General features: G+C 39.3%; 1 protein-coding gene across 11 annotated transcripts; it reads left to right on the top strand.

Moving 5' to 3' along the window:
* The first annotated feature begins 36694 nt into the window (after window positions 1-36694).
* On the top strand, window positions 36695-133172 carry dclk2a (doublecortin-like kinase 2a). 11 transcript variants are annotated; one of them, XR_007897717.1, is made up of 18 exons: window positions 36695-37495; window positions 46444-46784; window positions 77467-77596; window positions 90711-90818; window positions 91359-91415; window positions 95084-95178; window positions 101909-101993; window positions 102775-102880; window positions 103773-103830; window positions 104585-104704; window positions 105867-106013; window positions 106481-106614; window positions 106912-106989; window positions 107234-107330; window positions 122551-122631; window positions 123316-123429; window positions 126478-126557; window positions 131626-131764. XR_007897717.1 is itself a non-coding variant. In XM_051702902.1 (17 exons), exons 1-17 carry the CDS (start codon window positions 37099-37101, stop codon window positions 131908-131910), a joined length of 2406 nt encoding a protein of 801 aa, XP_051558862.1. In that variant the 5' UTR covers window positions 36695-37098; the 3' UTR covers window positions 131911-133172. The 11 variants fall into 11 exon arrangements, 6 of the variants coding, with proteins under 6 accessions (XP_051558862.1, XP_051558858.1, XP_051558857.1 ...); XR_007897715.1 differs by having other exon boundaries at window positions 122551-122637; XR_007897716.1 differs by having other exon boundaries at window positions 122551-122637; window positions 126478-126564; window positions 131626-131763.
* The last annotated feature ends 11007 nt before the right edge of the window (window positions 133173-144179 follow it).

Here is a 144179-nt window from a genome sequence, read left to right as displayed (position 1 = left end):
TTATGCACAAATAAATAACATTGATAATATTTTACAACATTCTTAAAAATTAAGTTTACAGTAAAATATTGAATTTTTTTATCAAACCGTGCCAACTTCAATCATGACTTAATTAACACATATTGCAATGGTTTTGTAATTTTTGTAATTGCACTACCAAAAAGTACATATTAGTAAAAGTATATATAAAACATGTACAGTAGTATATTAGGTATAATTAAGAATAACAACTTAAAAAATAAAATAAATAAAAATACAAAACTTCACAAACTTAAACCTAAAATACTGAACTTACTGTTTCCCTCTCCTTATTTGCAGCTCAGACAGCCTTGAGATGGCTGGACAGCTGAAAAAGAGATACATAGCATTAGTATAGTGTTGGCATAATAATGTTCTTGTCAGGGTTGTATGTGTTTTTGTTCCATCCCAAGTTAGTTCCTGTTTCCTTGTCATGTGATCTTGTCATGTGTTTCCCATGTTCTTGTGTCTTGCCCTCACTGGTTTATTGTTTCGTTAGGTTGTTGGCAGTCTTGTTATCTTGTTTAGAGTTCTAAGTGTTCATTGGTTTTCATTGTCATGTGTTCTTCCATGTCCAAGTATTTAACCCTCATGTTTGCCATTGTCCATTGTCGAGTATTGTTAATGTAATGTTGTTTGGTAGTCAAGTCAAGTCAAGTCTCGTTTAGTCAAGTTTATGTTTTGTTTCACGTTTGAAAGCACTATAAATAAACTGCACTTAGGATCATCGCACTTCATCATCGTCACTTCGTTTACCTTGTTGCCAGCCCACGTTATAGAATACTTAACCGACCAAGATGAACCCAGGGCAGTTCAACTTCTTCGTCTACGCCAAGAAAACGGTTCCATTGAGGAATATGTGGAGAACTTTTGTGCTCTGGCCAGCAGGGTTTATTTTAATGAGATTGCCCTCAAGGACTGTTTTCGCTTTGCACTGAATGAGCCAATCTCATCCCTGATGCCAGGCGGTCAGAGTACCCACAGCCTGGCTCAGTATATCGACCTTGCCCTACTAATATGTAGTTAATCATTCACTGTGGGGGAGGTGGACGCCAAGCCAGAGTCCCACGTCATGGCCGCCAAGCCAGAGTCCCACGTCATTGCCGCCAAGCCATAGTCCCACGTTATGGCCGCCAAGCCAGAGTTCCACGTCATGGCCGCCAAGCCAGAGTCCAAAGTCATGGCCGCCAAGCCAGAGTTCCTCGTCATGGTTGCTGAGCTAGCGCCATCTTTTGCCCCAGATTCTCAGTCTGCTCCATGCCATGTCACAGCCGCGCCTCAGTCTGCTCCATGCCATGTCACAGCCGTGCCTGAGCCTGCTCCATGCCATGTCACAGCCGCGCCTGAGCCTGCTCCATGCCATGTCACAGCCACGCCTCAGCGTGCTTCATGCCATGTCACAGCCACGCCTCAGTCTGCTCCATGCCATGTCACAGCCACGCCTGAGACTGCTCCATGCCATGTCACAGCCATGCCTGAGATTGCTCCATGCCTTGTCACAGACACGCCTGAGACTGCTCCATCACATATCACATCCACGCCTAAGTGAGCTCCATGCCATGTCACAGCCAAGCTTCAGTCTGCTCCATGCAATGTCTCAGGCTCACCTCTGGTCAACGAGCCAACGCCCAAGCCTGCCACGGTCAACGAGCCAACGCCCACATCTGCCACAGTCAACGAACCAGTGTTGCAAGCCTCGTCTGTTCCAGAGCCATATCTCACTGGGCTATTTGAGTTGAAATTGGTTCCCGCCCTTGTGCCCACCCTGAGTTCTCCTGATCAGCCGGTTCCCCCCAAGCCACTGGCTCAATCATCGCCCTCTGAGATATCCCAGACAAGGAGAACTTTCGAACCTCCGACTCCGACTAGACCCTCCGAGCCCTGGACTCCGCCTTGGCCTGTCGATCCCTCGACATCGCCTCGGCTCTACGTTCCCTCGGCTCCACCGCAGTCCTTCAGCCTGTCGGCTTTACCGAGGTCCCTCGTCCCTCCAGCTCCTCCTTGGTCTGTCGGTCACCTGGTTCCGCCTTGGATCTCCGATCCTCTGGCTACACCTCATCTCTCCGATCCTTCAGCTCCACCGGGGACCTCCATCCCTACGGTTCCGCCTTGGTCCTCAGCCCCACCGGCTCTGTCTCAGTCTTCCAATCCCCCAGCTCCACCTTGGTCCTTCCTGCCTCCGGCCCCACCATGGCCCTTCGAGTCTTTGGCTACTCTCCGGGTATCCAGTTCTCCATGGTTTCGCCCCTCGAGCCTCTCACGGCTCCACCTTCCATGGCTCCGCCCCTCGAGCCTCTCATGGCTCCACCCCCCATGGGCTCTGCCCTGGTCTCATGCTCCACACCTTGTCTCACCAGGCCATGCCCCACACCTTGTTTCACCATGTTTCCTTGTCATGCCATGTAACCACGTCAAGTCCCACACTTTAGTGGGACAGAAGAGAGAAGTGACAGGAAATGATAGGGAGAAGAGTGGGGAGTAATACAACAAGCTGGAATTGAGCTCGGGTCACCCGCACACAAGCAGTACCATATCAGAGCATGTGCAGGCCACATCAATGACTGCTTACTTTTATTTATAGTGAGCAGAGGACAAATAAACCATCCTGTACATGTGGAATAGCTGGTCACTGTAAAATTAAATATGTCAAGTGTTGTATCTAAACCAGCTGTATAGTACACACAAACAATACAAGAACATCCCCACAGATTAATTTATGGCTGAGCAGGTAAAATTACATTATACAGCAGTTCCGATCCTCGATTCTGATTGTGCCCAGTTGCAAGAAACCCCTTAAATCAAGAAAACGCTTAAAATTAATTATAATTGTAAGGCTATTGTCAATAAGGCTTTTCAAGCAAGACTGCTGATATTTAATAAATGAGACACTTCACTGATGGCATCACTCTGCTTGTCTGTGTTTGTGGCATTCCAAATCAGAGTTTCAGAGCACTGCAGAGAGTTTATGGTGGGGATTTTGATTCATCCCAGTGACTCAAGTCTTTTGGATGCATTCTTAAAAAAGATTTGTTCAGAGTCATTCACTGATACATTTAATGAACATTTCTGTTGATTACATTTATATGTCAGTAGGTGGCAACAAATTACCATAATTTAATGAGGACATATAGGCGGAAATCTGTTCATTTCGGATTGTAAATATTTCTGTTAAAAAGGTTGAGGTGCTTGTACAAAAAAATATTAATTACTGTTATTTCAAGTAAAATTTGGCCTTTGAGCAATGTAGTCAACTGAAAAGAAAGCAATTTTGTTAACAACTGAAAAATTTCAAGCAATTTTGTGAAAATAATAATAAGTTCAGCCACTTATGTTGATTGTGTTTTGTTGTCTTTGTGGCTGAGCTCTGACTCTCTTGTTTAGTGTCTTGTCTAGTCTATGTGAGATTGCATGGCTCGTCCTTTTGGCGCTGTCATGCATTCTCTTGTCTTGTTGGTTACTGGCACAAGTGCATTGCTCTTATGTCATTCTTGCAGCATGCACTCATGTCAATTGTTTTGTGTTTGTCTCTCTCGACCTTGGGCGCGCTTCGCATTGCGCTCGCTTTGTGCTGCACGTCCGGGTCGCGATCTGTTGTCATGTTGTGCTGGGGTTCGGATGCTTTGGTCTTGGTGCCTGTTTATTTGTGGCCAAACCCTCGCACAAATGTCCCATCTTGTCTGTCGTTTGGCATGGCCGCATGTTGCCTTTGTCTCTGGCGATATGTATTCGTGTCATTCGGGTGTTGTGTCTGTGAGAACGTGAGGCTTTGTTTAGTTTCTGTATTGCCACGTGTCTCTCAGTCTTGCGTCACACCCTGCCTCCTTGTCTGCTTATTATTAGTTTATTGGTTTCACCTGTCCCTTGTTAACCTGTCTGATTTCTCTCCCTTTATAAGAAAATCGTGTTTGCTGTCCTGTGCTGGATTGTTTCATTTGTTGGTTGGTTTCCTTACCTGTCAGTTTAGTTCTTCGTGTATTTATTTCAGTTAGTTTTGTTTGTGTTATTTTCTCCCTCGAGAGAGTTTGTGTTATGTTTGTTTTCTATTTTAAATAAAAGCTCATCGATGCCATCTGCTCTTGGGTCCTTCCTTAAAACACCCAATTCCGTGATGACTAATAATATTTACATTACTTACAATTTTGTCTTCCAATATCTGGCCTGCTTCCACTGCCACTGAATTTCCATGTTGATCTAAGAAAAAAATATGGACCAATATTGGCACAGCACATAAATATTGATACATTTACTGATACCTATTCATATATTGATACAGGTCATTAAATAGGCTCCACCTTAGCATTTCACAATAGAAATTTGATCTGAAATGATTGTCTAAAAAAGCAATGAAAAGCAAATAGCCTCCTTTTAATAGAATGTAACACAAAAGTTCATATTTTTAAAATAATTTACTGTAACCTACTACTTTGGTGTTGATCAGCACTGACTCCACACTTGCATTCTTGGTGCAAAAGACATTCTGTTGTGATAATTACTTTCATAAACATTATGTAAGGTATAAAGTACAATCAGTCAGTTATTATTGCTAAATAAACTCTGACAGGGTGATCTCTGACTCCGCTTCATATTTGGGTCTTGTATCACTGTATATTGACTGTATTTTATACCCCTTTATTACATAGCTACTTACCAAAAAAATATATAAACAGACATACAATGTTATCTGTAATACTTGGATGACTGATTAAATATAAGTTTGAGCCCAGATGTGCAGTCATTATTCAGAAATATTTTATCACTGAATGCCAAGATTGACCAATCAGAATCGAGTATTCTAGAATGTTGCATAAAATGCTTGGGAATTTTAATTAATTTTCAACTTTCAAATGTGCCATAACTCTGCATCCTTCACTCTGGTTATCCCAATTTGGAGTGATGCAGAAATCTTAAAGGAATATTAGCCTTATATTAATATTGTGTTAAAACAAGTCTTAAATGCTTTAAATGTAATGGCTGCCCCATCCAGCTGATAGCTGGCTATTAGTTGGCTTTCAGTCAATTACATTGAAACAGAAATTTGACATGTATGAATTCCAAAAAGAAAAATGAAAGGAAAGCCTTCCAAATGTTGTGGCATGAATGAACGTCTTGGTTACTGGTGTAACCTCTGTACCCTGATGGAGGGAACGAGATGTTGTGTCGATGTAGTGACACTAGTGGTTCGCTCTTGAGAACCCCAATCACCTTTGCTTTATTCAGAAAAGGCCAATGAAAATTGGCGAGTGGAATTTGCATGCCACTCTCCGCCCCGGACATACGGGTATAAAAGGAGATGGCGTGCACCACTCATTCAGAGTTGTGCTGAGGAGCCGAGAGAGAGTCCCGGCCATGTCAGTGGTTGGTTCAGCGCCACGGCAGGAGGGACACAATGTCTCGTTCCCTCCATCAGGGAACAGAGGTTACACCAGTAACCAAGACGTTACCTGTCTGTCACTCACTCGACGTTGTGTCGATGTAGTGACACTAGGGGTTCCTATACGAAACGCCGAAGGCGCTGAACTGTGTTGCGAGGTATGGAGGACTCCCAAAGGGCACGGCAGTTCTTGTGATTGGTAAGCCAGAGAAATAGCATCCACAATCCAATGGGACAACCTCTGTTTGGAGACAGCTTTCCCCTTCTGCTGCCCTCCAAAGCAGACAAAAAGCTGCTCTGTGTGCAGTCCAGATAGATGTGCAGGGCGCAAACTGGACACAGCAATGACAAGGCCAGGTCTTCCTCCTCTTGCAGGTTCACCACCTGATCCCGGAAGAGAGTGGTGGGAACTTTGGCATGTAACCGGGCCGGGGTCTCAAGATCACGTGAGAATGCACCGGCCCGAAATCCAGGCATTCGCTGGTGACAGAGAGTGCCTGCAGGTTCCCCACCCTCTTGATAGAAGTGAGCGCCACCAGGAGGGCCGTCTTCAGGGACAAAGTGCTGAGCTCAGCCTGCTCCAGGGGCTCAAAGGGGGCTCTCTGTAAGGCAGGTAGGACCACAGAGAGATCCCAAGAGGGAATCAGGTGTGGTCTAGGGGTATTCAATCTCCTCGTGCCTTTGAGGAACCTGGTGATCAGGTTGTGCTGTCGAGAGGGTCTCCCATCCAGTGTATCGTGATATGCTGCAATAGCAGCCATGTACCCCTTTCAGGGTAGAGGGAGACAGCCACCTCTCCAGTCCCTCTTGTAGAAAGGACAACACAGAACCGACTGCGCATCTCTGTGGATCTTCCCCATGGGAAGAACACCAATTCATGAAGAGATGCCACTTCAGAGCATACAGCCACCTTGTGGAGGGGACTCTGGCATGACTGATCATGTCTACCACTGCTGGCGGAAATCCTGCTAGGTCCTCCGCGTCCCATCCAGGAGCCAGACGTGGAGATTCCAGAGGTCTGGCTGTGGGTGCCGGAGCGTGCCCTGCCCCTGAGTGAGAAGGTCCTGCCTCAGGGGAATGTGCCAGGGAGGGGCTACTGCCAGTAACATCAGGTCTGAAAACCAAGTCCGGTTGGGCCAGTATGGCGCAACCATCAGGACTTGTTGCCCATCCTCCCTGACTTTGCACAACATCTGTGCAATGAGGCTCACTGGGGGAAACGCGTACTTGCGCAGCCCCTGAGGCCAGCTGTGCACCAAGGCATCCATGTCGAGGGGAGCCTCGGACAGGGAATACCAAAGGGGGCAGTGAGAGGACTCTTGGGAGGCGAACAGGTCCACCTGCGCCTCTCCGAATCTCTCCCAAATCAGCTGGACTGCGCGGGGGTGGAGCCTCCACTCTCCGCAGAGCGCTACCTGCCGTGAGAGCACGTCCACTGCACGGTTGAGGATACCCAGGAGGTGAGTGGCTCGTAAAGACTTCAACATCTGCTGACTCCAAAGGAGGAGGTGGCGGCCGAATTGCGACATGTGATGTGAGCGTACCCTGCCCTGGCTGGTTTATGTATGCCACAGTTGCTGTATTGTCCATCCGGATCAACATGTGCTTGCCCTGAATCAGGGCCAGCGATACTGTCAGCAACTCTAGGCAGTTGATGTGCCATTGATACTGCCTGCCCATTGCACACAGCACCCCAGCCCGAATTCGAGGCATCTGTTGTGACCACGACATGCCTCGAGATCTTCTATAAGGGAACCCCTGCCCGTAGAAACGCCAGGTCTGACCAAGGACTGAATGTTTGATGGCACCGAGGTGTGATAGTCACACGCTGGGTGCCATGGCACCATGCCCACCTCGGGACTCGAATCTGTAGCCAGTGCTGGAGCAGTCTCATATGCATCAACCCGAGGGGGAGTTCCGCCGGCGAGGATGTCATATGCCCCAGAAGCCTCTGAAATTTTTTCACCTGGACCACTACCTTCTGCGTGAAGGTTTTCAGGCAGGCCTGTACCGACTGTGCACGCTCGTTCATAAGGCATGCCATCAGGGTGACCAAGTCCAACTCCATACCGAGAAAAGAGATGCTCTGCACCAGGGAGAGCTTGCTCTTTTCCCAGCTGACCTGAAGCCCCAGTCAGTTGAGGTGCCGAAGCACAAGGTCCCTGTGCGCACACAATATATCTCGTGAGTGAGCTACGATCAGCCAGTTGTCGAGATAATTGAAAATATAAATGCCCTTCTCCTTCAGCGGGGCCAGGGCAGCCTCTGCAACCTTGGTAAAGACACGAGGAGACAGGGACAGACTGAAAGGGAGGACCTTGTACTGGTATGCTCATCCCTCAAAGGCAAACTGAAGAAAGGGTCTGTGTCGAGGAAGGATCAATATGTGAAAGTACGCGTCCTTCAGGTTGATGGCCGCAAACCAATCCTGATGTCATACAGACGTTAGGATGTGCTTCTGCATCAACATCTTGAATGGAAGCCTGTGTAAGTCTCTGTTCAAGGCACGCAGATCCAGGATTGGGTGCAACCCCCCCCCTCTTGGGCATGATAAAATAAGGGCTGTAAAAGCCCTTGTGTGACTCCGCTAAGGGGACGGGTTCTATCAGTCCCTTCGCCGGAAGGGTGGCGACCTCCTCCCGAAGGACCGAGGCATCCTCGCCTCGCACAGCGGTAGAGAGGACGCCAATGAACCTGAGCGGCCGTCTGGTGAAATGGATCGCATAACTGAGCCGGATCGTCCTGATGAGCCATCGCGATGGGCTGGAAAGTGCTAACCAGGCTTCCAGCCTTTGCGCTAATGGCAACAGGGGGACGATTGGATTTATCATACCCGGGGTGGGTGGTTCGTGGCATGGAAGAGCAGACACCTCACTGGGAGGATCGTCCAGGGGAGGCGTGCTGCTCCACGAGCCCGCAATGGTGACCAGTGGCTGGGGCAGGCGAGCGGCTTTCTTTCGATGGAAAACAAGGGAACGCAAGATACTCGCGTCCCTCTCGCTGACTGGAAAGACTTTCAGCACCTGGCCATCGCGGGTGCGAGGGCCGGAGGGGCTGAGCATTGGAGAATGACCCAGGGAATGAGGAAACTGCTCTTTTATTGACAATTTGGGTGCCGGAGCCCAGAAGGCATCCGGCGATGTTGGGATACCCACCTCGTGCTGACCCAGGGGCGGGAGTGGGGCCCGTGCCCACACCTGGGTCAGAGTCGTCAATGAGCGCTGCTTCATCCCTGGGTCGCCCATCTCAGGACCGCCTCGAAGCCTGTCCGGGGTTCTTGGCAGTCGGCTGGCGGGCAGGCGGTGCCGCCTTCCTGCGGGAGGATCTTCTTCTAAAAGACGGGCTCCGATGGTGGGGGAGCTGGGGCCGGCACTGCAGGAGGATGGCCCTGGCGAGGGGCATATGGGGCGCGGGACTTCAGAGGCCTATAGGCGGCCGATATGTTTGATGGCCTGCTTATTCACCGTCGAGAACTGGTGGGCGAAACCTCGACAGTGTCGCCAAAGAGCCCCCCTTTGGAGAAGGGTGCATCGAGAAAGCGGACTTTCTCAGCGTCACGCATCTCCGCAAGGTTGAGCTACAGGTGCTGCTCTTGGACCACCAAGGTGGACATCGTACGGATTTCGTCACCCGCAGAGCGAGTAAAACAACTTGCTACAACTTGTAGTTAGCTTACAGCAACCCCAATGATTTGTTAAGCTACAACATTGTTTAAATTTCGTGGAAACATTGAAATAGTTTAAAGCTGATGTTTTATCAAAAAAACGACAACAACAAAAAAGTCTTGTTTCATTGTTGTACATAGCTAACAGTAAAATGCTCAGTCGGACATCTAACTAAAAATGTCACAAAACAAACAATATTACAAAAAAATTGACATCACAGAAAATGCCTAATATACACTTTAAGATACACCAATATTTATAACAGAGGCGTGTATGATTTCAAAAATTCAATATCATCTTAGAAATGTCCCAAATTAGGTTTCAATATGGAATTATCTTATTTAGCTGACATTGAAATAAAATACTCACATATCCTCGACGAATCGCAGCAGCTCCGCTTCTCAACTGTACGCTGAAATTTAAATGATATTCACGCTTCAGGACAGTGACGTGTGCAGTATATGTCGTACAGTGGGGGTCAACAAAAAGTAAGTACAGCCTTTATCGGTGACTCTGAATGATGGTAAAACCGCAACGTTGTGTCAGCGTGGTGACAACCTCCACCACACAATGTAAAATTGGCAATGTTTTGGCCACGTTGTTACAACGTTGAGACAATGTTCTGTGTTTGCTGGGAAGTGCCTCACAGGAACACACATTTTTGCTTTTTTTTTTAAAGAAAAGGAGGGGCAAGTCAAAATACATTTTTGTGGTAATCAGTATTGTTCCACAAGCTGTTGATTGCGCTTAACCAGGAATATTCCTTTAAGGGCACATTAGGCCCTTTCCCGCCTACAGTCCTGGTAACGTTTTTAGATGAGAACTTTTACGAGGAACAGCACAGCCATGGAGACTTCTCTCTTTTGCACTCACAACCAGAGGCGGACCTACGGGACAGGCAATCCAGGAAATCCGCTGGCGGCAATAACATTAATTCACTGCAGTGGCATTTGATACCAATGATTGGCAATGCTTAGCAGACTAGACTGACATTTTCGAAAGAAAAAAACCTAGAGGGGCCCCCATCCATTTAGCTACAAATTCAAGTAAGAGCAGAATTTAAAATGTTGCGACATTCACGAAATTTTCAGGAGATCATGCTGCATGTTTTGAATGTTGAAAATTCTGTGATATCCCCCTAGAGGGGGCCCCCATCCCTTTAGCTACTAATTCAAGTCAGAGCGGGATGCAGGAATCATGAAGAGGATGTCCGATGTACCAATCTAGAAGTCAGAAGAGGAAAAAAAAAAAGAGGAGGAGGAAAAGAAGTAGGGCTGCACGATTATAGCAAAAATCATAATTGTCGATTATTGCCCTTGATACTGTAATCGCGATTATTAATGTTGATTAAAATATTAAATTACCGTGACGTCACAAAGTAAGCAAAGTAGCAGATTTCAATGGTGGATATGAGCTGCGCTCCAGTTTCTTTTAAGCATCTTTTAAGCATTAAATATTGTAATAATGTTTGTTAATGTTAGGCCAAATAAAACTTATTTTAAATGGATATCTATGGTATAAAATAAATTAAATGACTGCTAAATTACTTCTTAAATTATTAGTCCCTATACAGTAAATAATATGACATATTCAATTTTCAAACTTATTAACAGCCGATTTAAATTGACCAAGTTTCTTATTGCGTTCAGTAAGCCCTTTGGTGGCGAGACCATTCATCCCGTTAGATCTTCAGTGGTGATCTTGTTCATGTAAGATCATCGTTAGATCATTTTTGGCCTCAGTGGTTGCACTTTGGAAATTAAAAACAGTCATTTGCGATCTGAGTTTGTGCAATTCATTAAAATGTTAAATCTACTAATACCAGCTGCGTGGCAAATGGGTCTTATTACAGCAGATGTGAAAACAATGACGGTGATTCCTGAAATATGCTATTCATGCCATATTCTTTATGTTGGCTACACCTCCAAAACAAACTTAGAACATTTAAGCTGAATTACTTTATTGCTATTTTGTACAAATCAAATTCACACTGGCCTACTTACTAACATGACAAAACAAAACTGTTATTACATTTTTAATAAATTGTACACAGAAATCGAACAACGCGACAGACTCATTACGATGCAAGCTCAATGACGCTCCGCACAAAGTTCTGCACTCTCGCGAATGCTCTCATTAAAAACAAAGCTGTCTAATCAACATAATAAATCAGTTATTTACACTGCGTCTGTGCCTTGATTAGAACGGGATCATTTTAGTTTAGTCGTGTTGCTCATTTGCAGTGTATTTAACATCTACGTTCAAAGCAAGCTTTGCAGTATGCAATGAATCCAAAATAATTCCAAAGTGCTTTTTGCTCTTGTTCTACAGCTTCTTTTCGAGTGTCAGGTGATATTTCTTCAGTATTAATTTTCGTGTGCCACCACGTACAGAGATGGAACATAAAGTAAGCATCTGGGTTTAAAACTTGCGCATTGGGATCAGTTGTCATTACTGATAGGACAGAGGATTAATTTAAGCGGCCCTGATTGGCAATTGCCATTTCATTGCTCAATGGACATTTTAGTGATTGGTTAGAATACTCAACCGCTGCAAAAACACGTTGTAAATAGAAACCACTGATGCAAAAGGAGCAGAATTAAATTGAACACTGTAATCGTTAGTTTTCACGATTACATAATCGATGCAGCCGTAATCGTAATCGTGATTAGTTTTTCGATTAATTGTGCAGCCCTAAGAAGAAGAAGCATGGCAGTGCTGAATGGTACAGAATCTGTAATGTTTACTGAATTATCCCTTCTCATGAAAAGATTGCCAACAGCCGAGTGATTTGCGATCGTGTGCATTTAGAGACAATTTTATGGATTCTCATATGTTTACTTCACATTTCTTTAAAAAAGATTGGATTGTCATTCAGTTTTCCTCTAAATTATGCGACTTTCATGGTGTGTGTTACATATGTACAGAAAGAGGCATCTACAGTAGAAGAGAGTTATTACATCACAGCTAGTTTATTTTTCTGTTGAGTTTAGATAAGCAACTTCTAGTATGGATCAGATCATTTATTTTTCATGAAAAGAGTAGTTATGAAGATGGCATTGCCAGCTTTTGAACCTATACTGTACGTTACAAAAATGAATGCTTGTTAGTGAAAGATAGTAGCTTAAATGGTCTATGCTTTCTTTCTCTCTCTAAGAGCATCACTGAAGTCTTTACAACACCCCAGACAAGCACATATTGAATGTGAAATTAAATGTATCACAGTGCAGTATTATTGATATCGATATGGCCTTCTCTCAAAAATGATTTTACCTAATTCTGTGTGTTACAATGAGAATATTCATGCTGAATGAGAATATTCAAGCTAAATGTATCTGACATCTGAATGTATATAATTATTTACTTTAATTATTTAGCAGGTCCATGGACTTCCAGTGCAGCCTCCTGCTCTGCTCATAATGAAGAGGATCTACACACATCCAGCAGTGCCATTCAGCAGTACCACTGCAGCAGGTATTTCCATTACATCAACACCTCATAAAGAGAAAGAGGCCACACCACTTCCTTGCGGCATCACCACAATAACAGAAGGCAGTCAGATCTCTTTAATAATATCAGAAAACCCGTACTATTGCTAAGTTTTTAGTGATGCTGTGTGCTGTGAAATAGTGAAAAAGGAGTCCTGAGTGCACTTTGAATGTATTTTTGTATTATTATTATTATTATTATTTTGTATTACAACGTGCACTTTAATCATTTTTCTATTACTGCATGAATTTAATATGTGTGTGTGTGTTTCTTTTAAATATAGCTAACTGCAAATGTTCTGTTTGATTTTTTCCTGTTATTTTTGGAAAATAAATGGTTAGTGTTATAAAAGGGTGTTTGTGTGTGTGTGTGGGGGGGGGGGGAGATGGGGGGCATTCAGAAAGGCCCAATTGTTTTTGTGTTGTTTGCCTAGGGCCCCCAGAGTCCCAAAGATCGCCTCTGCTCACAACAAGTGACGTCATCTAGTATCGACTATTTTTCTTGGTACATTGTTTGCATGTGCGATTCAATGGCAACAACAACAACAAAATCAACAACACCAACAGGGGATGCCAGGATCAGAGCTATTTTACATTAACTTTGGCTGCATCCGAAAATTCAGGCAGCCCTGAGCCTGTTCAGTATACATGAATCTGAACATTATTTTAACATTGAATATTTGCTGAAAGTTTATTTGCAGGCTTCTCATAAATGTTAGATAAAAAAGGTCAATACCCGTATACACTACCAGTCAAAAGTTGCGACACACTTGACTGAATTTATGTTTCTCATGATACAACATTTCAAATTGTATAAAAAAATTGTGCCTGCAAATTAATTTCTTTTCAAATCTACAGTTTATTTATTTATTTACTTAAGTTGGACCAGATAGTGAAGGAAAAGCAGTCAACAAGTGCCCAGCATACATGGGAACTCCTTCAATACTGTAAAAAGCATCCAAGGTGTCACCTCATGTTGGTTGGTTGAAGTTGACTTAGGCTCTAAAACTCTAAACTTAAGAGAATGCCCACAGTGTGCAGAGCTGTAATCAAGGCAAATGGCGACGACTTTGAATAAGCTAACATGTAAGATATTTTAGATTCCCATACATCCATTTGTGTTATGTCTTGGCTTTGATAACTTTACTATTATTTTAAAATGTGAGAAAAGTAATAATAAAAAAAGAGTTGGTGTGTCCAAACTTTTTATTGATAGTATAAAAGGGTCATCTAAGCAAAATTTCTAAAATATTGTTGCTAATGTTGAAGAGGAGAACTTTATTTGTTGGATAACATTAAAGGGATGGTTCACCCAAAAATGAAAATTCTTTCATCATTTAATCACTCTCATGGCATCCCAGATGTGTATGACTGTCTTTCTTCTGCAGAACACAAACAAAGATTTTTAGAAGAACGTCTCAGGTTTGTTTGTCCTTTCAATGCAAGTGAATAGTGGTCAGAAATTTGAAGGTCCAAAAAACACATAAAGGCAGCATAAAAGTAATCCATATGACTCCAGTAATTAAATCCACGTCTTCAGAAGCGATATGATAGGTGTGGGTGACAAACAGATCAAATAATTAAGTCCTTTTTTATTAAAATTCTCCTCCCTGCCCAGTAGGCGGCAATATGCACAAAAAAATATGAATTGCCAAAAACAAAAGAAGAAGAATGTGAAAGTGGAAATTTATTGTAAAAAAAAAAAAAATGACATAAACATCAATCTGTTTCATATTATATAGCTTCTGAAGACATGGATTTAACCACGGGAGTCATATGGATTACTTTTATGCTGCCTATATAAGCTTTTTGGATCTTGGTTCTGGCCACCATTAACTTGTATTGGAACGACCTGCAGAGCTGAAATATTCTTCTAAAAATCTTTGTTTGTGTTCAGCGGAAGAAAGAAAGTCATACACATCTGAGGTGGCATTAGGGTAAGTAAATGATGAGAATTTTTTTTTTTGGCTTTTTTTTTTTGGTGAACTATCTCTTTAAGGAGAAAGATTAATTAGCATTTTTGGATCATAAACATTACTTTGCATCAAGTCTGATGAGCAAATTAGATGTACTTCATGTACTCAAGGATGTACTTCCACTGTAGCTGACTGCTACTAGCTAGACTGCTGTCTGTCCAACACAGTCCTAAAGGACAAGGAATATGTTTGAGCTAGTGAGTGTGAAAGAGAAAAACACACAGAGAGAGATACACAGAGAGTATAAACCAATGGCGATAGAGAAAGAACTTTAGAAAAAAAAAAGAATGAGATACAGACTGGGTATCTGACAGCTTTCAGTCAGGTGAGACTGAAGGAGAGGGTCTGAGAGAGAGTGAGAGATGGATAAAGCAAAAGAGACAAATATAAAAGGTGTAGTGATGCTATGGACTCGGCAGTGTTTGGAAGGCCTCCCCTCAATTACCCATGACATGGACGACAGATGCCAGCTCGCCTGCCAAGGGCCTCATCACTCTTTGCACTCACCAATAGGCCATCATGGCTGCGGGAAACTCGTAAACATGAATCACCCTGCAGCTGTCACATCTCATCCGCCCCAACCTAATTAAACAATTAGGGCAGTTTAGTAATGATCACTCACTATGACAGTCAGAGCTTGGGATGCACACAGGCCACTCACAGGAGTCCAGTCAACAGCTACAGAGCTTATATTTGTCCAGTCACCATAAAAGGAGATAGAAGAAGTGTGTTCTGAATGATTGAGTTCCCTCATTTGTGTAGACCAGAGTGGCTTTTCACACTTTCTGTAATGCAGTCAGATTTAGAATCATGTTTATCTATAAAGTTGCAGTTACAAAGACTTGGTTCTGTTTTGCGTTTTACTAATTTGATATAGCTTAATTTGCTTAAAGGAATATTTCACCCAAAAATGAAAATTTTTGGAGGAGAATTTATAATAAAAATGGACTGAAATATTGATCTGTTTCTTACCCACACCTATCATATCACATCTGAAGATATGAATTTAACCACGGGAGTCTTATGGATTACTTTTATGCTGATTTGTGATTTTTGGCACCCATTCACTTTAATTGTATGGACCTACAGAGATGAAATACTCTTCTAAATATCTTCATTTGTGTTCTGCAGAAGAAAGAAAGTCTGGGATGGCATGAGGGTGAGTAAATGATGAGAGAATTAAAATTTTTGGGTGAACTATCCCTTTAGATTGAAACATTCAATTGAAAAATGAAGATGAATTTAAGAATTTCTAAATATACAGTGCAAAACCTGATGATTTATGTTATCCCAACATGATTTGAGAATGTTCCAAAGAGCATCTTGTGTGCTTTAATGGAACAAGGTAAAGTGACCTTTTGTGCGAATGAGTCATTTCAGGTCAATATCATTAGGTCTAGAGATCGACCGATATTGATTTTTAAAACCAATACAATAACGATTATTTGTATGTTTACATATCCAATAGCTGATATGCAGAACCGATTTTTTATTAATTTAATTGTTTTTTTATTTTTATTTCATCTTTATTTTACAGAGAAAACATTACACAGAAAAAATTTGGAAAAGTGTTATATTTCAATAATAATCACAAAAAATGTTTTTTATATAATTACAACAACAACAATAATAATTGGCTAAATAATTTGACAACCTCTGATTTCAAACGGAGAACATAAATAAACGACAAGGGAGTCATTGCATGAATGTAATCTTCCATTTTAAACTAGACCTACAGTTTAAAGATTTAGGTGTTGTTTAATAGGCTAAAGGCAAATAATTTGCTGGAATATGCATTCTCAGGAAAGTGAAAAACAATAAATATTAGATTATAGCAGCTGCCTCACGAAACATCTGATGACAGAGCTGACTTTTTTTTTTTACAGAGAGCAGCACATCTGCAGCTTGTCTTGTAGCAAATGACACGCAAGTGTCATCAATGCTCTCACTGTCACCCAACACAAAGCTATTTTAGACACGTTTATTGTGACACGAGTACTTTGCCCCATGAGTGTCTTTGCGTTTATGTGAAACTTTTACTCGAACGGCGTCACGGAGATAATTAATTTACACAGAGCTGTAATCACGTAAATGATGATTCATGGCAAAATAAAGTTTAATAGCAAATGCTAATATAATTTAGGGAATTTTAAACAAGTGGATCCAGTTAAAAACTGCTCTGGTAGGAGGCCTGGGTAGCTCAGCGAGTATTGTCGCTGACTACCACCCCTGGAGTCAGGAGTTCGAATCCAGGGCGTGCTGACTGACTCCAGCCAGGTCTCCTAAGCAACCAAATTGGCCCGGTTCTAGGGTAGAGTTACTTGGGGTAACCTCCTCGTGGTCGCAATTAGTGGTTCTTGCTCTCAATGGGGCGCATGGTAAGTTGTGCATGGATCGCGGAGAACTGCATGAGCCTCTGGTATACGGTGGCCATTCTGGCATACGGCCAGTCGTTCCATTGGAACATGAGCATCTACCTGAACGGCAACTTTACAAGACTAATAAACACAGCCAACAGATAATTAAATTAAACTGTCATATTTCCAGCATGCACTCATCCAAGGCTCTACAAGTTGATTAATGTGAAGTAATGTTACATCTTTCAGGATTTGCCTTTATATGAGTTCGTCTCTGTTTCTTAGCACTTAAACTACACATTAAGCATTATGTAACACATCTCACTAGAGCATGAATGGCTGTTACGTTTAATAAAATATATTAATTCAAGCAATACAGTGTAAAAGCAAGTTACTTTACCTGTGGACAACCCCCAGCATTGTTTCCTCTCACACGCACTGCTGCAATGGCCGTCTTGCGTGCAATTTCAGAAACTCCCGCTAGATGGCACCAGTTATCGGTGGATCCGATATTACAAAAACGATATCCGATAAAAGAAAAATACTTGAATATCAGAAAAAATATTGGAAAATCTGATTATCGGTCAATCTCTATTTAGGTCATTAGTGAAATAGTGCTAAATTTTAAATATTTTAAATTCATTTTATGTAATAATTATTTATTTCACATTTTTTAAAACTCTCTGACTTTTGAACTCCACCGTATATGTTCAATGATCATAATATTCATGATACTAAATGACCGTTTACAGTGTTTGAGTAATAGGCTGTTATTGAGGAGGATAATATCAAAGGAGACCGGTTTACAGGGTGTGGGCTGATTGAATTTAATCACGGTAAAATGCAGCACATAGTGCTTGCCCACTTATTAAGGCCATCAAAACATTTTATGAGAGCAGCTGTGCTGCCACAAACAGACTCTGGCACAGCCAGCATGTTCTCATCCAAAACAAACCTTCTGTTGAACTGACCATCCATGCGCTGACTCACCTTAAGTCTCCTCCCTGGACATACTGTGGTAAGGACTGCAGAACTCCCTTGCCTTCTGGTGAGCCAGCTTTTTTTGAGTCATTTAAGCAGCAATTTCAAGTTAAAGCATCCTTACCAAACTTTGTTATACTGACATCATAATCAATTTTTATCTTAGCTACTAAACATTAAACACATACACAAACACTCTAATATTAAAGACCCCATGAAATCACTTGAAGAATGCAGTTTTCAGTACTGTAACAATGTGTTTCCTATTGAAACAGAAAGTTTGGGAATATCGATGGGCTTGTCGCCCATTTTCTTAATCATCACAGCATTGACCATGATTTGCTACATTCTAGTCAGTTGCAGATGGTAGAGAGAGGGACATCATCATTTGATTGAACAAAAATCTGTAGTGCAGGATGAGTCATCAATATTTTTTGTGCTGTGTTCTCAGAAGAGAGAGACTGTAAATTGTATACGCATAGATCTGCTAAGGGTTAATTTTGTCAGTTTATAGGAATACAGTATAGACTGCCTTATCTCATGGAAATTACATGACTGTGGCGACATTTTGCAAAATGACATTACATGGTTCCTAATATGTTTTGCAGCATTTCCAAAGTAAGATGTCCACTATGTGGTGCTAAATGTGAAAGTTTCTCCCAAGGTACATTTTCTCCCAAACAGATGAGATTTTTAAGTTTAATGCTGTATTGAGTTTTAAATCTACAAAACCTACCTTCCTACCCTAAACCTTAAACCTAAGCCTAACCGATTGTGTCATAAAAATGAAATGTGAGATTATAAAACAGATGAGGTTTTTAAGGTTAATGCTCTATCGAGTTTTAAATAAAAATAAATAAATACATAAATACAAAAAAAAAAACTGGCCTCTATACCCTAAACCTTAAAATGAAACCTAACTGATAGTGTAATAAAAATCAAAAAATCCCACAAGACTAAGGAACACCCACTACACAACACGGCCACTCCAAATAATGCCCTCCTTGGATCATAAAGCGATTCAATTCAAATTTGCTATGAACTCTCGATTTTTGTAAGGGTTGGCTAAAAGAACTATTAAAATCATATGCAATCACTGTATGATTCATGTTGTCTTTACTGTGTGTAAATTTAACAAAGAATAACTAATATTTAAATTATAATTTTAAATTATACGTCACATATAATATTATTAAACTGAAGATATAATTGGTTAAATTAGACATCTCTGTTCTGTTTTCTACAGTTACCTTACAAGCTAGCCATCACATGTCAAAGTAGTATTGCCAAATTTTCACCAAGGCATATAACGCTAAAATAAGTGGCTGGGCTACCTGCTATAAAAGCATTATTTATTTATTTTCAATTTTGTGGTCATTTACTGTACTCAAGCATATTGTCACTGCATACTTATATACTGTAGAAGTATATTTTTATTATTTTACTGTCTGTTACTTAAATCTCTTTGCATATACATGTTATCAGGGCTACCTGCAGGATTTCCTCTCTGGGTACGCAGAGAAACCTGACAAAGTAAAGAATTGTACCCATACTGTCTAGGGGGGTCCGGGGGCATGCACCCTCATGAGAAATTGAGAGAAGCATTTTTATATATGTTCAATATGTGTATTGACATTTATGTAACTATTTGCTAAAAGCATTTCTAAAAGACACAGCACTGGTTGGAAGTTTCTCAATGTTACCTCTCAACTGATTGTTGATTAATATCCACTTCATCCAGCACCCTGTTTGATATCTGTGTTCTAAATTATCCAGAAACTTTTTTTACTGTGTGAGAAACAATTTCAACTAAATCTCACTGGTGGCTACTTCTTACTCAATTCTTACCTCTAGTTTTTTTTTTTTTTTTTTTTTTTTTTTTTTGGCAGATGGAATTATTTTTTAAGTATACAGCCATCATTATGGCCCCACTTAATTCACTTGTTTTCCAGCAAGACTTAATGAAGTCATGTGCTGACTTACATTTATATTTTTGTTCTTGGCAGATACATTTAACAAAAACTTAAACAGGTAATTAAAAAGATAGTTCACCCAAAAGTTTAATTTCTGTCATCATTACTCAACCTCATGTTATTCCCCACAAAAATTTCTCTCTTCTGTGTAGCACAAAATGTGTTAGGCAGAATGTCATTCTAAGTCACCATTCACTTTCACAGCATCATTTTTCACATACAATGAAAGTGAATACTGAGACTAACATTCTGCCTAACATCTCCTTTTGAGTTCCACAGAAGAAAGAAAGTCATACAAGTCTGCAAAAACATGAAAATGTGAAATGATGACAGAATTTTTATTTTGGGTGAACTATCCCTTTAACATTAAAAAGTCAAATGCACCGAACATGTTAACAGATGAAATCCTAAAAGAGGGTACCTTGTTGCTAAATCAGTTATGATGTTTACTGAAAGAAAAGGACAAGGCTTATCAAACCACTAGATTCTTCTCCCCTTAATTTTCATCAAATTTCTCCTCACTGTCGCCACCTAGTAATACGGCAGTATGGTTGTATTCATTGGAACCTTTCATTTGCGGTATATTTCATAATTTCACAGCTTTTCATTTTTTTATCTTTGTGGTTAGGTTTAGGGGTTGGGATAGTTATATGTGTTGGGTTGCTGCAGGACTCGAAATAAACAGCAAACACAATGTACAAATGTGACATCCAACTGTTTTCAGTATTTCGCTGTTTTTTTAGGGGGCGTAACTTGCAGTGGGCTTGCCTTGTAGTGGGTGTGTCTTGTAGTAGTCTTGCAGGTCACAAGACTCTTCTTGTGATACATAACGCAGTATAGTTGACAAGCAGTCGCACTGTAATGTAGGTGTGGTGTTTTGTAAGGTGTAGGCAGTGTTAGATTTGCACCACACATATCACTTGGAATTTCAGCTAGAAAGCTCTTGGCCTCATTTAACCACACAATCTTTTCAAACATTGGAACTGGGTCACTGTTGTGCATTTTGGCACACTCAAGACAAGCATTCACACATGCTTTCTTGAGTAAACACATCTTTTGTGTCACAGTCTCATATACGCCGGAGTTTTTGCAGACGCTTTTATCCAAAGTGACTTACAGTGCATTCAAGGTACAAATTTTATCAATATGTGTGTTCCATAGGAATCGAACCCATGGCAGTGGCATTGCTCTACAAGTCAAGCTATGGGAACTATACCTTCAGTAACTGTCTGACAACATGGTTCTCAGCTACTGAACTCAGTAGCACTTTAAGAGGCCATTAGGGTTGTTCACAATTCCTTGTCCCCTTTATTTCAACACATTATTATAATCAACAACATACTGTAGGTTTTGTGCTTTGAATTACATAGTTGCTTTCTTGTTACTATATTGTGTCTTTAGCCCTATATATGATATTTTAGAAGTATCACTTTACTTTGTTATAATTGAACGTTAACCACGTCAGTAATAGGATTTAACAAGTATTTAAAATTGTGCAATGCATGCAGCACTGAAGAGTGCTTATTCTTTCTATCCCAAACTGAAGCAAAAGAAATGGAAATGAGCAACAGATGGATGGCAAGAAAGAGATGAAAGGAAATGAGCAAAAGACACAACCAGACATTTGAGAAGCATTAATTAATACTTTGCCGGAAGCATATTCTAATATCAGACACATGAAGTGGCTTTGGACATTTCGCACTCTATCCACAGAATAACATGTTGAAAGTGATTAAGTGGCCAGACATATTTCCCCCACCTTGAAACCAATTTTCATGCAGGGAGGTGACTGATCGTTAGAGGCACCTCAAGGAAGGTTGGAGACCAGCTAAGGAGATTGAGGTGCAGGTTTCCTAGCAACCAGAGGAATCATTGTCTTGGTGAGGCGGTGGAACATCTGAGTGAGATTCTGTTCAGCCCATTTGAAATGCATCTATCACAATGAATCAGCTGAAAATCTGGTCATGAATATGGGCACACTTTATGATAGTTTTTATCCAGCGACACTGAAGTTGTTTTATTTTCTCAGGTCACACCTAGAGCTGGCTTTTCATAGTGTAACTTGATGTTCTGTACAATTTGGTGTATAACTATTTATCTGCCATTCTAAATAATTACATGTTAGAAGACATGGGTGACCGAGAGGACAATAAGATTTTTAATTAATTTTGGGTTGGTATAGGTCCATAAAAATGGTCCAATAGAGTGAAAATCTTGTTTGTACTCTATAAAAGTACCAGGGGTGTCTAGCACAGATAGTTTGGACAAATTGAAAATTTTCACTGTGTGCAGTTTAAACCACGACATGTTTGATGTGTGAATGATACCCGGAGGACTAAAAACAGAGTATTGAGTAACAGTTCCATCTATTGACCAGTCAAAAGAGAAGATATCGAACTGTTATGTGCTCAAACTAAAACTTTAGTAGTTTACCCATTTCTTTTTCTTTTATTAGCTTAAATGCACATATACTGTATGCATTCAACAACCCCTTTTATCCAAATCAACTTTGGATTTTGGGTACTTTGTATTTGTGTTCCATAGGAATTGAATCCACAGACCTAGTGTCATGCTCAACCAGTTGACCTACTGGCTTTTCACATTTAACCCTTGTGCTATGTTCGCTTTGTGCTAACACATTTTGTGTTCCCCATCAAAAATGACTGGCCCACTAAGGTTGTTTATAAATCTCTGATATTGCATATATTATCACAAGATATTGCATTAGATCTTTTTATAAATTTTGTAGTAACTATAATGATTGTTTAGTAATAATGGTTTTGCACTTCTTTTTGAATATATTTGTAAAAAAATATAGTTTTACTGATAGGAGTAATTGAACTGAGCTCATACCAGGCAAGTGGGGGGCACTCCCTGCGATATATATAAATATATATATATATATATATATATATATATATATATATATATATATATATATATATATAAAATTACATAATAAATTAACCACTTGCTTGATCTGAAATAGGTGTCATTTTAAAGTTTAGAATCTGGACTTTATAATGCATATAGTGGATCCTACCAATTCTTAAATAATGCTTTTTAATTTGCTGACAAATAAGAACTGTTTCGTTGTCATCATTTGGAATTTGTTATCACAACAATTATATTCAGAGTTGGTATAACCATAAAAAAGACGAGATAGTCGTGTTATATATAGTTGGAAAGGGCTCAATTTGTAGAATGCAATGAGCAAATTTGTTTCACTCAGAGGCCAAACTGCAGTGAGTTTTAGTGTATGAAATTGCCACAGACACACATAAATATAATAAACAGCAGTGTCTTTTTGTAATGTTTTTCCTATTACTTCCTGAAACATACATATAACATAGACAATGACATATTGTAACTTACAACAGACTATCCCGATTCAAACGAGCCCAAACACAACATAATATGATAAGTAGATCTTAAAATATTCCTCAAAGTGTGTACATGCAAAGACGATGCACAAAAGGGTGCTCAACACACAGTGTGTGTGTGTGTGTGTGTGTAATGTGTGTGCAAATGTCTGAGGACTTTATGTGTGCAAACACACATCCACATATGTGCTCATATAAAGGTTTGGGATGCTCCTGAACACTTAATATTTCTGTATTTTGCCATCTAATCAATTCATTTCCAATGGCCGGTCATTTTTGACCAGGAACACAAGTGTAACAAAGTGAAATAATAATAATTTAAAAAAAATTACAAATAATAATTGTAAAGAAAATGGTCCACATTTTTTGTGTATTTTCAGATACCACATGTGAACAAGGTCAAGGAGTATTATTACAAATGGATTAATAAAAAAAAATTAAATCATAAGAAAAAAGAAAGTCGTCCGGGCCAAAATGACCGGAATTCAACATTAGGGTTAAAAATTTCCACTATTATAATACATATATTGGTAAAACTTTACAATAAGTTTCCATTTGATAACATTTGAGAAGCATTAAGTATCATGAACTAACAATTAACAATATATTTTTTACAGCATTTATTAATCTTTGTTATTACCCGGTGGCCTGGAATACTCGGATTGGTCAATGGCATCATCTATGTCCTTTTATTTGTTTATTTTGTAAATAGTCTTGTAATAGGCTGAATAATGAGGAGTCAGACGGTCATTTTCACAAAAAGAAAGCACCAACAGAACTCCGACGCATACCGGAGGTGGATTTCAGCTGTTCAGCGATTTCTTTCTTCTCAAATTACATAATTTCAACGCAAATCAATTTATTATGTCTATGTATTTATTTATTTGGTTAGTAGCCATGTAATAAGCGGGATAATGTACAGTCAGCCGGTTGTTATCGCAAAATAAACCCCTTCAGGGTGATATAAGACCCCTCTGCTTCACGTCGTGTCCAGATCACCCTGTTGGGGTTTATTGGGCGATAACAACTGGCTGACTGTATGTTATCCCTTCTTAATGTTAGTTAATAAAAATACAGTTGTTCATTGTTAGTTCATGTTAGTTCATAGTGCATTAACTAATGTTAACATTTACAACTTTTGTTTTTTAAAAATGTATTACTATATGTTGAAATTAACATTAACTAAGAATAATAAATGCTGTAAAAGTACTGTTCTTTGTTAGTTCATGTTAAAGGGATAGGTATTACCCATTTAACCAATCTTTTACATTTACATTGTAAAGTCATTTGATTGAGTTGGTCTAATATCTGCTATTCTGCAATAGATGGATACATCATACCATTTTGGTAGAAGACATAACAGATATGTTAATGGCCATTTGTCAGACATCATAGTTTTCTCACCTCAAAGTGTGTGATGCAACATGAATCATGTAAACTTTCTTCAGTGAAAAAAGTTATGTTACAAATACAATACTAACAACAACGACATTGCTATTTGGTCAAGCAATGGGTTACACATGGTCTGTGACGTTGTGAAAAATGTAAGACAGCAGTGAACTGACCAGATAGTGCTATCCCATAAAGAGCACTTGATATTCACTGTGAAACTAGCTGTCAATGAACTGAAGCAATGCAAATATGACCATGCTATGTAGGAAATTGTTGGAAGAGCAGGGTGTGTTGGTAAGGCTGTGATTTTTCATTAATTAATCTTTATTTTACTTTGTACCTTTTAATTACAGTAATTTCTTAATCTAGCGCTAAAGATTTGGGAGCATGTTTTGGTCCCTAAATATGTCAGTACTTTTTTACATATTGATCTTGAATATGGTGCACAAATCTCTCAAATGTCCACAAACCATATATATTAGATACTCGCACATAAATAAACGTGTTTATATGACTTGATGGTCTCACACACACTTCACCTTTGTGTCTCATAAACACATATTATTAATGCAAGTATGTTCTCATCTGCTTGAAAAACTACCATATGTGTCCCAGCCTCATGGCCATAGCAGGCATGCTGTTATTTCTCAAGGGAGAGTTTTTGGTGTGAGGCGTATGATGAGATGGGCCACCCAGTGAGCCCGTCCTGATGTGTGTGTAACCTTGCATCATGTTTGGCCACAGATGAAACAGATGCTGCTTAGTGACAAATGCACTGCAAGACAGATTGATGGCATTTATAATGGCCAAATATTTTACCCCTTGATAGAGTATGCCATCAGCCACAACATTCATTTGTAATAAAGAGCACTCTACTTTCCTGATACATCGTTTACACAAAACCAAGGCCACCTTAGAGTAATGAATGGCCCAGTAAAGTGTTTGTTTGTCTGTTATGGGTTTATGTGCGTGTGCGTATGTGTACATACTTAGATACTGTTTGGGTACAAAATTGTCACCAAAAGTGAGCTAAATATGACAAAACTTTCTTAATTGGAAAATCAATTAATTAATTAAGCAAATACTGTTTTTTTTTTTTTTGTATTGTTTGTTGTTATATATATATATATATATATATATATATATATATATATATGGGATATGGTATGTACAAGATTTATATACATACAGTAGGTATGTCCCCATTTAGATACCCAAGTAAACATGTGTATGCATTTATTAATGTCAAATATATGAACTGTTACATAGAAAACACACTTTTCTGACCCCACACATGGTCAAACAGCTTGTAAGTTGTGTATTACTGCCTCCCCATGTGGCACAAAATGGAAATGCAGGTGATGAGGTCAGGTAGGGAGCATCCTAAATTATATGACAGTTAAATAGATATTCTTCTCTTTTTGAGTATTGAATAACATAGTTTGTGTAGAAATGGTAGAAACTGTAAAATAAGACTGTTTTGATTAAAAACCATGTAAGAATAAACTCAGCAAGAGTGGTCTTTTATGCGACACTCATGCAAATACTTTTGATATATATTTATTGAGGAACATTTAAGTACATACTTAATCGAAATAATCACTTGAACAAGTGTTGTACCAATTACACCAATTATAAATATTATCTCAAACATTTTCATTATTTTGCTTTTAGTACAGTGTGGTGAATACCTTGGAACTACAATGATATAACAGGCATATTCACAAAATAATCAGCATTGTAATTGGAGCATTTACATTTATGCATTTGGCAGACGCTTTTATCCAAAGTGACTTACAGTGCCCTTATTGCAGGGACAATCCCCCTGGAGCAACCTGGAGTTAAGTACTATGCTCAAGGACACAATGATGGCGGCTGTGGGGATTGAACCACACTACACACTACATTCTGCTTACCAGTTCAGTGCTTTAGTCCACTACACCAACACCACTCCTACAGTTAATGTGGGCCCATTTTGCACATCTTTTGCAAAAAAAAAAAAAAAAAAAAAAAAAAAAAAAAAAGCCCCATTGTACTTTTTGTTGCCCTGAATATAGGTAGAAGATATGTGCAGATTGGCAAGAAGCATTCAAGATTGGGGAAGTCAAGTTTAAGGTGAATTGGTCATTAATAAACCCATATTGATCGATCACTAATATGAATATTAGAGTTCTCCCTCCCTCAATGTCAATGGTTTGTACCTACACAGTAACCTTATACTATATACCTTATATCACCAGGCATTTTTCTTGCATATGCTATGTGTGTCTGCTCTGTGCATAATAGCTTACTCTTTTTTTATGGGTGCAGTAGACGACCATCCCAGTCCTAATGGAATTTGAGTGATCTGGGTCATGGGAAATGTGCTTTCCTCTCCGGGACACCCACCCACTTGACTGCATAGCCGCTGGTGGGACAGAAGCTGGTTGCCCTGTATGGTGGTCTAAAATTAGAGCTGTCAGGTTTTTTAATGGTTAAATTCTGGATTAAAGTGATAGTTCAACCAAAAATGAAAATTCTCTCATCTTTTACTCACCCTCATGCCATTCCAGATGTGTATGACTTTCTCTCTTCTGCTGAACACAAACAAGGATTTTGGAAGAATATTTCAGCTCTGCAAGTCCATACAATGCAAGTGAATAGTAACCAGAACTTTGAAGGCCCAAAAAGAACATAAATGCAGCATAAAAGAAATCCATATGACTTCAGTGGTTTAATCCATATCTTCAGAAGTGATATGATAGATGTGGGTGAAACAGATCAATATTTAAGTAATTTTTACTACTCCACTTTCACATTCTTCTTTTGTTTTTGGCGATTTGCATTCTTTGTGCATATCGCCACCTACTGGGTAGGGAGGAGAATTTATGGAAAAAACAGACTTAATTATTGATCTGTTTCTCACCCACACCTATCATATTGTTTCTGAAGATATGGATTTAAACTCTGGAGTCTTGTGGCTTACTTTTATGCTGCCTTTATGTGCATTTTGGAGCTTCAAAATGTTGGTACCCATTCACTTGCATTGTATGGACCAGTAGAGTTGAGATATTCTTATAAATCATTGTTTGTGTTCAGCAGAAGAAAAAAAGTCATACACATCTGGGATGACATCAGGGTGAGTAAATGATAAGAGAATTTTCATTTTTGGGTGAACTATCCCTTTAAGGAAGGATACATTGGTCCTTTGTTTGGCTTTGTAAAGATTTTTACCTCTGACCTTTATGGCTATAGCAACATCAGAAATCCTTCAACACAAAAATTTAATTAACTTTTATATACAATGGAAAGACACCTTTGCAGTTCACTGAACAGTAGCTATGTCTTTTTGATGTGATTAATTTGTTATAAAGTATGAAAGTCAAATGGAGATCCATGTGCTTATGTAGTTGAAGTGATGTGTTAAAGAGTACAGCAGTCATTCCAATTTGGTGGCAACTCATTTTTTATGATGTCTTTGTACACTTTGGAAAGACAGATTTGTATGACTGTCCTTCTTCAGCACTCAAACTAAGCTTTTTGGAAGAATATTTTAGCTCTGTCCATAAAATGCAAGTGAATGGGTGCCAAATTTTTGAAGCTCCAAAAGCTCATATAGCCATCATAAAAGTAATCCATACTACTCCAGTGGATTAATTAATGTCTTCTGAAGCAAAATAGATCAATATTTAAAACTTTTAATACTAAAAATTCACAAGGGTCGAGGTCACACAGCCTCTTGCATGACGTAAGCGTGTTGGCATGTTCACACAAGAACTGCTGCTTGAAATACGAAATAATTGAAGCGCAGTGTTGTTTAAGTCAAGTCAAGTCATTTTTATTTGTATAGTGCTTTTCACAACACAAATCGTTTCAAAGCAGCTTTACAGGAAATCATACATCTATAATGTCTAACAGTGATCATTGTGTAACGTTTAAAAGAGATATATAGATATCCAAAAATGTCTCAGTCGGCTGGTTTGGATACGTCAACTGCGTCACCATCTTGGAACGGTCAACAAGGAGAGCTGTTTGAATCAGTTTGAATGCAAGTGAATGGAGGATATGCCTCAGACCGAGCTTCTTGCACAGATCGCTGCATAAACTGCTTTTGTGTGGAAAGAGTATTGCGGTCTATAGGAACAGCTGCTAATAAGGTATCTACGTATGAATATACGCCGGTTTCATATATCCTCCATGAGCGGGGCGCAAGCAGCGCATTTTCATTTCGGCACCCATATTATCAGATTACACCCTTTACATTGCAAGCGCGAGTTGCGAGGTGAAAAGTCCCAGAAGCATCCCAGACACAGCAGAGTGCGGAGAGTTATGGTGCCTCGCGGCTTACGCTGAACTCAGCGGCTCTGGCTGCAGTAGAAAACTAAAATAATGAGGAGAATTTAGAAAAGACGTAAAAACAAATAAACAATATTTAAACCGAACCAACTATACACTACAATTTATAGGTCTGCATCTTGACCAACCTTTTTGGAAATTTCAGTCTTTCCCCATTCAAGAAGATAGGAGCTGTACTTTTGTTTGTCGCTTGTAGCTGCCCGAGAGCATTCCAAATATGACCACTGAGTGGACTGGCTTGCCTTGAAAGGGAAATATTAAACAATCACAACCAAGTATGCTGATAAACAAATGCATGTGACTGCCCGCCGTTACCGTGGGAACCTAGAAAAGAGATGTGGCCAATGTGAAAGCCCAAACACAACGCATTGCTAATGCCCTGCTCACGGAGTATGTGTGAATCTGGCGTTATGCGCTTACATCACATCACGCGAGAGGCAGTTTGAACTCCACCCTCGTCAATGAACTGGCCGGAAGCTAAAACATTTTTTGTAAAAAAAGTTTAAATATTGATCTATTTCTTACACACCCTAGCATTTTGCTTCAGAAGACATTAATTAATCCACTGGAGTTGTATGGATTACTTTTATAATGGCTATATATGCTTTTTCAACCTTCAAAAATTTGGCACCCATTTACTTGCATTATATGGACCTCCAGAGCTGAAATATTCTTCAAATATCTTCGTTTGTGTGTTCTAGTTTTGTGTTCTTATAAAGAAAGACAGTCATATGCATTTGGGATGGCATGAGGATGAGTAAATTATGAGAGCTCTTTCATTTTTGGGTGAATTATTCCTTTAAGTCACCGGCGCAGAAGAAATCTTTCAGCGTGCACTCACAGACTGAGTTCAGCTACTGCACTCTCATGAATTATTTCATTATAAACAACAAGGTGTAGAAACGATTCAAATAAGAAATGTATTGTGCAGTGTAGACAGCTTCATTGATTATAACAGGAGTTTTGGCGAGAGTGCAGAACTCAGTGAGTTCATGCTGAACTGAAATGATTGACAGCTTCAGTGATTATAAATTGAGTGTTCTTTGCCTGCTTTCTGTATATAATTTAATCACAATTTGAATAACAGTTGTTTTTCATGCTGCTAAGAAGAACAATGTAAAGTTGACCGGGCAACAATGAACTAATTCAGCAACGCAGTTCTCAGCTTGTTTAGGATGTGTAGCTACATAAATAAAATGGTATGCAATCAATTTATATTAATCAATATTATTAATAGCGATTACAATATCAATGGAAATAATCGTATTATGATTTTAGTCATAATCATGCAGCTCTAGTCCCGCCAACAACTCATTAGAATACTGGCCACACGCTTACAACTCCTGCAACGTAACAAGATTATTGCGTCCAGTAGCTACCGCAAGTAAAGTCATGGCCTCTGCGTGGCAGTTATAGTCATAAAACGCTGATGATTGCTTTGTGTTGTTAGAGCATAGTTCTTGCACTTACAATAAGGTGACCAGATTTCTGAAATGAAAAACAGGGACATTTCTAGTTTAGTGGTAAATATGTCATTGAAACTTCACATGTTACTTATCTATGATTTTTTAAAAAAGGGGGACAATTCGGAAGTTATGTATTTTGACCATGGTGAATGTAGAAATGTGATGAACTATGGTTTATCATACACCACTGAATATGTCTCAATTAAATTCCAATACACAGGTCAAGTTAGATATCCCAGATGTGTATGTCTGTCTCTTTTCCTTCACCTTTACCTGGCACTTTCCTAAAAGTAAGATGGCTATTTTGCTGGCTGGCAAACTGGCAGAGGAATTTCAAAAGAAGTGAGCTCACTTGACTACCATTTCCCTCAGCATTACAACTGAAATCATATGAAACACTTACACTATGGACAATATCAGGGCCTGAAAATCATTTCTGAAGGGGGGGATTGAAGGGGGTTCTATTACAGAGGTTGAGAGAGTGACAGTAAATTTGGCATCTTCTCCTATCTGAGAATTAGTCTTAATCCACCGCTCTCTATTGGAAAGTCATTCAAACGTAATATTGGATTTTTTCTTTTGGTTTTGGAGCAAATAGGTAAGTGAAAATAATATGTGTTGTGATCTCCCATTCACTCTCATTCACCGCTGTCGAAGTTTACCCTGCAAACGTTTACTTCCTCATACACAAAGCAAATGTACCAAATATTAGACTTTTCTACAATGACTTTAAGATTTTTTATTAATCTTTACATTCTTTAAAGAACAATAGAAAAACTGATAAGACATCTTTGCTGTTGAAAAAGATTATTGATTGAAATTCATAATTGTAGGTTTGGTGCTATAAGTCATAAGTATATTGTATGATGTATATGTATATTAAGCTGCACATGTTCCAGTAAAAAATAAAAAATAAAATAAAAATAAATGTTTACTTCCTGGTCCTTTTCTTAATGACAAAACTGGCGCAAACAAGTAATCAGTAAAGGAAGATGAATGACTTAAAGGTGCTATAGTGAGCAGCACCCTCTGTTAGTCACAATAAACAGCACACAGTAAACCTTGTTGCCGACAGTCTTCAATAGTGGCTTTCTGGACATGTATTTTCACTTTGCGGACTGTTTTAAACATGCAGTAGAAACAGGGACATTTCCAGGGACAGCTCCGGAAAACGTGGATGTCTGGTCACCCTAACTTATAATTACTTCTCAGTAATGGTGAAGATGCCATGCTAACTAGTGGTTGAAATATTTATCACATTAAGTGTACTGGTAATACACTGAGGTCTTGACAAGACTATAGGCCGAGACTTAGATCCAGATAAAGGGGCCGTTTACACAACAACGGCGTTTTGGGGCCTGAAAACGCAAACTTTTGAAAACGGGTTTCAAAGTGCGAATTTGTGAAAACGATGACGACATGCGCATGCGTAATACGTGTTATATAAAGAATGATGGATTGATAGGCATCAATTTGAGATGTATTATTATCAATATGAATACTGGTGTCTGTGCAAATAACAATAATCAACAGTTTATTAATTTGGAGTGTTTTGTATGGAGTATGAACATTGTACAGTAGGCAGAACCTGCTATTTGAAAATCTTGAAATTAATGTATGGATTCAGATGGGGAAAATGTATTTGTATTTTAAATGTTATTTATTTATTTACTTAATTTTATTTTATGTACCTTTACCCTGCAATTCATTCACCCACCGCTTATGTATATAGCCTATAGACAGAGATGTGATGCCATGTACAGTGTTCAGTTATATGCTTAGAATATGAAAACATGAGGCAGTGAAAATGCATGTTAGATCCATTGTACACGAGACCTCTCTCTCTCTCTCTTCGTCAAAAGATACCCATATATCAGAGTTATGTCTGATATCCAAAACCAGTCAACATCAACAGCTTATGTTAACTTACTCTCCTACCAGCCCAAGAGTCAGCAGGGGAAATACAGAAGAAGGCAGGAGACGAAGTGATGGTAAAAATTAGCAGTTTATTGAATAATCTTGAGAGTTCAGTCTATAGGCATGCGCGCGAGACATTCAAAACTACAATGGCGGACTACAGGACTGTGTATTGCTCAAGATTTTGAGTTTATTGACGCTTCTCCAACAAAGTAATTGTAGTAATAAAGCAACCTCATCGTCCAGACAAAATTGCTCGATGCTTTCACCATATTCATTGTTTGTATTCACCGCTCTGTGGAAGAATGCTTATGTGCGCAGGCGCGTAGTGTTCCTTTACAAAATGACATCGCCTTCTACTGGCCTGGCATGCATAATACAGCGTTTTTAGTCGTTTTTGCTGATCCGTGTGAACGGGAATTGTTTCGACAACGTTGTCGTCTGTACGCGAAACTTTTCAAAAACGCAAAGGAAACACTTTTCCGTTTTTAGTACATCGTTGTCGTGTAAACGTACCCAAAGACTTTAAGTTTTGAGACCCAGACCAAGACCGTGGTTATATGGTCTCAATACGTCTTGACACCAAGATCAAGACCCCAACTCTGCTACAACCATGAGACCCAGTTCATATGATAAGCTTATTACTCAAGTATCTGTTATCAATATGAGGCTTAATGCATCCATACAATGATTTGATGAGTGCTTTTTCCGAATAGTTGCTTACATTTAGCTCTGTCTTTCTTTTCCTTTCCTCTCCCCGATGCTTCAGATATTTTTTTTATTATTATCATACACATGTCATCCACTAGATGGCAGACACGGCTAGTTCTTGTAGATACTATAGGCCAGGGTACTACAGAATGTGCAGAAAGATTGCTGAAGCTGAAAATGTATGTGTGCACCCCGAGCATTTGCTTAGACTCTTTTCACTCAGATTACAGTTATCATTCAGACAAACACTGACCTCTCTTTTATCTTACACTGTTGCTTGGTTGATCTTTCACCTTTTGTCCCCACCCCCAAGTTCATAATAAATCTTCCATGGCTTCTTTAACAAATAATATGATTTATTTAATGTAGAGACAGTATTTAATGCATTCACCCTAAGAAACTGATGAAAGTAATTACTGTATACTACTGATGAATCACTGATAAATATTTAACTTGTGGCATAAAATGGCAATTTTATTTTGACCAAATTGGCTTCATATATTTTGAACCATATAAATGAATGTTTATGCATATTGTTCCCCAAGTTGATTCCCTCTCCGAATGGTTTCAGAGATTATGTAAAACCAGGCCCTAGGCGGATTGTTCTCTGCAGAGAGGGGAATGTCCTCTTTCACTCTTTCATTTTTGAGGGAGGGATTCTTCTCTCAGCTGCAACTGTTATTGTCTTCAGGATTTCCTCTCTCCAGGGCTTTCTTTCCCCTTTACTTCCTCTCATGCAGTCTCAGCTGTTTTTATTCTTCCTTTAATTCATAAAAGAACTGCTATGTCACAGTTTGCCCTCTCAGTGTCTCATAAGGCAGATAGGCTACTTTCAACAGTAACATCACAACAGAGATATTTCAACACATCTGTGTTGATATTACAGTCAGCAGTTTCAGAGCTGGAGATACTGCAGCCTGTGCCTCATAATCAAGAGCTACTGTGCTACTGATGCTTGAGTGTTAAATTGCCCTGAATGTTTAATTCACTGAGTGTACAACCACCTGCATGAAATTAACTTAATTACACTGTGCAGTCATATAATTGAGAAATATTGCATGTATGAGAGAAATATGAGTTATTGAAATATGACAAATATATGTTTGCCTTTCGTGTGCAGGATATTGTAAGTATGGCAACTCTGAATAGTTGCATATTGCTGATTATGAGAATGCATATGATTTTACATAATCTTTGAAACAATTCAGAGTAAGGACAAATTGGGGAACATAAATTTTAATGTTTATTTTTGTTTTGGGATTTGTGCAGTACAGCAATATACAGTACCACAATACATTGAGTAAAATGCGCTTTTTCTTTGGGTGTCCCATGTAGGTTCATGGTAGTGTGTCATGTTTAAGAATTGTGATCATGTTGCATGATTTAACCTGTATACTCTTGTCATAAACATATTATTTGCACTTTTGTAAAGTAATTTTGGTTTAAAAATGAAAAGATATAGAAATATGTATGTATTGAAATGACTATATATCAAAATCAAATCAAATCACTTTATTGTCACACAGCCATATACACAAGTGCAATGGTGTGTGAAATTCTTGGGTGCAGTTCCAATCAACATAGCAGTCGTGACAGTGATGAGACATATACCAATTTACAATAAACAACAAATTAACACAACACAATTTAAACATCTGTTATACACATAATTACACTCAACAATATACAAATAATAACATACACTGTACAGTATACAATACGCTGTTTTTGTTTTTGTTTTTTGTTTTTTTGTTTTTTACTATATAGATACACATTATTCAATAAAAATTAAAAATTAAAATATATATATAAAAAAAGTATATATATATATATATATATATATATATATATATATATATATATATATATATATATATAGAATGTACAGTATTGTACTGTATTGACATTCAGGCTGTCGGTTGATAGTCAGTTGTTAAGAGAGACATAATATAATAATAATAATATAATTTATGACAGTCCGGTGTGAGATATAAGAGTAAGGGTAATAAAGTGCAGTGCTGATGTATATTGATCATGAGAGATCAAGAGTTCAGAAGTCTGATAGCTTGGGGGAAGAAGCTGTCATGGAGTCGGCTGGTGCGGGTCCTGATGCTGCGATACCGCCTACCTGATGGTAGCAGTGAGAACAGCCCATGGCTCGGGTGGCTGGAGTCTCTGATGATCCTCCGAGCTTTTTTTACACACCGCCTTGTATATATTTCCTGGAGGGAGTGAAGCTCACCTCCGATGATGTGTTTGGCAGTTCGCACCACCCTTTGCAGTGCATTGCGGTTGTGGGCGGTGCTATTGCCGTACCAGGCGGAGATACAGCCAGTCAGGATGCTCTCCACAGTGCAGGTGTAGAACCGTGTGAGGATGTGGCGGTTCATTCCAAACTTCCTCAGCCATCTCAGGAAGAAGAGGAATATATATATATATATATATAGGGGGGTGGGGGGCGTGATGTTGGTGTGTTCGAGGAGGCCGATTATAAGCGTTGAGCGCGGGGGGCATGGTTGGGGGGTTTGGTGATGTTGGAGGGGTGGAGGAGGTCGATTGCACCACCTTTAGTGAGCCACTGGCACCCCCCTTTACAAGGCACCCCTATGCATTGCATACCTTGCATATATGGTTTTTGTGCCTCTGCTTGAAATTGCTAAATTTCATACAAAGGTGTACACTATAGTCTTCAAACACAAAGGACAACTGGCTCTAACAAGGACAAAAAGAGATGTGGAAGGCCAGATGTACAACTAAACAAGAGGATAAGTACATCAGAGTCTCTAGTTTGAGAAATTGATGCCTCACATCCTCAGCTGACAGCTTCATTGAATTCTACCCACTCAACACCAATTTCATGTACAACAGTAAAGAGAAGACTCAGGGGTGCAGGCCTTATGGAAGAATTGCAAAGAAAAAGCCACATTTGAAACAGAAAAACAAAAAGAAAAGGTTAGAGAGGGCAAAGAAACACAGACATTGGACAACAGATAATTGGAAAAGAGTTTTATGGATCTTAACCCCATTGAGCTTTTGTGGGATCAGCTAGACTGTAAGGTGCATGAGAAGTGCCCGACAAGACAGCCACATCTATGGCAAGTGCTACAGGAAGCGTGGGGTGAAATGTCACCTGAGTATCTGGACAATCTGACAGCTAGAATGCCAAGGATCAGCAAAGCTGTCATTGCTGCACATGGAGGATTTTTTTGATGAGAACTCTTTGAAGTAGTTTAAGAAGTTCTGAACATTTTTTTCAAATTGTAATAGTAATTTTTCAAGTTATTAATGTCCTGACTATACATTGTGATGCATACACTTATTTCCATGAGAGCAAAATCTGTACATTATTCCAAACTTTTGGCCAACAGTGTATATATATATATATATATATATATATATATATATATATATATATATATATATATATACAGTAAACATAATATAGTTTTTTATCGTACATGATAAGGTAACTTACAATTAACCAATTATCATGTTTTACTGCACTTTATTTTTACTACATTTAGCCCTATTTTTTCAGTGTAGGTTTATAGGGCGAGAATATATAACATGGTGCTTTTTAGGACCCATAGGAGGAGGAGTTCCTCTCCTCTCCTCCTGTGGCAGTGATGTATGTGTGTGTTGTGTATTAGTGGAGGGATGAAGAGAGCAGCGGTCGACGGTCACGCGTGTACAGCATGCGCACATACAGCTCTGCGTTCCATCATTTGGATGACCTGGACTCTCCCCATGGATAGGATCTGTTCTTGAGAGCAGCAGTTTCACCTAATATTACACTTCTTGGATTTATGGACTACTGGGACTTTCCGTACCTAATGTAATTGATCTTAACCTAATTTGTTGTAGGCCTATAAAAAGTCTAAATAGAACAGCTTTTGATCGGTCCTTTGTATTTTATGTTGAAGAAAGTGCATTCTATTTGATCAAAGTCATAAACGAAGCTATAACACGGACGACAACCGCCTGAACTACATTATTTAGAAATATCTGAGCATTAAAATAAGCTCCTCTATTAAAGGATCCGCGCTTGACTCTAGGGAAATAAACATGTCCAGCAGAAGTATTGAGTGGGAGCATTTCGAGGAGCGCGAGAAGAGTCGCCGGTCCCCGCGAGGCAGCGCCGGTTCTCACTCCGGCTCGCGGGGTAACGGAGTCATGCCTAGTCCAGCTCACAGCGCGCACTGTAGCTTCTACCGCACGCGCACGCTGCAGTCGCTCACATCCGAAAAGAAAGCGAAAAAAGTTCGCTTCTACCGGAACGGCGACAGATACTTCAAGGGTTTGGTGTACGCGGTCTCCAATGACCGCTTCAGGTCATTCGATGCGCTGCTGATGGAGCTGACCCGCTCCCTGTCGGACAATGTGAATTTACCGCAAGGAGTGCGGAGCATCTACACTATAGAGGGTGGGAAGAAGATCACCAGCCTGGATGAGTTACTGGAAGGTGAGGTTGAAGAATGTTCACTTGCAACTCACCATCTACATGTATGCATAATTATCTTATGTCGCCTTACTAGACGCCCTATTGTCCTAAAGCACCACGGGCATGATCATAGAACCAAAGTGTATAGATTGTAATGTTGCAATATGGCAACTCAGTTTAAGTATAACTTTTTATAGATCTCTCTCTCCTCACTCTACCCATATGTACAGCAATCTTTGAACATTACTAGTCATGAACAAATCTCTCTGTTTTTTATTACTTTTTCAGATATAAGTTTAAAACTCCCAATATTAAACAAGACCATTGATCTTAGCCATAATTAACACATTATTTTACCCATGGTTACTGTATGCAATAGTATATTGAGTAAGTTGTAGCATGTTTTTTTAAAACTGGGCACTTTGTCACAGTCACTAGCCTACTAGCTCAACTTCCTTCCCTGACTGAACTAGACATGAACAGGTTCTTAAAGGGATAGTTCACCCAAAAATGAAAATTCTCTCATAATTTTCTCACTCTCATTCCATCCCATATGTGTATGACTTTCTTCTGCTGAACTCAAAGGTTTTTAGAAAAAATATCAATGCTCTGTAGGTCCATAAAATAGTGGCCAGAACTTTGAAGGTCCAAAAAGCACATAAAGGCAGCATAAAATAATCCATATAATCCATCATTTGAAGGGATGCAATTGCTTTGGGTGAGAAACAGATCAATATTTAAATCCTGTTTTACTATAAATCTCCAATTTCACTTTCACTTGAATGTGAAAGTGGAGATTTATAATAAAAAAGTACTTAAATATTGATCTGTTTCTCACCCACACCTATTATATCATTTCTAAAGACAGATTTAACCACTGGAGTCATATGGATTGCTTTTATGCTGCCTTTATGTGATTTTTGGAGCTTGAAAGGTCTGGTCACCATTCACTTGCATTGTATGGACCTACAGAGCTGAAATATTTTACTAAAAATCCAGCTGCTTTGATCCAACATGTGAGGTTGTGACGCAGAATGCGGCTCTGTGTTTGCTTAACGATTGTTCATGAGCTTTGAATTTGAAGTGCCAAGCTCAGCATCTCTTCACACTGACTGAAGTTTGGCTTAGTTGTCTTTTGTGTTTCGAATCTGTGTAAAGTCTTATACATACACTTGATCTAAGCTATGAATATATTTGCTACAGATATCCAGCAATGGGTACATCAGTGTCGCATCTGGACATCAAGGGAGGACTGGTTAAGAGAGGGTGATGGAGGGTTTATAACCCCTGTGATTGTTCCACACCTGAGTCCCATGTGAACGGTATCCAAATTATAATATTCCACAGATTTCTCTCTATCTCTCCACACACACTGTGTGTCAAATAACTGCCATCCCATTCTCATTTTAGGTCAGTTTTTCATCAGTAATGGTGACCCCATCTGGAGTCTACCTGATTAATTAGCCTTTTGATAATTTCTCAGCTTAATAAAGCTGTTTGCCTTGGGAGTCTCTCCCTCCCATTTATTTCTGAGGCAACTGAGTGAAATTGAGATTTTATGATCCAATGAAAATAAAATGACATTTATGTTGTGAATGGATGGTTGTGGTTCCGGGTCAGTGGCGGAACCAAACATTGGCAAAAAAGGTCCTCAAAGGGAAAGTTCACCCAAAAATGAAAATTCTCTCATCATTAACTCTTTCTTCTTAACTTTCTTCTGCAGAACGCAGACTAAGATTATTAGAAGAATATCTCACCTCTGTAGGTCCATACAAAGTAAAAGTGGAGATTTGTAGTAAAAAAGTACCTTTTATATTGCTTTTAAGATTTATGTACCTATTATATTGCTTCTGAATACATAGATTTAACCACTGGAGTCATTTGGATTACTTTTATGCTGCCTTTATGTGATTTTTGGAGCTTCAAAGGTCTGGTCACCATTCACTTGCATTGTATGGATCAATAGAGTTGAGATATTATTCTAAAAATCTTTGTTTGTGTTCTGCAGAAGAAATAAATACATACACATCTGGGTTGGCATGAGGGTGTGTAAATGATGGGAGAATTTTTATTTTTGGTTGAACTATCCCTTTAAATATTTATGAGTATGAAGTAATGATTGAATTATTTGCCTGTTGGTTTTTAGGCGTTTTTGATTTATTTTGACTTTATTTTGATTTTAAATTTTTACTTTTCAAATTGGACTGCACACTACACAGAATATGCCAGAACTTATGCATCAAAGCACTCAGGCCATGTGTGATTATATCTCTTCTATACTCATGTGAATAAACAAATGCTTCATTCACACTAGGTGAGTCGTCTGTTCACAGCTGCCTCTTACTTCCTTAGAAACTGAGATAAGAAACAATATATAAGACTTTTTTTTTCAGCTTTAGGCCACCAGGGTGCACGAATTTAGTTTAAATCAAGTCTGTTTATATGGGTTACTTTTTAAATTCTTTCATTGTTCTGCAATAAAATTTTGTCACATTGAAGCTGCCTGCAGTTTCACCCAATGTTATCTACCAGGGTATGAAATTAACATTTTTGCTCACCAATTTTACCAGCCACTTTGATATTTTATATATATATATATATATATATATATATATATATGTTATTTTAGAAAATAAAATATAACACCATAAGCTATTCTTATTGTCATAATGATAATTTTACAACATACAAGAACCATTTCAGAGGCTGTACTGAATTCTGATGGCACATATGACAATTCACATGTAGTCTCAATGTTGTTTCATGTCATTTGCGTATGTATCCTGAGATGGTCTGAGATCATATACAGCATTCTTAGATGATACTATTCTTATAAACTGTTCCAAAATGACTGACAGAAAAGAAATAGAAAGAACTCATCATATGTGCGTGTTCAGCGAGACATGCTCGCACTTTATGCATAAGCGCCACAGTGCCAACGACCCTCTGAATTCACAGCGAATCAGATGAGCATTGACGGCTTTTCTTTCGTATGTTTTATGTTATGCAACATTTGTTGGACAATATGTTTTTTGCAAAGAAAAAGGCTTTTATTCTTGTGGTTTTCATTTACTAAGGCATTTTGGGTTTTGAACAAAGTATAGCCCTGGGAATGGGAATGTATACTTGCTAACTGTTACTCTGGAATTTGTGCAAAAAATGAAAATACTTTGACTTGGACTAGGGCTGTCACGATTATGAGATTTGGCTGATGATTTATTGTCAAACAAATAACTGTGATTAAGATGATTAATTGTCTGTTTTAAGGCTATAACGATTAATTGTCTCTTTCAGGGCTTTCACGATTAATTGCCATATACATTTTGATATTTCTTAAGGTGCATGTGTGCTTCAGACACCTTAAGAAATATTTTTTACATGTTTTCCTTCAAATATATAAATCTAATAATAAAATAGGGATTTATGATTTCCTTTTAAGGATTTAAAAACTTTTGAATGACATGAAAAATGTTTTCAATATCAAAATATTTCTAAATACTTAAAATTATGTCTTTCTTTTTGGTCAGATTTAGGTTTGGTCAATTTTACATTTGCATTGTTGTTTTTGGAACTCGTTTGGAACGTTTTTTCTGTCCCAATTTCTTCACTTTCACACGTTATTTTAATGCTCTTTGATTAAACCCACAAGCCCTTAAGCAAAAACTTTGAGATTTAATTTAATCATTTTATCACTCCACAGAAATTGAGTAAGGGTCCATCTCCTCCTCTGTCACCGAGTGTCATTAACACTGCATGAATAAACCCCTATGACCAGAATTTGCCATTACACAATCGTTTAAAGTGAAGCTGGAGCGGTATATTCATTCGTTTATATTTTCGCGGGAGTTTGGCGGGAGTCTCTGCTGACAGCGCGTGCATCTGAGCACTTAAGAAGCGGTTCACATGCTCTTCTGGACAGGAGCTGATCTGGTTAACGTCTGCGGTGCGTCTCACTGACGCTCGGAGTTCAACTGAATGACACACAAATGGCATGGTGTTCATGGCATTTATGTATTCCCATAAAATTCCCTTATTTTGGGCATTAAGATGTGATTGGAATTTGAAGTGCACAATCAAATAACCGCGATCAGGTGATTATTTAATAATCGTGACAGGCCTACCTTGGACCTTGTCCAAAACCACAGCTAAATATTGGGAGGGCAGGGTCACGAATAGGCTAAGTTCACTTTTTGTTCCATCCAATGCATTAACCCTATGCAGTCTCTAGCTATCTCGGAAGATATTTAGATATTAGTAGGCTTGGGATCAATGCCGTTTTCATGTATTGATAATCAGAAGATTTTCCCAATGATCGAGATATATCAGAATGTTTTTTTTTTTTCCAGATATAAAATAGAGTTGCTCATTGCACAGTAGTCTTTGTCTTTCAAACATATTTCTCAACGCAACTTTGGTAAAGTATGAGCGGCATTTTAAATTTAAGGGGGTCGCACACCAGTCGCATGTCTGGCAGACGACATGGCGCATTCTGAAATTTGAAATTACCATTTTGTTCATGACGGTAATGGCTTCAGTAAATTTTATTTCGCCCCCATGTGTTCTCCCAAAGCTATTACGTCAGACTACATTGAATGGAAGGCAACTGACAGTGAATTGAAAGCACACAAATAAGGCTTCTAATTTAAATGTCGACTGATGTTAATATAATCAGTGTCAGACAGAGGTGTAGTCACGACCAGACCCTCCAAGACCCAGACTAATACCAGACCCCCTAAGATCCAGACCAAGACTAGACCCCTCGAGACACAGATCCAGACAAAGACTAGACCCTTCAAGACCCAGATCCAGACCAAGACCTATCCCCTAGACCAAAGGTCGGCAACCTATGGCAGGCGTGCCAGCATTGGCACTCAGAGGGGTAATCACTGGCACGACAGCAACAACGAGAGAGGAGTAGACTATTTTATTTATATGAAATTCTGCACTTTCATTCCAGTTTGGATGTTGATGTAATCCTTCCTCATGATCACGTAGCGTGTTTTCATAAGATGAATGGGAGGCTAAGCAAAAAGTTAAAATGTGACAAGACTGCAGTACCCAACAGGCTCGTGCAAGTTAAAACGCGCCACTTTCCTTCGGTCAGGCTGCGTAGATGACATTCTACATTCCGTGTTTCATTTGTTTCTTTTTGTTTTCAGAACAACATGTGATGTAATAAGGAAAATACCACTATTAATCCTTGAGATTTCCAACCCAGCCTACAGGTACACCCTCCTTAAACCATGGTCACACTCAAAATTACATTAAACGATTAAAAGAGAAAACATAAAAATCTGAGTCTAATCAAAAAATAAATTAAACCTGGAAATAAAGTGTTAGGTTTTTGCTGGTGCGATTCACCAAAAAGGGCTAAAAAGTTTATTGGCTTGTGATGTGTGAATGGCTTGCATGTGCAGCGTGAGTCTCGTCACACTTTAATAGTGTTTAGTCTCCCATTCAGCTAATGAAAACATGCTGCGTGATCATGAGGAAGGATTACATCAAGATGTGGACTGGAATGCAGGTCAGGTGTGAAAAACTTAATATAAATAAAATAGCCTGCTCCTCTCTTGCCATTGCTTGCATACTAGTGATTACCCCTCTGTGTGATTTTGAAAAATTTATGACATAATTTAAGAAATATTTAAGATTCCACACAATTTCGTGATCAGTAATCAAATAAGGAAATTTGTGACATTAACTGTGTTAACTCATTTTGTACAAAAGTACAGGTTTCTTTCATTAAAGCACTTTCACAAGCTGCTCTGTGAAAATTCACATGCAGGATCATGATTATATCGTAATCAACGGGTTTTGAACACATTTTTCACTCAAACCTATCAGTCCAAGAACCAGGCAGTACATTTTAATGAACCAAGATGCTAAATTAATATTTGAAGAATCTTCTTCCTCTGCTGTGTCTATCCACCACAGTAGAGGTCTGCATGGCATTAGTCTGATTTTCACTGCATGTACACCCATTTCTTTTATTCCCACACTTCTGCAGACACAACACAAACAAAGGAAGAATATTTCAGCTCTGTCCATAAAATGCAAGTGAATGGGTGCCACATTTTTGAAACTTCAAAAAGCTTATATAGCCATCTGTAACAAGGTTCACAATGGGAAAGGAGGAGGCGGGAACCGGCTGAACCATTAAAATAATGGTTTAATGAAAACGTAAACAAAAAGACACTGAACACAAACGCACACATTGAAGCTGCGTGTGGCTCTCTGTCTCCCGAACTGCCGCATTCCGCTGCACTTATCCCTCTCCTCGGCTGATTAGCTCGATTGGGGGCCGGGCATGCGTAGTCACGGCCCGGCCCCGCCCTCCTCCTCGTCACACCATCATAAAAGTAATCCATACTACTCCAGTGGATTAATTAATGTCTTCTGAAGCAAAATAGTCAGAAATAGATCAATATTTTAAACTTTCTGTACTAAAAATTCACAAGGGTCGAGGTCACACAGCCTCTTGCATGACGTAAGCACGTTGGCAAGTTCACGCAAGAACTGCTGCTTGAAATAAAAAAATATTTATAAAAAAGGAACATAGATGCCTCATTGGCTGATTTGGATACGTCAACTGCTGTGTCATCTTAGACTGGTCAACAAGGAGAGCTGTTTGAATCAGTTTGAATGCAAGTGAATGGAGGATATGCCTCAGACCGAGCTTCTTACTCAGATCGCTTCATAAACTGCTTTTGTGTGGAAACAGTATCACAGTCCATAGGAACAGCTGCTAATAAGGTATCTACGTATGAATATATATGCAGTGGAGGCTTACGCCAGTTTCATATATCCTCGATGAGCGGGTTGTGAGCAGAGCGTTTTCGTTTCGGTGCCCATATTAACAGATTACACCCTTCACATTACAAGTGTGAGTCTCGAGGTGAAAAGTCCCAGAAGCTTTCCAGACGTGGCAGTGAGCGGATAGTTTCGGCGCCGAGCCTATTTTTGCCGCGCGGCTCACGCTGAACTCAGTGTCTCTGGCTGCAGTAGAAAACTAAAATAATCAGGAGATTTTAGAAAAGGCGCAAAAACAAATAAACAATATTTAAACCGAACCAACTATACACTACAATTTATTGGTCTGCATCTTGACCAACCTTTTTGGAAATTTCAGTCTTTCCCCATTCAAGTAGATAGGAGCTGTACTTTTATGTTGCTTGTTTACAAAGAAAATAGCTGACCAGCCTGCCCGAGCGCATTCCAAAGATGACCGTCAAGTGGACTGGCTTGCCTTGAAAGGGACCATGATATATTAAACAATCACGATCAAGTATGCTGATAAACAAATGCACGTGACTGCCCGCCGTTGCCGAAGGGACCTAGAAAAGAGTCGCTCACGCCTCGCTAACGCCCCGCTCACAGAGTATGTGTGAATCCGGTGTTATGCACTTACATCACGCAAGAGGCAGTTTGAACTCCACCCTCGTCAATGAGCTGGCTGGAAGCAAAAACATTTTAAGGAAAAAAGAAGTTTTAAATATTGATCTAGTTCTTACACGCACCTAGCGTTTTGCTTCAGATTACTTTTATTATGGCTATATGTGCTTTTTGGAGCTTCAAAAACTTGCTGCTCATTCACACTCCAGAGCTGAAATATTCTTTCAACAATCTTTGTTTGTGTTCTGATAAAGAAAGACAGTCATACACATATGGGATGGCATGAGGGTGAGTAAATGATGAGAATATTTTCATTTTTGGGTGAATTATTCCTTTAAGTCACCGGCGCAGAAGAAATCTTTCAGCGTGCACTCACAGACTGAGTTCAGCTACTGCACTTTCACGAATTATTTCATTATAAACAACAAGGTGTAGAAACTATTTAAATAAGACATTTATTTTGCAGTGTAGACAGCTTCATTGATTATAACAGGAGTTTTGGCAAGAGTGCAGAACTCAGTGAGTTCATGCTGAACTGAAATGATTGACAGCTTCAGTGATTATAAATTGAGTGTACTTTCTGTATATAATTTAATCACAATTTGAAAAACAGTTGTTTTTCATACTGCTAAGAGGAACAATGTAAAGTTGACCGTTTTGTCACTGTCTTGATTTACTGATCCATAGAACAGCAATGAACTAATTCAGGAACACAGTTCTCAGCTTGTTTGGGATGTGTAGCTTCATAAATAATACGGCATGCAATCAATTTATATTAATCAATATTATTAATAGCGATTACAATATCAATAGAAATAATCTTAAATTATGATTTTAGTCGTAATCGTGCAGCCCCGCTCCCACCAACAGCTCATTAGAATATTGGCCACTCCCACTTACAACTCCCGCAACGTAACAAGCTTATTGGGTCCCGTTGCTACTGCAAGTACAGTCATGGCCTCTACATGGCACTTATAACCTTAAATCACTAATGATTGCTTTGTGTTGTTAGACCACAGTTCTTGCACTTACAATTACTTCTCAGTAATGGTGAAGATGCCACACCAACTAGTGGTTGAAATATTTATCACATTTAGTGCACTGGTAATACGCTGAGGTCTTGACTAAGACTATAAGTCGAGACCCAGATCCAGACCAAGACCACGTTAATATGGTCTCAAGATGTCTTGAGACCGAGACCACAAGATCAAGACTCTAGTGTCAGATGTCAATAATCGATATATCAATATTTTATGACATCCCTAGACATTGGTAGTGTATTATGGTATTTGCTGGTTGTATTTTTGTACATGTGTATAGGTGTTTCAGATTTGATACAATTGATGCTATATATCTAGAATTTTTTTGAATGGTGTGAAGTAAAATTTGGTCTTATCCATCAGAAAATTTCTGTCCAAGCCTTTTTTACCTTATTTTTTAAGTAAAGAGGAGAGAAATCGATTATTCACATTTTCAATAAATCAGCTTTTCGTTAATAACCAAACACTTAATTGGATTACAAAGAATTTTGGACCATAACCATCATTCCATTCATCTTATTCTTTTCCCGTTGGCAGGAGAGAGCTATGTGTGTGCTTCCAATGAACCCTACCGTAAAGTGGACTACACCAAGAATGTCAATCCCAACTGGTCTGTCAATATGAAAATGGGAACATCCCGCTCGCTTCCATCACTTACCACCTCAAAGAGCGACCTTAGAGAACGAGAAAGCAAAGACTTCATCAAACCCAAGCTGGTGACAGTCATCCGGAGTGGCGTAAAACCACGCAAGGCTGTCCGGATACTCTTGAATAAAAAGACGGCTCACTGCTTTGACCAGGTGCTCACAGATATCACTGATGCCATTAAACTGGACTCTGGAGCTGTGAGGAGACTCTACACTCTGGAGGGCAAACAAGTAAGTGAAAGATATAAAAAGCCATTTAATTAAATCATTTAAATTAAGATATTAGACAAAGTCAAAGAGGGGTTAAATTGGTCTCTGTGCTGCCAAAGGACATTATTAATCCAAATGTTTGCTGAGTGAGTGAGTGGTTGGTCAGTTTATTCTCTCTTATCCTGAAGTATGCCACATATTGTCCCAGTACTGTCGATTCAACATTATACATAATATAACATTATTTTTTGCTCTGATGTACTGGATTGTCCTGTAAAAAATGAAGCCATGCTTTTGTATTTTATCACCTTTAAAAAATATGAATGCTTCTGTGTCACCACCCTTAAGGGACCCTCAAATAATGATCTGGGCTGCTGCATGTAGTATTTACATATGGATAGTCTACAATTATGCATTAGGAGGTGGTAATACCACCTGAACCCTATTTAATGCTGAACAAGCTTGAGCCCTCCCGGACACGAAATCCAGATGGGGCATGTCGTTAGACACATCTGTGGTTATTAGGACAATAAAACAGTCATCTTTGTTTTATGTGTGTGTTATGGGCCAAAACCTGCACACCATAAAGCAGGGGTTGTCCATTTCCTTTTTTTATTTTTTTTTTTTTTATTTCTTTTTTTTATGTTTCTTGGCTTTGTATAATGTGGTGGATTGGCAGAAAGCACAATTGACCTTTATATTCTGGTAGTAACAGGGACACTGAGCATTCAGCCATGGCCTTCCAAACAGAGACACTATTCAAGAGAGAGTGTGTTTATATCTTTCTCTTTTCATCTGTCCACCTACCTTCCCTCCTTCCTTCCTGTCTATTTGTCTCTCTGTGTTGTTTGCTTTATCCTGTAAAGCTTCAGACACAATGTATCGTTTGTTTGTTGTAATAGTAATGTTGTTACAGTCTCAGATGTTGCAATATGTTGCTTTTTTTGTTTTTGTTTTTTTGATGAGTAAACACACATAAGCTAATTTTTAGGCTTCAGCTTTTGGAAGCTGTGACACTAATAAAAAAAGTACCCAAACCTGCCATAGTATTACCATGGGTTTTTGGACATGCACCATGTTAATACTATTGTATTTTACGAAGTGCCATGGTTTTACCATCTGATACCATCACTGTACCATGGTACTACCACAGTACTTTTTTGTACGGTAAGCAATACAGGGTTCACAAAATTCAGCCAGAATTGACTGTGAAGCTTTACCACCATTTTTTGTCTGTAAAATAAAAATATATTTGAGGAATAATTTAGTTTTTCTACACTATAATCAGTTTCTACACTGGTGAAACCTCTGGAGATCTTCTAGGCACCCTTATGGGTGCTTTAAAAATCCTGTTGTTTACCTAAGGAACTTCAATATAACCCCTTAAGGTGGGTTAACTGGAGGAACCATTGACACTGGTTCTTGCATTAACTTTTGGGTTCCATTTGGTATGTTCTTCATTAAACTGCCATTTTTCTTAAACAATTCCTAAAGGTTCTCCAAAAGGCTCCACCTGTGTGGCGATCTTAGGGAACCTCAAATGATGCCTCCTGTATATAAGAGAATGAGAAACTGTTCTAGGGTGCAAATGACCAAAAGCATCGTTAGCCAACTATGGTTGCAAGTTCCATCATTACCAACATAGTTCAATGATAGGTTGTTTCCCAAAACCGTAGTTCCAACAAACATTCGCAAACAGCATCGCAAAGTTGTGTGGTTCGTACTACAGCTCTCCATCTGTGGTTAGAAGCATAGTTCCTTGTCAGTTTAATGTGTGGACATCATTTCACTTTGCTGAGGTCTTTTGAGATCTTTTATTCAGTATATATCTTTCATTCTATCAAGACTTTGATGATGTTTACATGCATTTAAGAAAACAGATTATTTTACGGGTTTTGCAGAAAGAGGCATTCTGAAACATGTAGATGCGAATGCAGCCATTTAAGTGATTAAAGGCAGTTAAGAGAAAGCGCTTTATCACACACGGTTTCTGTCGGAGAGCATGGCTTTTATGTGTTTATGTTAATGCATAAGTGCCGTTTATATGTTTTTGAGAGTGCGCATGTGCGTATGTGCTCAAGTGTGTCGGGGAACCCCGTAGTTTGATATAAAGGGAATTCCATCTATTGCAGCGGTTGTATCTACACAGTGATCGCAGCTTTCGTGTTTTCAGCAGCTTTCTCGCATTAAACGGCTTCCTGTTGTATGTGTAAATGATATTTTATCATTTAATATCCGCAGAATTTATTACTCCACCTTCTGTGTATTTACTACAGTTTCAGGAAAAAGTCATGACTAGCTAGTTAATTTCTTCAGCGATGCATCGTAGGCTACTATGGTGGTTAAGCAGTGAGTTACATCACTGTATGGGAAACACACCCCATCAGCGAAGTTGACTGGCCTGTCTCTGTGTGTACACACTGTACTGTACTGAATACCAGATTAATAGTTCAGTACCATCTTTTCCTATTGGTCATCCCTTTGGTTGATTTACCTCAATCGCAACAATAGTTCCTTCCTGTACACATGGCTAAGTCAATAGTAAACCAGAAATGACTTTCTTCTGATGAAAGATGGTGTACAATCATACAGAAGCAAAACAAAAACAAAAAATTGGGGACAGGAGAATTATCCCCTTCTGATCTCCTTCAAAAAAGCTGGGGTATGAGCCTGATGGATAGCTGACGCGTCTTGATGATTTTGTCAGGGATTCGACTCAGCAGTGGAGAATGGTATGTGCAGAGCTTCTGGCTGCCTGTCTGCCACTCCAAATCTCTTTGGAATTTAGCAAGGGAGCTCATTGGCATATTCAAAGTCTGTCCCGACTTGATCTGCCTTAATTATGCAAAAGTACCTGCAAGAACTGCTTGGCAAAACTGAATGCAGAATTATTATGGTAATGTTTTAGACTGGTTTACATAACTTAAGAATGCTTGTCTGCTATCTACATAGGTGTGTGCAGAGGTTGCGCTAGAAAAAATATTTATCCGTCACTTTAACGGACTGAGTTGTAAAATTTCCATCATGGTCTATTTTTATCTGTTATACTTGTTTTAATTTTATAAGTACTACATTATAATGGCATATGCATGACAGTGGATAGGCTTAATTATATTTTTGACTCCCCAAGCGCAAGTCTGGTGAAACCAAGGAATTCTTGGGTGAAAGTATCTACCTGTCAATCAACCACTGCGCTAAAACACAATTTTTAAACTTTAGCGGAACGTGCGGCTTTTCAATGAAATAAAATCGGAAAATGCACAGGTTCATGGAACTTCTTCAATGTGCCTGATAGCCTATAACAATAAAGTCACAGATGAGAAGCACACGCATCTCTGAAGCTCTAATGCATGTACTCCTCTAAAATTACTGACAATTCTGCTCTAAACGTAGGCTAATGTTTGCACTTAAATGCAAGTAATTGGCTGAAACGATGTGCCGCTTATTCGCACTTTCATTTTGTTACTATACTTTTTTGTGCTTTATTAATAAAATGACACTGATTATGCAGTAACACACTAACATAATGACTGATGCAGTCAATTATTCAGACATCTCCTCGAAATCCAAACACAGTTGGTCAAAAGAGACGCATACTACCAGGTGTTAATGGTGATGACGCCTGTTAATATGCATCTCAATACCAGACAATAAACAGAGCACACATACACTCACACACGCAGTGGGAGTGTGTGTGAGAGAGACAGTGAAGTCAGAACTGATGCACTAGGTAAAAATATTTTCGTATTTTTTATCTGTCAAAATGACGGACAGCGTTTGAAATTTTCCGTCAGTCTTTGAAAAAATCTGGAAATGACATAGAATTTTCGGTTAATGCAACCCTTGGGTGTGTGAGACTGATGGCAGGAAGCGATTGTTTTAATGTGTTAATATTACACAGCTCTCTGTAATACTTTTGATTCTGATTGGCATTTTGGGGGTCATTATTTATTGTAAGACTAATCATTCATGTTCATACAGTATATGTATTATTTTATGATATTGACTGTCTGACTGTAACTTATCCCTTACTTGTAACATTATCCCTTACTTGAGACCCTTCAATAATCATTAAAACCTCACATACTACATAGTTTACAATCTTCATATTGGAGTTGATTTGTAGACAGCTTTTAAATTGTACCATTTGTTGGACAGTCTAAAAACCTGTAAAGTAGACATTTAGCACAAAGTGCTCTTTTGAATTATTCATTGACATTGAGCAGAGGATGACCAACCAAGGGTAGTTTACGACTAATATATAATGACTGTAGTGGTATTAGTGATTATGATGAGCATGTCATCTAGCCTGCAGCACAAGGGTTTCTGATGTCTGTGAGTGGCTCTGTGGGAGTAGCTCCTGGCACACACATGAATGGGAAAAAGATTGTCGCTGATATGCATTAAAAATGTATGACAGGACAGCACTGCGTACTGTAAAAAAAATGTCCATAATTTTAATGGTAAAACACTGTAAAAATGCTACATTAAAAAACGTTAATTGATTAACGGGTAAAGTTACCTTAAAATATACTGTAAAAAAAAATTATAATATATTTAAAAAGACAATACTATAAAATGTTGTAAAAATTACCTTTTTCAGATGAAAAAAGTATGATTTTACTGTTTAATTAATGGTAAAAATGTATATTATGTTTAGCAAGAGAGTACATATACTTTTTACGACAAATTATTGTTAAAATTACGAGAAAAGAAATACAATAATCGGACATTCCCAGAATTCCCTGTGTGACCCATTACATTTCATTGTATTTTATGGGAATAGTTATGTTTCTTCTTATTTTTAATATCACTTATCTACATTGGGGTGTTCTGTGTTATATTTGATGTAGTTTAGTGAATGTTTATTGCATAATTTTAATTTCACGTGTTACCCTGATGGTGTTTAGTGTTTGTGTGAGTGACGCTGAGCACTGTCTCGTTTATTGGTCATTGGAAAGGCCGCTATTGATGAACTTCATGTCATCATGTGCCTTTCAGTAACTACTATGGTGAGTAACAATACATTATAAAGTGAAAAGCAGATTTTTACAGTTTCAGAAGCTTAAAGTATTAAGTTTATATCATTTAATTACATAAACGTTAATGCATCGTTAAATATACAGGCATCAAAATGACATCTGTAAAGCCTGAAGCGTGGTTACCTTATTTTTTACGGTGAATTTCTGGCAACCACAACTGCCAGTTTTTACCGTAAATTTAAAATAATTATTTTTTTAATTTTATTTTTACAGAGCAGTGATACCCACGGCTTTTAAGTCATTTCAGGAAAATCCCCTTTTTTACTAAGGAGAGAATTTCTGAAATCTCAACATCAGCAGCTGAGCATTTTAGTTTCAGGTTGCAAGATTAACTCAATGTGAATAGATTTGAAAGACAAATATATATATAAAAAAAATGAATAATACAGTTATACTATTCTTTTTTTAATTAATTTATGACTTTTTGCATTTAGTGATAAAGACACTCAATAGGGCATTAGAAGTGGATGGGGGTTGGTATTAAGAAATGACATGAGCTGGATACAAACTTGGGATGGATTCGAACAAGTCAGATTGATACTATAGCCGCTTTTCCACCATCAGGGCAAACGGTTCTGAGCATGGTGAGGAACGATTCCAGTAGCATTTCCACTTGTGAAAAGTTTGGCACGGAACAATTCTAAATGGTTTTTAGCCTGGATTTCTCGGCATGATTAGCATACATTAAGTATATTCAAGCACTACATGCTATTCTTCTAAAATCTGGCCTGTAAACTTGAATGTACCAGTACAGAGTATAAATAATGTTCATCATATCTGCATATGTTCCCTAAATAAGTTACGATTCAGAATAAATTCAAATTAAATAAATTAATTATTATTGAATAAATTACCTTTATCAATTGGATATTTCTGGTTCTGGGCTGCTGATTGGTCAATAAAGCATTCCAGTCATGCTAAAATACATGATTTATGAACTGCTATATCACACCTTACACTCAAAACAGATTTTTGTTGTTTGTTGAATTTACTTAATTAAAAGGAACTAAAGCAACACAATTCTAGATCATCAATTGTAGCATTGATGAAACTGGGCAGGGGATTTCCATTTCCCAGTAAATCGAGTTTGACACACCTAATAAGTTACAACAACAATAGTACATTAATTTGACCTAATCCAACTAATTTATGTTGGTTCAAGGAAACTGACTTAATCTGAAAGTCATAAAATTACTTGTAAAAACTTTGCTTAATTATGGTACATTTATGTTCTTAGCAGGCTTATTATGTACTCTCTGTCTACTGTAAAGTGAGTCATTCAACTGGCAGGTTGAACATCTTGAAAAATTCTCATTAAAGCATATGGAATTAAGATAAAATCAAATCAAATCCCTTTATTGTCACTCAACCATATACCCAAGTGCAACAGTGGGTGAAAGACTTGGGTGCAGTTCCAAGCAACAGCAGTATGACAATTACAATAGACATCTGATTTACACACAACACAATTTACACATCTTGTTACACAACATAATATACAATATACACCTAATAATATACAATATACAGTATACACAAAATAAGAAGACTGTATACAATAAAAATACACTGTACCCCCCCATGTAATCAATGGAAATAATTATGTTGTGTTGTGAAGTGTTGTGTTGACATTCAGCTGTCGGTTTATAGTCAGTTGCCAGTGTGTTATTAAGTGAAGTATAAAATGTGGGTCCAGTCTGAGGCTAATAAAGTGCGATGCTGATATATGTATCGTGAGCGATCAAGAGTTCAATTAAAAATAATTTTATCTTGTTAGGTGGTGAATGTTTGAAATAAATTGGCCCACTCATGCACTTCAGTGCAGTTTATCCTCAGTGCCACTTTACTCTCACAGTTTTTCTGTTCTTAGCCTACAGTAAGATTAAGGTCTTTGATTAATCTTTTTAACACTTGAGGTTCAAGATATACAGATATAAAAATCCTATTAATTTATATTTATATTAATTTAAAATGGCAGCAAAGTGTTGATGGAATGAGAAAGTAAAACAAACACATTTAGATATTTCTTAGATCCTTATTTTTAACAATTGCTGAGTCTACTAGATCAAAATACAATGCAAATCCAATAGACTGATTTAGATGTTATCTGTCCTAGTTAAGCTGCTTTTCACACCCTGAATATCCATTGTTGCCCTCAGCCTGTGTTTGTATGAAAAATCTTTTGGTTGATTCAAGCAAGGCATCCCTGCATGTCATATGCGATTACAGCTGGCACACCCTCACTAGGACTGTGAAGAGTTTGAGGTGGCGTGCCCAATGCACAGCTGCAAACACGCCCGATAAAAAGGACACCTGCTGTTTGTCTCGTTCCAGAGACTATATGTTGCAATGTCAGAAATTTACTTATTTATAAAGGTGTCAATATTTGGCCCCTGGAATTGATTTTCAGGGACATTTTTACCTTTATGAGGTGACTTTTTGTTTTCAATAGAGCCCTTTGTCTCACTGGATTGCATTTATTCGCTGATCACTGTGCTGCACTTACTGATTCCACTGCATCGTTTTATTTCTGTATTCTTTTTCTTTTATATTCTTTTTATAACTTTTTATTCTTATTTCATGTTCTTAATTGGTTTTGAAATAATTGTTTTTATGTATCTTGTATTTTCTTCATCATTTTTATGTAAAGCACTTTGAATTCTCATTGTGTATGAATGTGCTATATAAATAAACTGGTCTTGCCTTGGATTGTGGAGATTTTTTTTTGTTTTTTTTTTTTTGCTGTTGATATCACTCGCCTGTCTTGCAGAGAATTTTACCTCTCAAAGACAAAATACATCAATAAGACTGAGCACATTTACATGCACAGTCTTACACCTATTATGCTTAATAAACCGACAACTTGTAAGGTTGTGTAAATGCCTTATACGTTTTTCTTTTATTGGGGTAAGGTCATAAACGGTTTATGCATAAACCGATAGGCAAATATAGATTTTTGCCCATTACCACGATTTTGCGCTGCATGTAAACATCTTACTGGCTTAGCCAATGTGTGCAAGTGTTGTTCACATGACTGTTTGCATTTTGACATCAAAAACAGAGTGATTTCAAATCTCAAGTAAACATTTTCTTGCATTGTTGGATTTTTTAAAATAAGCTATCAGCGTATTGGTATGCATGTCAACATACTCATTGTTTAAAATGCCTTTGTATGACAGTTACTATAAGCCAGTACCACATTCTTGAATAAGCTATAGAATCTAGTATTTTATCATGGTCAAATAACCATCTGAGCTGTAGCATTAAGCCAGACATTGCCTCAAAATCGAAGAAAACTGTTCATCAAACAACAAAATTATGAATATTTAGGGGTAACATGCATGTTAACACAAGAGCCTCTGGATGCCATCTGCCTCCGAGCATTCCGAGCCTAATTCTCAGCAGGTGGGGGTGGGGTGGAGAGGCATGGGCTTCCCACTGAGACTCCATCCAGCTCTGCTGTAATTGAACCTAACGGCTGGGGGATTTAAAGTGCAGCTGGCAGGTGTGGGTCACGTTTAGGGGGGCTAAGGAATCTGTACTAGGCAACACAAGACTCTCTCAGTCAGATATGCTCCATAATGTAGTCTAACTCCATAAATTCCAATCGCTCTTTTCATTTCTTCTTTTTTCTTTTTCTTTCTTTTGGCAGGAGTTTAGATTTGCTTTGCCAAATCAGTAATCGGTAAATAAGACTGACCAGTTTTTATTTGTTATAGCTGTTAATATGAACTACCTCTCCTACCAGCAGCATGCTTCATGATTAGCTGATAATGGCATTGAATGACATGGTAATAAACCCTCAACCCATAATTGTTTTATAAGACTGGATGAGGACAAGTCTATCCCCAGGGAAACAGCAGAGGGAGGGTACCATTTGAGTAGTCAAGAGGAGTTGAACACTTAAGTGATCATTCCTATCCCTTATTCATCCTACTGCCTCCCTGCACCCCCTCAGTGCCCTTACAAATAGCATGCAAGTCACTTCAAGACCTCATGATTAGATCTTTGTAAGCTTTTAGAATCATTTGTATATTTATGGAAAAACTTCTACATAGATCTTAAGACTAGTGATCAACTGATATGGGTTTTTTAATGGCCAATGCCGATATCCAGAGAACAGGGTGGCCGATAGGCTGATACAATGCCGATATATCACACAATTTAACCATAAACAACATAAACATAAAATTGATAAAAAATGAATAAACTATTATTTAGCACTATATTTACAAATTTTCACACTAAACTTTAACTTTGTAAAAAAGAATTTAAAAAAATAATATTCTATTTTAAATAGTAGATAGCAGTATCTTCTGATTTCTGTATAGTCATCACATTTTTGTAATTTATTTGCACATTAAGAAATTGTTAATATATTAGGAAGAAGGAAATAGTGCACACACAGTAATCCAGCAACCATGGATGGCATTTCCACATTAGCAATCGCATTTTCTCAAAAAATACAGAATTAAACCAATTGCACATACAGTGCATAGTAAATAAACATTTACTTATAGCACACGTGAAGCGCTTTTATTTTGAAGTTGCACTCACACGCTCGTGCAGATTCAGCGCGAGCAGTAATCTTCTGACAGTTTAAACGGCCTGGATCACCTGCTTGGATTGTCACAGACTAACCGTCATGATTTTTGAATCAGAGGAACTTTTGATCCTGATCCTGAAGTTTTGACTCTGGCTGATGGAATACGTGCTTCAGAGGAAGATATCAAATAAAATAAAATAAAATCACTTTTATTGTCACACAACCATATACACAAGTGCAATAGTGGGTGAAAGTCTTGGGTGCAGTTACATAGCAACATAGCAGTCATGACAGTGATGAGACATACACCAATTTACAATAAACATCAGATTTACACATCACAATTTACATATCTAATATACGCATAATTACACAGAACACAATATACAAATAATAATGTACAATGTACAATATACAATACACACAATATAGAATATTGTACAGTATACAATACACACAATATAGAATACACATACACACAATATAGAATACACATTATACAATAAAAATAGTATATATAGTATATATAAAATATACAGTAGGTTGTATTGTACTGTATTGACATTCAGGCTGTCGGTTGATAGTCAGTTGCCAGTGTGTTGTTAAGAGAGAATATAATTTATGACAGTGTGAGATAATAAGATTAATAAAGTGCAGTGCTGATGTATATTGATCGTGAGAGATCAAGAGTTCAAAAGTCTGATTGCTTGGGGGAAGAAGCTGTCATGAAGTCGGCTGGTGCATGTCCTGATGCTGTGATACCGCCTGCCTGATGGTAGCAGTGAGAGCAGCCCATGGCTCGGGTGGCTGGAGTCTCTGATGATCCTCCGAGCTTTTTTCACACACCGCCTGGTATATACTGTATGTCCTGGAAGGAGGGAAACTCACCTCCGATGATGTGTCTGGTTGTTCGCACCACCCTTTGCAGGGCTTTGCGGTTGTGGGCGGTGCAATTGCCATACCAGGCAGTGATGCAGCCAGTCAGGATGCTCTCTACAGTGCTGGTGTAGAACCGTGTGAGGATGTGGCGGTTCATTCCAAACTTCCTCAGCCGTCTCAGGAAGAAGAGGTGCTGATGAGCCTTCTTCACAACGGCCTCAGTGTGGACGGACCATGTGAGTTCCTCAGTGATGTGGACACCCAGGAACTTGAAGCTGCTGACTCTCTCCACCGGTGCTCATGGTGATGGGACTGTGTTCTCTGTCTTTTCTCCTGAAGTCCACCACAAGCTCCTTTGTCTTGCTGACATTGAGGGAGAGGTTGTGCTCCTGACACCAGCATGTCAGAGTGTGCACCTCCTCTCTGTAGGCCGTTTCATCATTGTCAGTCATCAGACCTACCACCTTCGTATCATCAGCAAACTTAATGATGGCAGTGGAGCTGAGTGTTGCCACACAGTTATGTGTGTACAGGGAATACAGGAGTGGGCTGAGAACACAGCCCTGTGGGGCTCCAGTGTTGAGGGTCAGTGATGAGGAGATGTTGCTGCCCATTCTAACCACCTGGCATCTACTTGACAGGAAGTCCAGGATCCAGCTGCACAGCGAGCTGTTTAAGACCAGAGCCTGGAGTTTCACATCAAGCTTGGAGGGCACTATGGTGTGGAATGCTGAGCTGTAGTCTACAAACAGCATTCTCACATAAGTGTTCCTTTTTTCCAGGTGGGAGAGAGCAGTGTGTAGTGTAGATTCAATGGTATCATCAGTGGAGCGGTTGTTGTGGTAAGCAAACTGCAATGGGTCCAGTGAGGGAGGCATCACAGAGCAGATGTAATCTCTGATTAGTCTCTCAAAGCATTTGCAGATGATGGGGGTCAGAGCAACAGGACGCCAGTCATTTAAGCAAGTGATTTTGGATTGCTTTGGTACAGGCACAATGGTGGACATTTTAAAGCATGTGGGAACCACAGACAAGGAGAAGGAAAGGTTGAAAATGTCCGTAAAAACACCAGCCAGTTGGTTTGCGCACGCTCTGATGACACGGCCCGTCTGGACCCGTGGCTTTACGGATATTCACCCGTCGGAAGGATCGGGTTACATCCACTACAGAGACGGAGAGCGAACTAACCCCTGTAGCTTCGGCCTCAAAAGCTCTCTCCGCGAGGGAGGTGTTATTTCCCTTGAAACGAGCATAAAAGTATTTAGCTCATCCGGGAGAGAGGCAGCGGTGTTCACAGCAGAGTTTTTATTCCCTTTAAAGTCCATGATGATATTAATTCCCTGCCACATGCTTCTAGAGTTGGTGGTGTTAAACTGTCCTTCAATCTTGTCACTGTACTGGCGTTTTGCTGCTCTGATAGGTTTGCGGAGTGCATAACTGACTTGTTTATGCGGAATTAAAAGCGGAGGTTCGCGCATCAAGTGCTGCGTGAACATCGCTATTTATCCATGGCTTCTGGTTGGGGTAGATCCATATTGTTTTGGTCGGAACGACATCCTCTACGCACTTTCTGATGAAACACGTTACGCTATCAGCATAGAGCTTGATGTCATCATCAGAGGCGGACCGGAACATCTCCCAGTCCACGTAATCAAAACAGGCTTGTAGCGTGGAATCTGATTGGTCCGACCAGCACTGGATTGTTCTGAGGGTGGGTGCTTCCTGTTTCAGTTTCTGCCTGTAAGCGGGCAGAAGCAGAATGGAAGAGTGGTCCGATTTGCAACCGTCTTATATTAGATATCGACGGGAAGGAAATGCAACATTTTCATGAGGTTCGTGAATTACATCTTTTTAAACGAGATATCTGCATATTTGCAGATGGTAGATAATAGAAGTTTTATTGATATTTGCCTTTTATCATTAGAAAAGTTACAGGGAACTGTTGAGGAGAAACTGCTAGAATACGTGCTTCAGAGGAAGATTTATGAGCATTACACAGGATGCTGAATCTGCTGAAGTTGTGTGAGGTTGGTTTATTACATCTATTTAAATGAGATATGTGCATATTTGCAGACAGTATATGATATTAGTTTTATTGATATTTGCCTTTATATCATTAGACAAGACAGTTAAAGATGTGTGCATATTTGCAGACGGTATCCACTTTATTTTGCAACGCAGAAGAAGCGGCTGCATTTCCAGTGAATGTGACAAAGTTTTGCTGCAATTGACCGCAGTGTAAAAAACTAGAAGGTTATAATACCAGAATTTTGTGATATGGGCTTATAAACTATCACACAACCACAGGATAAACAGCAGAATTATGTGCCAATGTCAGATAATTTTCTAATGTCAGCATTTATAGTAAAAGATTAAGTAAATCATTCACTTGTTGCATTGAAGAGACGGTAATAAAATCTGCTTCTTTCTTTACTGAGATCGTGACGATGCAGTCTTTCTTGTCTCCATGTAAACCTCCGTTCATATGTACCTGCATAGCCTCCGATGATGCCTTTATATATTTTTTCCAAAGGCGATGTTTCAAAAGCCATGCTGAATGTGAGATCTGTGCGTCTGTTTACTATGCACGCTAAAAAAGAGAGAATGCTCTCTGACAAGAACAGAGAGTAAAAGGCGTTTATTATGTTGCCAAGATGAAATAAGATGCAGTTTTGGTGCAAAGAAAGTTGAAGCAACCCGGCATCTTTCTTCTCTCTACTGGTTGTGTAAAGTTTGTGGAGGCGTGTCAGCGTCTGATTTCATTCATTCTGCCTGTGCAACAGTGTGTGATAAAACGATGGTAAAAATGCAATAAACGATAAAACTATATGCGCTCAAAACCAATGAGTTTATGAAAATAATAAACGTAATTAATGATAATAATTTGTTGACATTTATTGCCAGCCTGTGATATAAAGCAGCATAATGTTGTATTTTTGTATCGCTAAAATAGCTGGAAGTGGCTTATACCGGAAGTGGTCCACATTCAAGGTTGATAATGGCGGCGCCCTAGTTTCGCTGAAAAATTGATATCTACCTTTTTATCATTAAACAAGACAGTTAAAAGTAACAGGGAACTGTTGAGGAGAGAGAGGGAAAATTAAACAGGTTAGCACTTTAACATTATGAGCTCAAATGCATCTCCCATGGCTCATATTTGCAGACCGTTTAAATGAGACTGTGTTGCACACTGGTCTACACGATGGCACAGAACAACAAAACAAACCATGATTGGTCGTTTACATGTCTCAGTCGCTTCATATGCAAGCAGGCGTTTCTCAGCGCCCTCAAGAAACAAATTGGCCAAAGAGGAAAATGTATATATTGCTGATATATTGGTCGACCACTACTTAAGACCTTAAAGGCATGTTCCGGGTTCAATACAAGTCAATCGACAGCATTTGTAGCAAAATATTGATTACCACAAAAATTTATTTTGACTCGTTCCTCCTTTTCTTAAAAAAAAAAAAAAAGCAAAAATCTTGGTTACAGTGTTGTATTTACAATGGAAGTGAATGGGGGCCATTTGATTTGTGTTAAAAGACTCATGTATCAAAAGTTTAGCCAGAAGACGTGAACAATATGCATGTTAACATGATTTTAGTGTGATAAAATTGCTTAACCTTTTCTGTGTAAAGTTATAGCCAATTTTGCAACTTTGTTGCCATGACGATGTAATGTCAACAAAGCCTAAAATCCTAAAACGACAGCTCAAATAATACATGAGTTTGAACAGAACAATTAATGTAAATGCTTTAACAAAATTATAAGCTTCACATTTCTGGTTTTAAACTCTCCAAAAATTGGCCACATTCACTTTCATTGTCCCCAATTACTTCCATTGTTAGTGCCAAACTGTCACCTCGATATTTGCTTTTTTTTTTTTTTTAAGAAAAGGAGGGACGAGTCGGAATACATTTTTGTGGTAATCAACATTATGCAACAAATGCTGTTGATTGAGCTTAACTTGTATTGAACCCGGAATATTCCTTTAAGCTTTTTGAAGTCTGCTTGGAAATGAGAAATATGCACAAGTACCACACGTTTTCTGTACCCAAGCCAGTAATCTTACTGTATACTTGCAAAAAGATTGGATTTGTATAGCTGCAGATTTGAGCAAAAGGAAAATAAGTGTGGCCTTTAAAGTCAACATGAAATGGTTCGCATCCCATTTTACAGTGGCTCAGTGGTTAAGGCTCTATGGCATTATATTGATTACCACAAAAATTTATTTACGACTCTTCCGTCCTTTTCTTTAAAAAAAAAAAGCAAAAATCGAAGTAACAGTGAGGCACTTACCAAGGAGGAGTATGTGGCCAATTTTGGGGGGTTTAACAGCAGAAATGTGAAGCTTATAATTTTATAAAAGCACTTACATTAATTCTTCTGTTAAAACTCATGTAATATTTGAACGGTAAAGTTGTTTAAATCGTAATTTTAACAGTCATTTTAAATATATTTTTTTAAGTTTGCTATAATTTTACACAGAAAAGGAAAGCGATTTTATCACACTAAAATCATGTTAACATGCATATTGTTTACGTCTTGTGGCTTTACTTCTGAAACAGTGAGTATTTTAACGTTTATTGGTGGATTGGCCCCATTCACTTCCATTGTAAGTGCCTCACTGTAACCCAGATTTTTGCTTTTTTTAAGAAAAGGAGGGGCAAGTCAAAATGTATTTTTGTGGTAATAAATGTTATACCACAAATGCTGTTGATTGAGCTTATCTTGTATTGAACCCTGTTTGTTTCTTTCTATGAGTATTTTAGCAGATCTCTATAGCTTTGTTCAGCACAGTCAGAGAGATACAGAGATGGTGGTTCTGTGTTTGCATGACATCAGAATAATGTGCACAACCAACCTGTCACCAATCAGTCAGAAATCCTGTACATACAGTATGATGGCCGAGAAAACAGACTTCAGACCGGTCAATCACCTAGTTGGTTTTACCTTGTAATCAGAAATGTAATACTGATATTTCTTTATTACATACTGTATATTTATACAGAAAATTATTGTAGCTCAATTGCTTTTTTAGTTGCAGTACACACAAAGGTTTCTGAAGTGGCTCTCCTTAAAGTGGCTTTGGGTCCTTTCTCCCCCTTACCCACACCTTCATATTATTTGCATGACTTGTTTTAAGGGCAGATCCAGATTATATAGAATAATTCAAACATACAGTGTCATGAATATGGATAGCAATCATTGTTTGCCTTCTAATTAAGATATACCATCTGCACCCGCAGCATTAATGCATCTCTTTTGCAGCACACACAGACTGTAAGTAGTTAAAAAATAGAAAGTAAAAGCGTCTCGTGTCTATGGCTTGTCTGACTGGCTTGCCAGCCGCAGCAGGCATCGCTAGGAGACACAGGGCTGGCACACGACCAGAAACCAGCGTGATCTCAATGCCCTCTTTTGTTTATGTCTGCCCTGTCTGGAAACTTAATCAAGTGAGCCCAACGGGATTTCCACGTTCCTCATTGTTCACCGGTATCAGTTTCCTATTTGTTATCATTTTACATTTCTTGTTTCTACACATTCCTTCACAATCACAAATTCCTGTCACACATGTTTGTGGAATGACTTTAAAAATGTGTTAAACAGAACATATAGTACTACACTCTTATTAATAGTTTAAAATATTACCAAAATTTGCCACAATATTTAATAAATTAACATACAAGGGGTGAAGGATGTCAACATGATCACATGGGGAATTGTGTGAATAAATGGGGAATGTTGCTACCGAATGTTCCGGTATCCTGAAATCGACCCCATTCTGCCGAGTTACTGACAAGAGCCATCTCCCATCAGACATTTTTGCATCAATTTAAATAAAGTTCCAAACATAAGTTCAAGAGAAGCTTGTTCATCTAGGCCTGCCAATGAAATCACAAGGATATATTAGTGGTTGCTTCCCTCGCACCGATGATGATTCTTCCGGCATCCCTCCACCTCCCCATCTCAACCTTTATATTTCATAATGCCTATCACTTTCTCTGTCCCTTTGTTGTGGAATGAGCTTCCAACCTTCACACGATCTGCTGATACTATCTCAACATTCAAGAACCAGCTGAATCTGTTCCATGAGCACTTAACCAATCCAAACTTATTGTACTTACTATTGAACTTGCACTTACTGTACTAAAATAATTAAAAAATAATTTAAAAAAAACAATTTTTCTGTCTCTTTCTTCTGCGCTAGCATCTATACTAATCCAGCCACCTTGAAAACCTGGCAGTAGAACACTGCAGATGTTGTTGAACTTTTTATGACAAATTGTTCCTCATTTGTTATTCATTTCGAATAAAAGCTTCTGCTAAATGTAAATGTATACCAATCTTTCTAGTTCTTGCTTTAGTCAGATAGTCCAGGAGAAGGGGATCTCAGAGCTCAAGTGCAGTCCTGTGCTTGAGCCCATACGTTATGGACAAAAAAACTACTAATAATAGCATGCTGCACGAGCAGCCTCAGAGATATGGGTTCTGGTCCCATGGAAATCAAGAAGTAATCACGTTCACATAATCAGTGGTGAGTGCAATTCGAAAGTTGCATTTTCTCTCTAACATTACATTTGTAGGCTATTCCACTGACAGTTAGATTTAGGGTTGGGGTTTGGGTTATATGCATAATATGCATTCCTGTTGACTGTAATACATCCTTTCAAAAATACAACTCGCTTTTGGTGCCACTCTGTGGAAATTTCAACTGGAAACTGGAGCTCACACATGCCCGCACCTTCAACAACACTTCCAGCTCTGGCCACTAGGGGCAGTGGTGGAAATTTCAGTAAACACAGACAACTTCAGCAGAAGAACTTTAGATGCAGACATTGCCTGTCAATCAACTCAAGAACGCACATGTGCATTAGCTGCACAAGCAAAAGTGTACAAAGTTTTTTTTTTTTTTTAGCATAATCTGAGGTAAAGAAGCACAATTTATGATACCAGTGTTGTCATATTTTACTGCTGATTTGAAATATGTTCTTTGATCGGAATCTTGAGATTTTCGTCTTTCCCCATTCAAGTAGAAAGGAGTTATACTTGTATGCCGCTTGTTTACATAGAAAAATAGCTGCCTAGTCTGCCCAAGAGCGTTCCAAAGATGGCTACCGAGTGGACTGACTTGCTAAAAAAGACTTCGATAACAGGCATTCAAATTCTGTAGAACTCTGTGGAGCTTTCTGCAGGGTTCTGCAGAGTACAGATTCCACCTGCTCAGTTTTTCAAAATAAATAATTCAAAGCACAAAACACCTCAGAAAGATGCTGTTAGGAAGAATAAACAAAAAGTTTAAGATTCCTATGTCTCAGAGACAGATACATTCTTAAATGTCTTTCATATTTTATAGCTTAATGTTAGAATTATGAGAAATTGTTACTCAAACAAATTCGGCATCATTGTTTCTGCTAATTCTACTTAGGTGAAAATTCTGCTAAATAGTGATATTAATATTCTCTGTTATTATATATAAAAAGTCAAATTAAAATGTAAAAAAAACCAAAAAAACAATAGTCAAAGCTAAGCCTACACAGGACTTGGATTGACTCTAATCCACGTAGCAGCTCTAGCATGTGGATGATGTTACTGCGGTTTGACAGCTCATCTCACAGCAGTAAGAAGTAAAAGCTGATGTCCCATTCTATGCCTCATCCTCATCAGTTGGACTTTTGATGATCGACTTCTGAGACTGCCTTTATTTTCCCTTTGTGAGCCGCTGAAGCTGTAGGAGCTGCTTACCTATGAAAACAAGTACTCAATGTGATCTATTCTGTGTACTTTCCTACTATTTGTAAAATACTTCAAAACTAAACTCTTTTTTTGTTTTGTTTTTTTGGATTTCCTCCCTTTTTTTACTCCCCAATTTGGAATGCCCAATTCCCAGTGTGCTCTAGGTCCTCGTGGTGGTGTAGTGACTCGCCTCAATCCGGGTGACGGAGGACGAATCTCAGTTGCTTCTGCATCTGAGACCATCAACCCACGCATCTTATCACGTGGCTTGTTGAACACGTTAACACGGAGACATAGCGCGTGTGGAGGCTTCATGCTATTCTCCGCGGCGTCCACACACAACTCTACTCTCCCTAGCAACCGGGCCAGTTTGGTTGCTTAGGAGACCTGGCTGGAGTCACTCAGCACACCCTGGATTTGAACTCTCAATTCCAGGGGTGGTAGTCAGTATCTTTACTCGCTGAGCTACCCAGGCCCCTCAAAACTAAACTCTTAAACTGAGTTTGATTGCTTTTTATTAATTGCTCTTTGACTTGTTATTATGAGCCTTATTTATGAAACATGAGCAGAGCGACTTTCTGTGTAAATCTTTCTTTTTTTTCTTTTTTTTTCTCTTTTTTTCAGATTAATTTTTTTTTTATTGATTCATATATTAACAAATAAAAGCAAGAACATTTACAAACAGAATCAATATTTAACCCCCTCTATTAAATTTTTACATCTAGCTGGATCAGGTAAATTGGACGGTAACTCTTACACTCGCTTGGATCTTTGTCCTTTTTAAGAATCAGACTGATCCGGGCTTGTGTCATGGTTGGGGGAAGCTTTCCATTCTTTAATGATTCTGTATAAACTTCTAGCATAAATGGAGCCAATTCTGTAGCATAAGATCTAAAAAATTTAGCAGCTGGCCCCGGAGCCTTGCCTGTAGGTAAGGCCTTAATTACCGCGCCAATCTCCTCCAAGATTATTTCAGAATCGAGCATTTTTTTGCTCAGTCGTCAGTTTATGGAGTTCTAATGGTTCCACAAAGTTCCTAATATTTTCATCAGTGGATGAAGACGTGGAACTATAGAGATCAAGTATTCTTTAAAAGCATTATTAATATCAATGGCCAAGGTAAATATTTCACCACCAGTAAATTTCACTGAGGGAATGGTAGAAAAAGACTCTCTCTGCTTTATATAGCTAGCAAAAAGTTTTCAGAACCAACACAAAAAAAAACACAAAAAACAAAACAGACGCCCCCGTTTTCTCGAATGGTCAAGTGTGTATTGAGCAGTGGCGAATTCTCAGGGCCAGCAAAGCCTTCTCTGCAGGCCTAACATGCCAAATAAATACATACTTTTCATCCTTTCATTCTCAGTCACCTTTTTGCTTATGTATTTTTAATTGCTTTCCACTCTTAATTATTCTACAAACAAATAGAGAAAAACAAAAAGTTTATCCAGTCAGAATTTATTCCTTGATGCTTACAAGCGAAGCGTGACAACAGTTTCACAAATCACATGCCCAAAGCCAAGCTCGTTAGCCGAAGCAGCACGTGAGTTTGAGCTTCAACCCCCTCAGGCCTTCAGAATTTCCACAGAATCCCTCAACAGTGCAAATGAATGGGCAACTAAAGTCAGATTGTCAGATTCATCAGCCAATCAGATTGATTTATTTGTTCTTGGTGGGTGTGATCTTTAGGATATGTCCTGGTCGAGGCCTTCTAGCTGGCCTTGAGTGACGCAATCGCGTTTTAAGTGACGTAATTTGAAAGCAAAGAGCGCGAGATCTTGCTGACGAGTCGATTGTCATTACAGCCACTATCGCCATTGAGAAAAAGATCCTTATGGATTTACAAACCTGAGATGTTCTGCATGACCGTGTGATTGTTTAATTTATTAATCATGAAAGGAGGACTGATTTTCACTTCAAGTAAATTGGTAAGTGCTTTTTGCATTGTTATAGCAACATCAGGAGTTTTCTAAATGTAAATTAGGCTGCTTAAGCATTCAGTGTCAGATCAAGTTTTGAAAAGTTGTGCTGCGTTCCATTCAACTCAGAAAGTCGGATTTTACAGCTTCCTACTAGAAAAAGTGCAATGGAATGCATCTTTAAGACAGAATTACAACTTGTAGGCTCGTGCAGGAATTCTCAGCTCTACCAAGATGCAAGGGAATGATGTCACACAAACATCTCGACACTCAGGGAGATACAAAGTTTACAGAGAATTTTGTTTCCATCGCTGTAATCGATCGACGTATTACAGCGAGATCCTCCAAGTCAGCAACAACCTTTGTCAGCATCACCGAGATGTTGGAGAGTTGACGCTGGATTTCATCTCCCAACGTGCTGCCCAAATCGTGTCCCCGGTCTGCAGGCCCAGAGGTTTCATCTTGAGCACATAAGTGTCTTTTAATGTCTCTAGAGCCCAAGGATTTTGACTTCTTTGCCATGTTTACCTCAAAGAACAAATATGTACTGGGTGTATCGAATCTCACCGGATTATAACGAAAATAATAAAAAAAAACAGCAAAGTGCACAGAGCTCATGATTCACACGACTGCTTCTCGCATGGTATCACGTGATCTTCCTCATTAAACCATTCTTATGTAAATTGTCGCATTCAGTTCAAAGAATGGATTTATGAACGATTTACACAAAAATATGTTCTGCTCGTGTTTCATGAATGAGACCCATTTACATTTATTTCTGACTCATTTTGAACCCACTGAACTCTTTGGCAGCAGAAGTGCCCCATTAAATATGTCATTAAACTTATATCAATCTCTGAACACACAATCGTTACTGGAGTATTCTCCGTGACAGACTCATTTGTCAACACTGCCTTCAATGGCATCCATTATTAATGGCCCTTTAAGCTGTGCTGAGGTGAGGAGAGCATTTTTCCTCAACTGCCACTCCTTTGCTTTTGTAGCCAATGGTTGCCAAACTCCTCAAAGCCTAGCTGATGTCATGATTGTTTCTAACCCATTTAATTCCTCATAGTAATCGATTTTGGCTGAAAGAAAACTGAAAATCGAATGGTACATTTGCACTAATCAGACTTGTGCTGGAGCTAAACTTAAAGTAGAGTGTTGTGTGCATGCTGGACTGTTTATATCCCCTGTGCTTTTAGCCATCAAGTGTGTACTGTAAAAATGTTTTGTCAGGTATCCTAAGCAATTTGCTTCATGTGGTAACATCTAAATGTTTTATTCAAGTAAAAAATATTATTTAATATGACTGAATCACCCAAATACATTAAGGCACAAAGTATACTTCGTTTATGACCCGAACACTTAAGGCCCAGGTATTTTTCGTTTTTCGACCACATTCCCTTTCTGAGTATACTTTTCTGACTGCGAACGAATAGGAATGTGTTCGATTTATGCGCACTACAACTGCTTTGTGACACTCTTTTAGTACAGTCAATGGCCAGCACATTCACAGAAGATGCGCACAGACGAGGACCACATGAAGAAAATCTAGGTAGCTAGGCGGCTGTGCTGATGATGCAATTTGCATCACACATACTGTACGCGGAGGGATCCGCAACGCGGACACCTGAAGTATACTTTGGCCTTTAGCCTCTGCATTCAGTTGTATGCTTGCCTTTCTATTTCTTAATCCCTTCTTTCTTTCTGTCTTGACACAGTGTTAGGACAGCGCTGCCTTTACACCCTTCCTTACTGTCAACCAAAAAAAGCAGGCCTGTTATTACACTCAGCACCCTGTCAGGTCTTTCTGAGCACAGGCCTGTTCTTTACTGGGCTTTGGAGGCCAAGCGAAACGTAGAAGAGCTTAATTATTCAAGCCTTAATGAATATCTTTTAAGATACTTAAAATAAAAGGATCAGTGAAAGACATGTCATTTAGAAGTATAATGAGGAGTCACTATATTTTATTTGATAGTTTTTTGTTTTTTGTTTTTTATTTGTATGAGGATTTTTAATTGTTTTGTGGCTCTTCGTTTTTATTGTAATTTTCAAGAACCCCATGCTTTAAAAACCTATTTGGTTTTGTTATGAAAACTGGGACGGAGAATGGACAATTTTGCGTTGTTTCACCACAATAATATGAAAAAAATTCTCGTTTCCTGTTTTGAGTATTTTAGTTTTGATAAAACACCAAGGGATCCCCCAAGTACAATTTTTTTTGGCCTTATGGGGGGTCCCTTAACTCTTATTGTTTTTTCCAGCAGGTACATACATACATTTTTCCAGAAGGTAATTTTAAAATACAAGGCTTGTGAAAAGTTTTCTGAAGTAGCATGTTTTACTGAAGAACATTTCGTTGCTAATTCCTTCTAGCATTTCTGTTGCCATGTTACAGGTCATCTGACATATAAAATTACTAGAAGTTCTAGTAACACTATGCAGTTGAAGCTAGGTTGACATTTCACATCTTGGACAGAAAAGTTTATCTTGTGCTTCCTCTGATTTTATTTAGGAATCAGAGTTTACATTACAAAAATACTTTTGGCACCAAATGGAATTGCAAAAATAAACTTTGTTTTTAAAACAGCTTTCTGAATTCTGCTGTTGGTCAAACAAAGAGATAGGGTCTAAGCAGGTCGCTCAGAACAAACATAGACATTTTCATAGCACCAAAGAGACAAAGTTTACAGTTTTCGATGCCTATGAATGGCTTAAGCCTGTACACTGTACGATTTTGGCCACGATTCTGCCGTCTGAGACAAATTTTGAGAATCCTAAAGGATTTCTGTCATCGTAGGGCAAAATCGGCAATCTTACAACGTTCAGTGTGACATGTTCACCAACGGGCGATTAATAGCCGTTCTTACACTGCAGCTGTATAGTGTGACTGCTATTAGGATGGCAAGATGAGATAGTCCGCTCCTCTCTCACACCCCAAATCACTTGGAAAGAACCCTACTTCGCGTCTGCACCGTAGCAACATTTGCGCCCAGTTATCACTCTACTCAAGCTCTTTCAATGTTTTTTCTTCTTTTCATTTTATATAAAAAGTTTTAATAAATAAATAAGCAGAAAATACTTGGAGAAAAGTGCAGCATTATTCCATTAATTAAATAAATACAGAGCTTACAAAACGAAAATAAATAAATGATTGCAACTTTATTTTAATTACTATTTTACTTTTAATAAATGTAATTGAAATGTCTGTAAACTTCTTTAGTTACGATTCACAACACTCCAATTTTATTTAAAAAAAAAGGTTTGAACAATTTATATTGGTACTGTAAGTATTTATGGGACGTTTTAATCCAAATCAGCAGATACAATTGGATACAATTATAGAAATCTATGTCATGTTTGTGCATCATCCATAGGGAATTTGCAAGCACGATATATTATTAATCAATATGAATTTTCAAAATTTTGCGTGGCTGATAGGTTACTAAAAGAGGAGAAAGACGTACTATAACCCATATTTTTTTGTTTTCCCCTATAAGAACGGAGAAGTTTGTCATTTTTCGGGCCACAAGTCTTTTTATTTCCACAATGAATATTTGCTTGTGGTAGCTCATTATTACTGTAGGCTACCTCCCGCACTCGCATTAATTCTCAACATCTGTAATTTTCTGTATTTGTGATCAGGCTGTCTTATTATAGGCCTATTTGGCAAAATCCATCATTCTTTTTATATGTTAACCTACGCTCGTGATGGAGTGATATTTGAGCAATGGAAATGCTGATGTTATGACTTTCAGGGGGAAAAAATGCTCCTCCGGAGCGGGCAAATCTCGCCTTTCACTTCTATTCCGCAACGCTTCCGTAACGTGTGTCACGTTCACTGATCAGGACGATTGGGACCACAGTCAGTTACAATGTGTATCGTACAGTCTGACATAATGTCGCACAGTGTGCATGGCGATATCAATGCATTCATATCGTACAGTCTGACAAGCAACAATCTTTAAGGACTGTAAAAATCCTACAGTGTATAACGGGCTTTACTTATAGTTGTCTCTTATAGTTAAGCTTGGATAGGAGTATTTTAACACAGAAAAAGTTACATACTTCAGCTTTAAATATCAAATAGCGTATATATTCACACAGCGTCGAGTGATGATAAAGCATCAACTCACATTTGCAAGGTGCTATCTTCAGAGAAGTTTCGCTAGTTGCCACATTCACCGTACCACGGTTAACCCCCCTTTTGCTACGTAAGGCAAGCCGCGAGTCTATGACCACATAGAGTGTGAAGTGAACATTCCAGACTGTTTTTTTGGTTGTACATCATCTGGGTACTCATAGTACACACACTCCTTAAACTACTTACACTACAAAGATGGCCTAGAATAGTGCAGAATTTCTGGAGCTGCTTGGTTGTCATGGTTATGTCTGTTTATGTGTGTAGTGATGATGTTTAAAGGTTGAACACTTTCATTGCCCTTTGAGACTGTTGAAAAGCTGATTCGTCATTAGCATCATATTAACTAAGTACAAGAGAGACTCTTAGAGCTTCAAATCCCCCTCTCTTTCTCTTTAGAGTAGCAGTGTCTCAGACTCATGAAGGGAATGAGGGGGCTCTGTACCACTGCTCTCCATCTGTCTGTGATCATTCTCTCAATTCTGTGTGTATCTGTGTGTGTGTTTGATGGAGCTCCACATTGGGACCATCTGTTTCTGTCACGGCTCTGGTGAGTTTGTTGGTTTGTTCTGTGTTTTTTGTTATTTCTTTCCCTCATGTTTCGCAGGCATTGCCGACATGCATGATCAGTGTGTCCATGGAACACTGATTGTTCCCAGGGAAATGCTGATCATGCCACTAATTAGCATGCTAGCAGCACCTGTTCACAGATTTGCCCATTGAGCATCCACGGCACGCATGCATCCACAAACTTCTCCCTTGCTACTGCTGCCAGTGCTGGGATCTTCATTCTTCACCGGCACAGTTGAAGTAGATATTTATTGTTAAAAAATCCTTTGAACTGTTCCATTGCTCTTGGGTCTCTTTGTCTCGCTCTTGCTGTTCTGACAGAACAATCTAGCCAAATATGGACCCAGCTGAGGAGTCTACTCTTCTCTCCGCAATCTCTCAGCAGGGAGCTTTACTGGGATGTAAGCAGGATCAAATCTCTGCATCTAACCGGGCTCTGGAGATGATGGCATCGCAGCTCGCTGAGCTCACCTCTGTCATTCAACAACTCCACCAACCTCCCAATGCTGATCCCACTCAGGAAGCATCCTCACTGGCTCCGGCAGTTCCCTATGTTTCTGGGCGCTCAGAGGCTTGTATCTCTCCTCCAACCCCGTTTTGCAGGTGAGGTGGGATCCTGTAGCACATTCCTTTCACAATGTTCCTTGTTCTTCACGTTACAGCCCTCTGCTTTCCCGTCGGAGACAGTGAAGGTGGCTTGCATAATCACACTCCTCATGGGAAGGGCCGGTGAATGAGGGACCACCATGTGGGACAACAGACATTCCTGTTGCACTTCATTTCACGCCTTCTTCATGGAGCTCTGCAGAGTGTTCGACCACTCTGCTCAAGGTCAGGAGGCGGCGAAGGAGATCGGCGAGCCTCAGATTATGCAATCGAGTTCCGCACCCTGGCTACTTCTTGTGAGTGGAATGATCACGCCATGTGGGACCGGTTTCTGCATGGGCTTTCCGACGACATCCAGGACAAAATCTATCCTTTGGATCTGCCTCCACGCTTCAATGATTTGGTGGATCTGGCATCCAACTCAGTCCACACTTAGGCCAGGTCACTAGAATCACGGCCCGACACAGAGCCCATGCAATTCGGGAGAACTTGTATCTCATATAAGGAGAAGCAGCGATGCCTCGTTCAAGGATTATGCTTTCATTGTGCCCAGTCTGGTCATTTCTCCGCTTCCTGTCTGGTAAAAGACACCACTCGTCAGTAGGAAGGGGGTTACTGGCGAGCGCAACACCCTTGGACATAGCCCATGGATTATGCACACTTCTCCCGGCCCAGCTGCAGTATGGTTCTACCAGTCACACGGTCTCAGCCCTGTTGGATTCCGGAGACAAAGGGAACTTTATGGACATCAACTTGGCTTCCAAATGGCGGGATACTATTGTCCAGTTGGATGAACCTATCACCACCCACACCCTCAGTGGCATGCCCCTGTCTGTCATTTCCAGTTACCTTCGTATCTGGAAATCATATGGAGTCGCTGTCTTTTTACCTGATCCAATCTCCATCTGCACCGGTAGTGTTGGGGCATCCTTGGTTGGTAACACACAACCCACACATAGACTGGTCAACTGTTCTTGCTTGGAGTCCTTACTGTTTGTCTTAACTCTGCTGTCTCCCCTGTCTAGTCTTGTTTAGTTGCAGGATGAACCGATGGATTTATCCAGCGTACCATTGACATATCATGACTTGAGGGCGGTGTTCAGCTGGTCCCACACTGTGACCCTTCCTCCTCATCGCCCATACGACTGTGCGATTGAATTGCTTCCTGGCATTTCGCCTCCTCGGGGACAGCTGTTTTCACTCTCGGCTTCCAAGTGGGAGGCCATGAACAGGTATATCAATGATTCTCTGGCAGCCGGTCTCATCTGCCCTTCCTCATCGCTGGCAGGGGCTTGGTTCTTCTTCGTGTCGAAGAAGGATGGCTCGCTTAGATCCTGTATATTATCGGGGCTGAATGGCATCACGGTGAAGAATCGTTATCCTTTGCCGTTGATGTCCTCAGCTTTCAAACTCTTGCAGGGAGCGTCCGTCTTTACAAAGTTGGACTTACGCAATGCTTATCACCTTGTTCGGAACAGGAAAGGGGATGAGTGGAAGACGGCTTTTAACACCCATAGGGGGGCACTTTGAATATTTGGTCATGCCTTTCGGATTGGTCAACGCCCCCGCCGTCTTCCAGGGGCTCGTAAATGACGTGCTTAAAGACATGGTTGATTGCTTTGTGTTTGTTTATATAGATGATGTTCTGATCTTCTCCCAGAATATCCAGGACCATGTTCAGCATGTCAGGCAGGTTCTTCAGTGACTGCTAGAGAATCGGCTGTTCGTCAAGGTGGAGAAGTGCGCTTTTCATTCACAGTCGGTTCCGTACCTCGGGTTTATCATTTCATCCGAGGGAGTGCGCATGGACCCTGCCAAGGTCAGAGCCATCTCTGATTGGCCAACCCCAGGTTCTCGCAAGGCATTGCAGAGGTTTCTGGGGTTTACTCATTTTTATCTGAGGTTTATCCAGAATTACAGTCAACTCGCCGCACCTCTGATGGATCTAACCTCCACCCGCATTCATTTTTATTGGACCCCAACTCTTTGTCTCGATGTTTCGCTGTCGAGACCTCCACCATTCCACCGGATACCATTCTACCTGCCACTCGAGTGGTGGGAATTGTATCCTGGGACGTGGAGGCTAAAGTCCGTGCTGCACTACGGCACACCGTGTCCACCGCTACGTGCCCAGCGGGTCGGTTGTTTGTTCCGCGATCAGTTTGTATGCATGTCCTACAGTGGGGTCACTCATCCAACCTTGCCTGTCATCCAGATGCTCATTAGACAGCGATTCTGGTGGCTATCGCTTATGCAGGATGTACGTTGGTTTGTAGCACTTGCCCCGTTTGCACGACAAATAAGACCTCTTGTAACCCCCGGCCGGGCTCCTCCAACTGCTGTCTGTCCCTTCTAGACCCTGGTCGCACATAGCCATGGATTTTGTAACTGGTCTCCCCCCCTTCCCATGGCAACATGGTCATTCTGTAGTGGACCTTTTCTTGAAGGTGGATCATTTCATTCCCTTGCGAGGGAGACAGCGGTAGCAGTCATAAACCACGTCTTCCGCATTCATGGCCTCCCGGTTAATGTGGTTTCTGACAGAGGCCCCCAATTTGTGTCTCGTTTTTGGGCAGAATTCTGGCAACAGCTGGGGAGCTATGGTGAGTTTGTGCTCTGGGTTCCATCCCTAGACAAATGGGCAAGCAGAGCAGGTGAATTAGGAGCTTGAAAAAACCCTGCCTTCTTGGAGCAATCATTTAGTCTGTGTCAAGTATGCCAACAACTCCTTGTAGTCATCATGTACAGGGTTATCACCCTTCCAGTGCAGCCTCTGTTATCAGCCCCCTCTGTTCCCTGCACAAGAGCCCAACGTTCATGTCCCACTGCCCACACATTTATTCAGAGGTGCCGGCGCACCTGGAAAGCCACCAGAGAAGCCCTTATACGGACTGGCACATGTGTCAAGAGGTCGGCAGAACAGCACCGGTCTAAGCCCCTAGTTTACGTGTGCGGGCAGAAGGTTTGGTAGTCCTCTAAGGATATTCCGCTCTGACTCCCCTCACATAAGCTGGGTCCCAAGTTTATTGGGCCGTTTCCCATCACCAAGGTCATTAGTCCGGTGGTGGTACTGTCACAGCTCCGATGAGTTTGTCGGTTTCTGTTTGTTTTGTTATTTCTCTCCCTCGTGTTTCGCAGGCGCTGCTGTTCATGCCACTAGCGTGCTAGCAGCACCTGGTTCTCTGCTGTTTCACTCCCTACTTAATCCCTTCATGTTGTCAGTATTTTTTCTAGATTGTTGTTTGGTGTGAATTAACTTACCTCACTCTCTCTGCCTAGTTGGCCCTGTCTCGTGTATTTGTTTGGTTGCCCATCTCTGCCCGCGTGTCGGGAGTGTGGTTGCCTTCCAATTTGCTGTATGCTTTTTCTCTGCACTCACAAATCTTCATCGGAGGATTCCTTGTCTCTGCCCGTGTGTCGGGAGAGTGATTGCCTTCCAGTCTGTCGTGCGCTTGTTCCCTGCACCTCACTTGTTCCCTGCTGCTGACTATCATGACGCACACACTCGCCTTCAAAAACACTGTTCAAGGATTTGCCCATTGCACGGCCATAGCGCGCATGCATCCACAAACTTCTCTCCCGCTACTGCAGCTGGTGCTGGGATCTTCATTCTTCGCCAGCACAGTCGAAGTAGATATTTATTGGTAATAAATCCTTTGAACTGTTCCTCTGCTCTTGGGTCTCTTTGTCTCGCTCTCGCTGTCCTGACAGTTTCTTGCTGCCCACCTCTATGAAAGAAAGAGTGGGCTGAATTCTGGACATCATTCCTTGCCCACTACCACTGGGGCTGTGTGTGTTTCTGTTTTTGTATTAGTGTATTATTCACCTTGAATGTCTATTTGGTAAATTTATCTAAAAGACCATGTGTGGCCTGGTCTTCCAGGCTTTATTTTTTTATTTTTTTTTTTTTTTTTAAAAATGAACCAAAAATCATATGGCAAAATCAGTGATGGATTTAATCAGGCTTTCTATTTTTGCTGACATGAGTGATCCTAACTCTACCTTTCTACCTCTTACAATTCCTTCTGGGAAGTTTGTACTTCAATTTTTTAAAATGTGTATTCAACTGATTTTGTTAATTTTTTATTTCTATAGCTTCTTTTTCCACTTACTTTTTCACAAGATTTTTTGTGCTTATATAACAGTAGCCAGTTGGTATGTGCTGTGCAGTGTGTGTAAACCTCACTCCCCTGGCCTCAGGAGGCGCACTAGCGACTGACACTAGAGGCTGTAGCCTTTAGCCTCCTTGTTAGCACGCCCACCTCCCATGCAGGAGACCCTTGTTCAAATCCCTCTCGGAGCAGGTCGAGCAGGTCCGGTTAATGCAACAAAATGAAGAGGAATGGATGGGATGTTTTACTGTAAACATGGAATTGACACTTTCCCTGCTTACAAATGGAGTAAATCAGCCTCCAAAGGGCAATTCTAAGGGGGAAAATCATGGGTGCCATGTTGTAGTGTCATTACAAACTGAAGGGCTCAAATTTAACTGCTTTGAAGGGCCTTTCGAAACCAACAATTTCGTAGGGTTTAACTGATGGACACTTTGCTCCCAAGCGTTCCGGAACTGGATTACACGTCATAAATCTGTACAAGGTTTGCAAGTGTAATTTAAATTAATTGTTGCAAAAACATCATGTAAACTAAGCCAGCTGCACCTGCAAACACATATTGATTCTGTAAATAAAAACCTGTGACAACCCTTTATGTCTTTGGCCTATAAAAACCTTTTATTATTATTAACTTTTTAAAAACTTTGAAATCCCAGGCATCTTTTTTATTATTATTTTTTTTTTTAAACTGAAAAGATGTAGCAAATTCACTGTTACGTTTTATTTATTTGAAAAATGTAAACAGTTAAAACAGTAAAATTACTATTTTCTGCCAAGCTTTATAGCTATTTTTCATCAACAGTACACAAAATGCATACAAAATAAATGTATGGTAAATGTATGATTGTTTAATTTATTCACCTCTAAAGTCAGGGCAAAAATAAAATCCAGAGTTTCCTGTGTAAAACAGGAAAAAATGTGTGTGATAATGTCACAATGCGATCATTCCGACATGACTTAAAGGCAGCGTGTTTAGCTATTGGTGTTTTAAACACTTTTCATGCTCTGTATGTGAACTAGCCTACTATATGCTTTATCAGTTAATCAGTGTTACAGATAGCTGTTGCAGTCACATGGTAACTTCCATTCATTTCTCAAACAGTGTTTCTCTCTTTTTCTCTCCCCCAACCCTTTTCTTCTGTGTTTAGATTACATGTTTGCAGGATTTTTTCGGGGACGATGATGTGTTCATTGCATGTGGTCCTGAGAAGTTCCGTTATGCACAGGACGATTTTGTGTTGGATCACAGTGGTAAGGCTTCCACAGCCTTTCTAACCGGTAGGCCCAGCTAAACACTAACTTCATTTCAAACCACTGTCTCTCTTACTGAACTCTAATAAAACCTTTTATCCCTCTGTGATGAGGAGGAGGGCGTGGCCGGGCCGGGAGGACGTACGCCCGGCGCTGAATTGTCCTAATCAGCCGGGAGGGTGATAAAGACGAGCCAGAGGCGCCAGTTCGAGAGAGAGAGAGACACGCCACCGCTGTGTGTGCGCGTATCTGTGTGTTTTATGTTTCAGATTCTTTATACCATTAAAAGTTTATGTTGACTGCTCAGCCGGTTCCCGTCTCCTCCTTTCCCTTAAGCACAGACCGTATCCGTTACACTGGTGCCGAAACCCGGGAAGGAGGAAGGGTGCACTGTCAAGGAGTCCTTGCCGCTGACTGAGGATCGCGACGCCAAGGGAGTGCTTGATCTGGTGGCACTGGAGCTCTCCGTCAACTGGCAACTGAAAGGGATGGCTGAGGGGTCCAGTGCCATCACCCGGCGTCGTGGACGGAAGCAGTACAGAGAGCTTAGGGCCAGTCGACAGCGTGTCCAGGGCCGGCAAGCCCGTCTCTCTCTTCTCTCTCTCTGCTTCCTCCTCTCTCTCTATTCTCCCCCCCTCCTCTCCCTCGTCCCGTTCCCACTCCCAGGCACGTGTGGGAAATCCTGACGCACCAACTTTCCCTCCCTAGAAATGGTGGGGGGGGGGGGTGGGGAGTAGGTCACAGGCCGGGAATTCCCCGACCTGTTTTTGGCGATGGGGGTATGTGTCGAGCAGGGCAGGGCCAAGCGGCGTCTGGGAAGAGTGAGGCCATGAAGATAAGTGGTGAATGAGTTCCACCTGTGTGCCACACCAGTCTTGCTTTCCAGTGAGGGGCGGCGGGAGTATTTAAGGAGAGGAGACAGCGGCAGAAGAGAGAGATGCACGAAGCTTGTCTGTGTGTGTGTGTCTTTGTTCATACATAGCTGGCTGAAAAGCAGTGCATTTTTTTGTTTTGTTATACACTGAAAAGTGTTTATTAAATGTCTACGTGTTTGTCAAGCCAGTCCCAGCTTCCTCCTTTCCCATCCTTGAATTGTTACACCCTCCACTACACAACAAGGAAGACAACATGCACTATAATCCAGCATACAGACTGTTTTAAATGTAGTCATTTTTTAACAAATTTAATCTGTCACATAGTTTGCATGGTTTACGTGAGAGTATTATCTCATGTATAGCCTATTATTTAATGGTAACACTTTACATTAGCATTCCCTTTGTAAAGGGTTTATAAAGGGGTTCATTAATTATTAATAACTCATCTACAAAGGCATTAAAATAATTATGTGCAGTAATAACAACATGAATAAAAAGGGTGACTTTCATGCAAAACTTGCCAAATAGTGAGACCATTTTAATTCACATGTTATAAGTGGTTAATAAAGGTACTTGCTCATACTTATTTTCATCAAAATCATGAAATGTCATAATTCATCATTTATGTAATGATCCAGCTAAAAAGACTAGTATAGAGATTAAAAGGTGTCAATATTCATTATTGTAATGTCTATGACTATGACACTTTCCTGGTAATGTTAATGTAAAAAGAATGGTGCTACATCGAGCAGAGTCTTACACAGTCCTCTGCAGGTCTTCATGCTCACACACAGCATTGTTTGACAATTCTAATTTCTTTATTTTTTATAAAAAGATTATTCATGAATCTTTCATTTTATTGGCTATTTATGAACTAACTTCATAAAGCTTTAAGATGAACATAGTAAACTTGTAACCTCAGAAAGTGTCCCTTAATGAAAAATGGATACCTATGTTGTTTATTCATGAGTTAACCATGAACCATTTACCAACATTATTAACGTATGAAAATGTACTTTATATATAAATAAGGTACCAACATTAGCTAGCTGAAAGTGTACCTTAATGTAAAGTGAACACCTGTGAACCAATTATTAATGAGTTACAAACGTTAGCAAATGAAAATGTGTACTTTAATGTAAAGTGAAAAACTGTGAACCATTTATTGACTTTCCAGCATTAGTAGCTTCTGAGAGTAAAACGTATTGTAAAGTGCCCTTTAAAGAAACCTTCATCAAACTAGTTTCCAACTCATGCACATTTATTAATGAGTGACTTTTAATGCTTCAAGATTACACAATTTATTATACATATTATTTCATTAATAAATGAGCACATATCATGTAATATGGTCTGATGAACATTAAGCCATTCTGAACTTTACATAAAGCAAATAAACATTATAAAACACATTCATTAACATTAACACTCAACATAGAAATATAGACAAACTATCATTAGAAAAAAATAAATGCATGCATATGTATATATGCTAAGGCTTTATTATTACATTAGCCTTGCTTATATGTACTATAAATAGTAGACTATTATAAGCGCAAAAACAAAACAAAAAATTATAAAATTGTTTAAATTAAATGTATAAATACATTTCAGAACACATCTCAATCAGGTCATTGTTTATCTAAAACATAATTAACAAATAACGTTTGGCAACTTTTACTGAATGCATTAAGAGTAATTAAATAAATATACATCCCACGTTGTTTCTAAGTTCCTGCACTCCTCCAAAAGAGTGACAAGTTGCCCTTTCTATACTGTATCATTACTCTTTCCAGTACTGCAGTTAAGTGTGCACACATTGCATTTTCAGTCTGTTTCACATTCTGAGCACTTCCATATTAAAATAAACATTCTGCAAAGTATTACTGTATATTTCACTTAGTTCGTTCATGCATACCGAGTGTTTTTTCTTGCTTCTCACTGGCAGCTCCTAAGTCCCACATTTCTATCCACAATATTCTTAGCGAGTCCACTGTATTTCGCAAGGTGGCGTAATTTCCGGTTGGCTAGCAGAAGTGCGTTTTGTGTGTAGCCGGTCACTGCTTGCTTGAGTGACATGCGGTTAGATTCTTGCTTTTTAAATATTGTAAGATGTCTTGAAAATGCCCCGGACAATGTGTGCAGTTAATGGTTATCCTAATAATCAAGCGAAACTAAAGTTTTGTCTAAAACAGCAATGTTATGATCAGAAACCACTCGCAAAGCACAGCGCTCCAGTCCCAGATGCTGCTTCTTCCATCCGCTGCCTACAGAAAGATTGACTTAGGAACATCTGTTTGAAAAAGCTTGGAATAATTTGTTTGTGTGCACTTTTCAATTTATTGGCAATAAGTCAACAGCGGGGATTACTTATATTATCCACCGTTACGGTCCGGCTGCGATAGAGGTCTAGAAATGGAGCAAAATGAATTACAAATAAACGATAGCATTATTGTGCTAACAGGTGTGTGTACATGTGCTGAAAGTTCATTAGAAATGTTGAGAGTTTGTTCATTTCTATTCAGCATCTTTTTTTATTTAATTTTTTTATTATTTATTTATTTATTTTTTTTGTGAATGCTCCACATCTTTTGAAATGACATTATTACTGAGATTATTACTAAAAAGGAACGGTGTTTTTCCTGAACTGTCTGTATCTGTTTTCATGCTGTGATGCTGCAAGGATAAATTCTACAGTGGAAGACCATAATTATTAGATGAGACGTGTACAGTAGTGAGATGTTTTATCACATTTGAAATTAATTGTATTCAAATGTTCTTCTTTACTGCATTTTTTCCTGCCTGCAATTCACTTTCTTTTGAGTGTCTTTGCAGAATGTGCTTGTCTTCTCTTAAGGGGAAAAAGTGATTTGGAAAACAGTGTGGACATTAATTCAGTATCAATTAAATGTATTTGTACAGTGCTTTTAATAATACACACTGTTTTATTGCTGTTTTACAGAGAACATTGAACTTTTGTGTACAATGTTTATTATATATGTCCAAATAAATATGTTTATTTGTATTGCTTGTAGTTCTTTTTGTACGGTAGTTTATTGTGTGGCTGCTAATACATCGTTATTTCCTACACAAGAACAATAAATTCAATCTATCAACAGGATCAGTTGTTCAGTCAACACTAAAACGTTTAATGTAGGTTATAGCATTTAGATACGGATATTATGTATGTAAACTAACCATTATAAAGCTAGATTGAGCTTACTACACAGTCATCTCCACAAAATAATTGTATTTTATCCCCCCCCCCCCCAAAAAAAAAAAAAAAACAGCAGCATGACAGTATCACCACCTGAGTCCTGTATTACACGAGCATCCTGCTCTCTGGACCCCCCCTGTATCTGCAGTAAGTACATCTCAGTACAACAAACTCTTCAGGTTCTGACTAGACTCAGAATGCTTTAAAATAAACATAATTATCTACAGTTCTCAAAACATGTCCAACTTTACAGCTGTGAAGGCGCTAATAGGCTACATAACTTGTCGGGTTAGTCTGTTCAGGTTCTTCCATAGATGGATAAAGACAAAATAATTTAAATGCTTTTATTTGCAATATTTGGCCATCATCCTTAAACACATAATCATTAACAGATAGGTGAGGAAGAACAATATCGCCTCGCTATAATTCTGTGATCATTTGCTCTCAAGTTTCTGTCATTTTTAACGCTGCATTATGCATAATATAAAGATTGTATACGCTTAACTGGAAGTTCCGCCCGCAAAGCGTCATGGGACTCAGGATTATTATGGCTTACCTGTCCCACCTCCTAACAAATCACAGCTTTTAAGTCACGTGACCGTACATTGTCCAATCGAGTTTCCCGTACAATATATTTGTGCTCTCCCAGCAATTTGATTTAAAGTGCACCTATTATGGTTTTTAAAAGTGCCTAATTTTGTTTTAAAGGTGTCATACAATAGATTTACATGCATCCAAGGTCAAAAAACACTTTAATTTGTGTTTTAATTTAATTTGCTCATAATTTAAATTGCAGCATTACCTTTTTTTCCCTGTGTCAAAAACTATTCCTTCAATGATCTGTTCTAAAGGATTCATTCTAAACTCCTCCTTTCAGAGAGCCTAATCTGCTCTGATTGGTCAGATGTCCCAGTCTGTTGTGATTGGTCTACTGCTTACAGCATGTCGGAAAGGAAATGCCCACTACCATATCCGAGTTTCAGCGCCGTCTGAAAAAATGTCTGTTTTACCTTACCAATTTGAGCCCGAGTCCAATGGTGATACATCAGAAGATCAACCCGAACCACCATCACAAGCTCGATGAGAACAGGACGTTTCTCAGTGGTAAGTTTATATGACAATAACGTGAGTTAGCCAGTTAGCAGAGGCTAACAGGCTAACAGCGTGCACTGGCTGTACATGTAAACAGACCAGAGGCGGGTTTTTTGTTATCAAATTACGTAGGTTAGTACAGGAAGTAAGTCTGGAATTACTAACGACTCATGTCAGGTGTTCAGAATCGGTTCTTTCTTTTGGGTATCAATAACTCCATTTATCGTGCACTTTGATGAAAAATGGATTATGGTATTTTATTTTATTTAAGTTGCGCATGATTGGTTAGACATACTTTTCATTTTCAAAGCAGTGATTGGCTGCAAAAACTTTTCAAACGGAGTAAGAAAGAGAAAAAAAAATGTTTTCTTTGAAAGACAGACAATGTCCACAAACTAGATGAACATCACAGAAAGTATATTTTGATATGTCATTGCTCACATTGTCCAAAATGTACAGCTTCTTACTGTTACTGTGACCACTGACATATAAAAATAAACTTTTTGTGAAGCCTTTGCCCCTATCTCGGTGTCCCACTTCCCAGCCAATCACTGCTTTGAAAATTAAAAGAACATCTAACCAATCACACTCAACTTAAACCAAATAAAATATCATAATCCATTTTTAAAATCATAAAATAACAAGATACATTTTTATATAAGTAATATTTAAAAACTCTTATATTTTTAAATTCATTAAATCAAACTGCAGGTAGAGCACAAATATACTGTACAGGAAACTCGACTGGTCAATGGAGGATCACGTGACTTCAAAGCTGTGATTGGTTAGGAGGCGGGACAGGTAATAGAAATGCAGGACTTCAGAGCTGCCAATGAGAAGCAGTGATGGGAAGATCGAATCATTTTACTGACTTGAATCTTTGATTCTCGTTCAGCAAAATGAACGAATCTTTATTCGAGTCATTTAGTTCATTTTGTTCATTTGAGCAGAATTCAATTAAAATGTTATATTTTCAATAGCAAAATCCCCCCCAAACTTTGATTATAGTACCAATAAGGAAAAACTGATAATGCAGCCAAGGACAAATGATGAGAAACAGAAAGATTAGTTCACCTCTGGAATCTTCTTGTCAGAGTGGTTCATTCTTTTGTCACTGCATAGCATACGGCTGTCACGTGACAAAAGAATGAACAACTCGGACCAGAAGACTCGAGAGGTGAACTAATAATTTATGTTTCTGTGTGAGCAATGCACAGCCTATACGGCTGTTACGCGACAAAAGAACTAACGACTCGGACCAAAAGACTCGAGAGGTGAACTAATCATTTATGTCTCCTGTAAAGCGCCTATGCGGTTTTCACGTAACAAACGAACGGAGGTTGCGCCAATGCACATGCGCGGCCAACACAAAACGAACGAATCACTCTCTGAGACTACTCGTTCTTCTGAGTCACACAAAATATTCGTTCAAAATGAACGAATCGTTCATGAATGACCCATCACTTCATATGCATGAACAAACGAAGTAAAAATAAGGTATAATACTTTTCAGAATGTTTATTTTATTATGGAAGTGCTTAGATTGTGAAAGAGAATGAAAATGCAATGATGTGTGCAAACGTAACTGCAGTACTGGAAATAGTAATGCTAATGATACAGTATAGAAAGGGCAACTTGTCACTCTTTTGGAGGAGTGCAGGAAATTAGAAACAACATGGGATGTATATTTATTCAATTACTATTAGTGCATCCTGTAAAAGTTGTCAAATGGTATTTGTTAATTATGCTTTAGATAAACAATGACCTGATTGAAATGTGTTCTGAACTTTATTTATTCATTTATATTATTTATTTATTTTTGCTTATAATAGTCTACTATTTATAGTACATATAAGCAAGGCTAATATAAAAAAGCCTCAGCATATATATACATATATACAGTTTATGTCTATTATTCTATGTTGAGTGTTAATATTAATAAATGTCTGTTAAACTATTTATTTTCTTTATGTAAAGTTCAGAATGGCTTAATGTTCATCAGACCATATTACATGATGTATGCTCATTTATGAATGGAGTAATATGTATGATAAATTATGTAATCTTGAAGCATTAAAAGTCACACATTAATAAATGTAATGCATTAGTAGGAAACTAGTTATATAAAGGTTTCTTTATTGTGCACTTTACAATACATTTTACTCTCAGAGGATACTAATGTTGGAAAGTCATTAATAAATGGTTCACAGTTTTCACTTTACATTAAAGTACACATTTTCATTTGCTACCATTTGTAACTCATTAATAAATATTTCATAAGTGTTCACGTTACTTTAAAGAACACATTTTCATTTACTAATGTTTGTAACTCATTAATAAATGGTTTACAGGTGTTCACGTTACATTAAACTACACATTTTCATTTACTAATGTTTGTAACTCATTAATAAATGGTTTACAGGTGTTCACTTTACATTTAAGTACACATTTTCATTTACTAACATTTGTAACTCATTAATAAATGGTTCACAGATGTTCACTTTACATTTAAGTACACAATTTCATTCACTAATGTTTGTAACTCATTAATAAATGGTTAACAGGTGTTCACGTTACATTAAACTACACATTTTCATTTACTAATATTTGTAACTCGTTAATAAATGGTTCACATATGTTCACTTTACATTTAAGTACACATTTTCATTCACTAATGTTTGTAACTCATTAATAAATGGTTTACAGGTGTTCACATTACATTAAACTACACATTTCCATTTACTAATGTTTGTAACTCATTAATAAATGGTTCACAGGTGTTCACATTTCATTAAGGTACACATTTTCAGCTACTGAAATCAGCTACTAAAGTTGGTACCTTATTAATATACAAAGTACATTTTCATAGGTTAATAATGTTGGTAATAAATGGTTCATGGTTAACCTTCTGAAGTTACAAGGTTGATATATTCATCTTAAAGCTTTATAAGGTACAATTAAATTTAGTTCATAAATAGGCAATAAAATTAAAGATTCATGAATAATCTTTTTATAAACAATAAAGAAATTAAAATTGTCAAACAATGCTGTGTGTGAGCATGAAGACCTTCAGAGGACTGTGCAATACTCCACTCGGTGTAACACCATTCTTTTTACATTAACATTACCAGGAAAATGTCCTAGTCATAGACATTACAATAATGAATATAGGATACAACACATATATGTAGGGTAATAACACCTTTTAATCTCTATACTAGTCTATTTTTGCTGGTTCATTACATAAATGATTAATTATGACATTTCATGGTTTTGATTAAAATAAGTATGAACAAGTACCTTTATTAACCACTTATAACATGTGAATTAAAATTGGCTCAATTTGGCAGGTATTGCATGAAAGTCGCCCTTTTTATTCATGGTGTTATAACTGCACATAAATGATTTATAATGTATTTGTAGATTAGTTATTAATCATTAATGAACCCCTTTATAAACCCTTTACAAAGGGAATGTTAATTGTTACTGTGAATGACTTATCATCTGCATGCAACAACATACAATAGAATTGCATGTTAAATGGATAGTTTACCCCGAAATGAAAAGTCTCTCATTATTTACTCACTCTCATGCAATCCCAGATGAGTATGACTTTCTTTCTTCTGCAGAACACAAATGAAGATTAAGAAAAATATCTCAGGGGGCCTGGGTAGCTCAGCGAGAATTGACCCTGACTATCACCCCTGGAGTCGCAAGTTCGAATCCAGGGCATGCTGAGTGACACCAGCCAAGTCTCCTAAGCAACCAAATTGGCCCCGTTGCTAGGGAGGTTAGAGTCACATGGGGTAACCTCCTCGTGGTCGCAGTTAGGGTTCTCGCTCTCAGTGGGGCGCATGGTAAGTTGTGCGTGGATCGCCGAGAGTAGCATTAGCCTCGCGTGCTGTGAGTATCCGCGGTGTTATGGACAACAAGCCACATGAAAAGATGTGTGGATTGACTGTCACATAAGCGGAGGCAACAGAGACTTGTCCTCCGCCACCCGGATTGAGGTGAGTAACCACGCCACCATGAGGACCTACTAAGTAGTGGTAATTGGGCATTCCAAATTGGGAGAAAAGGGGATAAAAAATAAAGAAAAATAAATAGAAAAGAAAAATATCTCAGCTCAATAGGTCCATACAATGCATGTGAATGGTGGCCAGAACTATGAAGATCCAAAAAGCATACACAGGTAGCATAAAAGTAATCCACATGACTCTAGAATCCATATCTTTAGAAGTGATATGATAGGTGCAGGTGAGAAACAGATCAATATTTAAATTCTTTTTTTACCATAAATATTCACTTTCACTTCCACATTCTTCTTTTGTTTTTGGTGATTCACTTTCTTCATGCATATAGCCACCTACTGGGCAAGGAGGAGAATTTAAAGTAAAAAGGGTTCTAAATATTGATCTGTTTCTCACCCACACCTATCATAACACTTTCGAAGATATGGATTAAACCACTGGATTCGTATAGATTACTTTTATGCTACCTTTATATGCTTTTTTGAACCTTCAAAGTTCTGGCCACCATTCACTTTCATTGTATGGACCTACAGAGCTGAAATATTCTTCTAAAAATCTTTGTTTGTGTTCAGCAAAAGAAAGAAAGATATACACATCTGGAATGGCATGAGGGTGAGTAAAAGATGAGAGAATTTTCATTTTTGGGTGAACTATCCCTTTAAAGGGAAACGTGCTAGGATTTTAAAGGTCAAGCGTGTCATTTCTGTGCCACTACTGTCACCAAAACAACTGCAGAAATAATATTTTCAAACAAGTTTCCCGAACACTCCTCTAATCTGCCATTGGTCAACAAACCAGTAGTCCTGGTCCAAACTCATGCCATTGGTTGTCTCAGGCTGGTCAGGATGCTTAAACCGCAATATTTTGAAATCAACTTACAAACGTCATACTTGTAGTTGAAATATACTGGATATTAAACTGGAATATTTAATTATTTTTAAAGTATTTTAACATTTAAAAAAATGACACACTTCACCTTTAAATAATATCCTTTCCCAAATGGGATCATTCCTTCACTTACTGGGATGTGAAAATTAATCATTTTTTCAGATTGGTCAAAAAAGCTTAGACAAGAGGCCAAATGATTACAATTTCCCATTTGCAGGGCTGGGGAGTAACGGAATACATGTAACGGGATTACGTATTTAAAATACAAAATATATGTAACTGTATTCCACTACAGATACAATTTAAATCATTGGTAATTAGAATACAGTTACATTCAAAAAGTATTTTGATTACTGAAGAGATTACTTTGCACTTTATTGTCATTTGTTTAATTTAATATTTAGTCCTTTCAGATGGAAAACATTTATACATATAAATGATGCGATCCAAAGTGCATTTGAGCAGTGGTGAAACACTTTCTTATGATGTGTTACATTCATACAAGCAGACAGAGAAGTAAGTTTGAAGTAAGTTTGGAGCAGAAGAAATAGAAATAAACCTTGTGTAATCTGTCAGCTTTCTGCTAAGATAAAATGCTATTTCTAGCCATTTTACAAGCACATATTACCAGGCATGATCATGTTTTTTTTTATCAAGAAAATTCATGTTGGATCATAATTTATTTTTGTCTAGTAAGACCTTTGATATTAGGGCAAAAATCATATTCTTGATAATAATGTTTGTATTGTTTTCCTGAAAAAATATCTAAAAATATAAATTTGATTTATCTTGTTTTAGAAACAACACTGCATAAGATATTTAGGTTTTTCAGAGAATGTATTTTTAACATGTGTATTTTGTCTTACTGTACTGGCAGAGTTTTTATAGTCAAAACAAGTGAAAAAATCTACCACTGCTGAAGAAGTAATCCAAAGTATTTAGAATACATTACTGACCTTGAGTAATCTAACAGAATACATTACAAATTACATATTACAGCATATATTCTGTAATCTGTAGTGGAATACATTTCAAAAGTAACCCTCCCAACCCTGCTCATAGGAGGTGTCCTTGTTATCAGAAGTTCCTCACCATTGTTCAATGTGCAGTTTGTGCTTGTCTACTGGTGAACATGATAGTGCAGGTGGGAAGTGAAGAAAGTCTCTTTGAACCACATCCTTCTTGTGGCCATTAAATTTGAAATAAAAACATTAGAGTTTGTCTATAATTTGCATCCTGCTTTGATGAAACACTTCCAGTTATTGTAGCATTTACCACACATGCACTGTGATGATTGGTTTATAGCCGTGTGAATTAATTGAGCTGCTTGGCATTATGTCCTAGTTCTTCTCCACTGCTCCACTTAGACTAAGTAGGACTTTTCCAAAAATATAAAGAAATGGTACGTTTATGCCTGACATTATTTTCTGCTCATCCTCTTCTTTCTGCAGCACAAGTGTAATGTCCTGAAATTTCAAGCCCATCAGATTTCTAAATCTCCTGTAACTAAAGATCTCATTACATGTTTGTAACAGTTAAAGGTGGGCAAGGTGGAGGCAGGAATCGGCTGAACAATAAATGGAAAGTTTAATGATATAAATGAACTTAAAACAACATAAAACTTAAAGGATCAGGCACACATGCAGCGCGGCAGCATGCATCTCTCTCTCTCTCTCTCTCGAACTGCCGCTTCCAGCTTGTCTTTATTCCCCTCTCAGCTGATTGTGTCCTCATGGCCTGGCCCCGCCCTCCTCCTCATCACAGTGTTGTCTCTCAGAATCTGCTGTTAAATGCTTATGTTAAGCCCCATGAAACAGATTTGCTGGGCAATAATAGCATTTAAATAATGCCGTTCAGCTTGTTTTATCTTTGCCACTCAACGATCTGGCGCTCATCAGCTAATTTATCACAGCCCAGCGTGATTAACAGATGCCATGTAATCGACAGGACAGATCAGGCCCAGCCACTGCTGCACTATATTAGTCATTCTTAAAAATTAAAAATAAAAAATGCTGTAAAGTTCTGCACCCACACTGCTCTCATTAAAGAGATGGGCTGTTCTCATAGGCCTTAATGGCCAGGCAATTTAATTACGCCTCTGTAGAGCACTTCACAGTCTTTGCATGCGTAAAATTGGAATATGTCTGCAGATGTCTTTTAACCACTCCTATAAGCCTTTAAATATCTTTTAACTGTGTGTAGAGAAATCTGGCATTCAAACATTTAAAAATTCTTAAAGGGACAGTCCACCAAAAAAAAAAAAAAAAAAAGAAAGAAAAAAAGAAAAGAAAATTGTCTCATATGACTTTCTGAATTCAGTGGAACACAAAATGATTTTCTGAAGAACATCCTGGCAACTCTTTTCCATGTAATGGAAGTGAATGAGGACCAGGGCTTTCAAGCTCCAAAATGACAAAAAAGCACCAGAAAATTGTTAGAAAAGTGGTCCATATGACTCATGCACAATTCCAAATCTTCTGAAGTCAATTTAAGTATTTATTCACTGGTAATCTTGCCTCCAGTGAGCTGTTAACCGCTGCGACCAGATCATTGAGTCAGTAAGTTGAGAACTGAATAATTCTGAGTAATACAGGTTTTGAATAACATTGGGGGTGAGTAAATAATGACAACATTTTAATTTTTCGGTAAACTATTCCTTATATACAGTATATCCCAATCATATACAAGAATGATTGGGTTGTGTATGTGATTTGGTGTGTGTACACAGACACAGTATGTTCCTGCCTGTGTGTCTATTGTACTGTATTCAATGAGTAAATGATGGGAGAAATGAATGATTTACAAACACAGACAGACTTATACAATTAGTCAGAGGTTAATCTTGGAATAAAGACAATAATTGCTCTTAATTCTTCTTGCCACTTTGTAAAAGCTCTGAAACCACAGATTCATAACCAGTCAGCCTGTTATCCCCAGAAAGCCTTTAAAAGCCTTTAAATAAAACTGTTATTATGAGACATTAAGTATATAATCCCCCCCAATTAATAGTGTGTGATGTTTCTGCTGAATTTTTGCAGAGTGTCAGGTACTCAAGTCCTCTTATTCTCCTCGTTCTGGTGCCCCTGTGAGATACTCTGGTAATAAAAGTCCAGGGCTGACTCGCCGCAGCAAATCTCCTGGATCCGGTGAGGATACAGTGCACCATCAGTGTAGTTACAAACATGAACACAGAGTCACAGAATACTGCATGAAAATGTGTACAGATTGGATAAAACATTCAAGCATGCAGTGGCCCAAAAACGAATTTGGACATTTAAACCACACTTAAAAGTTTATGTGTCATTGCGTTAGAAAACAAAATATCAAAGCATTTGCATTTTCTTTTTTAAATGTCCATGAAAAGTTTCTCAGTAGTTCTCAATAATAGAAGAGGTCAACCATCATGTGTTTGCTGATGCCACTTGGTTTGATGTTTTTTATCTAACTATCAAGCTAAGCAATTAACGTTTACCTTTGTAATACGTTTTTTATTTTTTTCTTGCTTTATGGTTGCAGCAGAAAAGTTTCTCGCAAAGGTTGGAAAGAGTGACAGACAGTGAATTTCTGACCTGGATTATGTCTTTTCCTGTCATTTTCCTCCTCCCACTCCTGTCTCGAACATTCTGCTCATTTCCATTGTATGGTTCTTCTTTCCCCTTCTCACTTGCTTTCTTCTCCTTCTACAGTGAGAAGAACTGCAGGACACTTCTCTACAAGCAGTCAGTCTCCAGTCAAATCACCAAGTAAGTTTAATTGGTAATACCACTTCCTTAAAAAAGGGGACATTATACAGTTCTTCCTAGCTTAAAGGGATAGTTCACCCAAAAATAAAAATTCTCTCATCATTTACTCACCCAGATGTGTATGACTTTCTTTCTTCTGCTGAACATAAATTAAGATTTTTAAAAGAATAGTTAGACTCTGTAGGTCCATACAATGCAAATGAATGGTGGCCAGACCTTTAAAGTTCCAAAAATCACATTAAGGCAACATAAATGTAATCCATAAGAGTCCAGTGGATTAATATATGTCTTCTAAAGAGATGCTATCATATCAATAATTAAATCCTTCTTCAACTATAAATAAAAATAAAGGACAACTTTTATGTGATTTTTGGAGCTTCAAAGGTCTGGTCACCATTCACTTGCATTGTATGGACCTACAGAGCTTCTAAAATCTTTGTTTGTGTTCTGCAGAAGAAATAAAGTCATAATCATCTAGGATGGCATGAAATTGAGTAAATGATGTGAGAATTCGTTTTTGTTTTTTTGCTTTTTGGAGGGGGGTGGGGGGGTTGGGGTGAACTATCTGTTAGTGTGCAGAGACAATTAAAATTAAGCCATTCATAGGTTAATTCTCCCAAAAAGTGTAAACAATGTGGTGCTATCAGAATATTGTTTTGTTTGTTTGAGCATCCTAATCAGCCCCAAATATAGCAACATCGGCTCAACCAGTTGTGAGAATTTGAGTGGCACTATCTGTTTCTTTGACCAATGTCAGACAGGGGGAGTGTTCGGGAAAGTTACAAATGTTTCATTATTTTTGCAATTCCACATTTTCTAGCACCAAAAAGCAGCCATACTCTTTGACTCCTTGAATTAAATTGGCTGTTTTTGCTGCTGTTTAAGAGTTCTACAAGTAAATGACCTATTTTATTATAGGGTAACCTCTTTACATATAAAATAGGTAACAACACCCTTGTCAAGTGGATACATACTGAATAGACTTTAATCATATGAAAATGGTTGCTGTCCATTTTGCTGTCCATACCCATTTCCCTTTACATTATTAAGTTACAACATAAGTTACCGTGCTAGTTCCTGTTGAAATCTACCATCTGTAAGACGAACCAGATCTAAAAGCTAATTGTCCAGACATCTAACAAGAGAAGCAGGCACATTTAAGCTTCTTCAGAGGAATTTTCCAACATGATGTTAAATTGACCTAAAGAACATTCAACTGTGGATGAGCTGTATGTGACCTCTTGCCCTTCCGTGCAGCATTCAGTCGTGCTAATAGCTCTCCTCCATGGCTTTCCTAATCCATTAGCTAGTCTAGAGAGCTATTTAAAACTCTCTTACTGGCCACTGCCCCAAACCCTGGCATCCACACACTCTAATCTAAGCGGACATACCAATTGGATGTGAATGCTAAATGCATACGTCCTTGTCTGCTTTCTGCTTAGACTGGCTACTGCAGTATACATTCCCCCTAAATTCCTGTGCCCCTGAATTATAAGGCCTTCATCACATGTCTGGAGAGAAATCTGCTCATGCCACCATCCCAAGCACCCAGCAGGAAACACCAAAAGCAGCTTTTCTGTGAAGTTGCACCCCCTACGGTGTCTGACGCAGATCGAATTCACTCCAGAAACTCCTTTTGTGCTGTTGCTTTTATTGGTAGAATATATGAGAAATGAACCATGAAATGATTATTTGTTGGATTCTACTAGGCTGAAATGGCCTTCTCACACATCTTTGCTGAGCCTTTCTTACACTATGTGTACATTTTGGCGTTATAGAGTTGGGCTCGGGTGAGTGGTGCACATAAAGCCTTGTTGTGTGTCTGTGTTAATAGACTTACTCTGGCACAAGGAGACTGCTGATCTTATGCTGAGCACACAACCATTGAGTGGTGGTTATGTTCAGTGGTGTTGGGGACAAGGAGAGAGGGGACAACCAGGACATTGTCCTTGGCCCTGTGACAATTAGAAGGGCCCACTAAGATCCTCTGTGGAATAACCAACTCATTGGGACCAGATCAGAGGGGACCCTATGAATTTAAGCAGCAGCCCTAGTTGGGGATGTTTCTTTTGAAAATATTATGTCTTTCAAGTTCAGTTGCCCTGGAATTGAGCTTAGAGTAAACAGACTGATCACACTGATCACTTTTAATAAGCTTCTTCAGAGGAATTTTCCAGCTTGATGTTTAATTGACCTAAAGGACATTCATCTGTGGATGAGCTGCACTTAAGAAAACGGTTTATTCCAGGGTTTTTGCAGAAAGTGGCGTTCTGAAACGTCATGTAAAGTAGAATGCCAATTACTTTACACCGTTTAAGGGATTAAGAGAAAGTAGTTTAACACACCCAGGTTTCTCCCAGAGAATGTGGCTTATCCGGCCATTTAAACACGAGCTGTGTTTTAACAGGTTTTTGAAGAGTGCGCATTTGCGTGGAACAGACCGGATAACTAACGTCATAGGATGGAGCCCAACAACAAGTCAACAGAGTTGAAAGAATTCAAAATTTCTGGTAGGACAGTGGGAAAAGCACATACACTATAAACTGTACCCATTTATATACAGCAATGTAAAATACCGACTGTCCCTTACGTTTGCATATATGCGCTGGTACACTGGGGAATCCTGGAGATTTATGTAAGAGGGAAACCCCACTCTTGCAGCACAATTCTGCAGATCCATTCTGGAATATCTGGAAATAAAGCGAAGCAATGGAGAATAAAACGTGTGATCTCCAGTTTCCGGGTGAAATGTCCAAAGAGCGGTGCCAAAAGCGAGTTCTATTTTTAGTTGTAAATTATGTAATACAGTCAACAGAAATGCATAATTTATAAACCTGTTTCTTGAAGGTTGCTTGCACAACACGTCATCAGTAGTGCTAGAAAGAAATGCGTTCACCCTTACAAAAATCAAGAGTTCTGACAAACTTGCCGCAAACTTTTCATTGTCACCAAAGGTTTGCTGCAGGTTCACCACAGCCGGTGAAGAGCTGCAAACTTCTGGCAAACATTTGTGGTGAATCGCAAGCTCATTTGCAAAATCGCAAGCTGGAAGCAACATGTCAATTTTCTGTGTGATCATGTTGGAGTAAAGTGTATATTTATAACATGTATATAGATTTTAGAGCCTTTTTAGATAAAATAAAAAATGAGGTGAGGTTTACTGAAACTTTAAAGTGTTCATAGTAAGTATTTTTCCCACTTCAAAACGTTTTACACAGAAATAAATTAATAATAGTTTTGGGAGACCTGTCATAGCAGTGGTAAAGAATTAATTAATCAGAATAAGAATAATTAATTAATTGTAATAAATTAATCATAGGTGGCAGAAATGCCTGCTAATAGGGTATTTCTACAATGACATTGATAACAGAAAACTTATCAAGTTTCAGTATAAATTCAAAGACCACTGTCAGTTGTGTAGGAAGACAAATAAGAGTCAACAAAACATAAACAAAAAATTATTTAGTGTATCTTTAAAGTGTTGGAGTGGGCAGTTAATATCATCTGATAAATTGAAAATGTCTTATTCAACAGCTTAATCAAATAATTCAGCACTGTTACTGATGTCTTATATCTGTGCAACAGAAGGCAAGGAGTATAAGAAGTAATATGTCATGTTTCTCTCTCTCTCTCTCTCTCTCTCTCTCTCTTCCTGTATCTTTTTTCAGTAAATGGAGTACTCAACAACCAAATTACTACCCCCAAATCCTGCAAATCCTCCAGCTCCTCACCGACCAGCCCCCGCAGCATGCGCAACTTCAAGGTAAACCCGTTGACATGGCAACAGGCTCCCTCTGTGCCACTAATCATATTACTGGCAAAACATCCATGGTTTTAGAATAGATTATTTCTTTATCAAGTCAAAAATAAGATCAGGCATCTGGATGCTGACTCATGGATGACAGCATCAAAACACTCTCAATCTTAAATGCCGTGATTAAGAGAGATCTAAATAATTTAGCTAGACTGCCGAAAATGACTCCCTCTCAATCAAACAGTTCTTTGAGGCATGCCTAATTGCTTCACAGCACATGGGCTGGTTGCTTAAAACATTTAAGAGAATAGTAGTAGTAGTTTAGGATTATTATAGTTGTTTCTACTTCATCTTATATTGACATAGAAATCTTCAACATAACTTGTAAAGGAAAATCCACTCTAAAACACAGAATCACACTAATACTTAGATATATTGTGAATCCAGCCACTGACGCTAAGATCGTATTGCAGCACACTGTAGTTAAAGCAAAGGTCAAAGTCAAGCACAATCACTGCCTCGAGAACTCCTGGTGTTAATCTCCTTAACTGACCTGCTTGTCAGAAAGCTACTGTAAGGGTGGGTGGAGGGAAGACAGCTCTGTTTTTGTTCGCAGCATATGTTTATTTAAAAATAATTAAATAATCTTGGATTTATAAACTGAACTGGGGCCAAACCTTTTTATTCGTATTTATCTTAACACTTTTATCATAACTAACATGTTAACATGTAAAAACAAAATGGTTAATAATGTTTATTTACATTAAAATAGTATTTAATTACGGTAAAAGAGGTATTTAAATAACATTTTCAAGGTCTGGCTATAAATTCCTTCTTAAGATCTGGCTGAAGAGCAAATATGACCTTACATTCACAACTAACAAATAGGTTTTGATTAGCTTTACTTTGAAAATAAAAATATACAAAGTAGGGTTATTGTTTATGAAAACTGAGAAAGAATATTTAGATCTGCTAAAGTCTGTATCTTTGTCAATATCAACACACATAAGAGAACAATGGCAATCTAATGTAGAACTGTCTTTTTTCACAAAATAAATGTAGCCTAAAACTGAAAAAGAGCATTATGTCTGTTTTTCCTTTTACAATTTTTCATTATCCTCCCATTCAGTGAGGGCAATATTTGCCTTCCCTATCCTGCACACATTAATTTGCACACAGGAGCCAGATACTTGTGCAGATAATAATCATTAGAAACAGTGAACAAACTGATTTGATGATGTTCAGGATTGAGAACGATGTAAACCAAACACTGTCAGGATATATGCATAGGCAAGTTCAATGACTATTCACATAATCTTCTTATGAGCACTACAGAAATGAATGGAGAATAAAAACGAATTTTTCCTATGTATTTTCTTTGAAGGTTCGGTTTTCATCATCGGTTTGCGTCTTGTGGAAAATGTTTGTGCATATGAGCTGACATCACTTCTGTAACAGATTTTTTTAAGTCTGTAGTTTTGACTGCACCCAGCAGCTAAGCAATTTGCATAAATACATTTGAGTGAATAAGACGCAATAAAATGTGCTCACCCAAAAGTTGCTGGTTCATGTTTTGGAGAAGAGTGAAACTGAACTATGTCCAGACCAGCTTAAACACGCGCACTCGTCTGGCACTGGACCACGGATAGCTTGATGAGCACTGATGCTGTTGCACGTGTTGAGTATTGTTAAATTCACGCTGACTTTTGCTCAGAGAGCGTCGTATGTTTACCGCATTCGTTTCAAAATCATTTGGAAGGTCAGGTAAAAGTGACTGGTGGGCCGCATCAAATCACTGACTTACATTAAATAAAGGCATTACATAGTACCAGGAGACTCTGAGAAGTGGTGGTATACAAGAAAAACTGCCGGTAATCTGTAGACCGCAGGCTTCTAGTGGACACGTAGCTCTGCAGAAATGTTTTTAGGTATGCTGGGCAGACCCAGTGACTGTTCTGTATGTCAGCATCAGAGACTTGAACTTGATACCTGCATCAACCGGCAGCCAGTGAAGAGAGACAAGGAGTGGTGTAACGTGTTCTCTTTGGTTGATTAAAGACCAGATGTGCTGCTGCATTCTGGATCATTTGCAGGGGTCTAATTGCACATGCAGGGAGGCCTGCAATGAGAGTGTTACAGTAGTCCAGTCTAGTTATGACAAGTGACTGAACAAGAAGTTGTGTGGCATGTCCAGAGAGGAAGGGTCTTATCTTCCTGAGATTGTAGAGTGTAAATCTACATGATCTTGCGGTCTTTGAGATGTGGTCTGTGAAATTTAGTTTGTTATCGATGGTTACCCCTAGATTTCTGACCGTTTTGGAAGGCGTTACTGTAGTTGCACCCAGCTGCACGGTGATGTTGTGTTCAACAGCAGGGTAGGCTGAGTTCGGTCTTGGCTGGGTTAAGTTGCAGGAGGTGTTCCTTCATCCAGGCCGAAATGTCTGCCAGGCAAGCAGAGATTCGAGCAGTCACTGTGGTATCGTTGGGCTGGAAAGATAAGTAGAGTTGCATGTCATCAGCGTAGCAGTGGTAAGAGAAACCATGTGCCTGAACGATGGGTCCCAGTGATGTTGTGTATACAGAGAAGAGAAGTAGCCCAAGCACTGAACCCTGAGGTACCCCAGTAAGTAGCTGATGTGGCTTGGACACCTCACCTCTCCAGACTACATTGAAGGACCTACCTGAGAGATAGAAATTAAACCAGTCAAGCACAGTTCCTCTGATGCCCAGCGAAGAGAGGGCGGAGAGTAAGATCTGATGGTTGACTGTGTTGAAGACTGCAGAAAGGTCCAGCAGAATCAGGACAGATGATTTGGATTCAGCTTTCGCCTGTCTCAGCGACTCAGTGACAGACAGCAGGGCAGTCTCAGTGGAGTGTCCACTTTTGAAGCCTGACTGAATGTCATCCAGCAGCTTGTTCTGTGAGAGATAGGCAGAGATTTTATTGAAAACTGCCCTGAACTTTATTGTTTTTGCCATGAATGGGATGAGAGAGACTGGTCTATAGTGTTCTATTTGTGTGGGGTTAAGTGTGGGTTTCTTCAGCAGTGGGGTTACTCGAGCCTGCTTAAATGTAGTGGGAAAAGTGCCTGTAAGTAGAGATGTGTTAATTATGTGAGTGAGTGCAGGTAAGATGGACAGAGATATGGCCTGGAGATGGTGAGAAGGAATGGGGTCAAGGGAACAGGTGGTGGGGTGGTTGGAAAGGAGGAGTTTAGAGACCTCAGTGTCAGTCAGAGGAGAGAACATAGAGACAGAGGAGTTGCATACAGGATTCTTATTTTGCTGCTGAATCAAGATAACATGCAGGGTTTTTAACTGCAAAGATTAACACACCATGTTAAATCATTTAAAAATATGTTCATTATTTGTTGCGTAAGTTACACCCTGTTTTACTTATTAACAACTTTAGAGACATTTATAAAAGGGATAGTTCTGGTCCTCAATGTTGATTGGTCTCTTGTACTTAAATAATGATTGCTTAAATAATTGTTTATGAATCATTTTTATAGAATATTGAATTAATGAATTTAATAGGTTGATTGTATTTATAATAAATGAGATTCATTAAATATGTTTAACAGCATCACATTTATTTAGCACATTTAATGTATTTACTTAATTTGACATATATTAATTTCACAATCATTTCGTATTTATCGAGGTTTTCTGATAGTTAAAATCAGCCATACAAAGGGTGCAAATGACCTTACTTTTAGTAGTCCCATCTGGATTTCATTTATGAATAAATTAACCATTAAAAAGTATTTCTCAGACAGAGTTTCTCCATCTTTAGCTGATAAATTGTAATGAACTCATTCATCTCCAGTGGTAACCTTGCCATGAGTCATAAGTGCAAAGTCAATGGGCATGGCCATAAAGTTTTGGTATTTTTGCACAAGCATGTGCTAAGTCAAGGCACAGGCTTTGGCGAAATTGCACACAAAGTGCTAATGGGCTGCGTCAAGTGCAATTTAATTCTAAGGTTCTTCTCTGGCACCGTCTGCATCCTATTATATGGACAGCCCTGTCAAGCACCAGCAATATAAACAAAGACAGCACATTCATAAGAGTTGGTAGTGTAAATGGACTGTATGCAATTAATTAAAAGAATAGAAATATAGACTTACATTATTTCGTGCATTAACTGCGTCCTTGTTGAATGTCTGGCATATTTCTATGAAAGTGACACCCTCCTTTTATATGCATGGAAAATGTGGTTCTCATCAGGATTTTGATGTAGGCTCCATTAAAGTATAGAGAATGCAAGTATAGTATTATTAATTATTTGTATCTACTGACACACAAATCACGCTAGTATTAACAGTAAATGTATCGGCTTTCCATAATAGGCTTTGGATTGAGGAATTTTTGCACACACTTCACTTGTACCAGTCAATTTTCATTTTGAAAAATGTAATTCATTTATTGAAACATTCAACCAAAAATATATTTTTATATCAAATTACACTTAAAACTAAACAAAATTATAATCAAAATAACGAAGTAGTGAAAAAAATCCAAATCCATATATTTTACCCTCTTGTCAGGTGTATTTTGTTGATTCATGTCTTTTATTTTGAAAAGTTTAGTTCCTGTTCCCTAGTCATGTGATGTCTTGTTTTCCCTCCATGTTCATGTGTCATGTTTTCATTGATTTATTGTTTAATTATCTTGTTATCAGTTCTGTTTGTTCATTGGTTTATGTTCTCCCATGTCTTGTATTTAAGCCCTCATGTTTTCATTGTCTAGTTGTCAGGTATTGAAGGTGATGGTATGTGTTTGGTAAGCCATAGTCAAGTCAAGCCATAGTCAAGTCAAGCCATAGTCAAGTCAAGCCATAGTCAAGTCAAGCCATAGTCAAGTCAAGTCAAGTCAAGTCAAGTTCATGTTTTGTTTTGTAGTCAGGGTTATTGGTTCTCACTTTGGAAATAAACTGCACTTGGGTTCTTCATCTTCGTCATTGTCATCATTGCCAGTTCCAGCATACGTTACACCTCTCTAACTTCTTCCACCGGCCCCTTTTACAGTGATTTTTTTTACAGTTAAAAATCAACAGGTGGAAAAATACCAATATAAATTAGATCATATATACAATTGTAAATCTAGCCTTAATGTAATAATAATAACTGAAAAAAATAAAACATGACCTCTAGAAAGAAACACAAATCTTATACATTTTTGTTTAATAAAACACGAAGAGGCTACAATAGTGATTGTCAGGGACATTATTTGATGTTCCACTATATTTTCTGAGTTTGGACATGAACTTTATTACCACCTGTTGTTGGAATCTCTAAACTGCAAATGCAAGAACTGATTTTAGATTTTGCACTGAGATTAGACCTGCTTCTCAAACGTCTTCTTTTCAATTTGCTAGGAAAATAGCAAACTGCGTTTTGCACCACTTCATTTACACCGATCAGCCACAACATTAAAACCACCTGCCTAATATTGTGTCCCCCTCGTGCCACCAAAACAGCGCCAACCCGCATCTCAGAATAGCATTCTGAGATGATATTCTTCTCACCACAATTGTACAGAGCAGTTATCTGAGTTACTGTAGACTTTGTCAGTTCAAACCAGTCTGGCCATTCTCTGTTGACCTCTCTCATCAACAAGGCATTTCAGTCCACAGAACTGCTGCTCACTGGATGTTTTTTTTTTTTTTGTTGTGCGTGAAAATCCCAGGAGATCAGCAGTTACAGAAATACTCAAACCAGCCCATCTGGCACCAACAATCATGCCACGATCCAAATCACTGAGATCACATTTTTTCCCCATTCTGATGGTTGATGTGAACATTAACTGAAGCTCCTGACCTGTATCTGATGATTTTATGCACAGCACTGCTGCCACACGATTGGCTGATTAGATAATCTCATGGATGATTGTTGGTGCCAGATAGGTTGATTTGAGCATTTCTGTAACTGCTGATCTTCTGGGATTTTCACACACAATAGTCTCTAATATTTACTCAGAATGGTGCCAAAAACAAAAAACATCCAGTGAGGGGCAGTTCTGTGGATAGAAACACCTTGTTGATGAGAGAGGTCAACAGAGAATGGCCAGACTGGTTGGAAGTGACAGTCTATGGTAACTCAGATAAACCGCTCTGTACGTTGGCGCTGTTTTGGTGGCACGAGGGGGACCTACACAATATTAGGCAGGTGGTTTTAATGTTGTGGCTGATTGGTGTACGTACAATAAACCCACAGTTTGTGCGTGTAATGGTAGCCAGCTGGTAGGTAGCTATGCAGTATGTATAAAACCTCACAACCCTGGCCTCAAGAGGCGCACTAGTGACTGACGCTAGAGGCTGTAGCCTTTGGCCTCCTCGTTAGTGCGCGTCCCTCCCATGCCGGAAACCCCGGTTCGAATCTCGTTTAGAGTAGGTCAAGCAGGACCTGTAACACGTGCAAACATCCACCGAATAAGCGCTCTAACAAAAATTTTATAAGATGTAGCGCAAGGTCGTTGTGCTTAGCGTGGCCATGAACCTAGAGCCATATGTTCTATAGAGTACATACATAAAAGTGTTTATGTTTTATACACTTACAATGTACTAAAATTGTACATTGTCTGTTCAAATGTACACAAATGTACGTGCAAACATTAAATACTACTAATACAAATGAGATCACCCTGAAATTAAATATATATGGTTCTTAGTGATATTTCCATATTTTTAAATGTAGTCAAGGTCTTTGTGACTCATTCTATCTTTGTCTGTTTACAGATTCCAGCACATCACTCTTCTGCAACCAATGTGAACGGCTCCTCTGAGCAGCCCCACCAACATACCAACAGTGTGAGCCCTGAAGGTAGGTGTCCATTCCCTCTCTTTCTCCCCCCCCCCTTTCTCTCTCTCTCTCTCTCTCTCTCTCTCTCTCTCTCTCTCTCTCTCTCTCTCTCTGCTTTTTCATCCCTGTACTCACTCACTTTGTGTCTCATTGTGTTTTTTCAAAAAGTCCCCAAAGGGCATTTCTGGGGTATGACAGGCTTTGGCAGTAAAAGTGCTGACATGTGCCACTCTGTGCCACATTTGCACAGGCACTCACCCACCACACACTCTCACACACTGTGGTGGCAGTGTATTAGCAAATGTTCCCGCTCAGCAGTGCATGAGCCAGGATGACCTTCAGTTGTTTGTCTGTGTAATGCACTGACCAAATAAAACACCAAATGCGGATGTTTTGTAGCTGATCTATTGTTTGGGAATATTACAAAACATTCCTCTGGCCCTGTATGGATGTTGCAGGGCAGATGTCACATTTGATGTGAGGGGTGCATGAGGGGTTTTCATGATTTTGTGTGTTATATGTTCAAATCAATCAGAACAACTATAAAATAAAATATGTCTTTCCAAAACAATTAAAGTGGAAAGACAACTCCAGAAAATATTGAAATATATTGAATGCACCTCACAGACAGTTTTCTTTGCATCAAATAAAGGATGGTCTCTACCCTGACTAAGGTCCATTGTTTTCACTTAAAAAACTTTTTTTTCACAAATCATGTGACATGAAAGTTCTGATGTGGTATTGTGTGTCTCAATCTGATATATTAGTTGAATTTGTTTAATGTGTTGTTTGTTCCCTTCAGTTAATGGCAATCGGAACATTGCTGCCTCTACTGTTTTGGAAAAATACAAAATTGGCAAAGTTATAGGCGATGGAAACTTTGCCATTGTTAAGGAGTGTGTAGAACGGTAAGAAAATAATAGTTACAAAAGGCATATTTTAACAAGGATGTTGACCCTTCGCTAAGCTCTGCCCCCCTTGGTTACCATTGCTCGCTTTGAAGAACTTCCCATATAAATAAATGGGAGATTGCTGTGAACTGCATGGTTTTTGGCCAAATATTCTCATAAACAGAACTGATAATGTTCTTATGTGTGCTGGAATGAAGAGTGACATTTTTAAGCATATTTATCTTTTTTGTAAAAAAAAAAAAAAAAATCTCAAATTACACAGTAATTTGATTGAAAACTGTGGAGACTGTGAATCAGAATTGAGGCAAACGATTATTGCAGACACTTGAAAAGAGAAAAACATTATTTGATGGCATTTACACACCTGATAACATTAGTGTTAGTGAACAGAACTCCTCATAATGTCTCATAACACTATGATGCTGTAAACTCTTTATTTACTATTGCCCTTACTAAGACCTGAAACAATACATAAATTAATTAACATTTAAGGGATAGTTCACCAAAAAATGAACATTGTCTCATCATTTACTTAGCCTCATTTCATATCATAGCAACAGTTGCTAAAATAGGATTGGTCAGAAATGCTTTGAAGGCAGGGCTTAGAGAAGGGTCAGTTGGGGATCAACAAAGTATTCTATTCTATTGTATTGTAAGGTCTGTTTTTTCCTCTCTTCAACGTATGTTATTGTCATGATGTCTGATTAATATATACAATACTATCAGGTTAATATTTTTTTGGTTAAAAGGTACAAAGCACATCTCTCATGCACTGAAAGGACATCATCCTTATAAGTGGGCCCCTGAGGCTCTGAAAGCACGCAAAGCAGACCATCATTTACCTTCCTGAATCAAAGTCTATTTTTCCTTTTTCTCTTACTCTCCACAGATCAACTGGAAAAGAGTTTGCACTGAAAATCATTGACAAAAACAAATGCCGTGGCAAAGTGAGTTCGACCATACAGGCATGCATGATGCGTGGAAGGGTGGGATATTGAGATGTGAATTATTTATGTCACATTAGGCCGCTGTTGAGTCTAGCGTTTTTGGTCTGTTTAATAATAGTTGTTTCTGAATGATTTGAATGCTATATACTTTTTCCTTTAGCTATTAATCTCTCTAATGAGAATGATATGTAAATAGGTAGTTGATGTGTAACATGTCCATTTACTTTTTTAATCAACATAATGAATTTAGGTTAAAATTAATATGAAAGGAAAAGTGTATATTTTATGTGCTAAGTATAGTCAGAATTTCTAATACTAGTTCATTTTAAATGGGGCAAACACATGACAAATGAGTTTTTAATTACATGTACAAACATTTCATGTAGTCTCTCAATTAATATGAGCTCATAAAAGCTGCATGCATAATAATTAGAAAAAATAATAATAACAAAATGCTGTTGAAAATAGTTTGAATGGAGTAGCATGTCAAACCACAGGACATGTCAACTTCCCAAAAGTATTTCATGTCAAGAACCACAAAGCAGTTAAATTTAGGCAGAGGTCAATGTCCCATACAGTAATCTGGTTTCAGGCTGTGCTTTAACTGAGGAAGTTAGTTTCCTGTTTGCCTTGTTTCCTGCAAAAACAGACCTCAGGAATTCATGCAGATTTATGCCTCAGCAGCTAAAGACAAAAGACTGCTGAGAGATGCTTTATGGGTGGGAGTTTTGTGACACGTGTTCTGAACCCTCAGGAGCACCTGATCGAGAATGAGGTGGCGGTGTTGAGGCGTGTTAAGCATCCTAATATCATCATGTTGATTGAGGAGGTGGATACGCCCACTGATCTCTATCTAGTCATGGAACTTGTGAAGGTATTGTTCATAAATCTCTCAACAACACACAGGGCTTATACATACTGTTACCACACCACAGTTGCATTTCAAGATAACATGAAATCAATAATCACCTTGTTTACTTAATAAATGTCCCTGGTCTTATTGTGCATGACTCAACCTTGCACATTATTCTAAAAAATAATTCATAATATTTTATCAAAACAACCATATAAGGCCACAAGTGTGGGTAAAAATAAAAATGTTAATCACGATTAATCACATCATTTTTTTTGTAGTTAATCGTGATTAATCACAAATTTTGAAAGTGCTGAAATTTGACACTATAAATATAATTATTTTCCAGTCAAAATTCTTTTATTTCCATCATAGGAAAGAAAACAAAACAATATATAACGATATAATGCTTTATTAACATTTTCCAAACAAAGCCTTCCACAGTATAAAGACAGAAATGCACTAAAATATCACCAATTCAAGTAACATTAAAAGTTTTCCAAAGTCTAATTGGGAGGTTGACTAATTGAAAGAACTAATCTCCCCATAGGTTTAGTATTCATTGCAATGGCCATTAAATCTCTTAAACTCTCATCCTCCACAGTGTTAATCTGCCAGTAGACTGTAGCTATCCGCTTTGTTTCATCAATCGTGAAGCTGCGTTCATGATTTGCGTTAGCGCCAATGTCAAGTGCCACTTTGAATTCCACATGAAAAGCACTTGCAGACAAAAACATCCCATTCTCAGTTTTGGTGATAGTTAAGACTTGCTTTTCATTTGTTTGTTTAAATGTCCAGTTGGACTGGATAGTGAAAGAAAAGAATGCTAAGAAATAGCATACATGGGAAGTCCTTCAATCCTAAAGCATCCCAAGTGCAATGACCAGAATGTGCAGAGCTATAATCTAGGCAAAGGAGGGCTACTTTGAATAAGCTAAAATATAAGATAGTTTTGAGTTGTTTAACTTTTTTGGTCACTGCATTATTCCCATATTTCCATTTGTGTTTTTATTGTTATATAACATAGTAATAATAGAGTAGATGTGTCCAACAAGTGTGTAGCAGTGTGGGAAAAGTTTGAACATTTTGTAGTCTATTGTAAAACTGTGTTCCACACAGAATACAGCTTATACTTGGGCTGTTTTTTTGTTTTGTTTTTTACAATCTGTGTGTTTCTCACCAGGGTGGAGATCTGTTTGATGCCATCACCTCCTCCACAAAGTACACTGAGAGAGATGCTAGTGCAATGGTATTCAACTTGGCTGCAGCTCTCAAATACCTGCACAGAATGTGTATTGTCCATCGAGACATCAAACCTGAGAATTTACTGGTATGCAAATTCATAAATACACACACAGAAGAAAAACACACACACATCTTCAACAGAGACATCAAATATACAATATACAGTTATACACACCCACACACGCCTTTACACAGACAACAAATCTGAGAATACTTTAGTGCATAAACACACCAACTCACACCTAGAGAAAAACATCAAACATCAGAATCCACCCGTCTTTAACATACACACACCCACAGCAGTATAGAGACATGGAATCTGTGTATCATTAAGTATATATACACACCCACACACTCCTACGCTGAGCCATTAAACCTTTGAATGCATTGGTGAGTACGCACAAACACACCTTCTGACATCATTTGACTTGAGTTCCCAATAATAGACAATCACTTTGCATGAAAAAATTATGTATGGTATGTCAAGAGGGGAAATATAAATGCCGATGCATAAAAATAGCAAATCTTCCTCTTTCACGGTGTGTGTCATAGGTATGCGAGTACCCTGATGGTACAAAGTCTTTGAAGTTGGGTGATTTTGGCTTGGCCACAGTTGTTGAAGGGCCGTTGTACACTGTGTGTGGAACACCTACTTACGTTGCCCCAGAAATCATATCAGAGTCAGGGTGAGATCAATTTTCAGCATAAAAGACAAATATCTTATTGTGAAATATTTTGCTTGAATAGTGCTTTTCTATCTTTCTTTTAAATAAATGCCACTTGGTTTGATATTTTGTTTTCTAATGAAATAACATGCAAGCATTTTTAAGTGTGTCTAAAGTGTTGTTCTGAAGCCACTGTACTATAGGTGCAAGAATTTGATTTGTTTCAGAGCCTTTAAAATATTCAATGTTATTGCATCTTTTTTTTCATCCTCTTTGACTTGTCTGTCCTCTTCGTCCTCTGGCTGGGCGTTGCTGTAGCTATGGGCTAAAGGTGGACATCTGGGCAGCTGGTGTGATTACCTACATCCTACTGTGTGGCTTCCCACCTTTCCGCAGGTACCACAAGCTAAAAGATTCTCTTATAACCACTCTGAATCGCAACCTCTCAGCCACTACAGTGTTTCTAAAATAAGTACCTCTAAAATGTAGTCTCAACACAGCTTGTCATAAAACATTTAAATGTAGCATAAAATCAATGTTGCAAATCATTGTCCAAACAGCTGATAATCAAACCTCACTACATAGGAAAATTCTCAGTACTTAATTCATGTCTTGAATGAATGAATGTATGTTTTTGTAGTGAGAATAATCTTCAGGAAGACCTTTTCGATCAGATCCTGGTTGGACGTTTAGAGTTTCCATCACCTTTCTGGGACAATATCACTGATTCTGCCAAAGTGGGTACAATCAGACAAACATCCTACAAAAGTTCATCCTGCAAGTACACACACTGGCTATGCTCGGAATGAAATACTAGCTTACTACTTACTGAATACTGCTTAATATGCACTGTATTCACCTTATGTGCCAGAGAATCTAGCGTGAGACATCTTAGGAATTTTGTCTTTGTTCTTCCGGTCTAGCGTATTCTATATAGATTTCTGTGGTGTTGATGTCAATGTGTAATTAGCTGTCGAAGTGGATATACAGACTATAGAGTTGTCAAAAGTTATCATGAGTATTTTAAAGTGTTCAGGGACACAAGTGTCTCTGCAAGCAGAGCAGGGAGATTTTAAAACAAGAGTACTTCACATAAATAAAGATCCTATCTTCACGCTGTGGATGTACTGATGTGCCTCTGTGCTCATGAAACTACAATAGACAACACAAAGTCATTAAAAATATCTCTGTAAGACACCTCTGACCATCTTCTTGTGTCACTCACTCTTAGCGTTATAGTCAAGGTGAGCAGATTTATTGAGTGTTAAACCCGAACAGGGGAAGGGCTGCAACTTTATACACACACACACACACACACACACACACACACACACACACACATACTGTATATTCAGTGGATATAAAAAGTCTACACACCCCTGTTAAAACAGCAGGTTTTAGTGATAAATCATATCAGACTTTTTGCAACTTTATTGTAAAAATTACAACCTATGCAATGCCACTGAAAACCATAGTGACACATTTCAGAGAAAAAAAATCTAAATAAAAAACTTAGAATAACTTAACTGCATATGTGTGCACCCTTTTATAATTGGGTATGTGGCTGTGTTCAGAATCAACCAGTCATCAAGCTCATGTGAAACAGTACACAACTGTCTTCACCTGAAGTGACTCTGATTAAATCCAAATAAATCTCAGCTGTTCTTGTAGGATTTTTCTGACATCTTCTTGGTCGCATGCTACTACAAGAGCCATGGGCCACAAAGAGCTTACAAAGCATCAATGGGATCTCATTGTTGAAAGGTGTCCCATGGTATATTCCAAGGCATTAGATATACCATGGAACACAGTGAAGACAGTCATCAACAAGTGGAGAAAGTATGGCTGGTCAGGGCGGCTGTCAAGAGGCCTAAAGCAACATTAAAGGAGCTGCAGCTCTTTCTGGCAAGTACTGGTTGCTCCCTACATGTGACAACTATCTCCCATCTTCTTCATCTGTCTGGGCTATGGGGCAGGGTGGCAAGACCAAGCCTTTTCTGATGAGAAAAAAAAAAAAAAAAAAAAAAAAAAAAATATATATATATATATATATATATAAAAGGCATGTTTGGCGCAAAAACAACACAGCACATCAGCAAAAGAACACCATACCCACGGTGAAGCATGGTGGTGGCATCATCATGCTTTGGGGCTGCTTTTTTCAGCTGGAAATGTAAGCGCAGCGTAGTTCTAGTGGGAAGACTAGCAGCTGTACATCATCATAACATTAGCTAGGTAACTCCTAGCCAATCATATGTAAGCCATTGCTTTATAAGTCTGTTCACAATCTATCACATTGCTGTTTCAGTGTGCTAACACGGCAACATCATTTATAGCACTGTCTGACGTCGAGTCCATTTCGCTCTCAGACTAGCTAACATCCAGCTATGGACACAGACTTATTCACTGCTCCTTACCTTATCCAGAATCAGCAGTTCCTCGCACATCACACGTCCGCAAATTTCTGGATTCTCAGTGGGATCGCGCACTCTTGGAATCATAATAGACATGTTCTGTCCTCTCCAGGCCACAGGAGAACCCGTGCACAGAACATCTCTGGAAGCCCACCTTCCCTTCCCAACGACGCTGTCACTTCATCTCAACTTCTGCCTGCATCAAACCTATGGGGAGTAAACAATCAGCAAACCCGGATCTTCATCCATATCTCTATCACTTAGGATATCTCCCTCAATCGAGCCACCGCATCCTCAATTGGAATGCATGACCCGGTGCGGAAGGAGTGCGCTCCTCGCCAAGTCTGTCAAAATCGGCTCAGGCAGCATCTGATTTCCATCAGAAGTTCTCATCATATCTAACAAATGCATTCAGATTTAGTCATGGGTCTAGGCCTTCTGTTGCCTATGCTGTCTGTTCATCATAACACATCTGCATCAATATAAAAAGGCAATATTTCATGTCAACAGCGCATTCGCTCTCATAGTAACGGCAGGCAACCACGCGTCCATAGTGTGATCACATGAGGGTAACTCGGTCAGGTTCACTCGCATGTCATTCACCGTGTTGCATGCCCGAGTGTTCCCCATTGGGGGATTAAGATCAATACCCAGGTATGTTATGATGTACAGTGCTTATTGTATGGGGTCTCATCACTCCATTCAGTAAGATATCCCTGTTTTGTTGGTCGCTCTTTGCTCTAAATCACGTAGTGGGCGTTTTCCAATACAAGCTCCTACATATCAATCAATGACAGCTGCCGCTCAGACCTCCTCTTCTGGTCACAGCTATTAAATCACTGGAATGGCATTTCCTTTTTTCACCAAAAAAAAAAAAAACTTGTCCCTTTCTAGGATCATGGTTCACAGGGAAATGGCCAGACACATTTTTCAATATAGCTTCCTACGCTCCCTCATCCGCTCTTTGAAATTTATCCCATCGTCATGGCCAGTGTTATATGGGGTTCCCTTTGGACACGCAAACACGTCGTAGTTTTGCGGCAATTCTTCAGTCATCACTATAATCAATTAGGCCGGTCCTCCTCTAGCCATCATGTCCCTTATGAGACGTCTGACATGGCAGAGCATTTCCTGCAACTTCATTATCTCAGCCAGACACATTCCTGGGTTTTTCAATGTAATCGCTGACTCCCTCTCGTTTTGCTTCCAGGAGTTCCACAGACCATGTCTCCTCCCCCCCGCCAGCAAAAAAAAAAAAAAAACAAAAAAAAAAAAAAAACATTCCCTGCCACCCCTCTCAGACCTCCTGCTGGATTAAGCCCCTCCTTACTTCCCCATTTAAATTCTGCTCTAACTCTCATGCAGAAAGGATTTGCCCGGTCCACACTTACTTCCTACAACTCAGCCTGGGCCCACTATTCCTTCTCCTGCCAATCACACAGTACTCCTCTATTTTCCATTCTGACCTTCCAGTGTGCGTGTTAATTTCCTTTTGCTTTCACAATAGACATCTCAAATTTCCTCCCCTATTCATCACTCCATCCCTAGCCCCCATGTTGCGCTACTGGTTCAGAAACCACCGCACTGCTACCCTAAAACATTGTGGTCTCTCCCCTCATGTCTTCTCGGGCACTCTTTTTTGCATCAGAGCAGCTACTACTGCCACTCTTCGAGGTATTGTCAAGATGCTTGGCCACTGGTCTTCCTCATCCTACCTGAAATATAGTCGACCATACCCAAATCATCAAACAAGCTCAACTATCCATCAACCATAAGTTTTCATACCTATCTGGTGGTGGTTGGTGGCTCTCTCTCATCACATCTTTCCCTACACAATGATTCAATTCAAGCATGTCCATCGTTTTGCAAGAATAACGCATAACTATGTCTACCCTCCTCGCCAGGGCTTCCGTAATCTCAAGCATGGTTTCCTTTGCATAGGTATTGCACAAGCCAGCTCGCCCTTGCTGGAAAGCTCACACTATCATGGGATATCTTTCAACAGGGTATTGCACGACAACATTGCCATTATCATATGGCTTTATGTATGCTGTTCACCTTGGCAAAGATAACCATCAAACAAAGTCCGACCTCATCAGAGGGTTCATAATCAAATGTAGTTTTCTTTCAACGAATGGTATTGTATGCAACGTCACCATTATCGTATGGCTTTACACTATGTTGTTCATCTTTCGGCAAATATATCTCAAACAACTCTTCCCTCATCGGAGGGTTTTCATAATCAAATGTTGTTTTCTTTTAATGAAGGGATTGCACGCAACGTCGCCATCATCGTATGGCTTTACGCTACGTTGTTCACCTTTCGGCAAAGATATCTCAAAGAACTCTTCCCTCGTCGGAGGGTTTTCATAATCAAATGTTGTTTTCTTTCAACGAAGGGATTGCACGTAACGTCACCATTATCGTATGGCTTTACGCCATGTTGTTCACCTTTCGCTAAAGATATCTCAAACAACTCTTCCCTCGTCGGAGGGTTTTCATAATCAAATGTTGTTTATCTTTCAACAAAGATACTGCACAACAACACTGGCCTAACGTAGGGCCTCATACCACGTTGTTCATCTTTGGCAAAGATTCTGCACAACCAGGGGCTCCTCGATGGAGGGCCTAAAATCGCACTCAAGGATAAGGATAAAAAAATTTAATAAATAACAAAAAAACGGACAAGGACAAAATCACACTCAAGGAGAAAAGGAAAAAAAAAACAGGACAAGACTAAATCAAACTCAAGGAGGAAAAAAAAAACGCACGGCTTTTCCTATTGCAAAGGTATTGTACAACCAAGCCAGAGATATTGCGCATTTCATGTCAAATCTAGGTGTTCACATCTCTTTTCTTTCCCCTCTTCTCCAGAATGAATGCCTAACACAAGACCTGGTTTGTACCTGACTGGATCTTCTCTTTTTGATGGTAGTATTCTACTTTCTCTCTTTTGGGGTAAGCTCTTTGCCCCTGCCTCATATCTCCGGCAGGATATGATGGTTCCAAGTACAACTTCTTCGGACTGCCAGAAGGGACTTACGCCAAAGAGAGACATTACATTTCTGTTTTATATTCATCAAATAAATGTCATCTGAAATTTCACTCAAGTCTGCGAGTCTTCCTAATAGAAATGTAAGTGCAGCATAGTTCTAGCGGGAAGACTAGCAGCTGTACATCATCGTACCATTAGCTAGGTAACTCCTAGCCAATCACATGTAAGCCATTGCTTTATAAGTCTGCTCACAATCTATCACATTGCTGTTTCGGTGTGCTAACACGGCAACCTCCACCACCCCACCACCACCAGTTGAGTCCCGTCCTGCACAGGGGTAGGCTCCTCGCCCCTGCGTCCTATCTCCGGCAGGATATGACGGTTCCGAGTACAACTTCTTCGGACTGCCAGATGGGGCATACACCAAAGAGAGACATTACATTTCTGTTTTATATTCATCAAATAAATGTCATCTTAAATTTCACTCAAGTCTGCATGTCTTCCTGATAGAACTAGGGCTTTAGTGAAGGTGGAGGGAATCATGAATAGCTCCAAGTACCAGTCAGTTTTGGTACAGAACCTTCTGGCGTCTGCTAGAAAGCTGAAAATGAAGAGATCTTTCACCTTTCAGCATGATCCAAAGCACTCATCCAAATCAACAAAAGAATGGCTTCAGCAAAAAAAGATTAATGTTTTGGAATGGCCCAGCCAGAGCCCAGACCTGAATCTTATAGAAAATCTGTGGGGGGACCTGAAGAGGGCTGTACACAGGAGATGCCCTTGCAATTTGACAGATCTGGAACATTTTTGCAAAGAAGAGTCAAGATGTGCCAAGCTAATAGTCTCTTATCCAAACAGACTGAGTGCTGTAATAAAATCAAAGGGTGCTTCAACTAAGTATTAGTTCAGGGATGTGCACATTTATGAAGTTAGGTAATTCTAAGTTTTTTTTTTGATCTGAAATGTACTTTGGGTCCCTGTCTGTCACTCACTCGACATTGTGTCGATGTAGTGACACTAGGGGTTCAATCTTGAGAGCCCCAAACACCTTTGCTTAAAATTGAAAAGGCCAATGAAAATTGGCGAGTGGAATTTGCATGCCACTCTCCACTCCAGACATACGGGTATAAAAGGAGATGGCGTGCATCACTCATTCAGATTTTTTCTTCGGAGCCGAATGCATGTGCGGGTCTGTTCATCCTCTCACCTCTTGCTATGCTGCTGGATTTTTACGGCGCATATCAGCAGTCACCCTCGCACGGTTGAGTGCTGTGCTTCCCCTGGGCACTTCGGCAGCCTGAGTCTGCAGGTGCTAAAAGAATATATTCAAGAAAGAGTATATTTTCCTTCTAAAAGAGCTTGCGCAAACGCTTGGTGTCTTAATAAAGATGTCCTTCCGTGTTTGCGCTTCTGGATGTGGCCGTTATCTCTCCCCTCCAGATACCCATGAAGTCTGCCTCGAGTGTCTGGCGCACCAGCACGCCGAGGTGGCTTTCATGGAATTGTTGTGTTCTCATTGCGAGAACATGCCCATGAGAATGTTGCGGTCGCGGCTCACTTCCTTCTTCATGAAGCCACCGCGGCTGCTCCCCAACCTGGTCCGTCCTGGGCTGACACCGGGTCGGCAAGCACTACGGGCAATCTGGATGTGGACATGAGAGCGTTTCCGCCAGCTCAGCCCCTGTGGACCTCCCATCCCCCAGCACGCTTGTTCTGTCTGGATGAACTGTTTTATGTGTCGTTCGCGGCTCGCAATGAGGATGAGCTTTCAATCGCGGCATCGGAGGGTGGGCTTCTGCTATCGGAAGTGGACAAATATTCTGAACTCCCGCCCACGGGCGGTAGAGCACAGGATGAGGCAGACGCTGAGATGGCAGCCGTACTTGCCCGGGCGGCTGCGAACATCGTGCTAAAGTGGAACCCTCCACCCTGCCCTGAGCGTTCGCGGCTGGATGATTTGTTTCTGGGATCGGAGCGCAACTCACGGCCATGCCCCGCCCCGGTGCCTTTCTTCCCAGAAGTGCACGAGGAGCTAACGAAGTCATGGAAGGCACCTTTTACTGCCTGTACATGCTTCGTGGGCTCGTCCACTCTGACTACCCTCGATGGTGGAGCGGCTAAGGGATATGTCGAGCTCCCCCAGGTAGAGCACGCCGTAGCGGTGCATTTATGTCCGCAGGGCGAAGCCACCTGGCGCGACCGACCAAGGCTCCCTTCCAAGGCCTGTAAGTTCTCTTCCTCTTTAAGGATGAAGGCTTACAAGGCCACAGGTCAGGCTGCTTCCACCCTGCATGCCATGGCCATCCTGCAGATCCACCAGGCCAAGGCGCTAAAAGATCTGCACGAGGGTAGGACCGACCCAGGGCTGATGCAGGAACTGCGCACTGCAACCGACCTCGCCTTACGTGCAACAAAGGTCACGACACGTGCCCTGGGCCAGACGATGTCCACGCTTGTGGTCCAAGAGCGGCACCTGTGGCTCAATCTTGCGGAGATTCGAGATGCCGAGAAAGTCCGCTTTCTTGATGTGCCCATCTCCCAAGGGGGCTGTTTGGCGACACCATCAAGCATTTCGCCCATCAGTTCTCGACAGTGAGGAAGCAGACCGAGGCAATTAAACACATCCTGCCGTGGCGCGACCTAGAAAGTATGGAGTTGGAGACAGGCAGGAGGTAGTGGCACCAGTGAAACAATTTCAGAGGCTCCTGGGGCATATGGCATCCTCGGCAGTGGTTCTCCCCCTCAGGTTGATGCATATGAGACCGCTTCAGCACTGGCTACAGACTCGAGTCCCGAGGTGGGCATGGCACCACAGCACCCGGCGTGTGACCATCACGCCACAGTGCCATCAGACTTTCAGCCCTTGGTCGGACCTGGTGTTTCGACGGGCAGGTGTTCCCCTAGAGCAGGTCTCAAGGCGCGTTGTGGTCACGATGGATGCCTCGAACTCAACGGGCTGGCAGTGTCTGGGCTCTGGATGGGGCCCCGACTCCAATGGCACATCAACTGCTTAGAGTTGCTGGCAGTATTGCTGGCCCTAAGGAGGCTCCGGCTGTTGATTCAGGGCAAGCATGTGTTGGTCCGAACTGACAACACAGCGACCGTAGCATACATAAACCGCCATGGTGGCATACGCTCACGTCGCAACTCACCCGCCGCCTCCTCCTTTGGAGTCAGCAGACCTTGAAGTCTCTGCAGGCCAATCACCTTCTGGCAATCCTCAACCGTGCAGTGGACGTGCTCTCATGGCATGTAATGCTCCACGGGAAGTGGATACTCCACCCCCACGTAGTCCAGCTGATTTGGGAGAGATTCAAGGAGGCGCAGGTAGACCTGTTTGCCTCCCAAGACTCCTCTCATTTCCCCCTGTGGTACTCCCTGTCCGAGGCCCCCCTTGGCACGGATGCCTTGGCGCACAGCTGGCCTCGGGGGCTACACAAGTATGCGTTTCTTCCTGTGAGCCTCATTGCACAGACTCTGTGCAAAGTCAAGGAGGATGAGCAGCAAGTCCTGATCGTTGCGCCGTACTAGCCCAACCGTACTTGTTTCTCAGATCTGATGCTCCTGACAGTAGCACCTCCCTGGCACATTCAGGCAGGAACTTCTCACTCAGGGGCAGGGCACACTCCAGCACCCATGGCCGGACCTCTGGAATCTCCACGTCTGGCTCCTGGACAGGACGTGGAAGACCTAGCAGTCAAGACACGATCACTCAAGCCAGGGTCCCCTCTACGAGGCGGCTGTATGCCTTGAAGTGGCATCTTTTTGCTAACTGGTGTTCTTCCCGTGGGGAAGACCCACAGAGATGCGCCGTCGGGTCTGTGCTGTCTTTCCTTCAAGAAGGGCTGGGGAGATGGCTGTCTCCCTCTACCCTGAAAGTGTACGTAGCTGCTATAGCAGCTCACCATGATACACTGGATGGGAGAACCTCACGACAGCACGACCTGATCAACAGGTTCCTCAAAGGCATGAGGAGGTTGAATCCTCCTAGACCGCGCCTTATCCCCTCTTGGGATCTCTCTGTGGTCCTACCTGCCCTACAGAGAGCCCCCTTTGAGCCCCTGGAGCAGGCTGAGCTCAGCACTCTGTCCCTGAAGACGGCCCTCCTGGTGGCGCTCACTTCCATCAAGAGAGTGGGGGATCTGCAGGTGCTCTCTGTTACCAGTGAATGCCTGGAGTTCAGGCTGGCACACTCTCACGTGATCTTGAGACCCGGCCCGGTTACATGTCCAAAGTTCCCACCACTCCTTTTCGGGACCAGGTGGTGAACCTGCAAGTGCTCCCTTCAGAGGAGGAAGACCCGGCCTTGTCGTTGCTGTGTCCAGTTCATGCTCTGCGCATCTATCTGGGCCGCACACAGAGCTTTAGACGCTCGGAACAGCTCTTTGTCTGTTTTGGAGGACAGCAGAAGGGGAAAGCTGTCTCCAAGCAGAGATTAGCCCACTGGATTGTGGATGCCATTTTCCTCGCATACCAGTCTCAGGACTTGCCGCGCCCCTTGGGAGTCCGGGTGCACTCCACTAGAGGTGTTGCGTCCTCCTGGGCACTGGCAAGAGGGGCCTCTCTTGTAGACATATGCAGAGCTGAGGGTTGGGCTACACCCAATAACTTTGCGAGGTTTTATAACCTACGCATAGACCCGGTTTCGACCCGAGTGTTACATGGTAACAGCAGGTAGACCGGGCAGCCGGTTGGGTGTACTGCTTGCATTGCGCATTTCCCCTTTTTCAAAGGTGATAATGTGCATTTTTTGTCCACAACAGTTCCCCGTTCTGGCGAACTCTGGACACCTCTTTAATTCTTTAGCACTGTTCAGGTGACGAACAGAGGAGTGACGCCACCAGGCCCAGTACTCGTGGTATTCCCCTTTTCAGGTGAGCCCATGTGCTTGGGCTCAGTGCTCCATGCATGGTGATTCCCCCTTGGTAATCCCATATGATGAGTTTCCACTGTTCGGTTCCCCTTAGGTGAACCATGTGTTTCCCCTCGTCAGAGCTTTCTCTGCCTCAGCCACTGTGCTGCTTTCCCTTTCTATAGATAGGGTCCTCCTGTGGTATCATTCCATATGTGAACTTCCCCGTTGGTAGGTCCATGTGAGGTATTCTCCACATGCTAACTCCCTTCGGCAGGATGTGGTCTCCGCAGTGCTCTCCTTCCTGGAGAGGGAAGAGCACTTCCCAGCGCTATTCTAGAAAAGTGCTCGTTGGGACATTGCTTAACAGCAATCAGTTAAGACACCGCCTGTAGCCTCCTTGGGTAAGTGCCTCCACCCCCCTTAACGGGACTAGGGGGACGCCTTAACTAACTCGCTGGAAGGTCACGACATGGTTGAGCGCTTGCTGCGAGGCACGCAGCAGCTTGCCCATGTCCACTCTTCCGTACCTCATGACACGGTTCAGCGCTTGCGGCGTTTCCTATAGGAACCACTAGTGTCACTACATCGACACAATGTCGAGTGAGTGACAGACAGGGAACGTCTTGGTTACTGATGTAACCTCTGTTCCTTGATGGAGGGAACGAGACATCATGTCCCTCCTGCCGCGGCACTGAACTGGCTGCTGACATGGCCGGGACTCTCTATCGGCTCCTCAGCATAAATCTGAATTAGTGATGCACGGCATCTCCTTTTATACCCATATGTCCGGGGCGGAGAGTGGCATGGAAATTCCACTCGCCAATTCTCATTGGCCTTTTCTATTTTAAGCAAAGGTGATTGGGACTCTCAAGATCGAACCCCTAGTGTCACTACATCGGCACAACGTCTTGTTCCCTCCATCAGTGAACAGAGGTTACATCAGTAACCAAGACGTTTTCAGTGGCATTGCACAGGTTGTAATTTTTCATTAAAGGTGCAACAATTCTGATATGATCTATCTTTGTTTAATTTTTACATCACAAAAACCTGCTGTTTTAACAGAGGTGTGCAGACTTTTTATATCCACTGTATAAAAGTGTACATTTTATTTTATAATGTGGTTAGAACTATTTTAATCACATTTAAGCCTCTTAAAAATGTGAGATGACAAATTAATTTTAAAAGGTAAATGTAATTTCCTTTATGTAATGAACTTGCATGTAAAATTATAAAAGAGCTGTCCTCTTTGAAATTTCATGTCAACTACACATTTAAACCAAATTACTAACGAGTTGAAACCTAAAAATTAAACATAATTACACGTATTACAATGAAATTCTTGTATCATGAAAAAGTGCAGTGTGTCACAGCTGTCTGAATGTGTTCTGCCAGGTCCAATTTAACCTCCGCTGGTGTCAGAAAAACAAACATTTACAGCGACAAAAAACAACAACAAAAAAAAAAACACCTCACAAGCATTTTCACGTAGTAAAGAAGTGTATCAACTCTTGGTGAAAAATACTTTGTGCTCCCACAAATAATCCATTTTGATCGACTCTTCTCAGTAGCTTCAATGCAAACAGGAAGTTAGATGACAGTATTCGGAAGAGCGGAGCGCTGAAAAGGGTGGGGCTGAATAAGGTGAATACTTCTGTTTTTTTGTTTTTTTTAAATAGTATGTGAAACAGTAGGGATTATTTCACAATAAACACCTAATTGTTGTCACTTGAGCTCATAACATTGCATGTAAATGGTGCCCAGTTCTCACCTTAGAAATAAAAATGGCTATTTTTTTTTTTTTTTTTTTTTTTTAGCCAAGTGGAATAATGTAAATCGTTAAGGCATTTACTTACAGTTCATTCAACTGTATATTGAAGGTCAAGTCAGGTGCATTGCATTGGGGGATACATTAATGTGTGCAGAGTGCTCGCTTGTATACTGCACATACAGTTGTGCTCAAAAGTTTGCATACCCTGGCAGAAATTGTGAAATTTTGGCATTGATTTTGAAAATATGACTGTTCATGCAAAAAACTGTCTTTTATTTAAGGATAATGATCATATGAAGCCATTTATTATCACATAGTTTTTTGGCTCCTTTTTAAATCATAATGATAACAAAAATCACCCAAATGACCCTGATCAAAGGTTTACATACCCTTGAATGTCTGGCCTTGTTACAGACACACCAGGTGACACACACAGGTTTAAATGGCAATTAAATATTAATTTCCCACACCTGTGGCTTTTTAAATTGCATTTAGTGACGGGGTGTATAAATAGTCAATGAATTTGTTAGCTCTCACGTGGATGCACTGAGCAGGCTAGATACTGAGCCATGGGGAGCAGAAAATAACTGTCAAAAGACCTGCGTAACAAGGTAATGGAACTTTATAAAGATGGGAAAGGATATAAAAAGATATCCAAAGCCTTGAAAATGCCAGTCAGTACTATTCAATCACTTATTAAGAAGTGGAAAATTCGGGGATCTCTTGATACCAAGCCACGGTCAGGTAGACCAAGAAAGATTTCAGCCACAACTGCCAGAAGAATTATTCAAGATACAAAGAAAAACCCACAGGTAACCTCAGGAGAAATACAGGCTGCTCTGGAAAAAGATGGTGTGGTTGTTTCAAGGAGCACAATACGACAGTACTTGAACAAAAATGAGCTGCATGGTCGAGTTGCCAGAAAGAAGCCTTTACTGCACCAATGCCACAAAAAGCCCAGTTACAATATGCCCGACAACACCTTGACATGCCTCACAGCTTCTGGCACACTGTAATCTGGAGTGATGAGACCAAAATAGAGCTTTATGGTCACAACCATAAGCGCTATGTTTGGAGAGGGGTCAGCATGGCCTGTAGTGAAAAGAATACCATCCCCACTGTGAAGCATGGTGGTGGCTCACTGATGATTTGGGGGTGTGTGAGCTCTAAAGGCACGGGGAATCTTGTGAAAATTGATGGCAAGATGATGCAGCATGTTATCAGAAAATACTGGCAGACAATTTGCATTCTTCTGCACGAAAGCTGCGCATGGGACACTCTTGGACTTTCCAGCATGACAATGACCCTAAGCACAAGGCCAAGTTGACCCTCCAGTGGTTACAGCAGAAAAAGTTGAAGGTTCTGGAGTGGCCATCACAGTCTCCTGACCTTAATATCATCGAGCCACTCTGGGGAGATCTCAAACGTGCGGTTCATGCAAGACAACCAAAGACTTTGCATGACCTGGAGGCATTTTGCCAAGACGAATGGGCAGCTATACCACCTGCAAGAATTTGGGGCCTCATAGACAACTATAACAAAATACTGCACGCTGTCATTGATGCTAAAGGGGGCAATACACAGTATTAAGAACTAAGGGTATGCAGACTTTTGAACAGGGGTCATTTCATTTTTTTCTTTGTTGCCATGTTTTGTTTTATGATTGTGCCATTCTGTTATAACCTACAGTTGAATATGAATCCCATAAGAAATAAAAGAAATGTATTTTGCCTGCTCACTCATATTTTCTTTAAAATGGTACATATATTTCCAATTCTCCAAGGGTATGCAGACTTTTGAGCACAACTGTACAGAAAGTGTATTATATTAGTATGCTATTCCAAACATAGCCATACATTCCATCTTCCTCTCATTCACTTCCTTATCTCCACATCTCATCAGTCCTTATTCTGTATTCCCTGTCCTCGCTGCATCCCACTCTCTTTCATCCTACTCACTCCATCATCCCAACTCATTCACATCCTCCCCCAATTATGCTCTCCTTCTGTGTGTCTTTCTGTGTGCTCAGTTTTAGATATCTTTCTCTGCACTGCATTGAATAGCAGAATATTTAGCAGTGTTTGCAAATTTGGAAAAAACATGCTTAATATTATAAATTTTTTGCACACTTTAACATTTTAGACCCTGTTTGTGGTCTTTTTAAAAGTGGTCTGTAAAAGCAGGGTGGTATCTCCTTTGGTGTAAAATCAGCCCCATGTTTCATAGTTACAGCAGGGAGCCAGCATGCTTGTCTTATACCAGTGATTAACTTCCACGATAGCTCACCTGATAGAGTGTCAGACTTTGGACACAGAGACAGAGCCTCGAGTCCAGCCATGGACACTCAAAATGAAACTGAAATTGAAGCAAAAGTGCCACAATTGATAGATATGATGTGGTAGCCTCAGTAAATGTGCTTTTCATGTCGAATTTGCTTATAAAACAATATCAGTTAGGTTTAGGCGTTGGGTAAGGTTGTCTGTTTTGTTCACCTCTCATTTATCTTTTAAACACTATTGGTTAGGTTTAGGTAAAATGTTTAGGTTAGCACGTCATTTTGGATTGCTAAATTTATGCCATTTTCATGTAAATTTTATGAGATCAGGCTGGTTTTTCCTGGGGTTCTCCTACACTAAAATTATTATTGAAATCAGAATCCAGAGGTAGTACGGTCTGTTTTTACGATATTTATTCACTAAAAGCTGCACATGGACATAAGCGTTCTACAGCAAGCCTCGAGGGGATAAATAATATTAAATCAGACATCAGTGTTACTCCATGAATCACATCATAAATCACTCTTTTACAGTTGTTTATGCTCACGTGGTACTCCTGTTGTTGTTTCAGCGAGCTCCACGTGACAGGGTTTCAGAGAGAGAGAGTCGGGGGGAGTTGTTATGTTATGTCTGTCACCCCTCCACCATTTTGAATCGGCAAGTGTGACATACCTCCGTCTGAAGAGACAAGATCTCAGCAAAACAGTCGGCAAGTGTGACACCCTTGGCCAAAATTGAGCTCTTGGGAGTCTGCTAGTGTGACGCCACTTAAGCATGTGTTATTGGAAGACTTACAGTAGAGTAACATTCAGAGAGACCAAAGAAAATTCTGCAAACATATGAGTTTATAAGCTGTAATCCATAAGCAATTTAAAGAGATCATTGGAATTTAGATTTTGGGGCAGATTCAATAAGAATGAATTGTGCCCACCAAAAGTGCTGTCTTTTTGCATATGCTAACTGCTAAAGGAATTATGCAGATCAGGCAACAGCGCAAACGCGCCAACAAAATCACTGTTGAATGCAATTTGCATGCGCAATTCTGATCTTGCGGTCCGATTCTGAGTGCAAAATTGCAGAGGATGATACAGACCACCGTATTTGACCCACCCTGCCGGGACTGAGCAGCATCACTTTGATCCAGACAGGTTATAACGCTCTTCAACATAATTTGATGAGTATTTGATTAATTTCTACTGAAATGATCGGTTGAAAATGTTCTCATCTTTATTGAGTCTAATTTACATAGAAAGGAGGTGTGTTTGCGCGGAAAGGAATGGCAATGACTTCATTTAAATATTGACGACGCAGTACAATTTTAGCCTGATTGCGCCTGCTAAACGTGATTGCGGGTGGTTAGTGAATAAGACGCAGGTATATTTTGCGCTGAAATACCTCGCGCAAAAGTGGCGCAACTGTTTGGTGAATCTGCCCCTTAATGTTTTCAGAATGTGATATTGCAAAACAAATAAAAAAAATAAAAAGATTTAAATGGCCAATGTTTGATGTTTGGAAGCATTCAAGTATCTGCAATGATCACAGGAAATCCTAAATCATCATAATTCCTAGCTTTAGTGCAAAATTATTCATTTTTTAAAGTATGAAAAGTATAATCTGATCATCTAATATTTGATCATGTGTTGTCATAGGAGTTGATCGGCTACATGCTGCAGGTGAACATGGAGGCCAGATACACAGCAGAGGATGTGCTCTCTCATCCCTGGGTCACGGTAAATGTGTGTTTTTGTGGATGGGTATTGTGTTATGTTGAGTTGATATTTTTATGTAAGCACTGTGCAATTGGATGATGCTTTACACTAAAATATCAAAATACTTGACGAAGCAAACATTATATTTCAGACATTATTGCATATTGAGAAACAGGATTGGGCATAAGTGGTGTTACTTACATATTTACTTATTCAAATATTGATAGTACCTAACTTTTGAATATACACATGGTCTTGTGAGTAATTAAATGTCCAATAGAGCAATTCACTCTATATTAGCAGGTTCATTATGCCTGTGTTTGTCTTGAAATGAGAAACTGGTGAAACTGGTGTTGAGGTTACACAAAAAACAGCTAATAAAGAAGCAGCGAATATTGCAATCATTATTTTGTAGTATGGGTATGGTTTCCATATATTTCCAGTAGATGGAATTGCAGTATATGGTATTTCAGTCTAGCCAATGAAAGAGCTCAGGTACTCAGTTTGGGACTTCAGAAGTGGAATAAACCAGATGAGGCAAAATATGTTACCAGCAAATTAAAGTGTTTTGTTTGTGTTGTGCCATTGGAGCTAATGAATATTTATGGCTTTCAAATTATTTTTTGAAACTTACAGCTAAAATGTACTCTGACTCCTCTGGTGGACAGTAATTGGCATATACTAACACACTCTAATAACCAACAGGAGGATGCTGCAATGGAAAACAATATGAAGATGGAGGTGGCAGGTAAACTCAAAAAGCATTTTAACTCTGTGGAGAAACAGACCATCACAACCCCTGGAGTCTCTGTTATTATGGTGAGCACGCACACACGCATTTGGGATACAGTATGCATATCATAACTGTAGCTGTTGTAGCCCAATATACGCTACGCTTTAAATTTGACCATTTTCATCCTCTGGGTCCTAAATGATTAATACTTGGATTACACATAATTCCCAAGCATAGCTGTCACTGAAATTACAGCCACTATGCACAACAGAAACCTACGTCAAATCAATCAGTTTGTCTCCCATAGAGCTCATGAGTTACATAACTGTCAAATCTCAGAGCATTAGAGATTACTCTAATATTTTTAAGCAAGCACAAAATATGCCAGAGCTATGAAATTAGAAAAGGCTGCAGAGCACACTGGCCCCAGAACTTTCATTGGATGTGGGATAGTGACTGTCTGATTGAGGCAGAACAACTCGTAATCCTTTCATTGGTTAGCAGAATGTTCTTATGTGTTCTGCCTCAGAGGGAGTCATAGGTGAAGCATTTACAGCCATTTTCATCCTTTTCATTAAATTCCCATAGGCAACCTAATTTCCTGTCCCTGTAAGACTTGGCAGGAAGTGATGATGTTCATACTCATACAACATACACCCTACTGATAGCCTTGATGCTGCATTCCATTCAGCTTGGAGAGTCGGAATTTCCTTCTTCATACTTGAAAAAGTGCAATGGAACACCACGTGAAGTTTGACTTCCAACTCGGAAATTTCAACTCCAATTTCGCTGAGATACAGACGCGTGACATCACCCAAGGAGATGTACAAAATTAGAGATACTTCACTTTTATTACATAATATCGATCAATGAGACAAAGTTCCTACATTACAAGATATTAAAGCTTGTTAACAAACGTCTACAGAGACAGTTGTGCAAAGCATGGTAAATGATACTCTCTTTTGATAATCATACACCTGTAGCACAAATGCTAGTGCTTCAGCATTGTTTATCAATTGGGTTGCTAGGCGACGTCTAATTAAAAATACATATATTTCAGAATTTCCAAAGAGAACAGAGAATGTTCCAAAGACCATCTTGTGTGCTTCAATTCAAGCATGGGAATCTCACGTCTTTTTTAATGATTTGTAAGGATTTTACATGATCTTTATCACAAATTGTTTTATTTGATTTGTGACCGAGATTTCCATGTCTTATACATTTGAAGTCATAACTGTTCTTTATTTTATTTTACATTTTTATTAAATGCTACTTTTTGAAAGACTAACAAATAGGGCTGCCGATTTTAATGCATTAATTCAGTGCGATTAATTATATAAAAAATAATGTGTTAAAAAAATGTACGCAATTAATCATGCCCCACAGACCGTAATAAGGACTGTTCACCTTTATGATTTTACGAGTCCTGGTCAGCAGGGTACAGTAAGCGCAACTCAAGCTGAACAGGCAACGCACAGCTGTACAGACAACAAATCACATTCCGTTTAAACCTGGTATTAAGATGCGTCTCCTGGTCCGATCACATGTGGTCAGGTGAGACACATCACTGTTTACACCTGGTCGCTTAAATGTGTCTACTGTGACCACTTGTGTTTGGATTTGGAGGGGAGGGTCTCTGTTTCATGACGACATACATCAGTCACTATGTCAGTGTGTTATTGCATGATATTAAAGTGCAAAAAAAAGACAAAGCGCAAAAAAACAGCTCTGTTTTTCCCAGATGCGGTATAATTTAATCTAAGTACAAACGTAACATGTCAAACAGAATTATCCTTTATTTTAGTGGATTACCTGTATTTAAGGAGCTTCAGATGTTTGTGCTTCTCATCTGTGTTGATATCAGACACACTGAAGAAGATCCGACAAGCTTTCATGATTATGTATGTATCTGCTTTTTTATTTTTCCAATGGTTCTTTTCTTTAAAGCCACTCATAAACGGCAAAGTTTAAACTCTTGTTTTAGGGCAGCGGTTGATTGACAGGTTAGGGGTGGTGCTTTACTGCTGATGGGTGCATACAGGACGGATTAGCATTTACACCTCAAATGTGATGTGGTCACGTGTTTTTGACCACATTCGTATATAGTTTTTGTGATCCGATCACAAATCATTTTAGACCCCGTTTAGACCTGTATTTAGGGCTGACCACATGTGATCGAATCACCCAAAACTCAACTTAATACCAGGTGTAAACGGGGTCTTAGTGATAGAAGAGAGCACAAGATGATAACAAGTTCTTGCATTCAAACACAACTGCACGGAGCGCTACTTCGAATGCAGTTTTCTCTAAATGTGTTTTTCTAAGTTTCAAACTATGTTTAACTTGACACAGCATCCTAAAAATGCTGTGTTTATGATGCAGCAAACCAAAGTGAGGCACTTTAAAAGAGTCTGACGCATATGCACATTGACACATACTTAGAAAAGCCCTGATAATAAGTCTATCTTGGACAGATTAAAGATTTGTAGGCGAATGATAGGCTTATGTTCAATGATATGGAAATAAACAATGTACTGCCATCCAAAACCACTTTTTGTATGATCTAATCAATGCTTTAATTTTCTGCCACAACGATGTAATGAATTTTAATTATCTAAATTATTATATTTATTATACAGTATATTATATTTAAATTTATTCAAATATAATAATTTATATTGAATTATTTTTATTTGGGGGCCTTTCTAAGCAAATATTGATATGTGATTAATTGTGATTAATTTGATTAATTACTCAGCATATCTTGTAATAAATTTGATTAAACATTTTAATGGATTTACATCCCTACTTATAAACTTTCGAATTTAGAATCCCACATTTTTAATTTGGTCTCAGACTTTTGGACCCCCAGTTCGGTAAAATAATAGATTTTATTATACATTTTCTGAGTAGTACTATTACAGTAGTTATAGTATAGCCTCTCAATCAGCAATTTTATCAAAATTAACAGCATTATATATATGTAAAAATTGCCTAATTTTCCCTTTAAACTCTATAAAAAATTGAATGGCCTTTTTTATGAGTCATATTGCGGTAGAGCACTACATCATTTGAAAATGCAGCAGTGTGGACTCTCAGCCTGAATGTGTACTGATGTGTATCTCATTTGACAGTTTGAACTATAAGGGCAGGGCTGTACCAACACCCCCCTCTTGCTCTCCCAAGACCCAAGGTGATGTCTGGCACTGGAATGGTATTTGGTATTTGACTCCAAACCTAAACCTACTTTTGACAAGCTTCAGCTCTATATTACTCTGTAGCTACTAAAATACTCTAGTTTTTCTAAAATCTGATCAAAATCTAGAAGGCTCTGCATTCTGACTGCCTCTTGTTTACTCTCACTGGTTTTGCAACATTTGCTGGTCTTGCTAATAATTCTAAAAGATGCCCATTCCAAGTCTGCATCCCGTCTTCTCATTCCACTTCATGTTCATGGTGGCTCTTTGGAATACTTTATTGCTGTAAGAATCTGTGCCATATTCTTTTTGTTGAGCATTGCTGTTGTATATTTCTCTCTGGGCTCTCAAGATTTGTATTGGAATGCATGCATTACTGACTGCTTTTAACACTGCAATCCGACAGCTTCTCTCTTGCTCTCTGTCACAACATCCATAAAAGGTCTATTTTATGGCAGCTGCCAATGTCCTCAAATTGAATCAAAATTTGAATGTCTATTTCATGGCAGCTGCCAATGTCCTCAGATTGAATCAAAATTTGAAGGAAAGTGGTTTGAGATTGTGAAAAGCTGCCACCTTCTGGCCAAGTTCTAAAAGCAAAGAATAATCTACAGTCAGTTGGTCATTATTGCAAAATAACCGTGAGAGAGAGAAGCATAATTATGCACAAAAATTGCCTTGGATGAAATATTTAACAAAATACTTATTTATTATTTATTATATATAATATGTATTATTCTGAGTTTAAGCAGGCAGTAAAATGTATCTAATTATTAAGTAGTTTTTCCAGCTCTCTTAGCTTCACTAATTTTGATCACAGCTGAGGAACATAACAAAGAAAACCACAGATCACAATTTAAGTGGCTTTCTTCTGCTTTAATAAAATATGTCCCAGTTTAAGACTGGATGCTTCTGATGTATTCCTTGTTAAATGTCCCTCAGCTGAAGTGTTAGAGTTTCTTATGTTATAATGCTGTGTATGAATTTGTGCTGTATGTGCTCTGTGAGTAAGACTTGTCTCTGTCCTCTGCTTCTGCTCTTCCCATGGCATTGCTATCCTCTGACTAGCTCCAAGGCAATGGTATGTACTAACACTAGCTGCTATGCTCCTCCCTCCCCGCCTCTGTCTCTATACACATACACCCTTAAACCAGAACTGGGAGAATGTGACAGTACACCACTGAAGATACAATTTTTCCCTAAGAGAAAAATCAATGCAGGGATGGACTGACCACATGGGGAGCACTAGGACTTTCTTGGTGAGCCGCTCAACCTTTCGGCTGTCTGTCGGAACATGTATTTATAGCGTAAATATAACATCATTGTTTTCTAAAGTATGCACACCTAGAGAATGTTTTCGCAGTCCAAGTGTGGCTAAGAGGAGTAAACGTAGAAGAATCAATTCCTTTTCAAATGGAAACGTATTCGTATTTACACCTCTCATCCACACAGGAACGAAGAATTTCGAATACCACATACGTTAGAAAAAATGACAATAGGAAACTAAAAACAGTAGTTTTCAAACATAAATGGATTAGTGTGGATGTGACCTTAGCCACAGTGGTGGATCCAAGACAATGTACGTAGTCTATCTTATTGGTACACCTTTATTTTCAACGCATTTATAGGTTTGTTGCCCACATATCTTGCAAAACATGTTAATATTCATTCGTATTCTTAAAACCTATGTTCAGATGATATATTATGTTCTAGTCCCTAATGTGAGGATTAAATATGAATTGGAATGTTTTCAGCAAACCTTACCTATTACAAACACTAGTGCAGGGGTACTCAATAGGCGGACTTCGGTCCAGATCCGGACCGAGATCTAAATCTTTCTTTGTTTGTAGATTCTCACTTTACGGAAAATATAAAAATGGTCCATTCTGACTTTTACATTTTTATAAATTGTCTCCCTTGAACCCCCCATACAGTATTTTTATCTGTCAAAAGGCCTCCTATGCTATGTCCCATACATATTCTGCATGTAAACATATTTAAACACAAAAACTGGACTGCTGTTCTTATTCTGAGAGTTTTGAAGAGACTATTTTGACTGTTTAGGATTTTTTTTTTTTGTTTTTTTTTACAAAGTACTATTACTGCCAATGTAGCAAGTTATAAAAACTATTCAAAAATATATATTATATAGTTTCAGCAATATGACAATATGTAAGCTACGTATTATTATCCGGACCTTTGCTGGGAAGGAAATGTAGAGACCGGACCTTTTGAAACTTTAATTGAGTACCTCTGCACTGGTGCCTTTAAATGCATTTAGAACTCAAGTCAAAGACTTTTTAACAACAACTTTGGCCAGTGTCCTTGTCTTAACGTACAGTATAGTTAGCCTAATTTCATCTTATTTGTTTTATTTACAGTATTTTTGTACTTTTTATGTTTCATGTTTATTGTTACAATGTTTTATGCTGCCATTTTGGCCAGGTCTCTCTTGGAAGAAACTAACCTGGTAAAATAAAGATATATAAAAAAATAAAAAAAGAATGACTGCAAAATAAAACCGATTAAGGCCGGACCAGGGGGGTACATTGCCCCTCTAGATTTTCCTTGTGCCCCTCAGATACTTCTGATAATATCAAATGCTCCCCATTTGATATTGTGGAGGATGAGAGTTTAAGAGATTTTATGCCATTTGCAATGAATATGCAACAACCTATGGGGAACTAGTTCTTTCAATTAGTCAATCTTCCACTTAGACTTCGAGAAACGTTTAATGTTACTTGAATTTGTGTTATTTTAGTGCCTTTCTATATTTATACTGTGGAAGGCTTTGTTTGGAAAATTTTAATAAAGCATTATTGTTACATATTTTTTGTTTTCTTTCCTAAGAAGATAATAAGTGCATTTTAACAGGAAAATAAGTATATTTAGTCAAATTTCAGCTTTTTCAGAATCTGTGATTATCGCGATTAACTATGAAAAATGATGCGATTAATCAGGATTAAAACAATTTATCAATTGACAGCACACACTTTAAAAAAACACTCTCTAGTACCTCATACTTTGGAAAAGGATAAATTTAGGAAATGGAAAACAAAAACCCATTTGTATTGAAGGCACCTAAGTTCCGTGATCATTTCAGTGAAAATGAATTACTTATAATATTGTTATAATATACAGTGAATTGAATCAATGTCCCTTTCAAGGCAAGTCAGTCCACTCGGCGGCCATCTTTGGAACGCTCTTTGGCAGCTATGGATACAAGCGGCATAAAAGTGCAGCTCCTACACTTGAATGGAGAAAGAGCTAAATCTGTAGGCTTGGGATCGATGCTTTTTTCACGCATTGATAATCGGAAGATTTTCACGATGATTATCGATATACAGTATATCGGGATTTTTTCAGCTATAAATAGGGCTGCTCAATGCAGAATAGTATTTGTCTCTTTTTTCAGACATATTTCTCAAGACAAATTTGAGAAAGTGTGAGCGACAGAGTAAATTAAAGGGGGTCGCACACAGGACGTGTCATGGCATGCTCTAAAATTTGTAACAATTATTTTCTACAAAGGTACACACACACCGCCAACGCTCAGAGTCAACATTATGAAGTGACATGGAACGCAACTTGCATAGTTTTCCATTAAATTAGACCCAAATCATTATCAATGGACAAAGATTATTTACTCTAGCCACTACTGGATGATATATTGGTTATATGTATCTTTCATATAGCCTACACAATGTATTTTCAGTTACAAGTATGTCGTTTTGTGGTTTGACAGCTTGAATGAAAGACCTGCATACAGAGAAATTGCATAATAAACATCACCATTTCTAATCGTTCAGTTTGCACAGTTACACCAGTTTCACTAACCTGCAAACTCATCAACGTCACTTTGTTCATTCTTGAAGAAGTGCCAAAACTTTCGTAACTTTGGACTACCATCTCCTGTGCCGCTTCAGCTAGTCCTGTATTTGTGTGTGTGTGCTTCAGTAAATGGTATATCACCCTCTTGTGGTCTCCCAATGCTAATACGCCAGACTGTTAAACAGAGGCCAACTGAGTGTATTGGAAAGCACGCAAATTGGGCTTCTAATTTAAATGTCGGTTAATTTTAATATATCAATGCCTCAAAAATATATCGATATGATAACTTGCAGATCAATAATTGATATATTGATATTTTATGACATTCCTAGAAATCTGCAAACCGGTTGGTCAAGATTACAATCAATGAACATATTTCAAATCAGCAGAAAAATCAGACAACAATGGAATCATAAAAAGTGCTTCTTTAGCTCAGATCAGGCTAAAAAACACTATTTTCCAGGCTGGTTCAGGTAATGAGAATGTGCGTTCTGTATCTAAAAGGTGATCCTTCTTTACATCCGCCATACTGTGCGTTTTAATTTCTCCCATTCATTTTAATACAAGTGCTCCATCTTGTGCTAAACAGTCTTTGATTGCATTTATTTAAAATATTTTTCTAATCCCTTGGGATTTTAATTGAACATTAAAATATCAACTAGATTAAATGCATATGTGTAAATATAGTGGGGATTATGTGCTGTGGGTTGTGTTGGGCCAGCGTATTCCATCCTGTTTTTAGTCCTAGTCCATCCCTGAGTCAGTGGAATACAATGGAAATACTACAATGGAAAACTGTAGCAATGAAAAATTGGCAGCTTTCAGACCAAGAGAATTCTTGAGTTGCTTTTATACCACAGTGAACTTCAGTGGTGTTTTCTCACTCCCTGCCATTTTCTGTCAGTCTTTGCTTAAACAGTCTCTTTCACTTCTGTGGTCTCCTTCCACCTGTGAGGTGATCAATAGTACTGACTTCTCAGTGAAATCAGGTCATACATGCTGTCCTGAATCTGACACTGCTTGGTATAAACACATACTTCCTCTGACAGCAAAAGAAAGAAACAAATCTAAAGCTGCATTTGTTGAATATTTAAGCTTGATTTGATCTCTCCTTTGACCTTCCAGATCTTAACTTCATCTGATCTTTCCCTGCTGAATTGTATTTAATTTTTTCCTTTTCCTTTCCAATTTTTTGGATGAGTGCACCTCAACGCATGTGTGAACATTAACATGAGCATTATCTCTCTCCTGTAGAACACAGCTCTAGATAAGGAAACCATCCAGCTTTCTCGCCATTGTCAGGACCACAACCCCTCTCCAGGAAAGAGCCCATCCTCCACCCGCCCAGAGAGAAGACGCTCCTACAGGACACGGTCGTCCGCCCAATCAGAGGAGTCCAAGAGTACTTCTCCCGTTAAGTCGTTAGCCTCAACAACCCCTAGCACACCATCAGTTCAGCCTTTGCCCTCCCCTTCCTCTGCCCCACCTCTACCCCCATCTCCTCTATCTCCAACCCCCCTTCCCCCAGCACAACTCTGAGGCCAAGACCACCAAGGCCTTTCCAGAGGAAGAATAGCACACTAGACTACTGCTATACCTTTGGGAAAACAATATGAAAAGGAGACAAACCCAAACATTCATACATAAATACATGAATACATGAATAAATAAATAGCAACCCTGCAAATCTTTGTATATACATTCTTCCTAACCTAGCATGGTCAGAAGTGTCTGTATAGTGGTCACGTGCTTGTCTTCAGGACTCTGTAACCTTCCTGCTTCCAGTTTGGCACACCCATCAATGGCTTCCAGGGTGGACTTAAGGGCTTTATGTGTGATTGATTGTGCAGTATATAGGTGCTTTGAAAGGCCACCCTCTGCTTTGGATATAAAAAATCATGTGCCCTGATTTGTAATTACTGGCATGTGAGCAGCAAGTTTTGTGGGGTGACCACTGCTGGATTGAAGATGCTACTAAAAAAAAAATGACTTTTTGAAACTAGCAAGAAACTTGTCCTGCTGAAACTTGAAATTATGTTCTCTTTAAGTTTATAGTATGTTTGAAGATAGACTGCTTGAAATTTTGATTCTACTGCAACACAGAATAAAGCAATCTACCTTTTGATGGGTGAGGGGCTGAGTGTGAGTTTTCTTAAGAGGGTGCACCTAGCACTAATGTGTTCTGGAGTAATTTTGCAGTAGTTTAGAGTTGCCTTCATATGAGCCAGCAAAGCATGAAATCTGTAGGAATTGTTAATAGTCTTCTTCTTTTGGTAACTTATTTGTACAGATTAGAAACAATGTGAAATTGTAGTTTGATATTGTCAAGTCAAAGGCATTAGGTGCACAATATTTTGATTTCTCTGTCCCTATGGAGCCAAGAGATGCAATAGTGACTCTGCATTAGATTAAAATCTGTATTGCATTTGTCATCTATTGCTTCATGTACTAGTTCTGTTGTTTTCTCAGTCCTTTCACTGTGCTCACCCTGGTTCTGATTTCCCAAAACATTTAATACATACAACTGTGATGAAACTTGTTATTTATGTAGGTAGGTATCATGCACTGCTTTACAAAATGTATGCTTATGTTTTTGACATGCATTGAAGGTTTTGAGAAATATGGCCCCAAGCCATGTACATTATTTGATGCTTCAAGCATACTAGGGATCTGTTTGGCAATATCCAGTATCATCTCTGAAAGGCTAAATTACATGTTTAAATATGTAATTTTCTGTCAGTGTTCTTTATCATCACATCACAATAGTCAAAAGGAAATGCAATAAAATGCTCTTATTGTTATTTGTCCTTGTCTTATTGTTTACTCTTGCTTCTCTCTCTTTAAAATGGGCATATTTTTTAATTATAATCAAAGTAATACGTACTTTAAAGTAACTAGAAACTGGGAAGTTTCTTTATTTTTTTCAGTGTTAAAACAGCTGCAGTCTTAAATCGCCATCTGTTGGCTGAAGCAATAACTGCAACACCACATTTGTTTTATGAATCAAAAAGACACTGGGTGCTTCTTTGATCAAAGTCCGTTTTTAGGGCCCAAGCACTGAAAGTGCAGAGACCCTATTGTTCTTTTAAGGATTATTATTAGGGCCCAAGCACTGAAAGTGCGGAGGCCCTATTGTTCTTCTAATGATTATTATTATTAGGGCCCAAGCACTGAAAGTGCAGAGGCCCTATTGGTCTTCTATGGACTTTTCTTTATTAGGGCCCAAGCACTGAAATTGCAGAGACCCTATTGTTCTTCTAAGGATTTTTAGGGAATGCCCTGAAAGTGCAGAGGCCCTATTGTTCTTCTAAGGATTATTATTATTATTAGGGCCCAAGCACTGAAAGTGCGGAGGCCCTATTGTTCTTCTAAGGATTTTTAGGGCCCAAGCATTGGAAGTGCGGAGACCCTATTGTTCTTCTAAGGATTATTATTAGGCCCCAAGCACTGACAGTGTGGAGGCCCTATTGTTCTTCTAAGGATTATTAGGGCCCAAGAACTGAAAGTGTGGAGACCCTATTGTTCTTCTAAGGATTATTATTATTATTATTAGGGCCCAAGCACTGAAAGTGCGGAAGCCCTATTGTTCTTCTAAGGATTATTATTAGGGCCCAAGCACTGAAAGTGCGGAGACCCTATTGTTCTTCTAAGGATTATTATTATTAGGGCCCAAGCACTGAAAGTGCAGAGGACCTATTGTTCTTCTAAGGATTTTTAGGGCTCAAGCACTGAAAGTGTGGAGACCCTATTGTTCTTCTAAGGATTATTATTATTATTATTATTATTATTATTAGGGCCCAAGCACTGAAAGTGCGGAAGCCCTATTGTTCTTCTAAGGATTATTATTAGGGCCCAAGCACTGAAAGTGCAGAGACCCTATTGTTCTTCTAAAGATTATTTGTATTATTATTACGGCCCAAACACTGAAAGTGCGGAGACCCTATTGTTCTTCTAAGGATTATTATTATTATTATTATTATTATTATTATTATTATTATTAGGGCCCAAGCACTGAAAGTGCAGAGACCCTATTGTTCTTCTAAAGATTATTTGTATTATTATTACGGCCCAAACACTGAAAGTGCAGAGACCCTATTGTTCTTCTAAAGATTATTTGTATTATTATTAGGGCCCAAGCACTGAAAGTGCAGAGACCTTACTGTTCTTCTAAAGATTATTTGTATTATTATTAGGGCCCAAGCACTGAAAGTGCAGAGACCCTATTGTTCTTCTAAAGATTATTTGTATTATTATTACGGCCCAAACACTGAAAGTGCGGAGACCCTATTGGTCTTCTAAGGATTATTATTATTATTAGGGCCCAAGCACTGAAAGTGCGAGGCCCTATTGTTCTTCTAAGGATTATTATTATTATTATTATTATTATTATTATTATTATTATTATTATTATTAGGGCCCAAGCACTGAAAGTGCAGAGACCCTATTGTTCTTCTAAGGATTATTATTATTATTAGGGCCCAAGCACTGAAAGGGTGTGGCAATTGGAAAAAAATGTCCCACAGCAATTACACTAATTTTACCAAATGGAGAGTAGTCACCTGTCTGCTTTATTTGTCTAAGCCTACCATGGACATAGGCTAGTAGGCTGTGGTTTACCATAGAAATTTAATCTATAATCAGTGAATCACTAAATACCACATACATTGTACTTTTTCTTCTCCTAAAGTTGTGTAAGGCAATTTTACATCAGTCCCGATTGAAAATGTACTATGGATGGTCTTGGCACCTAAGTTGAAAGCAGTAATTCAAGTAGGTGCTGTCAATAGAATAGAAAGTTTGTCTGGTGCAGTTGCAGTTTGGGATAATAATCTGGTCGCTTCATAATGAATAACTCTGATTAAATGTGACTTTCCTGTTCCTGCACCTCCAGTAACAAATACATGGAAAGGCTCTGGCTTTTTACCTCTAACTTTCTCTAAGCACCGTCTTAATTGATAGAAAATATATTTTTGTTTGGAGTTCAGAGACCTAAGTAGATTGAGAGCATCTGATCTACACAAGACATTCAAACTAGATTCAAATCAATTGCTTCTTTCATTTTGAATGGATAGATCAGGAATTATATCAACATGCTCATCAAGTTCATTTGATAAATCTCTAATTTCTTGTTGACATTTCAAGTGCTCTGACTCCTGCTCAGGTCACATCTCACACCATACATCTTCAAGGCCGCACGCATCAACTAAAACATTGTCGACTTTAGAAAGGATGTCTTTTTCATTTTCAAATAAACGCCTATTTCCATCCACTACACTTTTGACATCTTGAACAATGCCATCATTAACACATTGCCCATTACAATAGTTGTATCATCTCTTAAGAGTGAATTTTATCTTACCAGTGAATTTTAACATTAACATTTACATGTTTACACATTTGCTGTAAAAAATAAATAAATAAATAAATAAATAAATAAAAAAGGACAACATACTCATAATATAATATTTGCCCAGTGAAAAAGTGTGGGGGACGAACTTACGTTTTATCAAAAGTGTGGGGGACACATCCCGCATCCCCCACGTATTCTATGCCCATGCTTCAAACCATATGATAACACTCCACAATAAGTTTCAATTTATTCATATTAGCCTTGCAAGGGCACAGAGTACAAGTTGTTTCCTGATTATCTTTTATTTTATGCATTGTATGCACAGATTTCATTCACAGCCGTTTCCCCTCAGAATAATACCTACTAGCATACCCTAATGTCACCCTCATGTCATCCCCAAACAGTTGAATCATTTTAGTTTTAACATGTACAAGTTCATTTGACAAATTGTTTTGTGCATTTTTCCTGCTTTAACTCATCTCTGCCATTTTTCAAAAAAGTTTTATAATGCAAATGCATTTGATAATTTTCATTATAGTCACTGAGAATATATTTCCTTTAGTGTTTTGATGAAACCTGTTCTTATTCAGCATGGAGAACCACAAGGTGACAAAATTGACCCCTCCATTTTTACAGAAAGTAATATGCAACTTTGGCTCTATTTTAAAGACTTTGGAGTAAATTAAAGCATTCTGGCAAGGTGTTCTTCTCCCATGGTGTGTGTTTATTAAAAAAACATGTTGTATGATGTTTATTTGTTGTTCTTATTAAAAAAATTGATCTATTAAAACTACAAATTTCTTTGAATTACAATCCGTTTAAATTGTAAATCCTTAAAAAATTCCATTTGAAGTTTTTAACTCTGTATCCTATTTGATACAAAGACAAAAATTAAGGAATTTATCTGTGCTGTACATGATTCGAACAGATTTTAATAATTTGTTTACTAGGTCTGGAGAGGACAAGATATGAATTCTGCTTATTGTTACTTCAGTAACAAAATTGTAATATACATTTGAATAAATTAGAATGAAGTAAATATTAATACATTGTTTTACATGAAAAAAGGATACATTTCTTTAACCTTAAATGGACTGTACCTACTGAATAGTGAGTACTAAAGTGATTTTACTCAATAGCTGTAAACACACTTTAACTGTTAAATTTACACATCTACAGTGATTAGTTCTACAGTACTTTATGCGTACTTGTTGGGCCTCATGTATTCAGATAGAAGACAAAGGCAGGCCTAACACAGTCGTAAAACCTATCTCAGGCCCACATACAAGGTCATAAATCTTACTGATAAAAACCACGCCAAAATCAAACAAAGGGAGTCCAAAACAGACTACAAATCCCATGAAGCCTTGCTCACTATAGGATCGAACTCTCAACTCCTATTGGATGAGGCACACAACAGAATGCACCTCAACCACGACATCATCAGGAGTAGAAATACCTCTGAAATTCTTCCGGGATTTGCTTCCAGCAACTTTGCTCGCCGTGTGTAGACGCAACTCATCGCTGCTCTCAGGTTCAGCCTCGTGGAACAAGGAAGTAACGTCCGACTTGAAACTGTGGCCATACAATCTCCGTCTCACTAGACGAGTTGAGATTACTCTGTGTTCCACCGAACACTCTAACAGATCCGAAGGAGACCGCCGAGCAATCCGCATCTTCATCCGTTTGTCTGCAGAAGTGAAGAGAGAAAAGATTTCTCTTCCATCTTCAATCAAGTCGACGTTGCTGATTTCTCCGCCAGCCCGACGAGAATCAGTAGCCGTACCGCCCGCCGACAGAGCGAGGAAACGGCCTCCCGTCATCACCCAAGCCTCGAGGAACCGAGTCGGAGTTAAAAGACGGATGAACACACATTCTGTGTCCTCATGCGATTCAAGTAAGAGGTTTATGTCTGGGCAGAGATGGAATATTATAGTGTGTTATTCTTGTGTATCAAGGTTATTGCTTGTACAGTTTACGGACCACCGAGTCCGCTCATTGTGATTAACACTCAAGGCATTAATTATCACGAATGAGATTTGTTGTATTGTAGTCCAACCACATTGGACTGTTGTGCATTTCTGCCATCGCGGGTGAGACCGGCACACTGAGTTTATCCATTAAAGAATCAAAAACCGCAGGACGGTTTACGAGCTGTCCACCGTGTCTCTGACTGATAAACTAACAGCTGCTTTCTCTCCCACAATCGCGAAATCGGCTTTGGGGCCATCACTTAATTCTCTCTCTCTCTCGTACTAACACACACACGTGACACCTCACAAACATTCTCGCACACATTTTTGGCTAGTAGAGCTCAGCTTTGTCCCTAAGCTACCATTGACTGGTTTCTCTCCGCCCACATTCGCGGCCATATTCTCTGGCCGGAGTCTCACGTGACATACTCTCCACGAGAGTCACGTTCGCCATTTTGTGCGCATCCCTCCTTACACACACTCTCTCACACACACACCCTGATGTGTTATAGGATTATTTTGATTTCCATATCTAATCATATCACTGTTTAGTTTGCAGTTGTAAGTCGGAAGTTTATTGACTGCATTGTATTAATTATTAATTGATATTACTGCATAAATAAACTTCGTTATATTACAAAGAGAAGTATTTTGGTTTGTTTTGCATACACCTGTGTCATGCTGACAGGATGTCAGTGCTCGGATTCAAGCCTTCATTCATTGTTTTTTTTCCGAAAATCGATATTCTTTGGATGTCAATTTTCCTAAGAAAACAATCTAATATTGAGACTGTTATACTATCTGGTTATTAGTCCCTAATTCCAGGGTGGTGCCCCATCAATATTAATCCTTATTAATATTCTATTGATTTTTGATAATTGATAATTATCTTTGATGATTGTTGAATTTGAATGATCAATAAGCTAGTGTTAATTTTAATGTTTCATCGATGTTAACAATTAACGATTATCTTTGATAATTGTTGATTTAAAGGATTAGAAAAAGCTAACATTGATTCTCATCAATGTTCTATTGATTTTAATAATTAATAATTATCTTTGATAATTATTAAATATTGCTAATAACCAAACCCGCTCCTAAACGTAGCACACTACATTTACTGGAGCCCCATATGAGGTTTTAATGAGTTAAGATTCAATTAATTAATGTAAATATTAATTAATAACTAAAGAAATAATTATCAATTATTTCTGATAGTAACACTGATCTAAACAACCAGTAAAGCCCTACATACTGCAATTTCAATATAATGTCTGAGCTGAAATTTAAAGTAAACAGCAAAAACAGTTCAAATGTATTACATACAATCAACTACTGCAATTATTTTTGCTGTAGAGTAAATATAGTGTATTTTAATATACATTATGAAATTAACTACCATAACTACCATGCTTTAAAGAAAATATACTGAATTTTAATATACTATATGCAATTAAATATCATAATTTATTTAACAGTAACAATATACTGTAAATCATTATACAGTTGGGGGGCTCTGTAGCACATACCTTTTGAGCTACCATCACCAAATTTTGTACACATATAGATCTCATCAAGCCAGACAACTTTCGCGCCGACAGTCGTAAGCTCTGCCCAACAGGAAGTTGGCTATATTGGATTGTTTTTTTGTTTTTTTAGATTAATAATTTTTATATATTCTCATAAATAAACACAGAAAAACAAAACATATATACACAGAATCAATCCCCAACACCACCCTGGCACCAACAACATCCCAGTGGTCACAAATTCTAAAGACACACACAAAATAAATAAATAAATAAATACATTAAATTAAAACAAATATAATAAAAATAATCATCCATCCTTAAATGATATATACCCACCCCATTTCTCCACGAACCCATTGTACTTCCCCATTTCTACTAAAAGACTCCTCCTCAAAGTCCACCACCCTTCCCATCTCTGAGCACCACACCTGAAAGGAGGTTGCTCCAGCCGACCTCCAGCCCCATAAAATTATCTGTCTGGCGATCATGACACTGGTTAAGTCCCAACTCTTTATGTGTCTATTTTCAATATCAATGACTGCCCCATCACCCAAAATACAGAGTCTGGGGCAAAATGATACCCAAGTGCCTAACACATCGCACACCAGACTCTGAGCCTTTAACCAAAACTCCTGGATCTCAACACACCCCCAAAAGACATGGGTTATATCTCCATCCTCTGATTGGCATCGCCAGCAGGTGGGTGTGTCTTTAAGACCAAGCCTATACAATCTAGAGGGGGTCCAATAGAACTGATGTAAAATCTTGAATTGCATAAGACACACCCTTGCGTCTCTAGATGCAGTCTTGACGTTTTTTAGAATCCCAGCCCACTCTCCCTCCTCCAGTTCCAGGTTTAAATCTTTCTCCCATAATCTCTTGAGAGTGGTCAAGGTTCCATCCCCCAGACTCTGAATTAACAGGGAGTAATACACTGATGCCTCATGACCTTTTCCAAAAGCAGTAATCACCACTCTCATAGCATCTGCTGCTTTAGAGGGGTGAATGATATTCCCAGAAATGGCTCAAGATGGCGCCGAGTATGGCTGCTGCGTTGCGAGCTCCAACACAACATAGTAGTGTTTTGTTTGTTTTGTTCACAATTCTTATGTTTTTTGTCTTGGATGTTGTCTGCCTTATTGTCTATGACAGACAAACACTTTTGGACATTGGTCCAGCAATTTCACACCGTAAACCGGACTTCAAATTTCTCAATGCCGACCCGCTGTTTACAAACACGCAAGCGGAGCCCTTTGTCTGGGCAGCACGGCCGCGGAAACGCAAAAGGAAAAGGGGAAACAGAGCTGGCGTTCTCATCAGAGTAAGACGCTGCGCAAATCGACCCCCGCTACCCACTATTCTACTGGCAAATGTTCAGTCTCTGGATAACAAGCTCTGCGAGCTGAAAGCACGGATCTCTTTCCAACGAGATACGAGGGACTGCTGCATTATCTGCCTTACGGAAACTTGGATGTCTGTGGAGATTCCAGACTCAGCCATTGAACCCGCGGGGTTCTCCGTGCACTGAGTGGACAGAGCGAAAGACCTCTCAGGTAAAAGCAGAGGAGGTGGTGTATGTTTTATGATCAACAAATCCTGGTGTGATCAGAGGAACGTACATTCTATCAAGTCTCTCTGCTCTCCTGATCTGGAATTTCTTATGCTTCTGTGTCGATCATTCTGGCTACTGTGGGAATTCACAGCGGTCATTATCACAGCTGTGTACATCCCGCCACAAGCCGACACAGACCGGGCACTCAAGGAACTGTATGGGAGTATAAGTGAGCAGGAAACCATGCACCCTGAGGCTGCGTTCATTGTGACCGGGGACTTTAATAAAGCCAGTTTAAAATCAGTCGCACCAAAATACCACCAGCACATTAGTTTCAACACATGAGGGGACTGGGTTTTGGACCATTGCTACTCTCCCTTCCGGGATGGCTACAAATCCCTCCCCTGCCCACCATTTGGCAAATCGGACCACTCTTCCATTCTGCTTCTGCCCGCTTACAGGCAGAAACTGAAACAGGAAGCACCCACCCTCAGAACGATCCAGTGCTGGTCAGACCAATCAGATTCTATGCTACAAGACGGTTTTGATCACATGGACTGGGAGTTGTTCTGGTCCACCTCTGATGACGATATCGAGCTTTACGCTGATAGCGTAATGTGTTTCATCAGAACATGCGTAGAGGACATGGTTCCGACCAGAACAATACGGATCTATCCGAATCAGAAACCATGGATAAATAATGATGTTCGCGCGGCACTTAATGTGCGGACCTCCACTTTTAATTCCGGGAACGCGGAGGAGCATAAACAAGCCAGTTATGCCCTCCGAAAAACTATCAGAACCGCAAAACGCCAGTACAGGAGCAAGATTGAAGGACAGTTTAACACCACCAACTCTAGAAGCATGTGGCAGGGAATTAACATCATCACGGACTTTAAAGGGAATAAAAACTCTGCCATGAACACCGCTGCCTCTCTCCCGGATGAGCTAAATACTTTTTATGCTCGTTTTGAGGGAAATAACACCGCCCTCGCAGAGAGAGCTCTCGCGGCCGAACCTACAGAGGTTAGTTCACTCTCCGTCTCTGTAGTGGATGTAACCCGATCCTTCCGACGGGTGAATATCCGCAAAGCCGCGGGCCCAGACGGCATTCCGGGCCGCGTCATCAGAGCGTGCGTGAACCAGCTGGCTGGTGTTTTTACGGACATTTTCAACCTTTCCCTCTCTTTGTCTGTAGTCCCCACATGCTTTAAAATATCCACCATTGTGCCTGTTCCAAAAAATCAAAAATAACTTGCTTAAATGACTGGCGTCCTGTTGCTCTGACCCCCATCATCAGCAAATGCTTTGAGAGACTAATCAGAGATTACATCTGCTCTGTGCTGCCTCTCTCTCTTGACCCGCTGCAGTTTGCTTACCGCAACAACCGCTCCACTGATGATGCCATTGCATCTACAATACACAATGCTCTCTCCCACCTGGAAAAAAAGAACACTTATGTGAGAATGCTGTTTGTAGACTACAGCTCAGCATTCAACACCATAGTGCCCTCCAAGCTAGATGAGAAACTCCGGGCTCTGGGCTTAAACAGCTCGCTGTGCAGCTGGATCCTGGACTTCCTGTCAAGCAGACGCCAGGTGGTTAGAATAGGCAGCAACATCTCCTCATCACTGACCCTTAACACTGGAGCCCCGCAGGGCTGTATTCTCAGCCCACTACTGTATTCCTTGTACACACATGACTGTGTGGCAACACACAGCTCCAATGCCATCATTAAGTTTGCTGATGACACGACGGTGGTAGGTCTGATCACTGACAATGATGAAACAGCCTACAGAGAGGAGGTGCACACTCTGACACACTGGTGTCAGGAGCACAACCTCTCCCTCAACGTCAGTAAGACAAAGGAACTTGTGGTGGACTTCAGAAGAAGAGACAGAGAACACAGTCCCATCACCATCAATGGAGCACCGGTGGAGAGAGTCAGGAGCTTCAAGTTCCTGAGTGTCTACATCACTGAGGAACTCACATGGTCCATCCACACTGAAGTCGTTGTGAAGAAGGCTCATCAGCACCTCTTCTTCCTGAGACGGTTGAGGAAGTTTGGAATGAACCGCCACATCCTCACATGGTTCTACACCTGCACTGTAGAGAGCATCCTGACTGGCTGCATCTCCGCCTGGTACGGCAAAACCACCTGCAAACGGTGGTGCGAACTGCCAGACACATCATCGGAGGTGAGCTTCCCTCCCTCCAGGAAATATATACAAGGCGGTGTGTGAAAAAAGCTTGGAGGATCATCAGAGACTCCAGCCACCCGAGCCATGGGCTGTTCTCACTGCTACCATCAGGTAGGCGGTATCGCAGCATCAGGACCCACACCAGCAGACTCCATGATAGCTTCTTCCCCCAAGCAATCAGACTTCTGAACTCTTGATCTCCCACGATCAAAATACATCAGCACTGCACTTTATTACCCTTACTCTTATATCTCACACCGGACTGTCATAAATTATATTATTATTATATTATATTCTCTCTTAACAACTGACTATCAATCGACAGCCTGAATGTCAATACAGTACAATACTGTACATTCTATATATACTATATATACTTTTTTATATATTTTTATTTTTTATTTTTATTGAATAATGTGTATCTATATAGTGTGTATTGTATACTGTACAGTGTATGTTATTATTTGTATATTTTTGAGTGTAATTATGTGTATATCAGGTGTTTAAATTGTGCTGTGTTAATTTGATGTTATTGTAAATTGGTACTGTCTCATCACTGTCACGACTGCTATGTTGATCGGAACTGCACCCAAGAATTTCACACACCATTGCACTTGTGTATATGGCTGTGTGACATTAAAGTGATTTGATTTTGATTTGATTTTGAAATGGTACAGAGCAAGTGGCACAGCTGTAGATACCTAAAAAACTGAGATCTGGGGATCCCAAAATGTTGAATCAAATTTTCAAAGGACCTCAACACACTACTCTCATATAGGTCAACGAGTGTAGTAACCCCCCTCACAATCCACTCTGACCAGCAGAAAGGGGACTTATTAATACATAGTTTAGGGTTCAGCCATAAGCTCGAGGCAACATTTAGATAAATATCCGAATTAAACACTCTGGACACTTTTATCCATACCGAGTGCAAATGCGAGATAATGGGGTGTAATTTAACTTCTCCGTTTAGATTGATAGAAAGGCTTTGCAATGGCAAAATAGGGGCAAGAGCTGCCTGTTCAATACAAAACCAGGGAGGGGCTCTTTCAGGTGGAAGAAGACCAATGAGCCAAATGTCTGAGACCGAACGCATAATAATAAAACAAAATTTTGGGTAGGCCTAGCCCACCTTTTTCAATCGGCCTATGCAGTTTACTGAAATGTAATCTGGGACGCTTACCATTCCAAATTAAAGAC

This window comes from Myxocyprinus asiaticus, chromosome 7 (assembly GCF_019703515.2).
Source record: "Myxocyprinus asiaticus isolate MX2 ecotype Aquarium Trade chromosome 7, UBuf_Myxa_2, whole genome shotgun sequence".
NCBI classification, from domain to species: domain Eukaryota; kingdom Metazoa; phylum Chordata; class Actinopteri; order Cypriniformes; family Catostomidae; genus Myxocyprinus; species Myxocyprinus asiaticus.
Note: the sequence above shows the minus strand (reverse complement) of the source record. Positions and strands in the feature narration are given on the sequence as shown.

What these genes read in the sequence shown, in the direction of transcription:
- dclk2a (XM_051702897.1), top strand. Translation starts at nt 37,099, where the DNA reads ATGTCCAGCAGAAGTATTGAGTGGGAGCATTTCGAGGAGCGCGAGAAG. An exon ending in TTCCACAGCCTTTCTAACCG is followed by an intron (nt 77,597 to 90,710) that starts GTAGGCCCAGCT and finishes GAATTTTTGCAG; the next exon opens with AGTGTCAGGTACTCAAGTCC. An exon ending in CAGCAAATCTCCTGGATCCG is followed by an intron (nt 90,819 to 91,358) that starts GTGAGGATACAG and finishes CTCCTTCTACAG; the next exon opens with TGAGAAGAACTGCAGGACAC.